The 144,179-nt window shown below is 38.9% G+C and overlaps 1 protein-coding gene and 1 pseudogene across 1 annotated transcript; both read right to left on the bottom strand.

Moving 5' to 3' along the window:
* Positions 1-30,599: 30,599 nt before the first annotated feature.
* On the bottom strand, positions 30,600-103,234 carry LOC137291409 (sodium-coupled monocarboxylate transporter 2-like; annotated as a pseudogene).
* Positions 103,235-120,940: 17,706 nt separating this feature from the next.
* Positions 120,941-141,237, bottom strand: LOC137291568 (sodium-coupled monocarboxylate transporter 2-like). Its single transcript, XM_067822947.1, has 16 exons — positions 140,902-141,237; positions 139,926-139,994; positions 139,110-139,161; positions 135,659-135,726; positions 128,925-129,005; positions 128,554-128,624; positions 127,907-128,044; positions 127,322-127,457; positions 126,870-126,958; positions 126,437-126,549; positions 125,575-125,648; positions 125,003-125,089; positions 122,916-123,097; positions 122,546-122,646; positions 122,359-122,438; positions 120,941-121,042 (listed from the first exon to the last, which is right to left on the bottom strand). The coding sequence occupies exons 1-16, from the start codon at positions 141,235-141,237 to the stop codon at positions 120,968-120,970; spliced, it is 1,752 nt and encodes a 583-aa protein (XP_067679048.1). The 3' UTR covers positions 120,941-120,967.
* Positions 141,238-144,179: the final 2,942 nt, after the last annotated feature.

Here is a 144,179-nt window from a genome sequence, read left to right as displayed (position 1 = left end):
CACTAGAGACCAAGGGGACTTACAGTACCTTTGCTACCTGCGTGGATCCTAGTTGGATTTACATCATCCCTTCAGCTGATGGCGATTGTAGGAAATTTTAGCCAAACTTAAAAGAACAAGAATACTACATTTAAAACTCCTGGTACGTTTACACTGGCTTTGAACGATGTGGGACTTACGTACCCTCTCAGGAGGACAATAATTTTACAATACTTCAACCCCCTTCGAGGGTACAGCCACAAACAGCTCAACTTCCTAGTCTAGAATTTGTTCAGAATTCAACTAATAACTCAATTTCCTTTAAAAATGCAATAATTAAATGAGAACTAACTGTGTTAAAAAGATCTTTAACTGTTTTAACAGTAAAATATTTCTCCCTTGTGATGGAGAATTCAACACAGTCAAGCAGTATATGCTTGACCGTGACTCTCTCATCACAAGGCTAGGGATACAGAACGGAGGATCTTCACCTTTTAATAAGTATTTGTGAGTATATCTAGTATGGCCAATGCGACATCGTCGCATGATGACCTCTTCAGATCTGGACTGACAACCCAAGTAGGTGTAACCAATGTAGGGTTTTATTTCATGTCACAGATTTGTTGAGTGCTGCCTTGGCAGCAAAATCGGCCATTGTGTTACCAGAAATGCCTACGTGGCTAGGTAACCAGCAGAGGACGATGTCGTATTGGCCAGTAGCAAGAACATTATATATTTCAATAATTTCTATTAAAAGTGGATGTTTACACGATAAGTTTTTAATAGCCTGAAGGCAAGAAAGAGAGTCTCAATAAATTATATACTGTTTATGTTTAGGGTGTCTTTCAATATGTTTAAGAGCCGTTAATATGGCATTTGCTTCCACTGTGAAAATAGAGGCATTGTCCGGTATTCTAGACGATATTGTTGTAGAACCAATAACAGTGGCACAGGCCACAGCGCCACCGTCCTTGGACCCGTCTGTGAACAAGGATTTGTAATTGCCATATTTAGTTTTTAACTGATTATATCCTTGTTTGTATTGTAATTCATTTGTTTCGGATTTCTTAAACATTGTCAGGGTGAGGTCAACCTCTGGCCTAACCAATTGCCAAGGAGGAGACGAAAGAAGACAGGAAGGAGCTATATTTTGTAGCTTAATGCCAGCAGCAGAAAGGAAAGGTTTAATTCGTATTCCAAGAGGCGGAATAAGAGAAGTTTTTTTCCCATACAAAATCCTCGTAGAGAGGATTAAAAACGCAGTTGTATGCAGGGTTGGATTCATTAGAAAACAGTTTTGTAACATACTGCAAAGAAAGCTTAATACGTCGATGGTTCAAAGAAGGTTCATCGGCTTCAACATAAAGACTGTCAAGGGGAGAAGTTCGAAAGGATCCAACACAAAGTCTTAGACCGTGGTGATGAATAGAATCTAAAAGTTTCAGGTTGCTTTTGCAGGCTCCGCCATACACAACGGAGCCGTAATCAAGTTTGGATCGTATAAGAGCTCGGTATAGTTGGAGGAGGGTTTTCTGGTCTGCACCCCACTTTGTATTAGATACAACCTTCAGCAAATCAAGGGCCTTCAGGCATTTATTTTTTAAATATTTAATGTGTGGTCGAAATGTTAAATGTTCATCAAAAATTATGCCCAAGAATTTTGCTTCTTTAACAACTGTAATAGGTGTGTTATCTAGATATAGTTCGGGGTCTTTATGAGGTTTATACTTTCGGCAAAGGTGGATGCAATTAGTTTTGGATTTTGAAAATTTAAATCCATTTTCCATACACCATTTATCAATCTTATTTAAACAAAGCTGGAGTTGTCTTTCAATTGTGTGCATGTTTTTCCCACGACAAGAAATATTAAAATCATCCACGAAAAGTGATCCATCAATTGAATCATTTAAGACCTTTGCTAAACTGTTGATTTTTAATGCTAAATAAAGTGACAGACAAAATACTGCCTTGTGGGACACACTGATCTTGAGCATAATAATCAGACAAGGTAGAACCCACGCGGACTTGAAATTGCCTGTCAGCTAAAAATTAATTGAGGCAGACGACCTCGCAATCCAAAGTCATGAATATCTTTTAAAATACCGTGCTTCCATGTAGTGTCATAAGCCTTTTCTAAATCGAAAAAGATTGACACTGCATGCTATTTGGATACAATGGCATTCTTAACGAATGATTCCAATCGAACCAAATGGTCAATGGTACTTCGATTTTTGCGAAAACCACATTGAATATCTGTGTTTAAGTTGTTTGATTCTAAGTACCATATCAATCTGTTATTGACCATGCGTTCCATGGTTTTGCAAGCGCAGCTAGTCAGTTAAATAGGTCTATAATTAGATGGATCAGTATGATCACGTCCAGGTTTAGGTATGGGAACAACTATGGCATCACGCCAGGATGAAGGAAATTTACCTGACGTCCAAATTTCATCAAAGATATTCAACAGAGTCTCTAAACATGATCCTGGTAAGTGTTTCAGGAGTTGATAATGTATACCATCAGCTCCTGTAGCGGTATTATTAGCTTGTTCAAGAGCATTATAAAGCTCATGGATAGAAAAGAGTTCGTTATAATCTTCCCCGTTGTCCGAATGAAAATTGATGGGTTTCTTCTCCTGTTGTTCTTGGTATTTTTGAAATTTTGGAAAATAATTAGACGAGGAAGAATGTTTGGCAAGCGTTTCACTCAGTTTATTTGCGATATCGGATCGATCAGTTAACAACTGATCTCCAGATTGTAGATGGTGGATGCTTGATTTGGTCCCCTTACCCTTTATTTTCTGGATCATGTTCCAAACCTTTGACATTGGCGTTCGTGAAGTTATCCTTGACACATAATTTTGCCAAGACGTGCGTTTATTTTGTTTAAAAATACGCCGGGCTTTAGCATTTAGTATTTTATATTTATTTAAGTTATGGACCATCAATCTTTTTTATCTTGAAAAAGCATATGATACTACTTGGAAGCATGGTATTTTAAAAGATTTACATTCTTTGATGTCGCTTGCCTCAATTTATATCTATTTTTTTAAATGACAGACAGTTTCAAGTACGTGTAGGACCAACCCTCTCAGACAACTTTCATCAAGATGGTGTTCCACATCATGGTATTCCACAAGGCAGTATTTTGTCTGTGACTTTACTTAGTATTAAAGCAATAGTTTCCCTATGGTTTTAAGTGCTTCAGTAGATGGATCACTATTTGTGGATGATTTTAATGTTACTTGTAGCGGTAGACATATGCATACAATAGAGTGAGTTGGTGAGTTAATATTTAACGTCACATCGGCAATATTTCAGCCATATTGTGGCGAGAACATTTTGATACTAAAATGAAACATGCATACATTATAAACACCTGTAGTATATCACAGTTACAATTACAACTAGTGTGGAGAGTTAAAACAAATACCACTATCTGGACAATACAATATATAATACGGGCTATAGATCGCCAGCAAATGAAGGTTCATCACCATACTAGGGACCATGGGGACTTACAGTACCTTTGCTACCTGCATGGACCCTAGCTGGATTTACACCATCCCTTCAGCTGCTGGCGAGTGTAAGAAATTTTAGCCAAAATTAAAAGAACACAAATACTATGCTTAAAAATCCTGGAAAGTATAAATTTACTTTGAAAATTTTTGGACTTACGTACCCTCTCAGGAGGACAATAATTTTACAATACTTCATCCCTCTTTGAGGGTACAGCCACCAATGATCAATGTTCCTAATCTATACTACCATCCTTAAAATACAACTATCTACAGAACATATCAATTATAATTCAACAAGGAAATCAATTTCCTTTAAAAATCCAATAATTAAATGAGCATTTACTGTTTTAATAGATCCGTAAGTGTTTTTACATTAAAATATTTAGCCCCTATGATGGAGAATTCAACACAGTCAAGCAGGATATGCTTGACTGTTGTTCTCTCATCACAAGGGATGCAAAACGGAGGATCTTCACCTTTCAACAGGTATACATGTGTATACCTTGTATGACCAATACGACAGCGTCGTAATATGACCTCTTCAAATCAGGACTGACAATCCAAGTGGGTATAACCAATGTAGGGTTTTATCTCATGTAATTTATTGATACCCATTTGGGTGTCCCACTTCGTTTGCATCAGATCACGGATATAAGATCTAATGGTGGCTTTGTAATCACTGTAAGAAATAAGAAGTGGTGTCACAGATTTGTTGAGTGCTGCTTTAGCAGCAAGGTCAGCCAATGTGTTACCAGAGATTCCTACAAGGCTGGGTAAGCAACAGAAGACGACGTCGTATTGGCCAGTAGCAAGATTATTATACAATTCAATAATTTCTATTAAAAGTGGATGTTTACAAGAAACATTTTTAATAGCCTGAGGGCAAGAAAGAGAGTAGGAATAGATTATATACTGTTTATGTTGAGGATGTCTTTGAATATATTTAAGAGCAGTTAGTATTGCGTTAGCTTCAGTTGTAAAAATAGAACTGTTGTCTGGTAATCTAGAAGATATTGTTCTGGATCCAATGACAGTGGCACAAGCCACTGCACCACCGTCCTTAGACCCATCTGTAAATAAGGATTTATATTTGCTATATTTATATTTTAATTGATGATATACTTGTTTGTATTGTAATTCATTTGTTTCTGATTTTTTATATGTGGTCAATGTTAGGTCCACTTGGGGCCTAACCAACTGCCAAGGAGGAGAAGAAAGAAGACGGGAGGGAGCTATGTTTTCCAGCTCAATGAAAGGGTTTAATTCTGTGTCCTAGAGGCGGGACAAGCGAGGGTTTCTTGGTGTATAAATCCTCATGAAGGGGTTTGAAAACGGAGTTATAGGCAGGGTTAGATTCATTAGAGTATAACTTAGTAATGTACTGTAAAGCGAACTTTATACGGCTCTGCTCAAGAGATGGTTCATCAGCCTCAACGTAGAGACTGTCAATAGGTGAAGTTCTGAAGGACCCAAGACAAAGTCTTAGGCCTTGGTGGTGGACAGAATCAAGAAGTTTAAGGTTGCTTTTGCAGGCTCCGCCATATACGATGGAGCCATAATCGAGTTTTGAACGGACCACTGATCGAAATAGGTGAAAGAGGGTCGCTTGATCCCCTCCCTACTTTGAGTTGGAAACAACTTTCAACAAGTCAAGAGCCTTCAGGCATTTAGTTTTAAGGAACTTAATATGAGGCAGAAATGTTAAGTGGGAGTCAAAGATTAGGCCCAAGAACTTGGCCTCCTTAACAACTCTGATGGGAGTGCCGTCTAGAGATAGTTCAGGGTCCTTATGTGGCTTATATTTTCCACAAAAATGTATACAATTAGTTTTGGATTTAGAAAACTTAAAGCCGTTTTCAAGACACCATTTATTTATTTTGTTTAAACACAGCTGCAGTTGCCGTTCAATAGTATGCATAGTTTTCCCACGACAAGAAATATTAAAATCATCCACAAATAACGATCCATCAATTGAATCATTTAAAACTTTTGATAAACTATTTATTTTTATACTAAAAAGAGTGACAGACAGACACAGTGTTGTGGAACACCCAGATCCTGATTGTAAGGATAGACAGGGTAGAACCCACTCGGACCTGGAAGTGTCTGTCATTTAAAAACTTGGCAATAAATTCAGGCAAACGACCTCGCAAACCGAAGTCATGTAAATCTCGTAAAATGCCATATTTCCAGTTAGTGTCATACGCCTTCTGAAGGTCAAAAAAGATAGAGACAGCGTGTTGTTTTTTGATTAGTGCGTTTTTCACAAATGATTCTAAACGCACTAAGTGATCGACAGTACTTCTGTTTTTACGGAAACCACATTGTATATCTGTGATAAGGTTTTTTGTTTCCAAGTACCAAACAAGTCGATTATTCATCATGCGTTCCATGGTTTTGCAAACACAGCTAGTTAGTGAAATTGGTCGATAATTGGACGGATCAGTATGATCACGTCCAGGTTTAGGTATTGGTACTACTGTTTAGGTATTGGTACTACTATGGCGTCATGCCATGAGGGAGGAAAGTTACCCGATGTCCAAATATCATCAAAAATATTTAGAAGAGTTTATAGGCAGGATTCTGGTAAATGCTTCAGGAGTTGATAATGTATGTTATCAGCTCCTGTAGCAGTGTCATGAGCTTGATCAAGGGCAGTATGGAGTTCATGAATATAAAACGTTTCATTATAATCTTCCCCATTATCAGAATTGAAATTAATAGTTTTCTTTTCTTGTTGTTTTTGATATTGCTTGAATTTTGGTACATAATTTGAAGAGGAAGAGTGTTTAGCAAGGGTTTCACCCAGTTTATTAACAATATCTGATTATCTCCATGTTTAAGATGATGGAAAATAGATTTAGTACCTTTACCTTTAATTTTCTGGACCATGTTCCATACTTTGGACATAGGTGTCCGAGAATTTATTTTGGACACATAATTTTGCCAAGATTGGCGTTTGTTTTGTTTAAAAGCACGCCGTGCTTTAGCATTTAAAATCTTAAATTTATTTAAATTATGCAACATTGGATGGCGACGGAAATAATGTTCTGCTTTTTTCCTTGCCTTCCTAGCTTGTTTGCTCTCATCGTTGAACCATGGTTTTCTTATGTGTGGAACTACAGAGGAATTTGGTATACACTCATCAGCTATGGAATTCAGTTCATCAGAAAAGCATTTAATAGCATCGGGAACGTCAATAAAACGTTCAGGTGTAAGTTTTTCAGCACACAGTGTTTCATATAAAGCCCAGTTAGCCTTTTTAAAATTTCGTCTCGATGATGGAGGAACATCAGATGGAGGTACAGCTTTTAATACAGTAGGAAAATGGTCACTTCCACAGAGGTCATCGTGGACTGACCATTCGAATTCATTTAGTAGTTTAGAATTTGTCAATGACAAGTCAAGAGCAGAATAGGTTCCTGTACCAGGGTGTAAATATGTGTTGGAACCATCATTATAAATACATAGATCAGTGTCAGAACAAAAGTCCTCCAACAATTTACCTTTAGCGTTTGTAGTTACACTACCCCAGAGTGGGTTGTGGCCATTTAAATCTCCCATTATAATACAGGGCTTTGGGAGCTGATCATATAGAGCTTGAAGATCAGTTTTGGCAAACGCCGAAGACGGTGAAATATAAAGAGAGCATGATGTAAACGCTACATGTAAAGTAATTCTCACTGCAACAGCCTGCATATTAGTAATAAGTGGAACAGGGCTTTGAATAACGTTTTGTCTGACTAGAATGGATGATCCGCCAGTGGCCCTATCACCTGCAGGTGAAAAACAATGATACGCATTAAATTGAAGAAGGTCAAATATATCTGTTTGTTTTAAATATGTCTCTTGGAGACATAACGCTGAAGGTGTAAAATCGTGGACTAATAGCTGTAATTCATGTAAATTAGTCCTCAATCCTCTGCAGTTCCACTGTAAAATATTAGTGGAATAAACTATCTTTTTGGTGGGTTAATAGGGGATCTACCCCTCACCGTTTTCGAGGGCGACAAGCTATGTGCCCTGGGATGGAAGTTTTCTGACACTTCCATGGCCTCAAGCGATCCGTATTTATTGAGTAATTTTACCGGATTTTCTGAACCCTTCTGGGGTCTGCCACTCTTTTTTGAAGATTCTGTTCTGGAGTCAGTTTTACTTTGAACAATATTCTTCGAGCTTGTTTTTGATCGTGATTTGTGAGTTGGCTGAGACAAAGATTGTTCTCCAGATAGAGATGAAGTCTGACTGCAGGACTGTGACCCGGCTTTAGATACCACCTGAGTGTTGACAGAAGATGTCAAGGTTTGGGTAGACTGTTCGGGTGCAACAAACTGAGCTTTATTTGTCTTAACCCACGTCAAATCTGTCTGGCAATGTATTGACGAGGTAGTTACTTTTGAGGTATATTCAGGAGTTCTTACAACTGATGCAAATGATTCAGTATGTGCAGCAGATTCCACAAGTTTTTTGGCGTCAGAAAAGCTTACGTTCTGGGTGAATTTAATTTTATTGATTTCCATTTGTTTTTTCCAGACTGAACACTCTTTGGCGAAAGACGAATGATTTCCCGAACAATTTGTACACTTTTATGGTCATAAAGTCTTTTCTGTCTCTGCTTTTTCTAATTCTTGAAAGTTTTTTGGGTCGTGATGCAGCAACGGGCACATTGAAATGTAAATATTGGTCATAATTCATAGAAGTTGGACTAAACATAATATGAAATCAATACCATATCTTCATAATTTGGCTCATAAGTTATTTCAACATTTATAGATGCAGATAATGTGCTTTTCAGTCGCTAAAATCTGATGATTTTGAGTGAAAGAAGCTGACATAAAATGCAACGCAAATGCATCAAAGAAATATATACAAAGAATGATACAATAGAAAGGTGAAACATATGTACACACAATTAACACAATGAAATGAAATGGTTTTGAGCAATAATAGACAAATCATCAAAAGCAGGGAACACGACAAAATGGGCTATAAGTAGCTGTCAAACAGTAAAAATTAACAATAAAACGCTACTTGTACACGAATAAAGAAAAATACATATATATTGTTTTCAAATGATTTGATTATGTGTCATAGACATCACGTTTTGTCTGATATAAGTTCCTTTCTTATCTTTATACCATGATATCAAATAATACAAACGTTATGAGTACTAGTATAATATTATAATAATTATGTATGGCAATTTTGACTTTTTGGTGTGGCCAATTTGACCTTTTGGTATGGCCGTTTTGACGTTTTGGTATGGCCATTTTCACTAGAGAATTGTGGCCATTGTGACTTTTCTGTGGCCATTTTTGCGGCCCTTTTGAAGTGTGAAACAGTTGAGCAAAATGTGCTGCAGTGATGGAAAAAATGTTACGGTTCAAGTCAGTTTTGAACAGTGAAGCAAGGTTGATGAACACAACTACAGGCTGGTACACGTCTTGGCATTGACCAAATGATGTCGAATGTATTGCCATTCTCTCTGTAACGCCTGCTCTGGGGTGAAAATGGAAAGCGTGAAAAGACGTCCATTAATGTGCTAAGCATGTTCAGTGGGATTAAGTTCAAGTGACCTTGCAGGCCACACCATTTGTGTGATGTTGTTGAGCACTCAAAACAACATCTTTTTCAGACAGCGTCATCATGCATGGGCATTATCATCCATAAAATGAAGTTAGGACCGGCTTGTTGTATCGGAAGAATGATTACAGGTAGGTTTACAGGGTGCATGTGTGAAGAGTGGAGCACATTCATGCCACACATTTTGCATGTTGTTTCTAAGGATGGTTGTGTTCGGGTGATGTTATCAATGATATCAGATAAATCAGCTCCAGCTTCACACATTACATTGCCCCCGGGCCTTTGGTGTAACGAGCGAATGCTTTAACCTCTTGGCTCTCAGGCCTTTAAACATCTTTCTTTTTACAGAAATGTTTGAATTGTTTAATGATCTAACTAAGGGCCAATGCGACATCGTCTCCTGTTGGTTGCTCAGCCATGTTGGTATTTGTGGGAACACACAGACCAATTTTGCTGCTGAGGCAGAGCTAAACAAATCTGTGACATCGTTTCTTATTCCACACTATGGTTATGAAGCTGTCATAAGATCTTACATCCGTGAACTAATGCAGAAGTTGGACACCCAAGTAGGTATCAATAAATTACACGAACTAAAACCCTATGTTGGCTATACCTACTTGTGTTTCAGTCCAGAAGAGTGAGTGAGTGAGTGAGTGAGTTATTATATAACGTCACGTCGGCAATATTTCAGCCATATCGTGACGAGAACATATAACAATGAAAAGGACAATATGTATGTTAAGAAACCTGTCAACGAAGGACAGTAAAACAACCAGAATATCACAAATAGCATTAAAACTAGCATGGAAAGTTACAATACTGACATCACTATATGGACAATACAATATAAAAGCAGGCTAAAGATCGCCAACAACTGAAGGTAGATCACCATACTAGCAGTCCAGAGTGAGTGAGTGAGTGAGTGAGTTAATATTTAACGTCACATCGGCAATATCTCAGCCATATCGTGACGAGAACATTTAATACTAAAATGAAATATATGTCTATTATAAAATCTGTCAACGAAGGACAGTAAAACAACTAGAATATCAGAGTAGAATATAAAACTAGTAACTATACCTAAAACAATTTATCTATACAGGACAATACAATGTAAAAATGGGCTATAGATTGCTAACAACTGAAGGTAGATCACCATACTAGGGACCATGGGGACTTACAGTACTTTTGCTACCTGCATGGACCCTAGCTGGATTTACATCATTCCCTCAGCCGTCAGCAATTTGTGAAATCTAGACATACAATAAAAAGACATTTATTCTACGATTAAAAACCTGGAAATTTAGAATTTACTTCCACTGTGTGTGGACTTACGTACCCTCTCAGGAGGACAATAATTTTACAATACTTTAACCCCCTTTGAGGGTACAGCCACTAACAATTCTAGTTACAAATCTAAACAACCAAGAATTAAAATACATCTATTTACAGAACATGTTATTCAAAATTCAATCAAAAAATCAATTTCGTTTAAAAACCTATAATTAAATGAGAATTAATGTTTGTAAAAAGATCCTTTACAGTCTTGACATCGAATTATTTATCCCTTGTGATGGAGAATTCAACACAGTCAAGCAGAATATGCTTGACCGTGACTCTCTCATCACAAGGGATACAAAATGGAGGATCCTCACCTTTTAAAAGATATGAATGAGTATATCTAGTATGGCCAATACGACATCGTCGTAAAATAACCTCTTCAAATCTGGACTGACAGCCCAAGTGGGTATAACCAATGTAAGGTCTTATCTCATGTAATTTATTTATACCCATTTGAGTGTCCCACTTCTTCTGCATCAGATCACGGATATAAGATCTAATGCTTGCTTTGTAATCACTGTAAGGAATAAGCAATGCTGTCACAGATTTGTTGAGTGCTGCCTTAGCAGCAAGGTCAGCCAATGTGTTACCAGAGATCCCTACATGGCTGGGTAACCAACAGAAGACGATGTCGTATTCGCCAGTTGCAAGATCATTATACAATTCAATAATTTCTATTAAAAGTGGATGTTTGCAAGAAATGTTTTTAATAGCCTGAAGGCAAGAAAGCCATAATCGAGTTTCGAACGCACGAGTGATCGATATAGATGTAAGAGCGTTGCTTGATCTGATCCCCTCCCCACTTTGAGTTGGAAACAACTTTCAACAAGTCAAAAGCCTTCAGGCATTTAGTTTTAAGGGACTTAATATGAGGTAGAAATGTTAAGTGGGAGTCAAAGATTAGTCCCAAGAACTTTGCCTCCTTTACAACTTTGATGGGAGTGTCATCTAGAGATAGTTCAGGGTCCTCATGTGGCTTATATTTTCTGCAGAAATGTATACAATTAGTTTTGGATTTAGAAAATTTAAAGCCGTTTTCAAGACACCATTTATTTATTTTGTTTAAACACAGCTGCAGTTGCCGTTCAATAGTATGCATGTTTTTCCCACGACAAGAAATATTAAAATCATCCACAAATAACGATCCATCAATTGAATCGTTTAAAACTTTTGATAAACTATTTATCTTTATGCTAAAATACAAGACAAAATATTGCCTTGTGGAACACCCTGATCCTGATTGTAATGATCAGACAGGGTAGAACCCACTCGAACTTGAAACTGTCTATCATTTAAAAAGTTGGCTATAAATTGAGGTAAACGACCTCGCAAACCGAAGTCATGTAAATCTCTTAAAATACCATATTTCCAGGTTGTATCATATGCTTTTTCTAGATTAAAAAAGATAGACACAGCATGTCGTTTATTAATTAGTGCATTTTTAACAAATGATTCTAAACGCACTAAGTGATCAACAGTACTTCTGTTTTTGCGGAAACCACACAGTATATCATTTATAAGGTTATTTGTTTCCAAGTACCAAACTAGTCGATTATTTATCATGCGTTCCATGGTTTTGCAAACACAACTAGTTAATGAAATCTGACGATAATTGGATGGATCCGTATGATCACGTCCAGGTTTAGGTATTGGTACTACTATGGCGTCATGCCATGAAGGAGGAAAGTTACCCGATGTCCAAATACCATCAAAAATATTTAGGAGAGTTTCCAGACAGGATTCTGGTAAATGTTTCATGAATTGATAATATATGTTATCAGCTCCTGTTGCAGTATCATGAGCTTGATCAAGTGCAGTATGGAGTTCATGAATAGAAAACGTTTCATTATAATCTTCCCCATTATCAGAATTGAAATTAATAGTTTTCTTTTCTTGTTGTTTTAGATATTGCTGAAATTGTGGTACATAATTTGAAGAGGAAGAATGTTTAGCAAGGGTTTCACCCAGTTTATTAGCAATATCTGATTTATCAGTAAGCAATTGATCTCCATGTTTAAGATGATGGACACTAGATTTAGTACCTTTACCTTAGGTTTTCTGGGCCATGTTCCATACCTTGGACATAGGTGTCCGAGAATTAATTTTGGATACATAATTTTGCCAAGATTGGCGTTTGTTCTGTTTAAAAGCACGCCGTGCTTTAGCATTTAAACTTTTAAATTTATTGAAATTATGCACCATAGGATGGCGACGGAAATAATGTTCTGCTTTTTTCCTTGCCTTCCTAGGTTGTTTGCACTCATCGTTGAACCATGGTTTCCTTATGTGTGGAACTACAGAGGACTTTGGTATACACTCACACACTTTGGTATACGCTATGGAATTCAGTTCATCAGAAAAGCATTTAATAGCATCAGGAACGTCAATAAAACTTTCAGGTCTAAGTTTTTCGGCACACAGTGTTTCATATAAAGCCCAGTTAGCCTTTTTAAAATTTCGTCTTGATGATGGAGGAACATCAGATGGAGTTACAGCTTTTAATACAGTAGGAAAATGGTCACTTCCACATAGGTCATCGTGGACTGACCATTCGAATTTATTTAGTAGTTCAGAATTTGTCAATGACAAGTCGAGAGCAGAGTAGGTCCCTGTACCAGGATGTAAATATGTGCTGGAACCATCATTATAAATACATAAATTATTGTCAGAACAAAAGTCCTCCAACAATTTCCCTTTAGTGTTTATATTTACACTACCCCAGAGTGGGTTGTGGCCATTTAAATCTCCCATTATAATACAGGGTTTTGGGAGTTGGTCATAGAGAGCTTGAAGATCAGTTTTGGCAAACGTCGAAGACGGTGAAATATAGAGCGAGCATAGCGTAAACGCTACATGTAAAGTAATTCTCACAGCAACAACCTGCATATTAGTATTTGGTGAAACAGGGCTTTGAATAACGTTTTGTCTGACTAGAACGGATGACCCAGCAGTGGCTATATCACCCGGAGGTGAAAAAGAATGATATGCATTAAAATGACGAAGGTCAAATGTATCTGTTTGTTTTAAATATGTCTCTTGGAGACATATCGCTGAAGGTGAAAAGTCCTGGACTAATAGCTGTAATTCATGTAAATTAGTCCTCAATCCTCTGCAGTTCCACTGTACAATATTATTGGAATAAACTATCTTTTGGGGGGATTTATTGGGGATCTACCCCGCACTCTTTTGGAGGGCGACAAGCTATGTGCCCTAGAATGGGCGTTTTCAGAAACGTCCATGTCTTCAAGAGACCCGTATTTATTGAACAATTGAATTTTGTTCTGTGACCCTTTAGGAGCTCTGCCACTTTGTTGTTTTGGAGCATCAGGCTTTGACTTCGGTTTACCTTTTCCAGCTTGCTGACTATCAGCTGTCGACTGAGACTTTGAGTGTGACTGAGATGATGATTTGTTGTCAGAAGAAGACTTTGAAGTACTGGGAAGTGATTGCCCGGTCTGTGATGATATAGCAGGGTACAAAAGCTGTGCAGAATCGCAATTTACCCAAGTCAAAGTAGTTTGGCATCCTGTGGTTGATGTTGTTTTAGAACTAGATCCCGATGATGTTTTTGTTATTGTAGCATAACTTTCTGAAAGTTCAGATCTCTTTACCAGTTTTTTGGCCTCCGAAAAAGAGATATTTTGGGTAAATTTTATTTTATTGATCTCCATTTGCTCTTTCCAAATAGGACACTGTTTAGAAAATGGAGAATGGTCGCCTGAGCAATTGGTGCATTTTTTATAATCACTGTCACAATCTTCTGTAGTGTGTGTCTTCTCACCACAGTGAGCACACACAACAGACAATGTGCAAGTATTTACACCGTGTCCATATTTCTGGCATTTAAAACACCTGAGCGGGTTGGGAATGTACGTATCAACTGGAATGTTACAGTAGCCTGCCTTCACTGATTTGGGTGCATTTGGAGATGAAAAAGTAAACAGGTACGTATTCGTTTTGATGATTTCGTTGTTTCTCCGCGTTGAAAAGCGCTTGACATAGAGCACACCTTGATCCTTCATTTCAGATCCTATATCAAGTTCCGACATATCATCCAACAATCGATCACGATCTCTCACAATACCTTTACTTGTATTCAAGGTCTTGTGAGCAGAGACCGTGACCGGAATGCCCACGAAAGATTTCATGTTCATCAGGTTCGTTGCTTGTTGTTTTTTCCCACATTCAACTAGCAGGGCACCCGAACGCAAGCGTCTAATATTTTTCACCTCCCCTGCAATACCCTGAATACCCTTGGACAAAGGGGTTCAGCTTTAACGGTGTCTTGTCGGGTGTCTCAATCACAATGAAACGTAGCCAATATTCAATCGATGCAGATGGTCTCTGGTCAGTATCAACAGGGTCAATATCAAGTGGACGTTTTGTTTTTTTAAGTGGTATTTCGTAGGCCATGGTTAAGGTAATATGGTTCATCATCCGAGCTCCCCACCCACCACGGAGTATCACAAGGACAATGCTAAAGCAAGCGGGCCTCCAGCTTGCAGCACCAAGGATACCCGGATGATATACTCCAGCAGAAGAATTAAAAGTTTAATAATTCTACCAGATTGGCCCATGAGCCACCGCCTTCTGGCATAGGACTCTAGGCAAATTACAGAACAACATATTTCAAATTAAAAAATGTTTTAGATTATAAAGCCAAGTCCAAATTTACAACAATTCCAAATGGTATATGTGCATTGATAAATATAATAATACCCCATGCACAGGGCTTGGCATGACCAGCCGATTGGTCGAACCGGGCCCACTCGACCACCCGTCTAGGCGAAGTCAGGGCCAAAGTGGTGTTGCAAGCTCCTATTGCCCTCAACCACCAGGATCCCTTCCTCCGCCGACACAGGGCCGCAACCCACGGCAAACGGGTTGGTGGACCAAATATCCCCCCGGGTCCACTACGGGGGTGTCGGCGAGCTCTTGGCGTTACCCAGCACCCACCACGAGGAGGTGGCTCGCCACGGGTGCCAACAGCAGTCCAGAACAGGTCATCATAGAACGATGTCGTATTGGCCACACAAGAGATACTCACGAGTACCTATTAAAAGGCGAGGATCCTCCATTCTGCATCCCTTGTGTCAAGCATGTCTTTCGCTAGTATGTTGAATATTCCATCACAAGGGATAACTATTTTAAAACACGAACCAGGAAGGATCCTTTTACTAAGTTCAGTTCAGAGTTTATGTCACAAGAGTTTGATCTCTGCATTCCGATTGCACCAATTGTCTCGCACCCGCAGAAAGAGACATATTGCACAAATATCATATATGAATATGTCTCCACGTGCATGAAGCACCTGAGGTTGTCGACGTGGATCATCTGGTTGGGCGTCTACGCCCATCTTGTCATCTGTTACAGACATGTAAACAGCCTTACTGACGCATCTTTTAAGCGTCACTTGAACGTTGAATATTCACATCCTATTCACATGTTGCACATCGACGTAATACTGGTCCCCAGGGATATGTGGTGGTATCATCAGAAGTGAACAGTCTTTACCGGGTTCGACGCCAGGGCGCTTTTAAGCTCGATTTACCTTTTTCACGCTGTAGGTACTTTTCATGTTACGTACATCGAAACGTGAGTGAGCAAGCGTTTAACATACTTACACATACACTTACGAACTGAAAGCCAGAACTGGGCACAAGTTTTTGATGTCAAATGGACGCCATCCTTCCCTAGTAGTGTAGGTCACATTCTCATGTGCTGGCGTGGTCCCATAGAGTGGCATCCAGACGGCGTCGCAACACCTGCTTCTAGCGCCGGTTCGCCTCCTCCACCTTCCGCACGTAGGCAGAGACCTTCATATTCCTTGCTTTTTCCCTCGGAAACAGACACACGTCGTTACATAATGGCACGTATATTCCGATGCATATTATACCTTGGTAGATCCGCATTTTCAAGGTATTTCCGACGCATTTTACACCTTTGGTTTCGGATGACGGATACTGAAATAACAGCTGACGAAAGATGCCCACCAAATCCCCGTTTTTACAGGCACAAGTGCACTTACATATTGATGCGCATTGCCTTATTATCACCTGTGAGTGGAAAACGTATTATACCTTGGCAGATCTGCATTTTCAAAAGCTTTCCGATGCATTTTACACATTAAATTTTTGATGATGGATCGTGAAATTATAGCTGCCGTAACACCGACGGGTAATGGGCACCAGATCCCCGATTTTACTCGCAATAAAGGCAAGTCCAGTTACACAATCACACATATAGCCACACTCTCAGCTGCGACTCAAATGCACATTATACCTTGGCAGAACCGCATTTGCAAGGGCTTTCCATCACACTAAAGGTTTAAATATTAAGACTACAGGTATTGGTGTGTTATGGCTTTATTCCAATCTATTGTAACTTTAGTTCTGTCAAGTATATCACAAGAAAAAAATGATTTACAAAATTTAAATGTCATATTTACAACGATTGTAAAGGTGATATTTACAAGGCTTGTAAATTTTTGTAAATTTAGAAAGGATGTTACCACTACTTCTTTCAATTTTGCCATTTCTCAAGAATCCCCATGACTCTGTAAACTTACTAATTTATTATTTCTTTTATTCTGTTAGAGTTCTTAGTGTGGATATGCATAATGGATATTGCATGTGACATATTTATTCATGAAAACTGAAGGAATAAGCCATATTTAGTATAGTCCATTTGTGCTGTATATCAATGCAACGCGTCTGGTGCGTGAAAACATGAAAGTTGATGTGTACGGCCAGCATTGATCTATATGCCAAATACTTGTGCGTGTTAAAACATGCTCATTGCGGTGATTTTACCACTCTACTCCGTGGGAACTATATATGCATTCTCTAAATAACACCTGTCATTAGACCTTTTATGTTGGTGCTCGTTAACGGTGTTATGCAATTGGCGTATTCACGAAGTCTCATAAACATGTCAATAGATAATTGGTTGTGATGTCAGTACATGTGGATTGGAGCAAATACCCAAATGAATTAATAACAATCATTGTGTAACAAGATTTACATAATCATTTACAAGAAGTATGTCACAGAATATTTAAATGGTGCGTGCCGGTCTATCATTTGTTTATGTTCGGCGTACATAAATTTTTAATTTATCATTCATACATAAAACATAACTTACATAACTGTACACTCTGTTTTGCATTTGGTAACTGCGTAAATATAAGAAATTCTTAAAGTGCTACACAATCATACATCATCAATGTCAACAGTGATAGTTCACTTCATACACAACTGACTCACCAAGATGGGAAAAAATTTTTCCATTCTCTGTCATGGTCTTCCTTTCTGTTTGAAGATGTTTTTTGTCTTAAGTCTATGGTTACTTCGGTGAGCATCCACAATTTTACCATCAAGACACCAAAAATAATTATCTTACCAATAACATTCTCATAAATGCTCTATATTGATACAAGTAGTTTGTATGTGTGGAATGCACTTTACAAAGGTACATAAACCAAAGTTCTAATACAAGCTCATCATATGACAAACCACGAGGTTAATTCTTCAATCATATTTAGTATCAAATCTGAAAGAAGCAGTGACGAAGAGGTAGGTAGATCTTAAGATAGATTATTAAGATCAGATAATTCACTATTTCCGTATAAGATTGTCTTCAAGCTTTACCCATGTTTGTAATTCAAATTTATATACATATGTGACAACACATGCTGCATTTAAATTTTGTATTGTATGTTGTATGGTACCGGTGTCGATATAAACTGTAAAGCTGTTCACAATCCCATTTCATTTTTTATCAATAAAAAACAAACACAGTAATTAAGCACAAAAAATAAGATGTGTAAATCATTCCCTCTGCTGGTGATGGCTGTATGGGATTAGTTAAACGACCAAACCCAGTTGAGCATGCCTTTTAATCCTCTTACTCTTAAAATAAACAACTTCAGTCCAAAGAGGATACCACTAGTTGGATTATTTGGCTGATTTTAGTTAGTGTTTTGATAACGCTTAGTCTTGATGAACAATAGTCTATTTCAACAACATGGTCAATTGGTAAAATTCATATTAAAGTGACATACCTTTATTTACATGTTTCACGAACCGTTGTGTACACGTGCACTGTCCATTGTATTTCTTGGTTGGAGACGTTACAGAGAGGAAGAGTAACTCAAAGTAATTTGATGACCTTTTGAGATCTAAATAAATAAATGAACACCCGATGGGAAAATGCAGTTGATCATTGCACACCAACATACGGACATTTTTGTGCTATCGTGAATTTGAGACTTTACATCTACAAAGCCGTTCAGAATGTCTGTCAGCGATACGTCTTCAGAGGGCACATTCAGCTCAGGTGAGTATATTGCAGATGACGCAAGTATATTATTTGTAAAATCAGTAAGGCAATCCTGATAACGCCATGTGTTCCTTCAGCAGCATGGTTGTTGAGAAATCTTACACTCAAGACTACCATACCATTGAGCAGGGTAGAGTATCCCTGCATTCAGTAAATGTTTAGTATATTGAATCACGATATGAGAACAACAGCTCGACTTACTGGCTGGTTTATTACCAGGTTTATTACATGTCATAAATATCCTTCCTGGGACTTAATCAGGCTATGGGGGTGGAATATATTCCCCAGGTAACACCAGCTGATTTTAGTGGTTGAGCTGAAGGATTACTTGTTGCATGTAATTTCAATTATAATGTATCATTAGTATAAGACTGATTTTGGACGTATTCTTACGGACGTAAAACGTTCTGTTTTATGTTTTAAGAGACAGGTTTCATCAAAAACAACAATGACGGAGCAATACAGACTAATCCCAGTATTCATGCATATACGTATTTTGGGTTCCCATATCACACGTTATTATATGGATGGAATTGTGACTTTAATAGATATAAACCCATTTACTCACAAAACACATCCGTTTCAAAACCGCTAAGGCACTTCAAAATCAAATTTAACACAAATATATAATAAAAACTAAATTGATTGTTTATTTCTTTGTAAATGTTTGTAACGTTTTCAGACAAGATATTCTTATGCGCTGTTGTATTAGCAGTAATTCGACTTTAATTAAGACTTTAGTTGTAATACCTGCTAGTCATTTTGTTAGGTTTTTCAAAATGCTAGTTGCATTTTTCCCATGAATTTACTTTCACAGACAACTGTGAGGCAGGTTCTCCGGAATGCTGAGTCTGTAAGAGGAATTACCCTAAATCCACAACAGACGTAAGAATATACTTTAATATGATTTAAATACAGTAACTGCCAGAGTTTAAATGTATTAAACCATTCAACAAGTAAAACGTTAGGTGTTTCTACAATAACTTCGACATGAATTTATCTTCATTGTGCTGACAATAAATTTAGCATTGTATTTTTTCAGGTTGGAAACAGGACAGAATAAGGATGCTAAGGCAGCTTTCCCTGTTATTCCGCACGCTGAGTTTCAAGGTATTGCAGTTCTGCTTAATGCTCTGTCCTATATGCATCAGTGCACAACAAAAAAATGAGCACAACCCACTGTCATATAAATAAGAATGCTCATTTTTTAGCTCCAAACGTGACTTATGTTGCACAGTAAAATTATGCAACAAAATGTGATGTTCATGGGCGATTTTGTTCAACCGTTTGAATCGGGTGCATGTGTTTGGTGACGACTTCTTGTTATAATTCTGTAATCACTGTATAATATATGTCAGTTTTATTGAAACATAAAGTTTCTGTCAGGGTATTGTATTTTGTATGTTGCAGTGGCTATGACAAGATGTTTGCAGACACAAAAGGAAACAAGACAGAAAAACAACAAAAACAAACACAATGATGTCATGAGAAAATATTCCAGAAAAACTGCAGTAAGTAAACATGAAAACCAATTTAACTAGCTTTCGGGAATCAAGAATTAGATGAAACTGTTTTAAGAGGATGCACTACGTAACTTGGCTTACCATCAATTAACAAAGGAAGAACGCATGTTAATTGATAAATCTTAACTGAGATGATATCAATTAACAAGGCATTAGGCCTTGTTAATTAACGAACTCTTACTGAGTTGCTCATCAATGAACAAGGGATTAGGCCTTGTATGTGTTGAGGCTTTGTTCAAGGCTGGGAGATACAGTAACAATCACCCTACAGTATTAATCCGTGTGATCTTTCAAAGGAGAAAAAAGGTTGTACCATACAACACCTGTGTTCTAATGCACTGAATACACAAGTATCAATAATACTTGCTATGAGATTATGAGAACAACCATTGATTCTATTTTCACATTGGTTTACCATTCACTTAATGCAAGTATAATCATATTGACTGTTTTCTTCAGAAATCGGGTCGAAGGTATTCGACAGGCAGACCTCCCCAGCCATAAGAAAGCAAAATATGAACAAGTATTAAAGAATGCACAACTACAATGCTACCCCATTGTTTTTGATTGTATATTTGATAATAATGTGTAACATATTTTCCGTAAATTTGTAAATGGAATGTTTTTCTATGAAATTTAATCTTCCTCTTTCTTGTTGTTATCTGATAATTCCTTCCCGAAGGTAAATAAACATCTAGTGTACGCTTGACACTGTCCATTTTTGTTTTGGGGTAATTTAATTCGCATGAAAGACGGGAGTATTATAAAACAGTGAAACAAATTCCGCATTACAGAATACCATTTCCATCAACATTGCAGTATTGACCATGGAGCACTATCAAGCGAACATCAAATTTATTTCTATATTATGATATGCTAAATTCCTTGTTCACGCGTCATAAACCAAATTCAGCACATTACAACTTTCACCACCTAAACAACCCACTCCTCGGCGCATTATCGCGATGATGACACTGCAAGATGTCAAACCAGCCTACAACTCAGGAGAAACAATTTCAAATTGTTTTTTCATCCAATTTTTTTATCCAATAAAAATGCAGTAGATTAGCGAGGGAAATGGAAACAGTGTGACTCGCCACACCTCAAATATGATTCCTATGCCATGTGAATAAAATGACAATGCACAAAGTCGAACGAAGGTCATTCTGTGTTTTTTTACCGGCACAAGGTAGATAAGAACTTACTAGTATTTGGCGTTACCACTATTGATCACGAGATACCCCCCCAAATAAAAAAAAACAAAAAAAACAAAAAAAAAACAGCAAAACAAACAAACAAACAAAAAACAACAACAAACATATGAAATATCATATCAAATACTCCACCACTATAAGTACTAGTAACATATATTCCATTATATCAGTACTGCAGTTTGTAAGAAAATAAATAAAATTACAAGCGTACAGTCGCGATTCAGAAGTGCAATATGTTGTACCAGGGAGCCTATATAGATTATTGTAGAGTATCCCTGGCTGTACTTGGACTTTCGTCCCTCGTAACGAAGCCCGTGAGAGACCAAATCCAGTCATAGCTGGTGGATGTGCACTCAAGTGTAACGGCTACCGATTGTCTGCTTCATTTGGTGATACGCCGAGGGCTCACAAGGTCGGGCCCATAGTGTGTTTGATGGGCATTTTAGAAGTATGGCGAGTCACAAGAAAGTAAGATTCTTTATGGATAACAACTTTTTGTATTGTATATGATGCATCGTTTCAGTATGAATTGATATACCGTTGTCAAACAAAATCATATACACTATGTTGTTATCCATAAAGAATGTATGTAGAGATGTTGGGTTTTGTAAATCCATCTTTGAATTTCCGTTCGATCCAATCAAAAATCATCTCAGTAGAGATGGTGAATTACTGGAAACTGTCATTCGTCCAAGTACAAAGCAGGACTTGAAACTGACAAGCGTTTGCACCAGTTTCCGTGAGATCCAGTCATCCGAGAAAAACGGACGTAGTTTCTTTGCAACCCATAGACATAAAAACATGTCGTATGTACAAGTATCACACCTGCTTACTTACATAATGTGGTTGAGACAGGACTCGGGTGCATGAGTCATAAATCAATTTATTTTGTTTATGGCATATAGCCTGATAGGTGTTAAGTTTAAATGGCATGTGGTCAGTGACTGAAGCTGTATATTGCATATTGTCTTTAGCAGACAGGCAGCCATACATATAGGTGTCAATAAACCAGACATTAAGCTTTCTCTGTGATAGAGGCTGCTTCCTACAATCAACATGTTTTTTTTTTATGTAACGAGTAGATTATTTACTTGTTTGTGTACACAACCAAGATTAGACTACTGCTCACGACCTCATACTCCGGTCATGCATACTGTTTCAAGCTTCGCCAACCTATTCACTGCGCATGCGTTATGGGCGCAGCGCAGGACAACTGTTGAAACAACTTCTTCCCCCAGCTCTGGGGGAAATTTAGTGAATCGCTTGAACTCCGAATTCGCGGGTTTTTTTCCATCGCGTTTTTTTTCGTAATAGGTTGAATTGGCATTTTTTATGATTTGTTTCGGTAACTGCATACCGAAAGGTATCAGAATCTGCAAAGTTGTGTTTTCCATTTTTATGTGACCTTTTAGAAAGTTTCGTTCCTTGAGATAACCTATCAAAATAATACAACATATCAATAATGCCCTATGTTCCAGGGTGGGCAGTTCTCTCTGGAGGTCTTGATGTTTCTTTTTCTTTGGGAGCAGTGTCTCACCAGCACTATGTTGCACCATGTTCAGTTTATTAATTTGCGTCTCCAGTCCAACATGAAATTTATCATCTCGAAAACGTTGGGATGGGTTTTTCCAACAAGTTACCTTAACCTCCCATGCCAACCTCCAACCTGTTTTTTGTCCTGGGCACATTTCTGTCATGGGGTTCCATTCCTGAAGGCTATTGTTTAGTTATGTTAAGTATAGCAGTATGTGTTAACTGCAACTAGCCCTTGTACAACAGGTGTAGTCCCCCGAAGCCTAACATTATTCAGTTAGGTACAGTTCCTAAGCTAGCCATGGTTATGGTGATCTACCTTCAGTTGTTGGGGATCCATAGCCGTATTTTATATAGTATTGTCTTCTTTAATTGTATGTTTTAGTTTTCTATGCTAGTTTTATGTTCATGTATGTGATATTCTACTGTTTTTACTGTCCTTCGATGACAGGGTTTTACGTTCTCAATTTATTGATTTTAATGTTGATATAGATTAAATTAAACCGAATTGTTCTCGTCGCGATATGACTGCAATATGGCCAAGGTGACGCTAAATATTAACTAACCCACTCGTATATCACGCATATGACACACAGGTTTCATGGTAAGATGTTGATGGAGATATTTTGTAAATATCGAACTTCTCTACATAAGTTGAATGTGAATGCAACCAGACGAAATAAGGATGCTGAAAGACAGAACACTTTTTGTATCCATTGTAACAGCCGACAAGTCCAGTATGAATTTCACATTTTACTTCAATGTCCAGAATTTAACGATTTGAGAATAATTTTTTAAATATTTCTCGATGGCAAGTATGTATGTAAATCTCGATAAATAAGTAAATGTGTTGAATTCACAAAAGAGACATCCCGTCAAAGCGATAGCAACATTTTTGAGTGAGTGAGTTAATATTTAACGTCACATCGGCAATATCTCAGCCATATCGTGACGAGAACATTCAATAATGAAAAAGAGCAAACATCATAAAAACCTGTCGACGAAGCACAGTAAAAGAACTAGGATATCACAATTTCAATTGAAACTAGCATGGAAAGTTAAAACTAATAGCACTATTTAGACAATACAATATAAAAACAGACTACAGATCGCCAACAACAGAAGGTAGATCACCACACTAGGAACCATGGGGACTTACAGTACCTTTGCTACCTACATGGACCCTAGTTGGATTTACACCATCCCTTCAGCTGCTGGCGATTGTACGAAAAGCTAGCCGAAATTAAAATCACATGAATACTACGATTAAAATCCTGGTAGACTTAAATTTACTGTAAATGTTTGTGGACTTACGTACCCTCTCAGGAGGACAATAAGTTTACAATACTTCAACCCCCTTTGAGGGCACAGCCACTAACAATTCAACTAATAGTTTTAGGTTGCTTTTGCAGGCTCCACCATACACAATGGAGCCATAATCAAGTTTAAAACGCACGAGAGATCGATATAGATGGAGAAGGGTAGCTTGATCACCTCCCCATTTAGAATTTGAAACCACTTTCAACAAGTCAAGTGCTTTCAGGCATTTAGTTTTAAGTGACTTAATATGCGGTAAAAACGTTAAGTGTGAGTCAAAAATGAGACCCAAGAACTTAGCTTCCTTCACAACTTTAATTGGCGTGCCATCTAGGGATAGTTCGGGGTCTTTATGTGGTTTATATTTACGACAAACATGTATACAATTAGTTTTCGATTTAGAAAATTTAAAGCTGTTTTCAAGACACCATTTATTAATCTTGTTTAAACATAACTGTAGTTGCCGTTCAATGGTATGCATATTTTTACCACGACAAGAAATATTTAAATCATCCACAAATAACGATCCATCAATTGAATCGTTTAAAACGTTTGATAAACTGTTTATCTTTATACTAAAAAGTGTGACTGACAAAATACTGCCTTGTGGAACACCTTGATCCTGATTATAATGATCAGTCAGGGTAGAACCCACGCGGACTTGAAATTGTCTGTTATTTAAAAAATTGCCTGTGAATTCAGGCAAACGACCTCGCAAACCGAAATCATGTAAATCTCTCAAAATGCCATATTTCCAGGTTGTGTCATATGCCTTCTCAAGGTAAAAAAAAAGATAGAGACAGCGTGTTGTTTATTGATCAGCGCGTTTTTCACAAATGATTCTAAACGCACTAAGTGATCGACAGTACTTCTGTTTTTACGGAAACCACATTGTATATCTGTGGTAAGGTTATTTGTTTCCAAGTACCAAACAAGTCGATTATTTATCATGCGTTCCATGGTCTTGCAAACACAGCTAGTTAATGAAATCGGACGATAATTGGATGGATCCGTATGATCACGTCCAGGTTTAGGTATTGGTACTACTATGGCATCACGCCATGAAGGATGAAAGGTACCCGATGCCCAAATATCATCAAAAATATTTAGGAGAGTTTCCAGACAGGATTCTGGTAAATGTTTCAGGAGTTGATAATGTATGTTATCAGCTCCTGTAGCAGTGTCATGAGCTTGATTAAGAGCAGTATGGAGTTCATGAATAGAAAACGTTTCATTATAATCTTCCCCATTATCAGAATTGAAATTAATAGTTTTCTTTTCTTGTTGTTTTTGATATTGCTGAAATTTTGGTACATAATTTGAAGAGGAAGAGTGTTTAGCAAGGATTTCACCCAGTTTATTAGCAATATCTGATTTATCAGTAAGCAATTGATCTCCATGTTTAAGATGATGGACAGTAGATTTAGTACCCTTACCTTTGATTTTCTGGACCATGTTCCATATCTTGGACATGGGTGCCCGAGAAGTTATTTTGGATACATAATTTTGCCAAGATTGGCGTTTGTTCTGTTTAAAAGTACGCCGTGCTTTAGCATTTAAAATCTTAAATTTATTGAAATTATGCACCATAGGATGACGACGGAAATAATGTTCTAATTTTTTCCTTGCCTTTCTAGCTTGTTTGCACTCATCGTTGAACCATGGTTTTCTTATGTGTGGAACTGCAGAGGACTTTGGTATACACTCATCAGCTATGGAATTCAGTTCCTCAGAAAAAACATTTAATAGCATCAGGAACGTCAATAAAACGTACAGGATTACGTTTCTCCACACACAGTGTTTCATATAAAGCCCAGTTAGCCTTTTTAAAATTTCGTATTGATGATGGAGGGACATCGGATGGAGGTACAGCTTTTAATACAGTAGGAAAATGGTCACTTCCACATAGGTCATCGTGGACTGACCATTCAAATTCATTTAGTAGTTCTGAATTTGTCAATGACAAGTCAAGAGCAGAATAGGTTCCTGTTCCAGGGTGTAAATATGTCTTGGAACCATCATTATAAATACATAAATTATTGTCAGAACAAAAGTCCTCCAACAATTTACCTTTAGTGTTTGTAGTTACACTACCCCAGAGTGGGTTGTGCCCATTTAAATCTCCCATTATAATACAGGGCTTCGGGAGTTGGTCATACAGGGCTTGAAGATCAGTTTTGGCAAATGTCGAAGACGGCGAAATATAGAGTGAGCATAGTGTAAACGCTACATGTAAAGTGATTCGCACAGCAACAGCCTGCATATTAGTATTAAGTGAATGAGGGCTTTGAATAACTTTTCGTCTGACTAGAACGGATGAACCGGCAGTGGCTCTATCACCCGGAGGTGAAAAAGAATGATATGCATTAAAAAAACCGAAGGTCAAATGTATCTGTTTGTTTTAAATATGTCTCTTGGAGACATATCGCTGAAGGTGTAAAATCTTGCACTAATAGCTGTAATTCATGTAAATTAGTCCTCAATCCTCTGCAGTTCCACTGTACAATATTATTGGAGTAAACTATCTTTGGGGGGATTTATTGGGGATCTACCCCGCACTCTTATGGAGGGCGACAAGCTATGTGCCCTAGAATAGACGTTTTCAGAAACGTCCATGTCTTCAAGAGACCCGTATTTATTGAACAATTGAATTTTGTTCTGTGACCTTTTAGGAGCTCTGCCACTTTGTTGTTTTGAAGCATCAGGCGTTGGCTTCGGTTTACTTTTTACCGTTTGCTGACTATCAGCTGTTGATGGAGACCTTGAATGTGACAGAGATGATGATGATTTGCAATCAGAAGACGACTTTGAGGTACTAGGAAGTGATTCCTCAGTCTGAGATGATATAGTAGGGGATACGAGCTGTGGAGAATCGGAGTTTATCCAAGTCAAGGTAGTTTGGCAGCCTGTGGATGATTTTGTTATTTTAGAGCGTGAATCCGATGTTGATTTTGCTACTGCAGCATAACCTTCTAGAAGATCAGATCTTTTTACCAGATTTCTTGCCTCAGAAAAAGAGATATTTTGAGTGAATTTGATTTTGTTTATTTCCATTTGTTCTTTCCAAACAGGACATTGTTTAGAAAATGAGGAATGGTCGCCTGAGCAGTTGGTGCATTTTTTAAAATCACTAGTACAATCTTCTGTAGTGTGTGTCTTCTCACCACAGTGAGCACACACAAGGGACAATGTACAAGTATTTACACCATGGCCGTACTTCTGGCATTTAAAACATCTGAGCGGGTTCGGAATGTACAGGTGAACCTTGATGTTGCAGTAACCAGCCTTCAATGATTTTGGAGCTGTCGGAGATGAAAAGGAGAACAGATAAGTATTGGTTGGAACACTTTCATTGTTTTTACGGATTGAAAAGCGTTTGACGTCGAGCACACCTTGATCCTTCATTTCAGTCATGATGTCAAATTCAGTCATGTCAGAAAACAACCGATCACGGTCTCTGATGATCCCTTTGTTCATGTTTAACGTCTTGTGAGCAGATACAGTAACCGGAATTCCAACAAACGATTCTATGCTCATCAAATTGACTGACTGCTGCCGTTTCCCACACTCAATCTGCAGTGCACCTGAACGTAACCGTTTAATATTCTTTCTTCTCAATATTCTAAAAATTAAAAGATTAATAGTTCCATCAGATTGGCCCATGAGCCACCGCCTTCTGGCATACGACTCTAGGCAAAAACAAACAACATTCCTAAGGTCAAAACGTTCGCCAAGTCTTTAGACATATTATAATTTCGTAAGTTTCTTACAACAGTAAACAAATGTAGCACAGGGCTTGGCGTGACCAGCCGATTGGTCGAACCGGACCTATTCGACCACCCGTCTAGGCGAAGTCAGGGCCAAAGTGGTGTATTGAGCAACAGGAACACGATTGCAGGCCCCTATTGCCTTCAACCACCAGGATCCCCTCCTCCGCCGACACAGGGACCAACCCACGGCAAACGGGTTGGTGGACCAAATATCCCCCCGGGTCCACTACGGGGGTGTCGGCGAGCTCTTGGCGTTACCCAGCACCCACCACGAGGAGGTGGCTCGCCACGGGTGCCCAACATTTTTGAAATGTGTGTTGTCCAAGAATGTTTGAAACATTGTTTAAATGTAGCTTTTCTATTTTCTTGTGAAGTGAGAACAAAAGTGTTGTAACAACAATTGTAATATGGGCCAGTTGGCCAAAATCACTGTATAAAATTTGTCTGCAAAATATTTCATTGAAAGACCACAATTTGTTAGTGTAAATACATCTCACTGAGAGACACTGATCACCAACACTGGAGCCCTTCAGGTAGCCAGTATGATGATTGCTTTATTGTTAAGATTGTTAAGTTTGCGGACGACGTGGCTCCAGTAGGCCTGTTGACCAACATGGAGGGCGCCTACATACAGGAATTCGTGAATCTCACTGGTGTAACTGGTGGTGTAAGACAATCACTTTCTGCTCACTGTGTTTAAAACTAAAGAGATGATTATTAATTTCAGAACAGGTATGTCTGTGCATTCACCATTCACTGTCCATGGTTTAGATGTTGAAATTGTTATGAAATACACATATCTTGGAGCTATAATTAATGACAAATTAAACTGGAATCATAATACAGATGCTCTATACAAAATGGGTCAACAACGTTTATATTTCTTTCAGAAACTTCGCTCTTTTTTAATGTTGACATAACTAATCTTCCACTGCTTTATTAATGTTTACAAATTTATTTAAACCGTCTTAACCTTCTCAATTCAGTACTGGTATGGATCCCTATCAGGTCAGAAACCGAAAAAAACTTAACAAAATCGTCAAATTCAGCAGTGAAACCACAAAGGTAGATTTTGACCCTTTGGCTTACTTAATTTTTTACGTGACTCTTCACACATTTTTAAACACAGAATATAAACTTTTACCATCTGGCAGACGTTCCAAAATTTCAACATTTAGATCGAACAGAGCCCTGAAATCGTTCATCCCGCCCAGCATTGGCTTTTTGTAACAATAAATAATATATCTCTATTTACAATGTTATTTGTACCTGTTTATGTACACTGTTGTCGTTATATTCATCATGACTGTTTTAGCCACATACTTATAACCTGTGCTGAATATTTATTTTACAGTTCATTTACCTGTGGGAAACGCTCTTACATTTATCATATTTATCATATATCATATGTATCATGTGCACTCTTTGTTGATGTACAGTATATTCCATCTCATGGTTGTAGTTTTTATTTCTTCTTCTTCTTTGAAGTGTCCTGTCCGATTTCCGTTCAACATATGATTGTCCACAGTTATGGCAGTCTCGACGTTGAGCACAACCCTTTTCTTGACATTGTTGTAGCACTCATATGAAATCTTTTGCATTATTCAGTTCGAAAAAAGTTCTGTCTTTGAATGAATCCAGAGGCATTTTTATTGAACAATTCCAATATTATGTCACACCCTTTTTCTTTGCCAATTGCTATCTACAGCAGAGACACTTCGCGGAAAGAATTTGATTTGTGAGTGACCTGGGTTTGTTAAATCAAACAATTCTTTAATCATAGATACAGCTTAGAAGTCTCAGTACTATATCTTTATTCTGATTGCCTGTACATAATATACTGAAAACCATTAAAAACGCAATTTGAAATTCATATTTTCTTTACTCACACAAATGTCAACATACATAGATGTAACTGGCAGATTTGTTTTAAGCAAACATCTGTGGATAACGTAATCGGAAAATGTCCAATCAAAAACAACGTCAGGGACGCAACAACGGCATCAAACAAAGGAGGGGTGGCCCGAAAACGGTGTTTGAGTTGACCAACGGATGCACAATCATGACATCTGAAGAAATGCCGCTAACAATAGCGAAAACCTGATTCATGTCTTGTGTCAAGCGTTGCATTTTCAGTTTCAGTTTCAGGCAAGGATATCAGCCTTTTATCCCTACATCCTCCGTATCGCAGGTAAAAATCGTCAGTAGAAGTTATGTAAGTTCCAGGACAACAAATACCAACTGCGTTTTTAATGGCTTTCAGTATAGTATTAACTCATGTGAAGATTCACTCTAAATTACTTTCAAACATAATTATCAAATCCTATACTTTTGTCAGACATGTATTTCTTCAGAGAAGAGCAAACGCTGCCTTTCACAATTCATTGGCTGTTGGAAACTACAAAACATGAATTGTGCATATCAGTTAACCTGCAAATATTGAAAATGTCTTTATCCTACAGTATTTGGTCTCCTGAGTTATTGATTCTAATTCCTGATGAATGATTCTGTTTGTTGCTCATCTTCATTCGAGATATCTGATGTATGGGTTAATCTTTCTTCAGTCTGCAACATAAAGAAATTCATATGGTGGAGCCTACAATCACAGCTTCAAGCCGACATCAAATCTCCGAGCCTTCAAACCAGAAAAACAACAACATTTGGACAAGATGAAGACGAATATGGTGCTATACTTCGTTTCCATCGACCATGGAAGTCAAAAGTGAACCTCCACATGACAGAAAACTTAAACGTTTGCTGAAAAATAAATCAACAAAAACATTGTGCCAAATTCGTGGCTCATGTCAGAAGAACTGACCATTACAATTTCCAGTCACAACGAAAATGGGCCAAAGTAGACTTTGTGTTGCGTAGCCACTTACAGTAAAAGCATGCCTGTATTTTTTTGGTGAATTCTGTTTACCATAAGGAATTACCCAAGCCTGATAATGGAACTTTGACTGCAAAATATTTGATATCTGAAATGTGTATTTCCACGAAATTTTATTTATAATGTCCGATCGCTTGAAAAGTGAGTTAGTTAATATTTAACGTTACATCGGCAGTAGTGCAGCCATATCGTGACGAGAACATACGTGACATAAAAAGAAATATATGTACATATAGCATATTATGAAGAACCTGTCGACGAAGGACAGTAAAACAATTGAAATATCAGACTTAGTATCAAAACTAGCATGGAAACTTATAAAAATATAATAGTATCACTATTTGGACAGTACAATATAAAAACAGGCCATAGATCGCCAACAACTGAGGGTAGATCACCATACTGGGAACCATGGGGACTTACAGTACCTCTGCTACCAGCATGGTCCTCAGCTGGATTTACACCATCCCCTCAGCTGCTGGCGACTGTATGCAAGAGTAGCAACAAATTAAAATGACACATATTCTACGGCTAAAAAAGTGGAAGAATAAATCTGACTTCAACAGTTTTAGGACTTACATACACTCTCGGGAGGACAATAATTTTACGGTACTTCGACCCACTTCGAGGATTCAGCCACTAACAATCTTAGTTCCTAATTCAACTTCCAATCAGAAAATATTTATCTATTTACAAGTCATATAACAAATGTAATTCTTCGAAAACGCAAAGTTTCAGTGACAACTAACACTACTAAAAACATCGTTCATAGGTCGTGATTTAAAATGGTTATCACTTGTGATGGTATATTCAACACAGTCAAGGTTTGCTTGAGAAGAGAAATAAATTAGTTCAATGGGGATGGTGGATGGAATCAGGATGGACCCTGGTCTGCATGTCATTAGAAAAAAAATGCTTCAAAGCAAATGTATGAATCTGAACCTCACCAATATTGTTTCATGGGGCTCATGTAATTTCTTGGTTACATATGATGCACAGCAGCCCGCAAAACATCAACGAACCTTTCTCATGAGCTATCATTGTCATATTACATCAGTACAGGTCATTGGTAGAGCCCTGAACAGCCCCTTTAAAGGAGTTTATTTAGTTAGTGATGTACGTGTACTTTAGAGTATGTGCTAGCCATGGTACTGACCATCACATGTTCCACTTCCTGTTCGCGCCTCCAGTAGAACTTTCTCACGTAGATAGGGTTAACTCCATCCTTGTTTCCACCTGAAACATCAACGCCTGTAGAGAAAGTCTGTGTCCACACTGATGCACGGGGTGGTAGATCTAATATAAATTCAGTACGCTCTGTGAAGGAATGTAGTGTGTGAGCTTAGTTTTACGCCGCACTCGTCAGTATTCCAGCTGTATGGCGGCGGTCTGTAAATAATCGAGTCTGGACCAGACAATCCAGTGGTCAACAACATGAGCATCGATCTGCGCAATCGGGAACCGATGACATATGTCAACCAAGTCAGCGAGTCTGACCACTCGATCCTGTTAGTCGCCTCTGTCGACAAGCATAGTCACCTTTTATGGCAAGTATAGGTTGCTGAAGGCCTATTCTGCCCCGGGACATTCACGGGTCGTGAAGGGATGTAAGCTGATCACTACTGGACTAGAATCATGGCGAGAAGGGGTGACGATATTTGTCTTACTGACATTTACCTGTGGCCAGACCGAGGGCAACGCCCACCACCAGCACGATGAGGAACCCAAACATATAGTAGAGAGTGTAAGAGAGACTGTAGAAAGCGTCCAGACCTGACCTGGTAGAAACGAACGAGGGATGGTTAACATTCAAAGTGGGGACTCCTTTTCTGCACAGCAAATGTGATATTTAGGTTAAGAAACTAATAACCATAGTTCATAATAAATATATAAATGCATAGATTAATATACTCTATACTAAAAGCCTTTCAAATATAGAATCTGAATGACATTTACCATCATAGTATTACAAGTTTGTTTACAAGTAGAAAGGTGCCCCAAGTGTTACCCAGTAGTTAGTACATCATCATGAGTTGAGTTTGGTGTTGTCATCGTGTACAGCAGAGTGAAGTTGACTCTTGGGCAGTGATCTGTAGGGGCAGGGGGCAGAGGGGGCGTCTGCCTCACCCCCGGGGAAACATTGGCACCAACCACCAGCCATGCCAGGCAGCTTATCCCAACCAGGAGTGCAGCAATGGCACTCTAAGAAAATAGAGATACAGACAGTGGTTACCAAACATGTGTCCCGAACTAACGAATATATTTACAAGTTTTTCAAACTGTGTCTCAAACCTTAAGAACTGAGTGTTAACTTCTTTGATACACCCAACATACTGTGGGAACAACTGTGCATCCAAGAAAGACAAAACAAAATAGCTCAGTGAATTTATGTTAAGGCGAATGATGTTTACTGGTTGTATGGTCTGATTTACATGCCTAGTAAAATGGATGTCTAATGTAACATACTTTGAACTTTATTTGGGAAATTTCAAAATGGAAAATGAATTTATAAGCACGCTCTTTAATAAGTTATATTTAAACTTTTCCCTCTTCACAATGGTGCGAAGTGGTTGTCTAGAGGTTAAGGTGTTTTCTCATCACGAGGACCTGGGTTCGATTTCCCCACATGGGTACAATGTCTAAGGCCCATTTCTGGTGTCCACAGTCATGTTGCTAAAAGCAGCGTACAATTATTGCCACTCACTGAAATAGGCACTTCTCAAAATAAAATTAGCTATGGCACCTAGGATAAATTCTCTAAAGTTTGGCATCTGCGGTGTATACATACTCGTGTGTTGACAAATGGGAACAAAGCCCCAAGGTAGTAGAGGCTGAACATTGGCCCTGATACAATTCCGGAGGCACTGTAATAAAGCTGCAACAAAGTTGGTGTCAAAACCATAAAGGGAGAAACGTATAGATAAGCGATTCAAATATAATTCAGCGTGTGTAGATACAAATATTAGCCGGAAGCCAGTATCTGATGTCGTGAAGGGAAAAACGTGATCGATCAACCTGCTAATGCACTGACGATGGACGGAAAATGAATTATTATTAACTGACTAATAAAAATGCAAAATTACTTCCACAGGTTAAAAACATTTGCCCATTATTACCTGGAGTAGGGGGATGGATCTCAGTGATGACATACATACTGCAACACAACAGGTCACGATTCCCCACACGACCACTGAAAAGACAACCCCACAGAAGAGTGATTCATCTTCGTGGAAACAATTCCAGCACAAACACTTATGCTTTCTTTAGTCACTAAAACATATGTAAACATTAAGGTTTAATCCAGGTTTATCAACAAGTAAACGTGGGTGTCATCATATTATAATAACGTTATTTATTTGTACGTATCTGTCAATACAGGTTGACATCTATTAGAAACTTCCAAAGAGACTTTTACGAATGAGATGGATTTCAGCTCTCCATCATTTTGATAAAACATATCCAGGTGCTGTCACATAAACATATGATTAAAATGTCTGTCAGCTAGTCTGCCTTGTACTGTAAATAGAAGCGACAAAACCCCTTTCAGATACATAAGAAATCTCTGCCAAATGCAGAGTCAATTGTACAACTGTGACTATATCATCGCGGTCTGTAAATAGTCGAGTCAATTCAGTGATTACCAGAATCAGCATTGATCTGCACAAATGGTATATGTTACTGGTTACAGTTTATGATTTGCTGTGACAAACAATATGAGAAATCCCCTAAGACCAGAAAATAGAACACTGATAAGTCTAAAATATTCTGTAATATGTATTGACGAAAGATACAAAGATTCACAATAGAGGTTTCTAGTACAAGGCAGCTGAGTCAAATCTAAGAGAATGGGTCACAAATATAATATCAGCTCACCAAAATCTTGGTTTTCACTGAGAAACAGTTCTACTTGATCTTTCACAGCGAAGTGGTGCTGAACGTAGGTTGAAAGTTGACGAAGAGACAGACAGATGTAGACAGACCAAATAATGATACAACTGCGGCATAACTCTGTGTGTAAGTATGCGCGCGGGTATGTGTGTGTGAACACAACGACCAGCCTTGTGTATACACAATCACTGATTCTAGAGTATTCCAGTGAAATATAGAACCTTCATGATCGGAAAGTCAAAACACACAAAAGGGAGGTAACTCTACAGCTCTACCTTATAGGCATGCCCCTAAAATACTATTACCGTGATATCAATGTGACCCATAATAAATCTCTCACACAACTCTTAACATTGCGACCCAATAATAGTTATCACTTAATCAATAGAAAAACACACAAAAATAGACAAAACACACTCTCGAAACCTTCTGTTACAGTCATAGCATGATAAGAAACATAACATGATGCTAGGCAATTTTATGAAGAACATGTGAAACTTTGTTCAGAACTACAATGAAATAATGCAAATGCAAACATGCATCATCATCAAGTCATCATGCATTTACAGTGTGGAAAGTGCATCAGCACAAACATTGTCTTTGCCTTTAATGTATCTGATCACAAGATTGAACCCTTGCAAGGTCAAACCTCACAAGTCCTTCATTCTTGTTCTTCATTTTATGGAGAATAGTCAAAGGATTGTGATCAGCAAACACGTCAGTTGGCAAAGGAATGGTACTCAGGGACACCTCAAAGACCTAATGTCTCTTTCTCAATGGTAGAATAACTTATCTGATGCCTGTCAAACGTCTTGGAAAAATAACAAACTGGATGTTCAGTTGATAAATCTTCCTTCTTGAGTGAGTTAGTTAATATTTTACGTCACATCGGCAATATCTCAGCCATATCGTGACGAGAACAACTAATATCAAAATCAATTATATGTCTACTATAAAACCTGTCAACGACGGACAGTAAAACAACTAGAATATCACAAATGGAATTAAAACTAGCATGGGGAGTTAAAAATAACATCACCATTTGGACAATACACTATAAAATCAGGCTATAGATCGCCAGCAACTGAAGGTAGATCACCATACTAGGACCATGGGGACTTACAGTACCTTTGCTACCTACATGGACCCTAGTTGGATTTACACCATCCCTTCAGCCGCTGGCGAGTGTACAATATGCTAGCCACAATTAAAACAATAGGAATACTACGATTACAAACAGTGGTAGACGTAAATTTACTATCAATGTTTTTGGACTTACGTACCCTCTCAGGAGGACAATAATTTTACAATACTTCAACCCCCTTTGAGGGTACAGCCACTAACAATTCTAGTTACGAATCCAAACTACCAATTATTAAAATACATCTTTTTACAGAAACATATTGTTCAAAATTCAGTCAAAAAATCAATTACTTTTAAAAAACCAAAAAAAGCAGAATATGCTTGACTGTAACTCTCTCATCACAAGGGATACAGAAAGGAGGATCCTCACCTTTCAACAGGTACGCATGAGTATATCTAGTGTGTCCAATACGACATCGTCGTAGAATAACCTCTTCAAATCTGGACTGACAACCCAAGTGGGTATAACCAATGTAAGGTTTTATCTCATGTAATTTATTCATACCCACTTGGGTGTCCCACTTCTTCTGCATCAGGTCACGGATATAACATCTAATGGTGGCTTTGTAATCACTGTAAGGAATAAGAAGGGGTGTCACAGATTTGTTGAGTGCTGCTTTAGCAGCAAGGTCAGCCAATGTGTTACCAGAGATCCCTACATGGCTGGTAACCAACAGAAGACGATGTCGTATTGGCCAGTAGCAAGATCATTATACAATTCAATAATTTCTATTAAAAGTGGATGTTTACAAGAAATATTTTTAATAGCCTGAAGGCAAGAAAGAGAGTCGGAATAAATTATATATTGTTTACGTTTAGGATGTCTCTGAATATACCTAAGAGCTGTCGATATGGCGTTAGCCTCTGCGGTAAAAATAGAACTATTATCGGGTAATCTAGAAGATATTGTTCTGGGTCCAATGACAGTGGCACAAGCCACAGCGCCACCGTCCTTGGACCCATCTGTAAATAAGGATTTATAATTGCTATATTTATGTTTCAATTGATTATATTCTTGTTTATACTGTAATTCGTTGGTTTCTGATTTTTTAAATGTCGTTAATGTTAGGTCAACTTGTGGCCTAATCAATTGCCAAGGAGGCAATTTTCCAGCTCAGTGCTAGAGGCTGCAAGAAATGGCTTAATTCTGAGCCCAAGAGGCGGAACAAGGGAAGACTTTTTGGTATACAAATCCTCGTAGAGAGGATTAAAGACACAATTAAATGCGGAATTAGACTCATTTGAAGCTAACTTTGTAATGTATTGTAAAGATAGTTTTATACGACGTAAGTTGAGAGAAGGCTCATCAGCTTCGACGTATAGACTGTCAATAGGAGAGGTTCTAAAAGAACCGAGACAAAGTCTTAGGCCTTGGTGGTGCACAGGATCAAGTAGTTTTAGGTTGCTTTGACAAGCTCCACCATATACGATGGAGCCGTAATCAAGTTTAGATCGGATCAGTGATCTATATAAGTGAAGAAGGGTAGACTGATCCCCTCCCCATTTTGAAATTGATATAACCTTTAATAAATCGAGTGCCTTCAGGCATTTGGCTTTAAGGGATGTAATATGCGGCAAAAAGGTCAAATGTGAGTCGAAAATAAGTCCCAAGAATTTAGCCTCCTTGACCATTTTGATTGGGGTACCACTGAGAAATAGTTCTGGGTCCTTATGGGGTTTGTATTTACGACAGAAGTGTATACAATTGGTTTTTGATTTAGAAAATTTGAAGCCGTTTTCAAGACACCATTTATCTATTTTGTTTAAACACAGCTGCAGTTGCCGTTCAATAGTATGCATATTTTTACCACGTCAAGAAATATTAAAATCATCCACAAATAAAAATCCATCGATTAAATTGTTTAAAACTTTAGATATACTGTTGATCTTGATGCTAAAAAGAGTGACAGACAAAATACTGCCTTGTGGAACACCCTGATCCTGATTGTAATGATCAGACAGGGTAGAACCCACGCGGACTTGAAATTGCCTGTTATTTAAAAATTTGGCTGTGAATTCAGGCAAACGACCTCGCAAACCGAAATCATGTAAATCTCTTAAAATACCATATTTCCAGATTGTGTCATATGCTTTCTCAAGATCAAAGAAGATAGACACAGCATGTTGTTTATTAATCAGCGCATTTTTCACAAATGATTCTAAACGCACTAAGTGATCGACTGTACTTCTGTTTTTACGGAAACCACATTGTATATCTGTGATAAGGTTATTAGTTTCCAAGTACCAAACAAGTCGATTGTTTATCATGCGTTCCATGGTCTTGCAAACACAGCTAGTTAGTGAAATAGGTCGATAATTGGACGGATCCGTATGATCACGTCCAGGTTTAGGCATTGGTACTACTATGGCGTCACGCCATGAGGGAGGAAAGTTACCCGATGTCCAAATATCATCAAAAATATTTACAAGAGTTTCAAGGCAGGATTCTCGTAAATGCTTCAGGAGTTGATAATGTATGTTATCAGCTCCTGTAGAAGTATCATGAGCTTGATCAAGAGCAGTATGGAGCTCATAAATAGAAAAAGTTTCATTATAATCTTCCCCTTTATCTGAGTTGAAATTAATAGTTTTCTTTTCTTGTTCTTGTTGATACTGCTGGAAATTAGGTAAATAATTAGAAGAGGAAGAATGTTTAGCAAGGGTTTCGCCCAGTTTATTTGCGATATCTGATTCATCCGTAAGTAACTGATCTCCATGTCTAAGATGATGGACAGTAGATTTAGCACCTTTACCTTTGATTTTCTGGACCATGTTCCACACCTTGGACATAGGTGTCCGAGAATTTATTTTGAGACCTTGTGGTAGATTGAGATGACACATTTTGAACACAATCTGGCTCTGGTTGACTTTGAGACGTGCCAGGAAGTGACTCAGCAGTTTGAGTAGCTATTGCAGGTGCAAACGTTTGTGGGGAATCAGTGTTCACCCACGTCAAATCTGTTTGGCACGCTGAAGTTGATCTGGTTGGTTTATTCGTCGCCTCAGATGATGTCTTTGTTTTTGAAGCATACGTTTCTGTTCATTCAGATCTTTGAACAAGCTGTTTTGCTTCTGAAAAACTAATATTTTGGGTATATTTCAGTTTGTTTATTTCCATCTGCTGCTTCCATATTGGACACTCTTTTGAAAAAGAGGAATGGTCTCCTGAACAGTTAGTGCATTTCTTGTAACTACTGTCACAATCTTCTGTTGTGTGTGTCTTCTCACCACAGTGAGCACACACAACAGACAATGTGCAAGTATTGACGCCATGCCCATACTTTTGGCACTTGAAACATCTCAGTGGATTTGGAATATATGTTTCCACTTTGATATGACAGTAACCAGCCTTTATGGATTTAGGAGCAGTCGGAGTAGAGAATGAAAACAAATAGGTGTTTGTTTGTTGGATCTCATTGTGTTTACGGGTAGTGAAACGTTTTACATACAACACACCTTGTTCCTTCATCTCTGAGCCAATATCAATTTCCAGCATATCAGCAAAAAGGCGGTCTCGGTCTCTCAATATGCCTTTCCTGGTGTTAAGCGTTCGGTGGGCATAGACTGATACGGGAATGCCGACAAAAGATTTAGTTGTCAGGAGGTTATTTGCCCGTTGTCTCTTATTACATTCAATAAGAAGTGAGCCTGTACGCAAACGTCTAACATTTTTAACATCTCCTGCTATGCCTTGTACGCATTTTGAAACAGCAAAAGGGTTCAGCTTCAAAGGAGTCTTGTCAACAGTCTCAAGTACTATAAAACGTGGCCAATAGTCAATAGATGTGGACGGTCTTTGTTCATTAATATCAGGATCCGTATCAAGAGGACGTTTTTTTCTTGGTGATAGGGGTTTCATAAGCCATAATTAATGTTTTCAGGTTCATCATCCGAGCTCCCCACCCACCACGGAGTATCACAAGGACAATGCTAAAAACAAGTGGGTCTCCAACTTGCAGCACCAAGGATACTCAGATGATATACTCCAGCAGAAGAGTTATAAATAGCTAATCCACCAGATTGGCCTATGAGCCACCGCCTTCTGGCATAAGACTCTAGGCAAAGAGCAAAACAGCATATTGCAAATCATTGACATTTGATATGAATAAATGAACCAAGTCCAAATGTAAAACATTTCCAAATTAAATTTGTGCAGTGACGTACAAGTCCATACACAGGGCTTGGCGTGACCAGCCGATTGATAGAATCGGGCCGATTCTACCACCCGTCTAGGTGAAGTAAGGGCCAAAGTGGTGTGTTGAGCAACAGGAACACGGTTCAGGCTCCTACTGCCCTCAACCACCAGACTACCGTCCTCCACCGACACGGGACGCAATCCACGGCAAACAGGTTGCCCAATTTGGTTGCTCCTTGCAACCAGCAATGGGGTGCTATGGACCTAGTTGACCCGGGTCCACACGGGGGTTTGAACGGCTCTTGGCATTACCCAGCACCCACCACGAGGAGGTGGCCGTTCACGGGTGCCTCTTCCTTCTTGAATCTAATACCGAGGTGCTGGAAAATGTACAGAGACTTCAACCTTACCATGAACTGGTTGTACCTGGCCGTGCCCTACAACATGCCCTAAGAATTTGCCTTCCCGAATTCACACTTGGCGAGATTCACAGTCGATTTTGTTTCAGACAGTCTTTCGAAGAAAGCATTAGTTTTTTTCCAGTTTTCTTCCCACTCCATGTCATAACTGATGACATCATCCATATAAGATTCAACACTATCAAGACCAGATGTGACATTGCTGACAAGTCTCTGGAACGTTGCTGGTACGTTCTTCAGACCAAACCTTATCACTTTGTATTAATACACTCCACCTGGTGTAGCAAATGCTGATATTTTCTTTGCATGGTCTGTGAGTGGAATCTGCCAGAATCCCTTCAGAAAGTCAAACTTGCTTATATATTTAGCTTGACCAATGTGATCAATGTTGGCATCTACTCTCAGAATAGGATACGAATCAGTTCATGAGAGTGCACTGACTGCTCTCATGTCAGCACAGCAGCGCCAATCACCTCCACCACTCTTCGGCACAAGAACACATGCTGAACTCAAGGACTGTCACTGGGTTAAAATAATGTCATTGTCCAGCATGTATTTCACTTCCTTCTGCAGTATTTCACGTTTGCGGAATTCATCTGATGTTGGTGTTGCTTTAGAAGCACAGAAGCACCTTCGTCTACATCATGGCTCAGAGCATCAGTTCGAACAGGCATATCAGGAAATATGTGAGTGAGTTAATATTTAACGTCACACAGGAAATATGTGAGAAAACTCATGAATAAAATCTGACATTTGAACTTCCTGCACAGAGGATAAATGTGATAGTCTCTCATCAAGGTGATCTAACACATCAGGATTACCTTTGGTGAAACATTATCACTAAGGTCATCTAATTTCACATTGCTAAGACCATCATCAAAGTTGTTGACATGTTCACCATTGTCTTTAGAACAATCATGAACTGGGGATTTCTTACTCATGTTCACATGACGCAACCCCTTTTGTTTATGACAGCCAGGCATTGGGATGACATGGTCCATGTCGCTAACCTTTTTGTCAACAACATATGGACGTTGATATCTTGCTCTCAGTGGTTGACCAGGAATGGCATGTAAATTAGCACTTTCCCTGCACAAATGAAACTTCTCTCTTTTGACTTTTTATCATAGTTTTTTTTTCTCATTTTGGCTTGTGAAACATTCAAGTTTTGTCTGACCAACTCACTTGTTTTTGAAATTCTATCCCAAAATGTAGACACATAGTCCTGAGATCAGTCGTTTAGACAGTCATTGAGCCATTGTTCTTTTAAATGCTTCAGTGGCCAGCACACACTGTGACCAAATACAAACAAAAAAGCGACTAAACCCTAAACTTTCCTGAACTGACTCCCTGACAGCATACAACTACAAAAATGCACACCCTCATCTCAATCTTTCTCTGTCTTAAAACAGTAAGTCTTGATCATATTCTAAAGGGTTTTATGAAAACTCCCTAAAGCTCCGACCCGTTAAGGTCCTGGGCTAGAATAGGCCTTCAGCAAACCCGTGCTTGCCAAAAAACGTGACTGTGTTTGTCGCAAGAGGTGACTAACGGGATCAGGTGGTCAGACTCACTGACTTGGTTTACACGTCATGGGTTCCCAATTACACAGATCAATGCTCATGTTGTTGATCACATTATTGTCTGGTCCAGACTATTACAGTTATTTACGTACCGTTGCCATATAGCTGGAATATTTCTGAGTGTGGCGTAAAACTAAACCCACTCACTCAGTCTAAAGCTCCCTGGATGGTAAGCAGTGGACTTGCTTAATTTCCAGCTGGTATATACCTTGTTGAAACACCTTAGACATAAAATGTGAGCCCTGATCAGACTGAACAACGTGTGGCAAACCAACTCAGGGGAAAAACTTGATCAAACGTGAAATATCATAGGTGCAACAATCTTACAAAGGTGCAACAATCGTCCGCAAAAACATCCGGCGACCTATATTTCCTCACAGAACAGTATCCTTGTAGTAATAACAAACTGGAAACTTGCTAACCTCCTCAAAAGAAAAAGCCTTACTAGCCAACTTCTACACTTCAACATACTCACTCTGTCCACTAATAAGCTACTCTCTGGACAGAATGTGATCATCACGTTCTAACAAATCATAAATGGAATCATTTTGCAAAGAAGTCTTGGAAGAAATGCCTTTCGACATTGAACGAGTCACTGCACAAGAAGGAGAAAATACCGAGAAATTCATCTTGAAACATGTCTGTACTAACTGAACTCTCTGGAGAAACAGTGACAATAGGATGAGCATCAACTTTGGTCTCCATAAGATCATTACTGATCAACAAATCAACACCAGGAACTAGGAGAGAGTCAAGAACACCAACTTTATCCTCACCTGAAATCAGATCGGAAGTCAAATTCAGAAAACAGAGAGGCGCAGAAGAATTGCCACCTATAACATCTGACTTCCCTTTAGAATCATCAGAAAAAGGCAAATATCCTTCAAAATCAGAGATTGATATGCTCCAGTATCCCTCAATATAATAGCGGGGGTAGACGTATCTCCCATAAGTGACACAGAACCCTTAGAAACAAAGGGCAAAAACTCCTTCCAAACTACAGAATCTGAGGACTTACTCTCACAAACAAAACTCTCCTCAGAACCATCTGGAAAGAGAGGCTTAGGTCACAAAAGCATTTAAGGAAAATGCATCCTGATTCTTAAACTGGAGTTGGTAACATGCAGAAATCAAATGACCCGTCTTCTTACAATATGCACAACCAGGAACAGAACCACTGGTAGCCTTAGGCTTAGACTGAAAAGAATGTGACTGCTTGCCAAAAGAATTTGAACCTGTTCTAACACAACTGTAACCTACATGTCCTGAAGTCCAACCTGGGGAAAACCCTTTTGGCCAGAAAACTTTGTATTACCTGGAGACCTAAAAGAACTCTTGTGAGTCAAACAATAATCATCTGCCAAAATCGCTGCCTAATGTAAGTCATCAATATTTGTGGGTGGAGAAGGGTTTTCAAGGTTTTTCAGGTCATTTTCTCTGTCAGTTTCCAATTTTCTGAATTCCATTCCATTTTCCTATAAACCAGCAAAACAGAATACAAGCAAGTCTAATATATTCAATAATATGTTGTGGAAACAAAAGCAAGATACAATGATTCAGAATAGTACAATGCAGCTGAGTCAAATCAAAAGTAATGGGTCACAAATATAACATCAACCCATCAAAGTCTTGATTTTCAGTTAAACAGTAAATGTTATGCAGCGAGTGGTCTTCAATGTAGGTCAAACGTTGATGAAGAACCAGACAGATGTAGGTAGACAAATGACACAACTGCAGTGTTACTCCGAGTGTAACTGCGTGTGTATGTCCTGTCAACACAACAACCAGTCTTATATATACACAGTCACTGATTCTTGAAAGTTCGAGCACTGTGCCACCATATCACTATTAACTTAGCACTTTCTCACTCAGTGTCTTGTTTACCAACCGTCAAAACATATATTGAAGGGAGGCAACTCTAAAGCTCTACCTTAAAGCCGTCACGCTAAAATACTACAATTGCGATAGGAAATATGACCCATAATAGCTATCACTCAGACTCTAAATATTGTGGCCCAATAATAACTATTACCTAATTGAATAATAATTCAAATTATAGAAATCACACTCTCGTAACAATAGCATTACATAATGGAAATCATAATCAATAACAGAGGTGGTCAAACTCTATGTCGGCTGTGGGATTATGGCAGTGCATGACCTAAACAACTTCTGCTGAAGCCCGCGAGAAATCTGCGAAAGACGAGCACTGAATTTGGTGCCATGGCGAGCATCATCACAACAGATGATCCAAATGAAGTGCCCCTCCATGCATGACAAGCATTGTATGAGATCGAAACAAAACCTGAACGTGTGCTGGGACGAACCCTTATCTGGTTTTTGGATCTCCCTTGAGGGAACTCAAACGTCTGGACAAGGCCACAAAAACACAGCAAGGAGAGAACAACCCCGCAAAACTCAAGAAAGATATTGCTTATATGAAAATGAAGCTCGAACAGGTAGATGATGACGAAATCGGGATGCATCAAACAAAGTTTCTGGATGAAGTGGACCAAAACACTTCATCTGCGACAAATTACAGAGATCAAACATCAACTTGAACAAGAACAAGGTGCGTGAAACACAGCCAGCGTGGGTCTCTGGGTAGACTGGGTAGGTCTATCATCAGCTATCATAGCCACACGAGTCATCCTAGGGTTGGAAATGGTAGCCAGGGTTTCATGACAGATGGGAATAGCTCTCAAATTCAATTCATGTTGGCTTCAATGAAATCCCTGAACTAAGGCTAGATCAGGGTTCTGTCTGAAGCCAAGTTGAACCTATCAGCAGTGCAAGATTACCAATGAAGTGTTCCCAACTAGTCAAGTACCACCGAATGAAACAAGAGATTTATACCAAGGTTCCCAAGATGATCGAAATCGGGGAAGATGAGAAAAAAAACAAAAAACAACTCATAGAACAGGGTAGGGAACTGGCCAGGCAAACGTTCCTTTACAAAACCAAAGATATCATAGGAAATAGACACTGAACTGTTATGAACTAGATATGTATCCATAAAAATAATCCGGTGGTTTCAAGGGGAATTGGTGAAATCATTTAAGTGTCAGAACGATTTTGCCTAGATGGCGATTAATGCCCTGCCATCATTTACACCATTTTTTTTCACACCCACAGGGTCGGGGGTTGATAAATTAATGCTTATAGGGGACCTGAGCCTGTACTATCATCCCCTTTACTGTTTCAATACAATCAATACAATTTCAATACAATCGCTGTCCTCTGTCATACCTGAAGATTTGGTTACTGCAATTTGTTTAGACTCTGCCATTGCAGGAAAACGCAGTCTTACAAATTCCTCCCATGTTATGTTTGCAAGGGCTGAGAGTCCTGATGATAATGAACTGAAAAATATAAATAGTGAGCAGTGAATTGTGAATCAATGTCAGGTAAAATGCACAGAGATGTGACTGCACATTTTGCACTTTCTGTTATCCATAAACATTAATGATAAATGAACTCAGGTTGCACAATTCATCACCTTAACTTACTTACAAATATTTGCACTACTGGCTTCTCAATCTATTTGTTGCAAACTTGGGGGAAGCGGTGAGCATTGTGGTTAGGCAGATTTCACCATATGTGCATCGCAGTTAGACATGTCTGCGTGAGACCGTGTACAAAGAACTAATAAATCTTCACACTGATGATATCAAACTGACCTAAGAGATGCACTATACAGTGCTGCGAGAAATACTCCCGCCATTCCTGGTAGATTCCGGAAAATGTCTATTGTCAAGAATGGTAATACCTGGGGAAGAGAGTGAATTCAATCGAAGGAGGTCAAAGGCTAAGTGTGCATTCAGCATTAAATGTTCAGTGGTTGAAGTTCCTGTGTGATCACTGTCAAGTATCAATTTTAAACGGTAGATATTTAAATTCGTCCTTCACCTGAAGAGAAAGTACAGCATTCACAGGACTGCGCTCTTAAGAATCTTGACAGAAACGACTGTAACACTCTTCAACAATGTTACGTTTCACAAGACAGTAAAAAAAAACCCCAAAACATATCTGCTTTACTCTAGGTTAAACATACGGCCATATTTACATTTTTAAAAAGCATTATGGATGAACCTAAATTCGATCTGTACCGATCCGCTGTACTGCTGTCATGTAACTGTACCTATTCTGCTTTCCATTTACGACAGTATTATATATCGTGATTATACCTGATTAATGTTGTCGATCTGATGCGACGCTATTGGGTCGCATCTCTTGTAGTCATAGTAACCATATGCCACAAGACCGCTGATGATGCAAAAGGCTCCATATACAGGAGTGCAGATTAGCCCAAACAGCATCGCTCTTTAACAGAAATACTCAGTTTTGTGGTACCTCATTCAGTTGAAAATTGAAATGAGAGATACAAAGCATAATTCAAAACAGACTTCATGCATAACATACACTGTAGTCAAACATGATGTGTGCATCGCTGGGGGGATGTCTTCATGTTCTCATCTGATACTGCTGAGGCGTGGAAGACATTATGACTTGGTACCTGTTTGCTCATTCTGTAGTATCTATTTGTTGATGCAAGAACAAATACTCGCATTACGTTGATCACATCTGTGTCAGGTTACATGGCATCCTTGAAACGTTGACATGGACTGATTAATACTTGTACAACGAATCAACTGAAGGCCAAATGATGGTTAAAAACACTACAATATAAACAAACACGATAACATAATGTTTGCTCAATAAACTTTACACGTATATTCTTTTGGCATTAACTTTGCCATGTGTATTGAAATTATACAAAGACATTTGGATGATTGAACATTTGAACATCTCAGTAAACCGTTGTCAGAAAATGATCACCAGTAATACAGTATTGACACAAATGATGATGAAGCAGTAACGTTAGAAATGGTATGAGCTGAAAGCAACTTACATTTGTTCCTTAACATGCAGTAGTTCCAAGAGAGTGAGGCCAAGCAACTTTCCACCATGGTCAGATACAAATTAATTTTGATACTTTTTTCAGACCTTGTGTTTCTCTACAAATGTCATGTGATGAACAAGTGCCGGAAACGAGACTAAATGAGGCTAATTTAAATACATTATGTATATTGGTCTAAATTTAGTTACAAACGTTCAGCTGTTTGGGAACGGATTTCAAAACCGTAATCTCTGGATTAGAAATCCACAACTATAACCATTAGACAAATTGAGTTGAGGGATTTGAATGTGAAAGTTTAGTAGAATTAAATTTAATATAAAGTTTAAACTTTAAACAATGTTAGCGCACGGAATGATGAAACATGCACGATATTTACACTATAAAGTATAGTTACAGCTGGTAAATATAAAACGTCGCCTCCAGAGGGGAATCAGTGTCGACTATCCACTGAAACAGATTCCGTAAGACGCAAAAGGGGAAATGGCCTTGAAAATGATCTGTCTGGATGGAAAATGAACTGTATTGAACCCTTGTGTGAAATTATCATTAACCACTGACTCAACTTATGATGCAATTACTCTAGTTTTGTCATGAAAACAAAAGAAATATTACTGTTTATAAATAACACGTCACAATTTAATTCTGGACTCACAAAAGTCCAGAAACTCTCAGCACTGTGGCCACTCTCTCACAAGGGATTTCGCAAAATTAAACAGGCAGCTGTTATGTATATGTGCTAAGGATGAAAAAATGAAAAAATTTTTTTTCGAAAACTCAAAATTTAAACTCGCTCGCCCATGGGCACGCCCATGGGCGAACAGTGGCCAATGGGTAGGCCCATGGGCGAAAGTTTTTCATTTCATCCAGAATAAATGTTTTGGAGGTTGTAAATGAATGAAAAAATGTTGATAAGTATCATGACACAAATTTCAGTTTGTTGTGACTTGACTCTGCTAACTGACAGCGATTTTGAAAAATCTCGCCCATGGGTGAAAAACATATTGGCCCATGGACGAGAATAATTAATTTCATTGAAACTACATGTTTTTTCCCAGGCTTTGCATCTTTTCAATAAATGAACGTGTATTTATTATTGTCTTGACACGAAATTAAGCTTATTTTGACTTAATTTAATTTTGGCTAATTTAAAGTGATTTTTCAAAACGCCTCGCCCATGGGCGAAAACCATTTGGCCCATGGGTGAGAATATTTACTTTTACTCAAAATACATCTTTTCCCATGTTTTGGAAGTTGTGAATGGATGAAAGTACGTTCATAAGTATCATGTCACAAAATTCAACTCATTTTGAATTAATTCCGTTAATTTAGAGCTATTTAACAAAATCTCACCCATGAGCGAAAAACATTTTGGCCCATGGGCGAGAATATTTCCTTTTACCCCAAACACATCTTTTCCAATATCTGGAGGATGTAAATGAATGAAAGTACATTTATGAGTATCATGACAGAAATTTCAACTCATTTTGACTTAATTCCTCTAAATGAGAGCAATTTTGAAAACTCTCGCCCATGGGAAAAAGACATTTTGGCCCATGGGCGAGAATATTTGCCTTCACTCAAAATACATCTTTTCCTGTGGTTTGGAGGTTGTAAATGAATGAGGATATATTTATGAGTATCATGGCACAAAATCCAACTCATTATGACTTATTTCTGCTAACTGAGACCGATTTTTTAAAAACATCTCGCCCATGGGCGAAAAACATTGGGCCCATGAGCGAGAATATTTCCTTTTCACTCCAAATACATCTTTTCTAATGTTTTGGAGGATGTAAATGTATGAAAGTGCCATTGTGAGTATCATGACACAAAATTCAACTGATTTTGACTTACTTTTGGAGTTCAGGAAGATTTTTTAAAACTATGCCAGAATAATCACTTTTACTCAAAATACATCTGTTCCTGTGTTTTGGATTTTGTAAATGAATGAGGATATATTTATATGTATCATGGCACAAAATTCAACTCATTTTGACTTAAATCTGCTAATTTGTAACAAGTACAAGATTTCCACTTAAATTTTCAAAGCTTTTTTTATTGTCTTGAGGGTTGTAAATTTATGAATGAAAGTGTGTTTATAAGTATCACGACAAAAAAAAAATGAAATCATTCCGGTCTTAATTCGACTAATCTCTCTCCTGGACGAAAATGCTTTCGTTTGCTCGTTTTCTCTATTTTGCAAACATATGGTTTAAAAATAGATGAAATTCTAATGAAAATTCAGTTTAATTTCGTGAGTTTAGTTTTATGTCGCACTCAGCAATATCCCAGCAATATGGCGGCGGTTTGTAGATAATCGAGTTTGGATCAGACAATCCAGTGATCAACAGCATGAGCATCTACCTGCACAATTGGGAACTGATGACATGTGTCAGCAAAAGTCAGCGAGCCTGACCACCCGATCCCGTTAGTCACCTCTTACGACAGGCATAGTCGTCTTTTATGGCAAGCATGGGTTGTTGAAGCCCTCTTCTACTCCAGATCTTCACGGGTCCCGAACACAGAGCTTTACTTCCAGCAACATATACAATACACTTAGATTACTAAGCCTTGAGATTCTTTTGAATTTAGGTATTCTATAAATATATCAAAATTCAACCTATATCTGTGAAGTTGAAGTTATTTGTGAAAGCCCTAATCAAGAGTGACCAAACTCCAGTGACTATGCTGGGACACATTAATAAACGGTGTTGTGAGATCTTTAAACTGTATTGAAATATGTCTTGTCAATTCCACTGACATTCGCCAAATGTACCTACCTAGTAGTTTTAAGTGTACCTACCCAGTTTAGCATGTTTCGTTTTAATAGTGTGGTCTCCATTTTTAGTAATTCCCGTTTGCTGGTCCCGGCTTTTCTTCGTCCGAGGTTTTATGGGGTATTCTCCTATTTGTCAAACCAGAAACAGGGGTAGGTCACTCGCTTGTTTTCTTTACCATTTGTACTAATTAGTATGCGCCTCCTCATGCTCCAATGCACACAGTGACCTGATTCGTCTCCATCGCAACTTAGGCTGCGTTTAACAGTACTTCAGCCAGTTTACTGTATCAGTCGAAATCTTACAATGAATGAATGAATGAATGAATGAATGAATGAATGAATGTAGAGCAAGAAGTATATGTGAATGAATGAAAGAAATAATAAAAAAAAGTACATATGTGAATGAATGAAAGAATAAATGATACACCACGGTCATCCCTTCCAAAACATGCTAAAGAACGCAAAACTATCGTTAGATCACATGTGTTAACATCAGCTTGTTATTGTCTCCCTGGTCAGACGCAACAATTGTCAGACAGGTTAAAACAACAAACTATCTGGTTGACTGCCCAGCTGCCTGTTGACGTAGTATACCCACATCACCTACTTTTCCTACGTAACCTTCATCTACATCACCACCCTAAATATATTGAGCAGAGAGCACAGAAGGCCCTATAGCTGTAACCACTGAACCGTGGCGTCTCTGTGCTCCCAAGTTCCCAAGTGGGGGTGTCCTTTTCTACCTATTCCGTTAATCCTTAAAACATCTAACAAGCTCAACGCATGCATTTTTTTACTCAAATGTGATGTTATACATATCATAAGAGTATTATTTATGTGTTATTCAGTTGATAAATTATTATTTCATGATACATATATGTACAATATTTTGCTTCGATTCTGTAACTACCCACATTATGACATTGAGACCATTCGGATTCATCGAGTAAAATACGATTGTATAGTTTTGAGTTTGAATCTTGGCATATTTTACCGGTTTGCCACTTTTGCACTCTACCTTTTTAAAGGGGGCGTGCATATTTTGGTGGTTTTTAGTATTCCATCTATTCATTTGGATTTATTAATTTATTTGTTTTTGTTTTGTTTTGTGTTTTTACTGCTAGTGGGCTTGTTAGTCTGCTTTGATAACTGTAAATTTATTCTGACGTTTGACGAGCGGAACATGAAGTGTTGTTATCATGTATGTTATGTAATTATATTATTGGTATGGAGCGGCATTGATATGTATGTTTATGCTTGCCAATCCAGTCCCGATTACTTGAGGAGAGTAGTTTAAACTATAGAGTAACGTATCCATACTATTAATGTGTAATCATTATATCGGGCTATGAGGAATACGTAATGTAATCAAGATTGACTTTGCGTTTACTTTTCTATTTTTTAAATAAATTTTCACTCTTTGCGTTTACTTTTCTATTTTTTAAATAAATTTTCACTATTTTTGCTACACTCGAACAGATTTACTTTGGCTTTCGTGATTGTGGTCTCTAAGTATTTTAGAAATTATGTTGTTGAGACAGCTGGAACTGTTGATCTGCAGTCTTTCAAAATTCATTTTCACGAAATATATTCTCCCTTTTTACCAGTTCTCAAAATGAACATATAGCTGTTTACACAAAGGTATCTTCCCGTAAAATAAGTGGGACGAAACGTGAAGCATAGCAGCTTTACTGAAGCCATAACTGATTGATATAACTGAAGTTGCTAAAATGATCCTGAAAACTGTCATTTTCAACATTCACCTTGCAAGCAATTTTACCAAGAAACTAAATAACTCATTACTAATGGAAGGAGTGAACTGAAAGCCCATTTTATTAACTGAAGTCACTGATTGAACTCGCTAACATCGATTCACTTACATTCTGGTACACGTGTCTTATTTCGTTTCCTGAGGACACACATTTTACTTTTTTTTATAGAAAATCCGTGTCTAATCCCATAAAACAACACCGTTGTCACTACATCAAACGATTTTGACCTCGACCCAAAACAAAGGTTTAACTTACAGGACTACCTGTAAGATATCCCTTTCTTGATAACGAGTTTAACAGCTACGCCGAAATGCTGCTTACCTTATAAGAAGTTGTATATCCATAGAACTTTCGTATTTTTTTCCAAATGATCATGACCTGAACAGACATTACTTTGTCAGAGACTTCATGAGTGATTTTCAAGTTCTAATCCACACACTGATTTCCACTTTTTCATCATTTTGACTTTTATCTCAGTTTGTTGAGTATCTCAGCATAACTCGCAAAGACAATGGAAACTGAGCGGAACGATGACGCTTTGTGTTTCTTCTGCGTTCACTTACGTAATTTCCGCAAAGCGCCTACGACAATTTGCGCCGAAAAAGTCATGTCTCGTCCGCTGGTCTTGTTTATTGGAGTATAACAGCTGCCGCTTTCAAGTGTATTTTACTTGTCATATACAAAATATATGGATCACATTAGGTCATTAGGGGACACCAGCTTTGAAATGAACAGGTGTTCGTGAGTGTATATGGATGAAAAAGACTGATTGCGCAAGACGCGTAGCCAAATATCTCACATTCAAAGGAAATCTCGAATTGATTGTTTTGTAAGGCGTCGAGCTGACCGGTTGGTTTTGGTGTTGTGTATAAACCTCCTTTGCAAGAACTTTGTCAAGCATACCTGCTTTGTCCTTTTGCAAGACCTGCACATATTAGTCTTTGAAAGACATTGACATTTATGTTCAGGTGCTCTGGAAAACCTTGTCCGGCACGATATTCCTTCCAATTTAGTTATTGTGTGCATGCTGCATTTCAATTTTGGAAATGTGCTTCAAACATATTTTGATTCTCAAAGAATGTGGTTCGTTTAGCAAGCAAAATATTGCTTTGATTAACACTTCACCATTACTATACAATATTACAGAATACACAAAACCGGAGACACAAAAACGACAAATTATAGCATTGTGGTTAGGGGTATATGGGGAGTCCCTATCCACCGACACAAGTCCTACACGCCCTGGTGGGGTGTGGATTCGGGGAGGGGGTAACGGAGGAGATGACCAAGACACACGTACTCCATACGCTATCATGGTCTTCCTTACTGCTTGAAGATCGACCTTTTCTCACTGTGGTCTATGATGACTTCGGTGAACGGAAAAGAACTTATTCACTGTGAAAACCAGAAAATAGTTGAATCCGTCCACGATTTTATCATAAAACACAAAGCTTGATTTTTAATTTTTCAACAGGAAACTAATAAACTTGTCAAAAACCTTCTGACAAATGTTCAGTGTTTCTACAAAAAGCTAGTCACACACAACAAACCATAACTCTATTTTTCATGTTTACTTATATGATAGTTGTATTTGATGTAATGATATGTATGCATATGTTATTATATGATAGTTCAAATGGATGACGACACATGCTTCATTTATATTTTGTATTATATGCTGTATGGGTGAGGTACTATAAAGCTTGTTCACCAGTCCCAATCAGAGTTACAAAACACACAAAAATACAACAACATGGAGATGTGTGGAGAAAATAGAGACATATGGAGAACAGCAATGTCATAACTGAACAGAAATCATTCCATCTATTGGTGAAGGCCGTGTGGGATTAGTTAAACAAAGAAATCTAGTCGACCATGCCTCCTAATCCTCTTACTCCTTCAACAAACGACTTGCCTGGGCTGTCTAAAATTGAATTGAAATTTTTGTAAATTCGATGTTTCGGGTATTACGTAAGGAGGTAATCAGGTGTCAACACTATGGCGTTCGACGCTCCGGACATGAAGGAAAACCAAATACGTTATAAAGTACAGTAATGTGGTCACTATAAGCGAGGCAGACAGTCTGATGAGCACAGCTCATTACGGAAATCTCTTGTCTTTGGAGCTGCTCGTTGAGACGCTGAAGCCTTCTGTCAAGTTCTTCTTTATTCTTTATTGTGGCTACTGTGTCACAATATGCAGTTTACATTGCTCACAGACCCTCGATTCACGATGACGCCAACTTTCTCGACTACTGTTCGTGCGACGACTATCATTCAGGAATTGGTTCCACAGCTCATTCTTTCACCGAAGTCTTTGTGTATGTGTTTTAGCTCGTTAATTAGCGTAGAGACGAGTCTTCTGCTATTCTCGGGCACAAGTTCTCCAAGGTAGTCGACGCTCCGGGTGTCATTAGAACAGTGTTGAGCACTGTCACACTCCACTGCTTTTCGACAGTCCTGTTGTGTATTTGAGAAAACAATCGACAATCCGGGTGTGAACCAAAAGAGGATACCACCATTCTCATCGGTGGATGAAATGGGATCAAGAAAACCCGCATACTCTTCATCACATTGCTACACCGTATTTACCATAACGAATGTTTAAATATCACTTTATGTAAATAGAGCTTCAAAACAAGCTGAAACCATGTATTATATTAACATGGTACTAACTATAGTCGATTCGAACCACTGCTTTACAGTTCACTGACTGGATGCAGGCTTTTCCCACGTGGCGGAGTAAAACTTAATGATCTATTCTCCCTCGCAAGGCCACGTGAACCAATCAGAAATGGACATTCTTAAATGGGGTAGGAGAAATGTGCCCTGTACGTTCTTATGAACCTTGATCTTTCAGGTACATTTCATCAGTTGTGTACAAATAATGGTCTAGAATAATGTTTCAATTCTTTAATACGTATTGATGCAGGGGCTCCATATATGTTCTTGTTTACGTCCCGCTAGTCAAACGTCAGAATAAATTTACAGGTATCAAAGCAGACTCACTCGCTGGGCCACTTGCAATAACAAACCAAAACAAAGCAAAAACAGGTAAATCAGTTAATTTAAACAAATAGATGGAATACTAAAAAACACCTAAATATTAGTATGCACGCCCCATTTAAAAAGATAGAGCGCTAAAGTGGCAAGATTCAAACTCAAAACTATTCAAGGTTCATTATTCATTATTTTACTCGATAAATCAAAATGGTCTCAATGTCATAATGTGGGTAGTTACAGAATCAAAGCAAAATATTTTACATGTTTATGTACGATTTATTTAGCAAAGCCAGAAAAATCCCCGACAAACACGGCCGCTTCTCCTCAATACGTGGGTTTGTGAGAGTGAGGGTACTCCCTACAAGGCTCACTCCCATTAGTTAACAAGGCGTCCTCCCATTTTATGTATTTTTTGCTCGATAGGTACGAAAATTAATTAGGCGATGTGGGTATGTCATGACTGGTTGATTTCTCAGGATAAGGTGAATTGGGTATGGCAGAGTCGATATACTATGATCATAGGGTGTTTAGCAACCATGTTGGAGTGAGGGAATGACAAAACTCTGAGATAGATTAATGAGTGTCTTTTTTAAGCATTATGAAAATGGGAATGGTAAATTAACACAAAATGCCCTAGACCTGTCCAGCGTGTCATACATATACATACATACATACATACATACATACATACATACATACATACATACATACATACATACATACATACATACATACATACATACATACATACATACATACATACATACATACATACATACATATCATAAAATAATAATTTATCAACTGAATAATACATAAAAATACTCTTATGATATGTATAACATCACATTTTAATAAAAAGATGCATGCGTTGAGCTTGTTAGATGTTTTAAGATTAATGGAATAGGTAGAGAAGGACACCCCCACTTGGGGGCACAGAGACGCCACGGTTCAGTGGTTACAGCTATAGGGCCTTCTGTGCTCTCTGCTCAATATATTTAGGGTGGTGATGTAGATGAAGGTTACGCAGGAAAAGTAGGTGATGTGGGTATACTACGTCAACAGGCAGCTGGGCAGTCAACCAGATAGTTTGTTGTTTTAACCTGTCTGACAACTGTTACGTCTGACCAGGGAGACAATAACAAGCTGATGTTAACACATGTGATCTAACGATAGTTTTGCGTTCTTTAGCATGTTTTGGAAGGGATGACCGTGGTGTATCATTTATTCTTTCATTCATTCACATATATACTTCTTTCTTTTATTACATCTTTCTCATTCATTCACATATGCACTTCTTTCTTTTATCTTTTCTTTCATTCATTCACATATACTTCTTGCTCTTCATTCATTCATTCATTCATTCATTGTAAGATTTCGACTGATACAGTAAACTGGCTGAAGTACTGTTAAACGCAGCCTCAGTTGCGATGGAGATGAATCAGGTCACTGTGTGCTTTGGAGCATGAGGAGGCGCATACTAATTAGTACAAATGGTAAAGAAAACAAGCGAGTGACCTACCCCTGTTGTAGATAATTTCTGGTCTGACAAATAGGAGAATACCCCATAAAACCTCGGACGAAGAAAAGCTGGGACGGGCAAACGGGAATTACTAAAAATGGAGACCACACTATTAAAACGAAACATGCTAAACTGGGTAGGTACACTTAAAACTACTAGGTAGGTACATTTGGTGAATGTCAGCGGAATTGGCAAGACATATTTCAAGTTTAAAGATCTCACAACACCGTTTTTTAATGTGTCCCAGCATAGTCACTGGAGTTTGGTCACTCTTGATTAGGGCTTTCACAAATAACTTCAACTTCACAGATATAGGTTGAATTTTGATATATTTATAGAATACCTAAATTCAAAAGAATCTCAAGGCTTAGTATTCTAAGTGTATTGTATATGTTGCTGGAAGTAAAGGGCTTCAACAACCCATGCTTGCCATAAAAGGCAACTATGTGTGTCGTAAGAGGCGACTAACGGGATCGGGTGGTCAGACTCGCTGACTTTTGCTGACACATGTCATCAGTTCCCAATTGTGCAGGTAGATGCTCATGCTGTTGATCACTGGATTGTCTGATCCAAACTCGATTATATACAAACCGCCGCCATATTGCTGGGATATTACTGAGTGCGACATAAAACTAAACTCACGAAATTAAACTGAATTGTCCTTAGAATTTCATCTATTTTTAAGCCATATGTTTGCAAAATAGAGAAAACAAGCAAACGAAAATATTTTCGTCCAGGAGAGAGATTAGTCGAATTAAGACCGGAATGATTTCATTTTTTTCTTGTCGTGATAATTATAAACACACTTTCATTCATAAATTTACAGCCTCCAAGACAATAAAAAAAGCTTTGAAAATTTAAGTGGAAGTCCAGATTCTTGTACTTGTTACAAATTAGCAGATTTAAGTCAAAATGAGTTTGATTTTGTGCCATGATACATATAAATATATCCTCATTCATTTACAAAATCCAAAACACAGGAACAGATGTATTTTGAGTAAAAGTGATTATTCTGGCATAGTTTTAAAAAATCTTCCTGAACTCCAAAAGTAAGTCAAAATCAGTTGAATTTTGTGTCATGATATTCATAATGGCACTTTCATTCATTTACATCCTCCAAAACATTAGAAAAGATGTATTTGGAGTGAAAAGGAAATATTCTCGCTCATGGGCCCAATGTTTTTCGCCCATGGGCGAGATGTTTTTGAAAATCGGTCTCAATTAGCAGAATTAAGTCATAATGAGTTGGATTTTGTGCCATGATACTCATAAATATATCCCCATTCATTTACAACCTCCCAACCACAGGAAAAGATGTATTTTGAGTGAAGGCAAATATTCTCGCCCATGGGCCAAAATGTCTTTTTCCCATGGGCGAGAGTTTTCAAAATTGCTCTCATTTAGAGGAATTAAGTCAAAATGAGTTGAAATTTCTGTCATGATACTCATAAATGTACTTTCATTCATTTACATCCTCCAAATATTGGAAAAGATGTGTTTGGGGTAAAAGGAAATATTCTCGCCCATGGGCCAAAATGTTTTTCGCCCATGGGTGAGATTTTGTTAATAGCTCTAAATTAACGGAATTAATTCAAAATGAGTTGAATTTTGTGACATGATACTTATGAACGTACTTTCATCCATTCACAACTTCCAAAACATGGGAAAAGATGTATTTTGAGTAAAAGTAAATATTCTCACCCATGGGCCAAATGGTTTTCGCCCATGGGCGAGACCTTTTGAAAAATCACTCTTAAGTAGCCGAATTAAGTCAAAATAAGCTTAATTTCGCGTCAAGACAATAATAAATACACGTTCATTTATTGAAAAGATGCAAAGCCTGGAAAAAAACATGTAGTTTCAATGAAATTAATTATTCTCGTCCATGGGCCAATATGTTTTTCACCCATGGGCGAGATTTTTCAAAATCGCTGTCAGTTAGCAGAGTCAAGTCACAACAAACTGAAATTTGTGTCATGATACTTATCAACATTTTTTCATTCATTTACAACCTCCAAAACATTTATTCTGGATGAAATGAAAAACTTTCGCCCATGGGCCTACCCATTGGCCACTGTTCGCCCCTGGGCGTGCCCATGGGCGAGCGAGTTTAAATTTTGAGTTTTCAAAAATAAAATTTTCATTTTTTCTTCCTTAGCACACATACATAACAGCTGCCTGTTTAATTTTGCGAAATCGCTTGTGCGAGAGTGGCCACAATGCTGAGAGTTTCTGGACTTTTGTGAGTCCAGAATTAAATTGTGACGTGTTAAATGTATAAGAATGAAGATTTTTATGGATATCAACTTCTTTATGAGAGAACACAACGTTTCGGAGTTAATGCTTACTCCTTCATCAGGTGATTGAGAAAGGGATACAGAGGTGTATTTATATGTACAGGTAAAACAATAACAAAGTAACAAGTGGACAAGTTGATATCCATAAAAATCTTCATTCTTATGTATTTTCACTTCTAAATGACATTCAAAGACTTGGTGTTAAATGTATTTGTACAGATACCTCCTTGCTTCTGTGAGGGACTTCGTGGCGGCAATGCGCTGTAGATAGGCGGGTTTGAAAACTAAACCTAACCCGACAAATGCTTTGGCGACTCCCAAGTTCTATACGGTATGTCGGATTGTGGGGTCTGGGTCAAATCTGAAAAGACAAGAAAGTTCAAATGCGCCCATACAATGCGAATACACGGTATTCAACGCCCTATGTCAAATGCATATAAATGTAACATGTTGTTTATCGGACAAAATACAACAACATAGGAAGATAAACTGCATGTTTAGATATTGAATTACATTGGCCGTGTTTTATCGCTGATGCTTCAATTCAGAAATGTTCCCGCGTACGTCTGCCATTAAACATTTAGAAAGCTTCAATAAGTTGAATGTTGCAACCTTGTAATTAACCTTCTGATGAATGTTCGCACAATGTTCTGTGAAATGTGGTGGTAAGTTCATGCATGACTGTATCTCCAGAATTTGTGAAGGAATATTGCTCAGCACAAAGTCTCCCTTCATTACAACCAGTACTCACATGAACACAAGTCTTCCTCCTGAATGTACCCTGTTCCATATCTCCTGCAATCCTCCTACCTCGATGGTTCCCTGTTGCATTGAATTCAAGTATTCATTACAATTCACCAACGCATTTAGTATTTCAGTACTTTATCCAACCAGCGTCGCAGCGTTTTTCCGACTCTATAATTATAAACCCTGGCCTTTCATATAATGTGCCTCAAAGGGCACTGAGCATGCATTCCACAACCATAATCAATATCAGATAGTACTACAGGATATATCAGGGAATTAGAAACCTATATTCTACAAATACTTGATACTACTTTCTGCGTAACGTGAAAGCGTTAGTCATAATTAATACCTTTATAATTACTGCAAGTATCCCAATAAACATAATGATGTACTGGAGAACATCTGTCCATATCACCGCTCTAAGGCCACCCTGAAGAAATAATAATATAATTATGATAGATGACAATGTATTATCGCTGTACCTCATAGACCCCGAAACGTTAAGCAAACCCCACCACATACGTTCATGTTTTGTAAGTGAGTGAGTCGCATTGGCAGTATTTCAACTATATCGTGACCACAACAGTTTGTCACATACAATAAATACGTGTCATTAGAAAATCAAGTTATCTAAGGACTGTGAAATAACCCGACTAGCATGGATGTTTTTTAAAACTAGTATTGAACCAGGTCAGATGATATACAGCACATGTAAAGAAACGTTTCTATGAAATATACAACTGAGAGTGTCATAATGTTCAATGTGTTGACAAACGTGACACATGGTGACATACCAAGTTCAAGCAGCTCTCGCAAACATCAGTTGTACAGACCGACCTCCAACTGCCAACCCCGAAAATGAAAATGACAATCGTGACGCATTCGGTCACCATGTCTTGTGGACCCTCCTTGCACCTGTAAGACACGGTGCACTTGTTCTCATGCTCTTTATCAAGTTCTTACAGAAAGCTTGCGGGATCGCATTCTAATCCTCTTGTGAGGAGAGTGTGTTTTCTCTAATTTGTATTATTGTTGATTAAGTAATAGTTATTATGGGTCACATTTCGTATCAGCGGTAATAGTGTTTTAGCGGCACACCATTAAGGTAGTGGTTAAAATAGTTGTCTCCCTTTGGTGTGTTTCGCCTTTTGGTGAACACGAGCCCGATCGCCCGATAATGCTGGTTGTTGTGCTCAAGCACACACGCACACGCGCGCGCGCACACAGACAGACAGACAGACGGTGAAATACAGGAGCTGTGGCATTATTCGGCCTATCTACATCTGTCTGACTTTTCGTCAAGCCTAACCTGCATTCAAGATTGCTTGTTATAAAAGATTTTCTGAAACGCTTTCTCACTGACTTTGGACTTTCGGTGTTATATTTTGCTGGGAGATCCAAAGGTGCCGGGTTACGTCTATGCACACGTCGACCGATTTCATCCCTGGAATACTCAATGGGGTTGAGGTCTGGTGGGCATGCTTGCCACCCCAATCGCTCTACACCCTGCTGTCTATGACATTAGGCTCTAACATATTTAATATGCGGCCAAACAAACTGATACCTCCAAGAATTGGACCTCCCTTACAACTTTGATTCGAGTGGCATTTAGAAATACTTCAGATTTCGGTCTAGAAAATTTAAATTCAGTAACTAAATTTATTTATTTTGTAAAAACACAACTGCAAATGGATAGTTAAATGATATGCATACCATTTCCAAGACATGAAACACCAAAATCATCCACAAAAAGCGACACATCAATTCATGATTTATGATTCACGAGTTCCTTAACCCTTCCCGGGGTCGTAGGGGTGGTGCATTGCTGGACGCTGCATCAGCTCTCTCCACCTCATGGTCTCCACGGTCATGATCTCTCTGTGGTTCTGCTGTCACTGTCCGTGTCTCGCATGCACATAAAAAGATTGACAGGACTAATTCATGCAGTAGCTTCGGCTTAGTTGACAGACCCATGGTTTTGTCTCTCCACATTGGTTTCAGTTCTGCAAGTGTTGCTGCTGTCTGCGCTGCTCTAGGACTTCGGTCTTGAGCCGTCTTCAGTGAGCATCGCACCAAGCACGGAGACTATATACAGAGGGAGAGGAAACTCCTCGAAAAACTCTTGAACGTATGCCATGGGTCGTTACGTAACCAGTCTAGCCAATATGGCAGCAGCCCAGTATTTAAGATTGCGCCCGTTTATTTTCAACAGCTGATTAAATTCGCTGAGTGTTGTGACAACTGAAAACCTACATGTAGAAGATAAGTAAACTATTTTGTCACTTCAGTTTAAGTCAGATAATTGTTGTTAGTGTCAGTATTAGGACAGCAGATTTGTAGTAAAGTTTCACGTCGATATGTTATATTTCACTGGCTTCCATGATGGATTCGCCGCAAGGATAGACTAAATTGTAAAAACGTCTTTCACACATTCGTTTAATTCTTAGAAGGGAAACATACCTTTAGTTGAAAGGTAATTGTAAGCAATAGTGATAGTGTGACTTAAAGAAAGGTTACGGCGTATTTTAGGTGAGAAAAACGTGACATATCGCCGATCTATTCTGATCCGCAATAAAATACTACACGGCGTTGTTTAAGTGTTTCTAGTTATTGCTCCAAAACATCTTTCACATACACCCTTAATTCTCAAGAAAGGAATATACTATCAGGTGAAATGTGTTTCCAAGTAATAGTGATGGTTTCATAATCCAAAAAACACGTGAGGGTGTATGAAAAATGTGACTTATAGCTGATTTGATCTGAACAGCCATTGAAATATTACACTGCGTTGTTTGAGTGTCTCTAGGTATTATTCTAAAACTTCTTTCACGTACACCTTTAATTTTTATGAAGGGAATATACCATCAGGTGAAATGTGTTTGCAAGTTATAGTGATAGTTTTATGATATTACAAAAATCGTTAGGGTGAATGTGATGTGTGTGATAAATATGACATATCGGCGATCTGATCTTATCTGCCATAGATACTTGTGACGTATGAGGGTTATAGTTCCATAACTTCTCTCTTTCTTGTTGCTCTTACTATTTGACGAAACTGAAAAGGTGTTTACAACGCTTTATGACAGTTGTAAACTTTCTGTTTTTGAGGGGTGTGTGACAGTGTCAGTCAACATTTTATTAATACCCATGCCATTCCCCACATGCAATAAGATATCTGAATTAATTATTAAAGTAAACAAAAATGCCCTTTTTTAAAGAGGACACCTGATGATAACACATGTGTTGTAGCTATATGTTTGCGTTTTCTAACATGTTTTGGGATGGATGGTCGTGGTGTATCATTTATTCTTTCATTCTTTCACATATGTACTTTCATTCATTCATTCATCGCAAAATTCCGACTGATACAATAAACTGGTTGAGTGAGTGAGTGAGTTTATCTTTAACGTCACATCGGCAGTATTGCAGCCATATCGTGACGAGAACATTCTTGAAAAACGTATTGATGTATATGGTAAAAAACCTGTCGACGAATGACAGTGAAACAACTAGAATATCACAATAAGAAATAAAACTAGCGTGAAAAGTTAAAATTAATATCACTATTCAGACAATACAATATAAAAACAGGCTATAGATCGCCAACAACTGAAGGAGATCACCATACTAGAGGCCATGGGGACTTACAGTACCTTCTGCTACCTGCATGGCCCCTAGCTGGATTTATACCATCCCCTCAGCTGCTGGCGATTGTTCGCAAGATTAGCCACAAACTGAATGACAGATATACTACAGATACGAAAAATGGAAGATTAAATTTGACTTCAAATGTCTTGGGACTTCCGTACCCTCTCAGGAGGACAATAACTTTACGGTACTTCAAATAATTCCAATTCCTGTCAACGGACTTTGATTTTCTGCTCTATGGGCTTATCGCTGTTTGTCACTACTGCTAGACACATATTAGCTGATCCTGCGCACTAAACGCATTTGTGACAAGAGAGGCGGTACAACGAATTGGGCGAGTACACTTGGCTGCTACAGGTAGCTTGACGATTATGCACGTGCAATACATGCTAACCGTGACATGAAATCAACACCGCATATTCCTTCGCGATCGAATGATAAGACTGCAATTTCAGGCATAAGATACTGATATTCCACGCTAACCTTTAGTTAAGACGAAGACAAATAGATGATTGGGGCATTGACAAGCATTTTAGATATTCAACAATTTTGTTTAAAAACACCCGGGAAAATGTCATTTGCTTCGTGAAATGTATCGGTGGTCCTGAACATATTTGCTCAGTATATTGTGTTGATTCAATTCGTTGGGATTGTACCTGTTCCTAAATCGAGTGTGCTATAACAAGTCATGCGTGAAACGCACGGGGAAAATGAACTTCTCGATATTTATCAGACAACCTGTCTCCCTCTTGTTTCAAGTGGATCGTTCTGTGGGGCGTTCCCAAGTATGCCAATTGGGGTCATTTGTCAGGTCGTGGATCATCTTATATGTGTTTACTAGTAGCTTTGTCTTTTCTGCACTGATCTCAATGCCGTATCTGGCAGATGTCTTGTCCAGGTAGTGCACCAGATTAGCAAGTTCTTGTTCTGCTCCCGCCAACCCATCAGTGTCGTCGGCGAACCGAAGGTTTGTAGTAGTCCGGCCACCAATGCTGACTGTGCCCTGGTGTTCTTTAAGGTTATCCGTCATTATGTGTTCAAGGCAGATGTGAAGAAGTTTGGCGAGAGGAGGCAGCCCTGGCGGACTCCTACTGATGTGTGGAACTAGTCGCTCACGATGCCTTGCTTAAGTACTGCACCCCTGGCATTTGTGTACAGCTGTCGATGTGTTGATCAGCTTTTGGTCCATGTTGTATGTTTTCATCGTGTCCCATAATGCATCATGCCATACCCTGCCAAACGCCTTTTATGAAATCAATAAAAACGTGGTAGATGTCTAGCTGCCGTTTACTGTATATTCCACTCAGAAGTCTGATGTTGAAGATCAGTCCCGTGGTACTTCTTCCACAATGAAAACCAGCCTGCTCTTCGGCAATTATATCCTCTGCCTGTGGTTTCAGTCTGTTCAGGATGATTCTCAGCATTGCTTTGCTTGCATGACAGATGAGGCTAATGGTTCTGAAGTTTTGACAGAGTTGTAGATTTCCAAGAAAGGAAAAAAAGAACCGATTCATCAATAAAATCATTTAAAACTCCAGCTAAAGCATTCCATCTTATGCTGACTAAAGTGACAGACAAAATACATCCTTTTGGGATACCCTGCTGCTGATGATAATGATTGGTCACCCACTAGGACGTGAAATTGTCTGTCCTTTAAAAACTTGGATATAAATCCTTTAAAATGCTGTGTTTCCATGTAGTGCCGTATACGTTTTCTAAATCGAAAAATGATAGACACTGCATCTTGATTATGAGTATATTTATTTGCAAATCTTTTTATTCACCACCAGCATATAAATGCACAAGGTAACATGAATATAGTACTCAACATTATATTGGTAGTAGTTTTACATATTCAGATAGCAAAGCATGATATGTCACAGTCAAGCATCTGCTGCTTGGCTGTGTTGAATTCTCCATCATAAAAGATAAATATTTCCATGTTAAAACTGTTAAGGATCTTTCTAATACTGCTAATTTTCATTTAATTCTTGCTTTTTAAAAGAAATTGGTTTAATTAATGAAATTTAATTAATATGTTCTGTAGACAGATGTGTTGTAATGATTGGTAGTTTTGATTAGTATCTTAGATTGTTTGTGGCAGTACCTTCAAAGAGGGTTAAAGTATCGTAAAATGATTGTCCCGCTCAGAGGGTACGTAAGACCCAAAACATTCAAAGTAATATTTAAACATACCACATTTTAGCTGTAGGATTTTTGTTATATTAATTTTCAGCTAAATGTCCCTACAATCGCCAGTGGCTAAGGAGAAGGTGTAAATCCTGCTAGGGTCCTGGCAGGTAGCAAAGGCACTATCAGTCCTCGTGGTCCCTGGTATGCCGATCTATTACCCATTTTTTTCGTTGTTTTGTTCAAAATGATTTTTCTCCTTTAACGATATCTGCTAGCTAGTTTTGACTCAATTTGTGATCAACTAGTGTTTTTACTGTCCTTCGTCGACAGCGTTTTATATATTATATGTCTGTCTTGTGAATTTAGAACTAGTTTTAGTCATTATATTTCTGAAATATTGCCGATGTGACTTTAAATCTAAACTCACTCACTCAAAGCATGATAATTGATATTTGTATTTTTGAAAAATTACTCCAAGAAAACTGAATGGTCAATGGTACTTCATTTTTTACAAAATCCAAACTAAATATCTGTAATTAAATTATTGGATTGCAATTACCATGTTAATCTATTGTTAAGAATTCGTTCCATAGTTTAACAACTAGTCAAAGAAATGAGACGATAACGTGAGGTATTAGTGTGATCACGTCCAGGTTTTGGGAATGTACCATATGTTCAAATATCACGAACTATATTTAACAATGTCAGTAAGCATGAGTCTGGTAAAAGGCACAGGAGTTAATATCAGCCCCTGAAGCTCTATCATAAGCTTGACCAAGAGCATTATGTAGTTTATTAATACAAACCAGAATAATAGACCTCATGAATACTTCAATATAATCATCTCCGTTGTCGGAATAGAAGATATTTCTTCTCTATACGTTTTCAAATTGAGGCACATAATTAGAGTGAGTTTTTCTTTGAACTTTCACACAATATTCCAGCTATATGGCGGCAGTCTGTAAATAATCGAGCCTGGTCTGGACAAAACAGTGATCATCAACATGAGCATCGATCTACCCTGATACGATCAAATGTGTCAGCCACCACGTCAGCGAACCTGACTACACGATCCCGTTCACAACTGCGATACAACGTCTCCTCATGGATTGGAAAATTCGTCTGAGCACAGCTTTTGGGAATGCGCCGCTATATTTGTACCAACAAGGCACCAAGATCCTGCAAGTTCTGTGGAGGGTTCCTTACTTGGCGGAGCCGCCTGCCTAACAAATCCCACACATCCTCTATGGGTTTGAGGTCGGGAGAACTTGAGGGCCACTCCATGATATTGATGCCAGCGTTCCTGAAGAAATTCGTTCTTAAATTGGCCGTATGAGGTCTGGCATTTTCCTGTTGGAGAGTCGGACCTGCGCCATGAGCTGCCATGAATTGCAAAATCTCTGGAACGAGCACCCGATCCCTGTATCCTGCCGCATTATGGTTTCCCTGGATGACAATGAGTCGGGATCGAGCATGAATGTTCATAGCACCCCAAACCATAACGCTACCTCCCCCACATCGATCCACTTCCTGTACGCAACACTGGGCATTGCGTTCTCCTCGTCTTCTCCAAACTTTAACCCTTCCATCAGCAAAGGTTAATGTGAACCTTGATTCATCACTAAACACAACCCTATCCCAGTCTCGCTGCGCCCATCTCAGGTGCCGTCGTGCCCTGAAGACGTTGGCGTCGATGGAAACGGGTTAGAATTGGTCCATGATGTGGCCGCCGTGCATGAAGACGAGCTGAGCGCAGGCAATTTCGAATGGTTTGGGCAGTCACTCCACCCCCAAACAATACATTTCCAGTGAATGTGGCAGTGACAAACCGATTACGCAAATGACGTAAGACAATCTGTCGGTCTTCTGCATGTGACGTCACACGTGGTCGACAGGACGGGGGCGGTGAGCTGTGGTGCCAGTTTGATGGACACGTGTCTGGAGATTATGGATGGTCTGTCGACTGCATCCCATAACCCTCGCAACATCTGTGACGGACTTTCCCGTATTCAGCATGCCAATGGCACGTTCACAATGAATGTTTAACAGTCGTGGCATTGCAAATTAACGAATAATCAACCATAAAACCGTGTTTTTTTCTAAGATGACACTCTACTACTCTGCTACCGTGAGATCAATTGCAAGTGTATCAATAGGTCACGTGCAGCGCTCTCCCCCTTGCTACGTAGGTCCGATCAGTGGAATGAATGTGTGACGTAATGCCCTTGACAATGCATTTAATCATAATCACAACAAGAACTCACTCAAGAAAAGTTTCAAAACATTATTTGAAAAATAATGAGGGTCAAGTTTTTATTTTTGCTGAGTTTATTTCATTTCAATATCAACCATATTCTCGTCACGATATGGCTGAAATATTGTCGATGTGATGTTAAATATTAATTCACTCACTCACTCACTCATATATGCTACATGACTATAATCGTTTCTGGGAAGCAAATACGCGTTGAAATAACGTTGAATCGACGTATGCACTTAATCAAATCGAATGACAAAAGTAATAAACAACTGATTATACATTAAAACCAAGATTTGACCGACCATCTGAAATCCAGATGACAATGGCAAAACCTTTTTTCGGTCAAAGCTGAAATTCATACAATGTTTTTCTAGGGAAGAAAAAGCTGCACCGGAAACAATCACAGCTCCCCCCAAAATTGAGAATATTATATTGCTTGGTTTATGACGATAATCAAATGTAACTTACAATAGTTGTGTAGAGAACAACTGCCGCTGATGTCGCTAAGATTGACCCCAGTGTGGAGAGCCCTGTCACTGGAAATGTCATTAAAGAAGCAGTTTGTCTTTAATCTGCAACCACATGTAGGGGTTATAGCTACGTTTGCCTCATGTTAAAAGGCGATTAAACAGAATAAGACTCGAGAATTTGGTTGTTGGAATTTCATTGTATTTCAAACGATTAGGGGATTGTTTGTTTCAGACATGAATATTTACAGACAACAGTCATGGAGCTGCAATGTTGGTGAAAGCGGAATTAATGAGAGACACGGAGCGAAGTTTAAGATTTCAAGCTCCAATTCTAAGGTTGAGATTCCAGGTATGTAGTATGTGTTTGTATGGAGTCATGGATTGCTTATGTGTTTGTGGGTGCGACTTGGTTGTCTTCCTGTTGTCTTCAAGACCTCACAAAATAAAATGTCAGGGTATAGTCCAACACGACTTTAGCCTAAGCACTAAGCTTAATGTCAGAAAAAGGAATAGTATCAAGATCCCTGCATAAACGTATGCAAATACGACGCATCTGAAATAATATTTGCCAATATATGAAAGTACGAGTGCAACATGTACAATTTTATGCACGTGTCACGTGTATACAAAACGTGTATAAGGGTGCTTATACACCTTGCCATCGATTGTTTTGAGCTTGATGCAGTTTGGGATGTGCTTTACATATATATATATATATATATATATATATATATATATATATATATATATATATATATATATATAGTTTATAAGTTTGATGCAATTAGTGGTAGTAGGGGTGATTTTAACAATACTGTGTTTCAATTTTCAAAATACCAGTCTTACCAGCTTGTAGAGCTATTCCTTGCCCATACAGGATGACGCTCATGTAAAAGGCCTGAAATATATGCAGAAAGATTAAAAACTGACCGACCAATAAAAGACACATGAATACGAACTGTCTTTAACGATTATGATTTGAATTTGTTTTTTAACATCAAAAGTTACAAGTTTGCTCGTTTCGTTAACGTTTTGTGGTAAAGAGAAAAGGAATGCCTAGTGTCAAGAGGGAAACTTTTAAAGGTCACATGCATCGTAATACACAACTTTGCAGATTCTGATACCTTTAGGTATGCACTTACCGAAACTAATCATGAAAAGTGTCAATTTAAAAAAAAGCCCGCAAAATCGGAGTTCAAAAGATTCACTAAATTCCCCTCAGCGCTGGTTTCAACAGTGAATAGGTTCGCGGAGCTTGAAACAGTATGCATGCTAGGAGTATGAGGTCGTGAGCAGTAGTCTAATCTTGGTTGTGTACACAAACAAGTAAATAATCTACTCGTTATATGAAAAAAACTTGTTGATTGTAGTAAGCAGCCTCTGTCACAGAGAAAGCTCAATGTCTGGTTTATTGACACCTGTATGTCTGCCTGCCTGTCTGTCTGCTAAAGAGAATATACAATAGACAGCTTCAATCATTGACCACAAGAATTTGAACGTAACACCTATCAGGCAATATGCGCCATAAACAAAATAAATTGGTTTATGACTCGTGCACCCGAGTCCAGTCTCTGCCACATTATGTAATTAGGCAGGTGTGATACTTGTACACATGACATGATTTTATGTCTGTGGGTTGCAAACAAACTACATCCATTTTTTCGGATGACTGGATTTGACGGAAACTTGTGCAAACTCTTTCACGTGTTGCTTTGTACTTGGACGAATGACACTTTCCAGTCACTGAGTACTTCACCATATCTGCTGAGATGATTATTGATTTGATCGAACTTAGTTTCAGAGAACGTGTATTTACATAACTCAACATCTCTATATACATTCTCTAGGGACAACAAGTTATTCTTGTGTAAATGATTTTGTTTGACAAGGGCTTATGAATCCATATTGAAACGATGCATCAAGTACAATAAAAGAAGTTGTTATCCATAAAGAATCTTACTTTCTTGTGACTAGCCATACTTGTAAAAGGTCCATCAAACAGATCATCTTTCTGTACACTCAATGAGCCCTCAGCGTATCAGCAAATGAACCAGCCAATCGGAAGTCGTCGTTACTCTTGAGTGCACAACCACCCGCTATCACTGGGTTCGGTCTCCCGAAGGCTTCGTTTCGAGGGAAGTAAGCCCAAGTACAAAATACTTCACTGTTGAATCGCGATTGTACGCTTATAATTTTGTTTATTTGTTTTTAACAAGCAGCAATGTATATTATATGTCATGAATAAGTTATAATTGTGTTTTAATTATGCTTGGTTTTGGTTGCATGTGACCTTTACCATTTGGTGAGATTGGTGTCACTAAGACACCAATAAGTGAATGAGTTAAAATTTATAGTCACGTCGGCAATATTTCAGCAATATCGTGACTAAAACAAGTTGTAAATTCACCATAAACACATGTAAATTATAAAAACCTGTCGACGGAGGACAGTAAAACAAACTAGACTGTCACAGTATTTGAGAAGTAAAACTAGCATCTATCTCTAAAATTGGATTGCAAGTTCAGACAAGACAGTATAAAAATGGGCTATAGATTGCCAACACCTGAAGGTAGATCACCATACTAGGGACCATGGAGACTTACAGTACACTCGCCTCCTGCATGGTCCCCAGCTGGATTTACATCATCCCTCTAGCCGTTAGCAATTCAGACATATCTAGCCATAAATAAAAATACACATATTCTACGATTAAAAAGGTGGACAGTCTAAATGTACTTGAAACTCTTTTGGGACTTGCGTACCCTCGCAGGAGGACAATAATTTTACAGTACTTTAACCCCCGTCGAGGATACAGCCACGAACAATTTTAAGCTACAAATCAAACTTCCAATCATAAAATATTTATCTATTTACAATCCATTTAACAAATATAAATGTTTTAAAAATGAAATAATTAAATGACAACTGTTATTGTTAAAAAGATCTTTCATAATTCGTGATATAAAATACTTATCACGTGTGATGGAATAGTCAACACAGTCAAAAAGGACATGCTTGACCGTGATTCTTTCATCACAAGTGATACAGAAAGGAGGATCCTCACCCTTCGGTGGGTATTCATGAGTATACCTTGTGTGGCCAATACGACATCGTCGGATGATATCCTCTTCAAATCTGGACTGACTACCCAAGTAGCTATAACCAATGTAAGGTTTTATTTCATGTAAATTATTGATACTCACTTGGGTGTCCCACTTTTTCTGCATCAGACCACGGACATAAGATCTAACGGTAGCTTTAAAATCAGAATATGGAATAAGAAGTGGTGTCACAAATTTGTTGAGTGCTGCCTTAGCAGCAAGATCGGTCATCGTGTTACCAGAAATTCCAACGTGGCTGGGTAACCAACAAAAGACGCATTTGGCTTTAAGGGATTTAATATGTGGCAGGAATGTTAAATGGGAATGAAAAATTCGACCTAAGAACTTGGCCTCCTTAACAACTTTGATGGGTGTGCCAGTTAAAGATAGTTCCGGGTCCTCGTGGGGTTTATATTTTCTACAAAAATGTATACAATTCGTTTTGGATTTAGAAAATTGTTTTCAAGACACCATGTATTTATTTTGTTTAAACATAACTCAGCAGTTGTCGTTCAATAGTATGCATATTTTTCCGCGAGAGGAAATATTGAAATCATCCAAAAAGTGAACCATCGATTGAGCTAAACTGTTAATTGTAATGCTAAATAAAGTGACAGACAAAATACTGTCTTGTGGAAGACCCTGATCCTGGTGATCATGATCAGACAGGGTTGAACCCACTCGGTCTTGAAATAGCCTGTCAGATAAAAAGTTGGATATGAATTGAGGCAAACGGCCTCGTAATCCAAAATTATGTAAATCCTTTAAAATACCATATTTCCATGTAGTGTCATATGCTTTTTCTAAATCGGAAAAGATGGACACTGCATTTTGGTTGTTAATAATTGCATTTTAGCAACTGACTCCAAGCGGACTTAATGGTCAACAGTGCTTCGATTTGACCGAAATCCACATTGAATATTTGTAAGTAAATTATTGGATTCCAAGTACCATATTAATCTATTGTTGATCATCCGTTGCATATTTTTACAAACGCAACTAGTCAAGGAAATAGGGGTCAGTATGATCACGTCCAGGTTTAGGTATAGTCACAACTATGACATCACTCCATGATGATGGGAATGCGCAAACATCATCAAACATTTTTAACAAGGTGTGAAAACATGGTTCTGGTAAATGTTTCAGGAGTTGGTATTGGACGTTATCGGATATGTCTATGTAAAACAGAACTTTGACTGTTCTTCCAAAAATTTAATATATGTCATAACATGCCCAGACTGTAATGAACAGTATATTGGTCAAAGAGAAAATTTAAGAGCCCGGGTTCGTGTCCATAAACAACAAATAAACTGTCCGGAAACCAGATGTATCCCACTGAGTGAGTATCTAGATGTCTGTGCCAAAGGAAACGATATTAAATTAATAATATTTCCTTTTCATCAAGTTGGAAATTCGGTCAAACTAAAACGAATTTAACAAGAACACTACTTAATAGATAAGTTCAAACCAATGTTAAACCATTGTAACGTTTGACCCTGTCACCTTGCTACAATCTCGCTGGAGATAAAACTGAGATATATTGGATACAACGGCATACACACACACACACACACACACACACACACACACACACACACACACACACACACACATATGTGTGTGATGCTCGGAAGTGACGACGCAAGACAATGACTATCATAATGATATAAGCAAGTAATCGAAAACAAATACAGATGAATATGTTGAAACATTCCACAGGTAGGGCACGGACTTTGCTGCAATATGACACGTGTGTGATACGAACATGTCGTTAAGTCTGCACTTCCGCACTTGGTAATAAGTATCGACTGTTACCTAGCAGAAGAAGCTACATTCTATCCCTCATATCTTCTATATATGGAGCAGTTCAAAACGTACTGACGGAAATAAACCTAAATTAGCATTCAATAGTTTGTGATAAGTAAATCCCCATCACGAAAGTAGATCGTCAATAGTTTCCAAAAGACCTTCAATACTTTTTTAACAATTCAATAGTTTGCAACTATTGACCGCTACTTTTGATGAAACGGATATAGGGGTGGGGTGTTAAGTACATGTATCTGCATCAGGGAGGTAGGATGCCCTCGAATATGAAACATACAACGACTTTATTACATTTTTCATTGGATTTCGTCATTACAAGAAAACGTTTACATTTGGAAGGTAACTTTAGCTCCACTTCTTCCTACGGTGAAGCTGAGCTTGACGTCCAACGGTACTTTCAGTTTTGGAGACAGCGGTGCCGATGTTGGGAAGCGCTGGGAAACGTTTTTCCAACACGGGTGTCGATGGTGACGAGGACGCCACATAGAACTTCGCTGCGAGAGGACGGGTGTCTGAAGTATTTGTCACCTTACCCTGCACGACATCGTCGACAACCTGTAGCATTTCCTGTAGATCTAAATAACCAGAGAATGCGGTGCAACTGTATCTAAGTTGTATGGGCTAGTTTTAACATCCAGACACACTACTCACCCTCGGGTAGCAGATGACCTGTGACCTGTTCGCTCCGCAATTAGCTGTTCATCAAGCCCGCTCTCGTACAATCGGGTTGCAGTGGTTGCTCGCAGTGAGCGGTTGGTATAGTAGCCCTCAAATCCTGCGGCTCTACAGAGTCTCCGCATGGTCCCTCCCAGCCTCTGCCTGCCAAAGGGGTGAGGCACAGTACCACACATCCGGTCTCTGGTACTTGAGGGATCGTAGGTAGAAGGCACTAACATTTTCCGGCCTGCATCAAACGAAAGACATTTACGTTCACAGGGTTCAGCACATCTAGTAACCTGGGTAACAGTAGCACCAACAGTTTTGCTCACTGCTCAATACTCTCAGTCCTTTGAGTGAGTAAGTGAGTGAGTGAACAACTTATCCGTTTAATGGGGAAAAACGCCCGAAGTGATGCAAGTCTCTCACGTTTGTCCTTTAGGTGGAGCCCACGAGTATGCTGTTGACACACTCACAACCATCACCGCAGCGATAGGAATCGAACCCACCATACGTTTAAAGAGGGATGCAGTAACAAATGTGATATAATTTATAATTTTCACGAATAAATTATCGATCAATAATTGCATTGTCTACAGTTGAGAGCCTAATGTAATAGTTACCTGAGTGACATGTACTTTTCGTGAAGACGGACAGGACATCTCAGAGGAATTTCTGTATTGGGTCCAACTGTGACACACTTTCTAGGAACATTCTTGTGGCTCAATCCACCGTTGTTGGTTTTAGTCACACCTTCTAAATAGCTCAAATGCTTGGCACCATTCTTCACGATAATTTCAAAATTACCAAATTCTCCAACCGATAAATCATGGTGTTCAGCACCACCCCTCAAACAAAAGCAGATGCCATTTTAGTAGAATACTGTGTCTAACAGTTTTTGCTGCGTGTCTTCTCCTAGGATCCCCATTTCCCATAGTATTTCCTCATGGCTACGGGTCAACACATCGGCTTTCCTTTTGTGAATTCGAATGCCTTTTCGCGCGCGAGCTTTCATTTTTGAGTCCAAAATTCGGCGAACAGCAGCAAATTCATAATCACTAAATTTGCCGTTTTGTCTGAGAAAGTACTGAATTGAGCTCAAAATTTCGTTGATGGTGTTCCCATGATACCCGTACAACCCATTGACTTTTCTTTTCCGTATGTTTATTTTTGGCCAACCTTTCCAAATTGGAGATTTCCTCGACAGTTAGAGGAGCGCCGAATCGGGACTCAGATTCTTTATTTAAGATAATTTCAGGGAGTCGTTCTTGTGCCTTTTTTAAAGTTTTGTGTTGCACGTAATCGTTCTTCATCAGAAGAATTATTTTGGTCAAAGTCATCTTGCACTGATTCAACAAAGTCTATATTAGAAATGTCACTTTCAAGAAGATGTTCAAAGTCTGAATTAATATCACTTTCCGTAAATCTATCTTGCGAAAACTTACTCTGTGTCAACAATAGGTACACTCATCCGTCATTGCTGCTTCCGTACCTTTAAATATATGTCTCTGCTTTGGGCGTTTTGGCAAGAAATGGCACCAAACATTCAAAGAAACGCCACGTTATAGTATACCTATCAAACACACATCAATACGAACTTCGTGTCTTCACGATTATGATTTGTCAGCATCTGTTCTGTACATACTGACTTCTGTGCTAATTTTGGTATGCATTTGAAAATTACTTCACAACGTTCTATGCTAATTTTGGTATGCATTTGAAAATTACTTCACAACATACCGTTTGCAGCAGTGAATATTTTTAATCGGTGCAACTTGTTCTTGCATGTCTCGTAAATATAATTAGAAAACTTAAGAATGCCATTATACGTATTTGTCTCAACCAACACATGACGACATATCTCACTCAACAGTAGAAAGGTCAGTACTGAGAAGAGTTATGGTGGTATTTATTCCTTAAAATATCATCTTTGATCTTTCATGTTATCTATGTATGCAAACTAAAAATCAAGTGTAGAATGCTATATTACTTCCTCTGCTAAATCGATTTCACTGAGATGTTGAACGTTTTATGTCCACACGAATCTTACATTCTCCAAGCAGGACGTTCCCATCATGATGAGACTAAGTACTCTGGACTTGAAGCGACCCTCGATATACTGGAAAAAATAATAACATATCCAAAAAGACAATAAATATCTGGGATTAATTATACAACGGTATGTTTTTTCGACTGATATCAACATAAAACTGAATCACTTACCATGAACACAGAACTTTGGTGATAAATGTTTACCTAATAGACCAAAGCGCATTACGTGGCGACTGTTAACCACATGCCATCCCTAGAGCTCAAACAAGTAACAGAACGTTTAGTTTAATCCTTCTATGTATATGTTATTGAGAGTACAATAAAGTATGTAGAATTTCATTTTTATTGGATTAAACAGTGCTAGAATCTACAAATGAATGCGGAAGTGTCAAGGTAACATTTTCTGCCTAACTTGAATGCACCCCCATTTATAATGTGAAAGTTTCATTGTGGAACATAATCACATACCTTTGTATGTGGATATTTGTTGATGGACTGATATCTAATATTCCTAATATCGGGCTATCATAAAAAATATCAACGATAATATTATTCCGTAGCTGAGTCTTAGAACCAGCGCTCGTATAAAGCTGGCATTGAAAAGTTACTCATTTTAATTAAGGCAGACATTGCAATGTAAAACACTGGCTAGAGATCGCAAACAACTGAAGGCAGCTCACCATACCAGCAACCATTAGGACTTACAGTACCCTTGCTACCTGCATGGACCCTAATTGGATTTACGCCATCCCTTCATTCCTTCTGGCGATAATAAGAAATATTCAGCCAAACTTTGAAACAACAAAAATCCCGGGAAGATTTAAATTTACTTATGTACCCTATCAAAAGGACAATAATTTTACAATACTTTAACCCATTTGGAAGATACAACGACTAACAAGCGAATGTGATAATCTAAACTACCAGTTATACAACATTACATATTTGCATATAAATATAAATTTTATATTTAAATAATGATTAAATGACAAATAACATTAATGAAAAGGTCATTAACAGTTTTGATAGTGAAATATTTATCCCTTATGGTGGAGAATTCAACACTGTTAAGTAGGATATGCTTGACCGTGATTCTCTCATCACAAGGAATGCAAAACGGAGGATCCTCATCTTTCAAATATACATGAAATATTTATCCTTTATGATGGGTTAAATGTACGATCTAATCAGAGTTGTAACCCACTTTGAGGATACAGCAACTAACAAGCGAAAGTGATAATCTAAACTACCAATTATACAACTTTACCTATTCACAAAACATATTTAAATAATGATTTAATGGTAAATAGCATTACTTAATTATGTCTTACAGATTAAAGATGTACATGCAGCAGGGAGGGTTCGGATGATCCTAACACAGTCATGCTGGTAATGCTCATCATCAGCTCAGGGCCCTCGCCCCCTGTACACGATGTCTAGACAGCAAATGGGACCAGGAAACACTGCCTAGTCGAACCCATCAAGAACTTCCGCCCTATCACATGTTTGAATACTCAATACAAATTATTCACAGGGTGTTTGACAAACCTTGTGTCATCTTACTGCTATTCCAATGACCTCCCTAACACCTCTTACTCATCTCCTCTACATGGATGACATCAAGCTCCTTGCCAAAGCAGATACCAGTTTGAAAGAACAGGTTCTCCTTGTCGATTGGATATTGGCATGACATTTGGACTCGACAAATGTAATACTCGCCATTTGAAACATGGCAAGGTAACTAATGCTGGATCGTTCAGGTTACAATGGGAGGAGTTATTGAGCATCTCGTGGAAGATCAGGCCTACTGCTATCTTGGAATGCAAGTTCGAAACACGCTTCAGAATACCCAGATTCAAAATAAACATTGGACTGAGTATAAATCTCGTCTGAAGAAAATCTGGAGCTCAGGGCTAAATGCTTGAAACAAAGTCAAAGCCACTAATACTTTTGCTGTGCCAGTCCTATCCTACTCCTTTGGAGTAGTTGATTGGACAAAACAAGACATCCTGGGTCTTGACTGCCTGACCAGAAGGATAATGTCTGATAACAGAGCACACCACCCTCATTCCTCTTTTAATAATTATATATATACCAATCAATTCTGGAGATCAGGGTTTGATTAACGTGGAGGCTCTTCATGACAGAACTCATTGTGTAGTTTTGACCATAATTATTTATCGGATGATCCTCAGGTGATGCATGTCAAGACTGTTAAGGTTTTTGGACACAATCTGAAATTTGAGGTTGATTTTGTTGATGGTGATGTACTGCTGCATGGTACTTTGATGGGAGTAAACCAGGTGGAGTACTTTACCAGGTCTTCCCAGAGTCGGTCCTTTGTGGAGAAGCTGTCTGAGAAGCCATTGCATCGTCTGTACATGAAGTGTGTGGAACACAACAGCAATCCAACCAACTCCTTTGCCTGGATGAAGTCGGCTGGTCTCAAATGGGAAACTGAGGGCTTCCTTTTTGCACTTCAGGACCAGTCACTTCCCACTTGCAATCGCCTGAATGTGATTCTTAACCAAAATGTGAATGTTGCGAGTGTGTATTTTTCTGTATATTGTTTTATTAATTAAGTAATAATTAGTAATGGGTCACAACCTTTAGTGTTTTGAATAATAATTATGATGGGTCACATTTCGTAAGTAGTATTAACTATGGTGGTTCTGGACCAGTCAAACAAATAAGTAATTAATATCAATAACAAAGATCTAGACAAACACCAAAACCAAAATGACACAACCCGTCTCCCATTTACACAAGCTCACAGTGGAACGGAAACAACCACTGTGAACTTGTATTCCCTTTACTACACACATGTCAAAATGGGAAATTGGTCGATAAATAGGTCACAGCAGTGTGAGGTCGCGCTGGCTGACAACCAATTAGACAAATGTTTCACATAAGGTATGAACATTGTTTCACGGCAACAGTGGGTGAGTTAAAAAGCTTGCACACCAGCATGGTATGAAGAGATATGAAAAAGGCTGAATTACAAACTTTATTAGGTAGAAGATATAAAAAGAACCCTACTGTGAAAGATTTTTAAAATTACAAGCGCATGAAAGGGGACTGAGAAGTTATTCACGTATGAGAGAGTCTGAACTCAGTGAATTACTCAATGAAGAGGCCCCTATGGAATTACAATTCACACCTTCTGAATGTGCTATAGGGAAATATTTGAGAGGTTGGAAGATGGAAGTTCAAAGAAACATAGATGTTGAAGATATAAGGCAATTGGTATTTGATAAAGTGAATGAAGAACTGAATGATTTAAGAGGTATTAAATTTCAACTCACACTAAAGATGACATTAGAGAAACAACATGGGAATGAAACAGGCCAGACCATTGTTTACTTCAGAGGTAACCAGGTAGTTACAATACAACCAGATACTATCAACTCTTTTATTGACAGGTCATTCAGAAACATTTGAGAAACACTAGAATGTTCCACTTATAGGGGGTCTGGTTGGGCGGTTGATAAGGTCAATATGATCTACCTGGATATAACTATAGACCAATGAGAGTTGGATCGTACTTACCCCTCCCTAAACATTTTAAGGACAAACACGCTATGGTTAACATTAAAAATCGTGGTGATGATTGTGCGAGCATATTGGTAAGAGTTGCCAAGTTTCCAACTAAAAACCACCCCAACAGACTTTCCAGTTATCCAGAAGATGATGGGTTAAATTGGGAAGGTACACAGCAAAAATAAGGTGGTTTCCGGAACACTGAAACCGAGAAGAAACGTCATGGAAACCAACATTTCCAGTTGGTTTCCAGGGAGTTTCCTATAGTTTCATTGTGGTTTCCATGCAACTGAAACTGCACCATTTCAGGATGGTTTCCAGTTCGTTTCATTACCCACTCCTCCAAGCGGGATCCAGTTGGTTTCCATGTACGAGTTTATTGTAGGTTTCAACCTGGTTTCCATGTATGAGTTTATTGTAGGTTTCAACCTGGTTTCCATGTATGAGTTTATTGCAGGTTTCAACCTGGTTTCCATGTATGAGTTTATTGCAGGTTTCAACCTGGTTTCCATGTATGAATTTATTGCAGGTTTCAACCTGGTTTCCATGTATGAGTTTACTGTAGGTTTCAACCCGGTTTCCGTGTTGTAGTTTCCAACCTAGTTTAATACCTACTTTCCATGAACTGAAACTTGCTCGTGTCAGCCCTTTACCCGGTCCTCCGGAAAAGATGTTGTTTCATGTCTCACATGTAGCAAATCAGGTATTTCATACAATTGCAAAATGGTAAAAGGCTTCAGGATGACAAACAACAGAATAAAACACAAATTCATTAAAAGTTTATTTATATTCAACAATATGTTTGTAAACAAATAATATTCGGAATATTCAAGGTAGTACATAAAACAAAAGCAAGGAAATAATTAGCAGCGAGTACAGAATATTTTTCTTAAACACACTGTAGACCAGCCCATATCACTTGACTTCCTAGTTTGAAAAATGTTAGCTCTTTCCCCAAGAGAGGAAGAACTGTGTGCTTCTTCTCCGGCCAGTCAATCGTTTCACAGCCTTCCTGCTTTCCAGCTTCTGAAATTTAGAAAACAAACTATAAGTACAAACAAGCATTCGTCTACGATATCCATGGCTAGAGAAAAGAAAAAGGTCAAACATTGCTTGAGGTGAAATACACTGAACCCCATGTCCAATAAGCGAAGAGATCAAAAAGTATAAACTGAGCATTTGACATCAAAAGTTTCAATCGCAGAACAGCTTATTGATATATGATAGAGTGCAGGGACATAAAGACATTCGCCTTTGAAAGTCATAATTTATTTTCTGAATGTTACTTACAATGCACATTATGAGTACAGAACTACGATTTATCCGTTATTGTGAAAAGACATGTTTACTTAACCAATAATGTGGAGTCATTCAGGCAGACAAGCTATGAACATTGGGTCACAAGCATACGCTGCAGCATAATGTGCTGCATAATATTTAAAACTTTTTAAGCTGTATTTTTCAAAGGATAAATTGCACTTTTTAAACAGTGTTCATTTTGAAATTCCTTGAATGTACATAGAAAGAATCCAAATTAACTTCATATTTTAAAGGTTTCCTTAAGATTTTTCATCTCTGCAAGATGTAAAATGACTAGAATATGTTTACTTACTCTGAACTTTTTGACGTTCTTTGCGTACAAGCCGTGGCTGCTTTCCCCACACCTTCTTAAGTGATCCATCTTGTTCATCAAAACCCATCAAAAAGCTTCTGAAAGGAGACATGTGCATGATGCATAACTATAAGTGAAACATGTTTCCAGTTGGAGGTTACAAGAATAATGACATGCGTCATGCATTTTTACTGATTCCTAGGATTTACATTATTTGGTTTATGTTGTATGTACATTATGTACTGGACGTTCAGGTTATACATACCTTTTGTATGTCAAAATGAGTTGGTCCTGGCTGCCTTCTTCAGTTTTTCCAACACTGCCCTCCTTTATGCTGGAAACGTAGAAATGCATCGATTAAAAAAAGTCAGGAACTTGTCATATTGCACTCTTGATAACAATAAAGTCTCGAATAAAAAGAATAAATATCAATTTGCAAAGTGTAGAATATGCTAGATGAAAAGAATCCAGGTCAGCAAATTCATATACTATTTTGGGTTGGCAATCCATCATTGTATACCCATATATTCTTTATATCAAAAACTCATTGTAACCTTTTCTGTGTGACTAACACAATCCACATTTCTTCATTCAGAGTTCGTTAAATCTTGATATGATAAGCATAACACTACTTACATCAGATGGCAAATCTAAATTATCTCATAAATCAATAATATAAAAATATTCAATTTTGAAATTTCACTCAAACAATGCACCTAAGCTGGTCAGAGAATCCCTAACCTAAAAATGCAAAATGACACACTATTCCCGACTACATTGTTTTCAAACGTACAAATATCAAAAGCAATATGCAAAGGTTTCTTAAATAAATATTTGTATATATAAATACGTTTGAAGTTATTTTGAGTCGTAACAAGCACATTAGCAATAACAAACTAGAGATATTTGTGATTTATTTTTTTCTTGCAAAGATAATTTTTCATTCATTAACACATTGAACCATTTTGATCGTGTGTGAGCTGATCCAAATCACAGTAATATTGAGTTCTTGAAATAACCGAGAGCGGAGTGAAGGAAGCCATACATCTCTCTTGCTAAGAATTCGACACGCCTTTGTTTACCGAGGTCCAAGTCTAAAATTTCATATGTATTGTAGTAGTTACGTTAAACATTACTGATAACATGTGCTATTACGAATAACATGTGCTATTGCTTATTTCAAGAAAATAACACTGTACCTGACCAGATCGTGGAATGTTCCTTTTCTCCCGCTGCGATCGACGACTGCTGCTGTTCTCAATTTTTCACGTATCCGAATCTCCAAAGCTTCTATTGTAAATCTCATTGTCAGTCTCTTGAATCAGATAACACGGGCAAACGTAGGAATACTGCACTGTGTTGACTTCCTTGTCGTCGTTACTGGACATACCGGGTGAGAACTGCTTTCAAAATAGTCGTCTCAAAACAACTTGGGATCAAGTGACAAAATGGCGGTAACTGTGCGTCGGGGCATTGTGGGTAATAAGACATACCTGATCCTTTTTCGATTGGCAGGCAGGAAATCCTTCTCTGACCCAATTTGGATGTGATTTTAAGACAAAGACTGAAAACGACCACTTCAGTACCTAAAACTGTTGCTTTTATAAAATGTCACGAGTTCGCGTGCCCATGGATTACCGGTTCATTACTTCGGGTTTTGTCTGTCAACACCTGACTCAGGTAAGTTCTATTGTTTTTACAGCTAGCTAATTTTGATAATAGGAGCCTGTTAAGTGGGGACTGCCCCAATGAAGCCGACACACGAACATCGACACACTAATGACCTGACACTGATTAGTTGTCAAGTATTTGAACTCAGTGTCAAAGTATGCCAACTATAAATGCTTTTAACGCTAAACTTTATGCACTGCCTCAGTTTATTGTATAATTCACGTATATTCTGCATAAATATATATCTGAACTATTGCTATTGCTAAAGTGGCTTTAATTTTATTTATTTTTATACAATATATTTACTGAAAGGAATACAAGCCCGTACACAACTCAATGATCCAATAAGTTATAATTAATATATAATAAAAGTTTGAGCAATGTTTCTATGCAGAGTCAACTCATTTTTTGTCTTGTATATAGATATCACTGTTTTATTATTTCTTTTCAGATAAAGAAAGCGTCTGATCCTCAATTGGACAAAGCAGACAACCGAAACCTGGACTTGCCACATTCATCCCAATCTGGAGAAACGGAACTAAGTGTGCCTCGCGCACATAGCTGGGCAAAGGCCATTTATAGCCATTCGTCCTTTCACCAGTTGCATGTTTAGTACGGTTATTGTGTGCATGGTACTTGGAATATGATGCTTCATTACATTACGAATAAACAAGAATGTGAAGGAAAATGTGTATAGTTTGTTCTTGTATCATCAGTTTGAAGCCACATTTAATATTGTGATATCCACAGAATAATGCGTCAACAATTTACTAAGCAATGATACAAATCTACTATTCCTTCCCCAGGCACATTCAGATTGAATTATAACACCTCGTGAAAGCTAAGTTTCAGTCAGGAATGGAAACCAACACATGACCATAGCTTCGTGTCAGTTTCCATCACCGGAGCTTAGAGTATCCATTATGGATTCTATTTGGAAACTAGGTCACCCAGTTTTACTGAATGGATACCAACTGGATGTCAGGATGGTAAACAATTAAACATTTTATGTTACTTAGTTCAAAACAGCGCAATGGAAACCAACATGAAACCACATTTTCTACTTTTATGTTGGTTTCCATTTAGTGAGATCTGAGAGTTGCAAATTCCAGGTATGGAAACCAACAAGAAACCCCCGAACTTAGTTTCATTTTGGTTTCCATTTACAGAAATACCAAAATCATATTTCCAAAATGGAATCTAGTTGGAAACTCAGTTAGTGAGTTTCAAGGAATGGAAACCAACTGGATTCCGCAATTACCCACATTACGGATGGTTTCCAGGTTTCTGGAAACCAAGTCATTTTTGTAGTGGTATAGATGAACCAACCCCTATCTCTCAGTGGTCAAAAGTAGAAAAACAGAATCGAGACTGAGCTATAAATATATATGGGAATGAGGGTAACACCTTAATAATCCGCAGGGTAAGTCCTTTATTGAATCAGGAGGGCCTTCAAATGATTAATCTATTTCTAGTGCAGAAGGGTAAAAAATATCATTACACAACTATACAACATTTCAGTCGATTGGTGTTTGATCAAACATAACATGGGGGAAAGAAACACTTTTGTGGAAGGTGCCTTCATGGGTTTTCTAGGGCGGATATATTTGATTCACACAGGGATGATTGTCCAGGTGTTGGGGACACAGTTATATGTGTAGATACTCCGACTGAAAACAATATCTTGAAATTTTTCAACCACAAAAATCAGATGCCAGTACCATACATTAGCTATGTAGACTTTGAAGCCATTTTTAAACTAATTGATACAGTAGCCCAATCCCGTGATAAAAGTTATACTCAGAAAGTTCAACAGCACCAGGCATGTGGTTTTGGTTATGTGGTTGTTCGTTGTGATGGTAAAACTAACCCTCCAGCCATTTACAGAGGCCCAGACGCGGCTGAGAAATTTCTCCAATATTTACAGCATGAGAAAGTAGAGATCAGGAACAAATTGTGTAACATAACACCAATGCATATGACCCTAGCAGATAGGGAGGCCCATAACAAAAGCATGCATTGTAATGTATGATGTAAACCTCTGACTGGAGATTCAGTGAGAGACCACTGTCACGTGACACGGAAATACAGAGTTGCGGCTCACAGTGAGTGTAATCTGAAGCTACAGATTAACCCAAATCTTATTAATATTCCTGTGGTGTTTCACAATTTACGAGGGTATGATTCACACTTGATTATGAAGGCTATTTCAAAGGTAGAAGGCAAGATATCCTGTATCCTAAACAACAGGAGAGATATATATATCTTTTTCGCTAAATGGGTTGAGATTCATTGATAGTGTTCAGTTTCTGTTGTCGTCTAAAGACAGCTTGGTAAAGGCTAATAACCCAGACAATTTGGCTATAACTAATTGATACACAGAAGAGAAAACTAGAGCCTTGCTGCTACGTAAGGGTATTTACCCGTATGAATACATGGATGACTGGTCTAGGGTTAATGAGACAGAGTTACCTCCCATTGACCGCTTCTACAGCAAGTTGGCAGACGCGTCTGTCTCACAAGACGATTACGCACATGCTAAAAATGTATGGGAACAACTAGGCTGTAAGACGCTAGGTGATTATCATGATTTATATTTGAAAACAGATGTGTTGTTGCTGGCAGATGTGTTTGAGATATTCAGAAAAACGTGTTCAAAGCAATATGGGTTGGACCTGGCATGGTATTAATCATCACCTGGGCTGTCGTGGGATGCCTTACTGAAGAAAACAGGTGTGGAGTTAGAATTATTCACTGATTATGATATGCAGCTGTTGTTGAGAAAGGGTTTCGTGGGGTATTTCTATGGTATCTAAACGTTTTGCTGAAACTAACAACAAGTATGTGAAAGGCTATAACCCAAATAAACCTTCAACTCATCTACTCTATCTCGATGCGAACAACCTGTACGGCTGGGCTATGAGTCAATATCTACCCATGGGTGGGTTTGAATGGGTGTCTGAGAGTAATTTTCCATCTGTGATAAACACTGGGGGTGTGGGGGTATCCCCCATTTCTGATAAGGGTTATATACTTGAAGTGGACTTAGAATATCCAAAGGAATTGCACACAACATACAAAAGTTACCCCCTGGCACCTGAAGGTTTGAGGGTTAATCCCGACTGGATGTCTGAGTACCAACATAACCTACTTGGGGGTATGAGAGTATTCCCCATTGAAAAACTGGTACCAAATTTGATGAATAAAACAAAGTATATAGTTCACTGTCGTAACTTACAACTGTATCAATCTCTATGAAGCTGACTAAAATACACAGAATACTTAAGTTCAATCAAAGCCCATGGATGGAACATGGACTTGAGAACACGGACTTGAGAAAGCTGGCCACTAACAACTTTGAGAAAAACCTGTACAAACTCATGAACAACTATTTACAACAATTTGGTAAAACTATGAAGAATTTATGAAAACGTGTCAGTGTGAAGCTAGTCAGGTCGAATGAGGAAAACAAGCTCAGGAAACTGATAGCGAATCCTGCATACAATAGAAGTGCTATATTTGATGATGATTTGGCGGCCATACATATGAAAAAGAGCCACATTAAACTTAATCGACCGGTCTATGTCGGCATGAGTATTCTAGACCTGTCTAAACACCTGATGTATGACTTCTACTACAACGAGTTAAAGAAACAGTATGATCCTCCAGATAAGAAATTGCCCGACCGGCAGGTCTGTGTGTATACAGATACTGTATACAGATACTGATTCACTACTGATGGAGATTCAAACAGAGGATGTGTACGAGGATATGAAAAACAATATCCACCTATACAATACCAGTGATTAACCAAGAGGCCACCCCATGCACAGTCAAACCAATAAGAAAGTTTGGGGCAGGATGAAAGATGAATGTGCTGGCACACCAATTGCTGAATACGTGCTGGCACACCAATTGCTGAATACGTGGGGTTGAGACCTAAGATATATTCTATCAAGAAAGCAGACAACGCTGAAATAAGAAAGGCTAAGGGTGTGCAAAAGAATATGGTGAGAAGACATATTAAGCACACCCTATACAAACAGACCCTATTTGAGAAGAAAACTATGAAACACCAGATGAACATACTCTGTAGTGACGGGCATAAGATATTCGGATTCACATTAAACAAAACATCTCTATCACCGCGGGACACAAACCCCTGGATAGCCCCGGATCGTGTCAATACCTACGCTTACGGTCATAAAGATATTTAAAAATACATATACATAATGGAGAAAGTTTACTACAGCCCGCGGGGATATTGGAAAGGGGCAGATGCCATTAAAAAATTAGCTAAAGGCGCATGTGTTTCAGAAGAAAAGGCCAAAGCCTGGTTAAAAAACAAACTATATGACAAGTATACTTACCACCATCTAGATATATACCCAGGAGAAAATTCGGTATTCATATCCCTAATCAGGTTCACCAGGCCAACCTGTTGTTTCTTCCACATGATAGGGTTTGAGGTAAAACCTACAAGTATGCACTAACCATTGTAGATGTAGCCAGCCGCTACAAGGAAGCCGAAAACTTAATAGCGATGGGTAGTGTGACTTCCTCGTGTGGTTGACTCAGTGAATCGTGAAGTAACTAGGCCACTCGATAAGAAACCATTTGAAGCAATACGTATGAAATCTGTTGTATCTCTGTCTGGAGCACCCACTAGGCCGTCTGCAGGACCCACCACGGGACGAAAAAAGATTCCAGATCGCGCACTCGTTAGATATTTATATCAACCTGGTGAATACGAGGGAGACACTCGTAATTGTGCTACTCATCCTATCTGGTCTATGAAAACATATAATATCGATCGAGTGGATGTTAGAGATGGGGAGCCTAACCTGTACTTCCTTGTAAATGGGCCGAGTAGAGGATTCGTACGTGAGGAATTACCTCACGTACATACCTCTGATCTTAAAAAGGCGTTTACATTCTTTGATGTAGTCCTTTTTTTCCTTGTAAATAAGCTGAAACCGCTTTCTATCTGCACCATGCTCTTGGAATAAATGATAATGACCTTCCCACCCTATACCACACACGGAAAATGTGTAATTGATACTATCTTTACGGTGATAAGAACAGTAACCCTGGCTGTGGCTCATTTTACCACAAATGTCCGTTTTCCCCAAAAGTACCCAGTCGCAAACGTGTCTCATTTTGTGATATACTAATATGTGTGATTAGTCTAATTGTTTCACAATTATTAACACTGTCACCGCTAAACCAAGTATGATGAAGATCAATTCACTATCTTTGTGACCCTCTGAAGGAGTGTAATACTGTGTCATGGTTGGTTCATTTAATGGTTCCAGTTTCTTACCTGTTAATATGTAGTATTCTTTCTTAGCTTCCTCGACGTCTGTGAACAATCTACCGGCATGATTTTCGCGCTGGAGCTGATTATTGATAAAATCTAATATATTCAAACACCTCTTAGCGTATTCAGCCTGTGCAGCATGTAGTTTCCCTGTTGCTATATTGTGTTGCTTTCTATCCACCTCGTTTGACTCTCTCAATTGTGAAAACAGGAAATTACTCCTGGAAAATGCCACTGTATTCATGACAGCCCCACCAACCATCATTGCTACAGAGGCGATGTTTTATATTGCTTCAAAATATTTTAGGTATAATACCTTGCTTTACCAGTACGTCCTTGGTGGCCATCGCCATACCAATGTTCATAGTAAGCATAAACATGTCTTGCATGTCAAAGTCGAGCTTTATAGTCGGTTGTTTAATAATCATTTTAGTCAACCGAGCGTACCCTACTGCCAACCCAGAAACCACCAATGTGTGGTGCGTGTCATTAACAAACGTTTTACCCTCAGACATAATATATAATATGAGATATAATTTTAATTATAACATAATATGAGGATCAATGGGCTCACTTGCAGTCGGCTGTCCATAGGACCCCATATCCCCAATAGGGAGACTTGCTGTCGTCTCTCCGCTGTCTATATGGGTGACTTGCTGTCTGCTGCCTACTGGGGGTATATAATGAAACAGCAGTGGCTATTACACCACCAACGGCTATCCATGTGGGGACTTGCAGTCGCTTGTCCGCAGGACCCCACATGTAATTATTTTGTTTAGCAAGGCATTTTTTCTACCAGCTCTTTTTGGATTCTTCTTCTTGGTAACTTGTGTCACATGGACCTGCAGTCGGCTCGGTTGTGGGGTTTCCCCACCCGTCTGTCCTCCGTTGTCCCCACCAGTTGGCTGTCAACTGAGCTGTCCGTCTGGCACTCCACTGGGGTGTGGGGTGTCCCCACCACTAAGCTGTCCACAGCATCCATCTTGTATATTATTATTGTTATTATTTGCTTTATTAAATTTACAATGCTTTGCCATGATAATCGCTGTCGTCATCGGGTCCAGATACATGCCGTATTTGTGGTATAGAGCACAACTTATATAGCTCAAGGCATTATCAATAAACGGGTCCTTCTCTAGGTCCTCCCACAAACAGAGATGACGTTCAGGTGGGATCGGTAAAAAGTGCGACGCTATGCCAGTGTAAATCTGGGTAATAGTAGAACCTATGACTTTTGTCATCTCAGCCCCTAGTTGTGCCTGGTACCTAGCATATAATTTATTGATTTCTTTGTCCGACATTTTCTGAATCTTATCAGCAGTTATGTTGTAACCTAAATATTGCTTTTCATTACCACCCACTACTAGCGTTATCAGTCTATCATGCTTGTTATCCTCTGGAACCAACAACTGCTCTAGTAATTCATCTGCCTCCATTTTATAATATAATACTATAGTTTTTATTTTTAAAAAATTATATGCAACATACGCTAAACACATAGAGATAAAGGTTAGCTTACACACGACTAGAACTTCAAAAAACAATGGGACCGCAGGCCATTGCTAATCTACTACGAATTAATTACTAAAACATACTAAAAATAACTAAGCCGACTGCAGGTCATTACTAACATTTACTAAAAATTACTAAGACATCTGGTGTGTGGGGGGACTTGTAGTCGGCTGTCCACAGGACTCCCCCATGCATCCCACTCCACTGGTTGGTTGGCTTTCAACACGAGCTTGGCATGTTTAGTTTCAGTGAGCTGTTCTTTAACCCATTCCCGCTCAGGTTTACTCATCACATCGTTCTCACTCAAACACTCTTCGAATGAATCTCTGTCCTTGCAGTGAAATAATGTCACCCAACACGTCTGCTCTCTCAAGTCTTTCAACACCAAGTTGAATTTCTGCGTCAGCACCCATATGCTCTGTTTCGCGTGCCGGCCAGAGAAGGCGAAAAGCATGTCTCTCGTTTTTGCTATTTCTCTGTTAGCGCTGAAATCATCAAAGATGAACAACATTCAATATTCCTTTAAATTTGTTGTGAAACCGTGTTAAATACTCTTGTAGGCATGTCACTGGGTCGACTCTGTGTACGTCCAGGTCAGTCATAACCCAATCTCTTTCCTTATACGTTTTTTCATGTTTATAGTAGGGCACAATATAACGATTTTATCAAATACTTCCCTATAATATCCTTCCAACAAATCCAATACAAAAACGGTCTTACCACAACCCGTCTGCCCGCATATAATAGCGCAGTGTACTTATTTTTTGTATGGGGTGTGGGGCTTTGTCCAACGGGCCCCACCCCCCCACTAGTAGATGGCTTGCACAAATCTCCCATTGTCTATATTAAGTTGCGCATCCATAATTACATATAAATACAATTTCAATTTCCCAGCTCTTTGAGCCTTCTACGTTATTTGAATGGTTATCCCCTCGCTTCCATTTTCAATGCGACGCCCACTACCGTGTAGACTGTTATCAACCGTTGATCTCATATCCAACAACAATGTGTACTTTCTGGTTAGGTAATCACCAATATTCACAGAGTATAGATCCAATTCACTGACCACGTTGTCGACTACTGAGTTTCGTTTTATTGCTGGTAGTTTCCGAATTTCTTGCCACTGCTGGTGGGCTCTCATTCCATGGCTAAGTAACTGATTAGGCACTCCCTCTATGGATTGTACAATTTCTCACTGTCTCTTTCGAATGCACTATATTCCTCCACAGGTATGATTAATATTCCTTACATCGATCGTGCAGGTATGTTCAAATTGATATTCTAAATTGTAATGCTCTTGTCACATTGAATCATTCTGTGCCGCAGTATCCTATTGTAGAGGATGGTCATTTTTCCTGAGTAGGAATTTCAAATCTGCCTGGCAAGATCGCGATTAGTCACCATGTCGAACTCCAAGGAGATGTTTTCGATCTTGTAACCACCTTCATCACCGTTTGGCGTATGCACAACTTTGCTGTAATCATTGAACGAGAGTTCGTATTCCAGCCTGTCACCCAATGCAGCTTGGTAAAATGGTGCGTGCGTTAACAACTCGATGTCAAGCGGGATACAAAACCTGTTCCCATACGCTTCAGCGATTGCTTTTTTGCTATGTGATAGTTTGGATGTCTCTTCTGGTGTGAAGGTGTACCTGTATGTAACCTATTCGATTTTCTGCTGCCGATTTCATGGTATGCATTGTTTTCTCCTTCTCCCTCACTTTCCCACAGGTCTGTGTAACAGTAATATATATCGCTGCCGTCTATGCTAAGCACATCGTTGCCACTAATTTTTATGGTGGTCTTCTTGATTTTAGCACGAGCCACATTATTCACAAGCTCTCGTTTGTCGTTGTCTGAGGTCAACTTGATGTTAAACACCAACAGTGACGTCCCTGCTACTATGACGTCGTTTTCACCGAAGTTTGGGAATCTAACTGGCAATATTTGGTTCTGGTCTATCATGCTTGGGCTGTTCTGCGGACAGCTGACTAGAAGTCGACACTGATTACGATGATGAAAATTCGTTCACTAGTTCACCATTGAGCGAGCAACTTTTGAATACAGTAGTAGACGATTATTAGGAAGAACTAAAAATAGATAAAAACTACATCGAGCCATCATACCAAGACTATTCAAAGTTTACTCTAGATGATTATGGCACTCTGCATCTTGAGGATAACCCTGAAGTTGACATCATGAAAAAGTGCACTAGAAAACCACTCGCCTTGTCAACTCTAGCCAGTCGTTATGGTACTGATTTTATCCGTGACAAACTAAACATGCATAATTATGGTGGTGCAAAACCCAAAATTCCCACAGAGGTCGTTCAAGATCTGCAAACTACCAGATACTGCAGTATGGGGATGTGGCGTATCCCCCACACAGCTCTGAGAAACTAATGAGTAAATACTGGGATAAACCATTGCCTGTGTTTGAATTTCCAGTAAGGAAACTGTACGGTCCAGACGAAGCCGTGAAACGTGTACACAGTGAACTCGTGAACAACATGGGAAAACTGAACGAATTCGACGAGCACATCGCTCATGACAAAACCAAATTCGGCGAAACGGAAGACGATGATATGAAGCGTCGCATCACGGAACTACATGGACTACTCGTACATCAAACATAATGGCTTGCTGAACATTTCAATATAATCTGCACATTGCTACGAATAACTATCATAATTCAAATACATGTATTATAGAATTTAAAAAAGTTACACGATACCGATTTATTCTGATGTATACACTTGTAGTTGAATCTCCCCAAATATTTATGAAGATGGGCATACTTATATTTGTTTTGAAAGCAAATGAGGTTCAGTAGATTGACAATGGGCGTGACTCCACAAAACAGGTTGTCCAATGATGTCACAGCACATTAGTTTGTTTTACACTTGTCACGGGACAAAACTTTACCTGGACATGCATTCGGCCAGAGGCTGTTATTTTGAGGTTGAAAGAGGTGTTCATATATCTCATTTAGTGTTGTCTGATTGAATGATTATACGCATCAATTCCGTAACTGATATCCTATCCTGCTTTTATTGACGATGGATCTTATACACGTGATCATTAGGCTGGATAAGATAATTACAGAGATCAAATACAAACGTTTCTTACACGATGCTTATGTAAATTGCATTGGAAAATCACATTTCAAATCAACATGAAACAGCTTGAACAAAATGCCCCAGTTACCTATGTATGGTTTTTGTGCACTATATATGCATATTATGAGTAGATGCAAGAGTTATCACTTCATATTCGATTATGTATTATTGTCAACTTTAAAAATTAATAGTCGCAAATGAGTTTGGTCTAAAGTAGTAACTCGGTCTATTTCAAATCTACACGAACATGGGTGTAATACAGTATTGCTATTGATGTCTATGATTCATTATATGAACTATTACAACGAATGAATGAATGATTTAATTTAGAAGAAGGTTTTGTAACAATAGTATCTTAGTATTCACTCCCAATGATGAATAACAAACACTTACCTCCTGTAACAACATCTCATAATCCCCTTTCTCGCAGACATGTGTTCATTTGCCTGTATAAGCCCCTGACATTCCATGCAATTGTTATCAAAACACATTAATAGTTCTCCTGATTAACACAGAAAGTAACCTCTCATAAGAAACGCTAATCTTTGATCATTACTGCTGAATTGATTGAAATAGTAGGTACAGTACGTATTTAAAACAGAAAGCGCGAGTCTCTCACTGAATAAGAGGTGCTTTTTATCACCCCCAATACGCGGTTCTCGCTGTGAGAAGCTAATTTATTTGCCGTACATATGCGTCTCTCGGCCTTAATAAGTTAAAGTAGTGATACGACTTGTAACCCCATTTTTTAACCACGTCGTAGATGGCTTCAGCCAGAGACTGATTGTGAACAATAGGAATTCCTAATCCATGATTTGGCCCCTGCAAATGCCAGTCCATATTAGGACTCATTACAACACCAAACTCGTTCGTATGCCCGTGTATGGTACGGATTGTTTATTGCATTCCATGCCCTATCTTGTGGTATTGGTGCGCTTATTTCTTTGATAATACGTCTGATATGATAGTACACGTGAAACGTAAACACAAATTTACTTAGTTCATCCCGCCTAGTGTCTGTCAACGTCAAGCTGCATCCAGTCGTCGAATTGATTGTGCCAGAACTGCATCGCGTTGTTAAACCATGTGTGTACCGTATTCACATTCGTGACAGAAAACCCATAATGTTCAAACACATCTATGAATCTGGCTATAAAATGGGAGGTCCTGCGGACAACTGGTTGTGGGTTGGTCCTGCGGACGGCTGACTTCAAGTCCCCACAAGACACCACAATTTTCATGTGTGTGAAGTCAGAGGCATTTATGCTGTCGTTTTTTGTATTGTGTACTTCTTGTTTATACACATTATTATTATATATGATTTATATTATAATATGTACATTACGCTTCCGGATGTAACGAATGGTGAGCCCATTCAACTTATGCATGCCAATGATAACACGTCTGGGAAACTCGAAATAGCACTATACGATATCACCTACTACCCGCAATGGACAAACATCAAAACCAGAAAAAATCATCTGGTCTTCAAAAAAGGTTCTACATACCCAATGGTTACTACAGTGTGTGCTCTCTCAAAGACGAATTTTTTTTAAAGAATTGGGAGCAAAACATATAATAAGTGACTCAAAAGGATCATTGGTGTTAGACAACTCCAATGGATCACACAACCTGAGACTCAGTGAACCGTTGACAAGAATGATAGGATTTACATCGACTGACTACTCACAGGAAATAACCCCTGGCACAAAAATCATTGGTTTGAAATTACCAGATCTAATTCCATACCACGAGTTATGGGTTCATCTCGACCAGCTTAGCACAATGGATAACATACAAAGTGGGCGTCCTTTCACGTTGTTGAGGGCCGTCCCAGTTAGGAGAGAATGCAACGAGGGTCTTTTTCATCTCGTCAGTATAAAAAATTAACAAGTGGTAATATTCCCGAAATAAAAGTATCAATTCTAGATACAAGAAATAATACTGAAAATATAGGGTACCTAATCAAACATTACACTTACAAAATGGCTAGTAATCAAGGACCAGGAATGCGAATAGAAAGATGGGTTAATACAAGTTTGTCAGATTTAGGTGATGCTAGAGGGTTTGATGACACAGGAATAGATTGTGAAATATACGCTTTTAAGCTTGTAAACAACATTTACAGACGCGTTGAAGTTGCCGCCGCTTCTGTTGGTAACTTTAACCTAGATACATTAGGATCTGACATCAACACATATGATATAGTTCGTGATGCTGATGAATGGTTAATACACCCATCATTCGGTGGTAAATTGTTTTATTTAGAAGACTTTGATAGGCCTACAATCCTTCAACAAAACAAACCATATCATCTAATACGCACTGACGATGACAAGTGGACGATGCTACCAGCTCAAATCAACTGGCTTCTCAACACAGCACTATTTTCACCATACGTTTTCATAGAAAACAAAGACAACTACATAAATAAATTCGTAAACAATGGAATCGTTCACGTGGATTACGTCCCATCATAAAGACGCAGTGTAATCATCACACCAATCTCGAATCGACCAGCCTATATGCTGTTGTGTAAACCTGGGGATAACGCAGTCTTACAGTTGGTGTCTGAATTCGATGGTGTGACTACCCTCCTAGAAAACCTAGTGGATGGTACCACGTAGGCCATGCAAGTCTTCCAAAGGGAACCACAGCAGACCAATATTGAGATCGTTAAAGGAATCAAACTCTGGTGGGCTGAAAGACACAAGGATAACATTTGCTCAATTTACATGCCGGTTGGAGGTGACACACACACCAGTCTGCAAGGTGTCACAGTGACAGTGGAAGACACTATATCTCTAAACAAGATTTTCCTGACTGAGCACGTCAATTTTATTGGTATGAAGTTCATACATGAGGCATTACCAGAAAAACTATTGGAAACTCTTTTCTAAAGTATCACATAAACAATGCCATACAACGTTAGCACCATTCAACTTTGTAACTAGGTTAGATATTAAATTATACGATTACCAACCAGATTATTTTCTAGATAAAGATTATGGTATAAAACCTGACACACCATTCATTATAGATGTAATGTCACAAAGAGTCCCACCAATCCAATGGATTTTTTAAATGGTAGTTTAATATCTTTGGAAAAAAGACATGAGAATATAACTTGCTGAATCATAATAAGAAAAGGCTACACCCACTATCAACGAGCCTCCATGGTTTTAACGTTGAATGTTCCCGATCTTTAAATTTAAAACATATATACATATCTGATAAAGTAAACCTCATAAGCTTAAATTTATCAATTAAAAATTAAATGACATATAATTAAAAACTAATTTAAAACTATGTTATAGACAAACAGAAGGGGGCTGTATCCTGCTGTAGACAAAGAAGGAAACATTAAAGGAAGTGCAGGCAGATTTCGAATAACAAAGCACATGTTTACTGATATGGTTACACAGACACACACCCTTTATGTTTTTCCTCTCAGCCGACACGACACAGCACAGTGCTGTGACCCAGTTATCGATCGATTTCCCATTTAGACATGTGTGTAGTAAAGGGAATAGAGGCTCACAGTTGCTTCCTCTGTGTGAAAGGAAGACGGGTTGTGTCATTTTGGTTTTGGTGTTTGTAATGGGGGTTCAGATCTATATTATTGATATTAATTACTTATTTGCTTGACCTGGTCCAGCACCACCATAGTTTAAACTACTTCGTATAATAGATGGTCAGCATTTTTAGGATTTTGGCAACAGGTTTTCCGGAAATTATCTGCCCTTGGCTTTTTACTTATTTTATTTTCCAGGACACTGTTCTGGGAGCTGTCCACGTGACATTTGCATTTGGTCGAACTTTCGGGAAATGAGTGAATATATACAAAAAGGCTGCTTGCCGTGTTCAGAGATGGACATTCACTGGAGTTTACATTGCCAACAAATCCGTCAACGCCTGAATCAACATTAGCCCCTGTCAGACTGCTTGCTGTGTTACATTCTGCATAACTAAGACTTCGGTGAGTGAGACTTCTCTCGCACTAAGACTTCAGTGAGTTTGCTGTATTATATTTTGTGACTCATTGCCTTAGATTTTGTCTCACTTAAATTGTATGTGAAATCGATATTATGAAACTGACTTGTGACTATGAATAACTTGCTCTCTATCCCTTAATAAAACATTTGAATGTTTGACTTGTCTTTGCTCAGTTTTCAGGTGGTTCTGAGAAGAGTTTTGCTTGTGAGAGTAAGTCTCCAGATTCTGTAGTTTGGAAGGAGATTTTACCGTTGTTTCTAAGGGTTCTGTGTCACTCATGGGAGATAATTCTACCCCATGGCCCGTTATTATCTTGAGGGATACTGGAGCTCTTCAATCTCTGATTTTGAATGATGTTTTGCCTTTTTCAGCTGAGTCGTCACCTAACTTTGATGTTTTGCTTCCGGGTATAGGTAACAATTCTTCTGCTCCTCTCCATTTTGTGAATTTGACTTCAGATATGATTTCAGGTGAGGTGAAAGTTTGTCCTTGACTCTCTCCCAGTTCCCGGTGTCAATTTGTTGATTGGTAATGATCATATAGGGGCCAAAATTGGTGCTGATCCAAATGTCACTGTTTCACCGGAGATTCAGTTAGAACAGAAAAGTTAGAGGATGAATTTCCGGGTATTTTTCCTTTTTGTGCAGTGACTTGTTCAATGTTGAAAGGCATTTCTTCCAAGACTTCTTTGCAGTATGATACCATTTATGATTTGTCAGGTACATTCATGGATCATTTTTTGTGTGAGGTAGAGACGGATGACTTATCTTCAAGAGTAGTAGCTCTTCAGGACTTCTTGATAAGTTAGATAGGTTGTGAGGTGGTGAACACAGTCTTTCCAGAGAGCAGCTTATTAGTGCACAGGCTGAGGATGTTGAAGTGCAGAAGTTGGCTAGTAAGGCTGTTTCTTTTGAGGAGTTTAGCAAGGTCCCAGTTTGTTATTACTACAAGGATGGTGTTCTGATGAGGAAATATAGGTCGCCGGATGTACCTGCGGAGGATGAATGGAAATTGTTCCATCAAATTGTGGTACTAATTATTTCAAAAACATGGACTTTCATTGGCACATGAAAAGTCCCATGGCACGTCATTTGGGTATAAACAAAACTTGTGAGAAAATTTTAGCACATTTCTTTTGGCCCAGTTTGAGACAAGATGTGGCTGAATTTTGTTTGACCTGTCATACAAGCCAAATTGTTGCAAAACCAAATGAGAAAATTCCTTCTGCTCCCTTAAAACAAATACTGGCTTTTGAGGACCGTTTCCGTAGAGTTATTATTGATTGTGTTAGTCCACTACCTGAGACTATGTCTGGTAATCAGTATTTACTCACAATCATGTGTGCTTCGTAGGATTGTTGCTCCTGTGATTGCCAAGGCTTTGATCAAGTTTTTCACCCTAGTTGGTTTGCCAGATGTTGTTCAGTCTGATCAGGGCTCAGAAGTTTATGTCTGTGGTGTTTCAACAAGCTATGTACCAGTTAGGTATTAAGCAAGTTAAGTCTAGTGCCTACCATCCAGAGTCACAGGGAGCTTTAGAAAGGTTTCATCAAACGTTGAAGAATGTGATCAAGACTTATTGTTTTGAGACAGAGAAAGATTAGGTTGAGGGTGTTGTAAACAAAAGAGATTGTGTCATGTGAACATGATAAAGAAATATCATGACAGGTTAGAAACCAAACAGGTCAATTGTCCCCAGTTATTGATTGTACTAAAGACAACTGTGAAAATGTTGACAACATTGATGATTGTGTTAGCAATATGAAGTTTGAAGATCTTTGTGACAATGTTTCACCGAAGTTGAGAAATTCTGTTAGCTCACCTTGATGAGAAAGTATCACATTTATCCACTGAGCAGAAAGTTCAAATGTCAGATTTGATTCATGAGTTCTCTCATTTATTTCCTGAAGTGCCTTGCCGAATTGATGTTGTTAGCCATGATATAGATGCCTGTAAAATAACATCCATATCGGATGAATCCCATGGAACGTGAAATTCTGCAGAAAGAGGTTAAATACATGCTGTACAATGTCATTATTGAACCTAGTAACACTCCGTGGAGTTCACCATGTGGTCTTGTGCCGAGGGGTGGAGGTGGTTGGTGCTGCTGTGCTGACATGAAAGCTGTCAATGCGCTCTCATGAACAGATTTGTATCCTATTCCAAGAGTGGACGATTGCATTGATCGTATTGGTCAAGCTAAATATATAAGTAAGTTTGAGTTACCGAAGGGCTTCTGGCAGATTCCACTCACAGACCGTGCAAAGGAAATATTGGCATTCCCTACACCAGATGGACTGTATCAATACAAGGTGATGCCGTTTGGTCTGAAGAACGCACTAGTGACGTTCCAGAGACTCGTCAACAATGTCACTTCAGGCCTTGATCGTGTCAAGGCTTACATGAATGATGTCATCGATTATGACATGAAGTGGGATGACCATCTGAAAACTTCTTGTGCTTTCTTCAAAAGACTGTCTGAGGCACAGTTAACTGTGAATCTCCCCAAGTATGATTTCGGGAAGGCACAAGTTGAATTTTTAGGGCATGTTGTAGGGCACGGCCATCTACAACCAGTTCATGCTAAAGTTGAAGCGATTGTACATTTTCCAGTACCTCAATCTAAGAAAGAACTCATGAGATGCTTGGGTATGGCTGGCTATTACAGAAAGTTTTGTGAAAACTTCTCAGATGTTGTATTTCCACTTACTAACCTTTTCGGGAAAAAGGTTAAATTTCAGGGGGATAGCAGTTGTCAGACTGCATTTGAAAAAGTCAAAGTCATACAAGTGATGTTGTTGCAGGTGCTGTCCTGAGGTGCAGGTGCAAGAGGATGATTGAGGAATTGAACATACAGTTTGTTAATTTTTAAAGAAATTGGACAAGCACCAAAGAAATTATCCTAGGATTCTGGCAACAGATTTTCGAGAAATTATCTGTCCTTGACTTTTTATTTGTTTACTTCTGGGAGACTGTTCTGGAACCAGTCCATGTGAGTGGCGATGGTCGCATTTTCTCAAACTTTCGGGAAATGAGTGAATATATATAAATAGGCAGGTTGCTGTGTTGAGAGACGGACATTTACTGGAGTTTACATCGCCAACAAATCCGTCAATGCCTGAATCGATATTAGCTACTGTCAGACTGCTTGCTGTGTTACATTTTGCATAACTGTTTTTCTCTCGCACTAAGACTTCAGTGAGTTTGCTATATTATATTTTGTGACCCATTGCCTTAGATTTTGTCTCACTTAAATTGTATGTGAAATCGATATTGTGAAACTGACTTGTGACTTTGTATAACTTGCTCTCTTTGCCTTAATACAAAATTTGAATGTTTTAGACTTGTCTTTGTTATGTTTTGCTGGTTCACGGGGGTTTTCTTACAACTTTTGTCAAGGCACATTCTTAACCGTAACATGAACATGAAATGTCGACTATGCAATGTATTCACAGAGACTGTCCATTGACATCATTGAATTTTCTGTCCCTTTTGACAGCAACGTGATTGGCAGGATTCAGGAAAAGCATGATAAATATGCAGACCTTGCCTTTGAAATGTCACACTTGCATCACAAGTACACTGTCATCAGGCTCCCCATTGTTCTTGGTGCCCTTGGTTTGGTACCTCCTGATCTGTGCCAAGAGTGCCCAGGTTCTCCACTGGGAGCACAGCCATTCTGACAATCAGGGTAATGCAGAGGGCTGCAGTGTTGGGTAGCCTTCATATTCTCTTGTTCTTGTAGGTTCGATTAGGCAGTGTTTGCTGGGAGTCCCATTTGCTGTCTAGGCTGCATGTAGAGGGGGCAAGGGCCCTGAGCTGATGATGAGCCTTACCAGCCTGACTGTGCCAGAATCACCCAAACCCTCTCTGCTGCATATCTATAAAAATCTGTAAAACATAATAATAATAACAGCCTGATGATGTACGCCTCTTCACGGTTGGACTAGATAGGGGAATTATATTCCCTGAACCAAACGTACATCACCCGGTTAGGGCTGATCTCATGAAGCTGGTTTTCACTGGGTTACACACAGACAAGTAGTAAACCATCTTTCAACTCCACAGCCCAACCATACTGGAGATGGGACTTGCCCCAGGGGAAGGCACAGAGCCCAACCAAGAATATCTTGGTCAAAACATCTCAAATCTACACTACTAGAGTGTGCGATGGCGGCTGGATGGCCTGATAATCCACGCACCAATGGCATGCCGCTGAAGCTTCATTGAGACAATGCCATACCCACGTATGCTTACGTGACGACCAACTCCGGCGGCTTAAACATCTTATGCCCCGTGAGCCAGTTCAACCCTCAACTGGTGCCCATCAAAATGCTCAAGTGGCAGCAGACCAAAAACTTGTGGACGTCAGCGTGAACCTCTTTCCTCTTCCTTAAACAAAGTAGAGTCAACTGGCCCCGAACTTTTGGACCCTCATTCTTCCTCTTCCTCATTTGGTGATCTCTCCGAAAACCCTGTGTATATTTTGTTTCACTCTATTTATCTGCTCTACTTTTGGAGAAACGGAGGCCAATCAAACAAACAAATATATCTTTTCCCAAAAATGAAATTGATTGATTCAATGACATTATTTCTATGAAAATTTCTGTGGAATGTTCATTACATGAAGTTAATTGTTGTGTCTATGCTGCCACTCGAACCTTGGAGGAACTTCACACAGTTTCCAAAGAAAAATCACTAACACTTTATTACTAACAATAAAACAAAGAAAACCTGGTTTCAAGTAACCCTAACAGAAACAAGAGAACTAATTTCCTGGATAGAGCTGTGCCTGAAATTAAGATCATCACGGAATTCCATGTCTTAACGACAAAAGGCAATTTGAAGAAAAAGAAAATTACAGAACAAGACAACAAAAGAAAAGGTACTTCTCCAAATTGTCGATTCCCTTAAGAAAAAACTAAAAGTTTGAACTAAAAGAAAGAAAAATGGGAAAAGAAAATCAAATTCATTAAACAAAATAAACTTTTTAGAAGCAATGAAAAACAATTCTATAGGCAACTTAAAACGAGTGGTGATGGTGAGCATCATAAACTTCCTCTCATGGATGCAGTGAAAGGTTCTGGAAACAGCTGTGGTCTGTACCCAGCAACGATAACCTGGAGGCACCATGGGTCAGTGATTATGACCATGCAATGCATGAAAAAGTAACTAGGCCGTTTGTCTGTTACATCTCACCAGATTGCCTGAAAAGTGTCATTAAAAAATCCAAATCTAATACAGCTCCAGGGCATGATGGCATTCGAAACCAGTATTGGAAACTGTTCCCTTGTGTCCAAACACCATTACTTCACTGTTTTAACTCTCTTGTGGCCTGACTGTGATCACCCCAAAACTCTCTGCTACATATCTATCTTAATCGGTGAATCAGAATAATACTCGGAACGATTACAATAGGCTAGAGACACGGTGCCCTAATGAATTGAAGGTAACAACCATACGTTTTTCAGTTTTTTTGATGAAGGTTTAAGTGATACAAATAAACCCTTTATTTAATGGTAAAAGACAGTTCATTGCCCCCAGGAGATTCTTTGCAAGAGAAGTAATATCCTGACGGAATATTCCAGTGGAACTTTTTTGTAAGTATGACGCTTCAACGGACACGGCCTGGAGTATTTTCCTTCCTCATTAAGCTATTTGACCCGGAAACACTAATTGTTTCATAAGCAGTTTCACACAGTTCTATGTGTCGTGAAAATGTCGTGTGACATATTTAGTGTTACCCCTAAAGAATCGCGTTGAATTACTGAATTTCGAAGAAAGCAGGACCCCAGACAAGGCCTAAAGCAAACGTAATTGTGGATAGGGTAGAGAATAACCAGCCAGACACTCGGTCATTACATTTATATCTGCTTTGAAGATAAAGGGCTATATGCTCAGAGCCTGTTTGACATTCTCATCATAATACGTCCAGCTAATCTTTGATCAAAACAACATTCAAATAGTTGAAGCCAGTATACAGTAGGGAAATGAGTTGGAAATATAATGAAAATTATTGGTGTACACACTACAGTATTAAGTGTCTATTGATTCTTCAAGGCCATTTATAATGTGAATCAATACCTGAAATGGGCTCGATATGTTCAGCCTCTTCAGAAGATCGAGGAGCAGGTACATTTCCAGAAGCTTTCCAGTGGAGATCGCTATGAAACTGAGAATATACATGATGCCATTGTTATATGCTTCTGCTGATGCTCCTATTATGGTAAGGGTCGATGTCAGTGTCGCCAGTAAAGACATCGCGACGGGGAAGTAGCTCATTTTTCTTCCAGCCAGAAGGTACTCGTCCAGCCTACCATGTCTGCCGACTATAGCATGGTATATACCAATGCTCACTGTGACTCCCACCATGACTCCAAACACTGCGTAGTCCCATTTCCCAAACGTGTGAGACTCCATCCACGCTGTGAACAAATTATTCGTACAGAGGCAGCAATAGGATGAAAACACCCTCGTATTAATGTCTTGTACAGCACGATCGTCTATGAAGACACGTCAATATATGTAATGTTTATATACTCATATATATATATACATACTCTACACACAAACCAAGGGAGCTGATAAGTAGGTCATATGCCTACAGTACCAAGAATTTGAATATTGATCCAGAAATCAATCAGAGTGAAAATGAAAGACCTTTGACATGATAATCCAGAATCTTGACTTTTCTGTGGCACACTTGAAAATAAAAAGAACCGTATTCTTTTCTTTGAGCATAAAACGCTAAGCTACGAAATGGTGTGGTACTTGTATGCAGTGTGTGTATAAACCAAACAAATTGATGCAGTTTGTGTAACCATGAATATTTTAACAACCTATAATTAAGGAGAATTTAAGCTAAAAAGATCTTCATGGTTGAAACAGAAAACAGAATTCACCACTGGGTAGGTGGTTTCACTGTCTCTCAGTGATGAAAGTGAAAACACTGCTTTAAAGAAGGTACCCTTTGTGTACTTGCATTACCCAGAAGTACATTAGAGAAATGGAGAGGAATGAGAAATTAAAGACAATGTCCAAAGAAGAGGTGACTTTAAAGTAATGACGCTTACCTTATTCGGAGTGCTGCTGTGTCTGTTTTCTAATATAACAAAATTAACAACATTGGCTAACGACAATACTGAGTATCATTCCTATAGAAGACATTAAATACAACATTGTGTGTAATCTAAAACATAACAGTGCGTAGATGTGAAAACAAACGGCATTTGTGCATTATTTCTAACATGTAACACGAGATACGAACTCGTTTACTCTTTCCTAATATACCTGGAGCAATAAATAATGGCATTTCTAGACTAGAGACCCTGTCATTACCACTGTTCTGTCTCCAGAAATGATTTGGAAGTTCAGAGGGAAAATGATGACTTAGTGCAAATGAAATTCCAGGCAAACCAAGGAACAAAGTGTTTCACTTACATGTAGACGTGATTCACAATAAGGTGAGAATTTATGGATGTCAACTTCTGTGATATAAGGTTTCGGGGTATATTCTACGTTTCATCAGGTGGCCCAAGAGGTAAGGAACAAAGATATGATTTGTCATTTGTCTCACCTCACCCTACTCCAGTTGGGCTGAAACAATACTGGTATACCAGCTTACCTTTCTGCTTGTACAAGGGTGGTTCCAGTTGCTGAACGTGTAAATTCTGAAACAGATCTGTATGCGCACAATAAAACAGATTACACTGCCATACCACGCACGTAGCAGGAATATATATAAGTAGTTGTGACATGCTATAATGTAAATGAGGTGCAATTATAGCCCTGCAGTATATTCAGTGCACGTAATATATGTCTGGAGGGCACAGGAAGTTATATGACTAGAGGTGTGGATTAGTGGAAGTGGAGGGTAATTTCTGTCCTCTGATGGACGACACACACACACACACACACACACACACACACACACACACACACAGACAGAGAGACACTATATAGACACGCAACGTTTGTGTACTTAATGGGTATTTTATGCGACATGTTGAAACATGCAGTGAAGCAAGTTATTCAATTTTCGTTAGGTTTGAGTGAAATAAAACATTGTTAAAAACAGCGACAACTTTCCTGAAACTCACCAGCAATTACTAAAAATAGCCTTAATAGTCCGTGGTTTGAGTGAGTGAGTTAAGATTTATCGTCACATCGGCAATATTCCAGCCATGTCGTGACGAGAGTGATTAATGACAAAACTACATATTAATTAATGGCACGTTATAAAAATCCTGTCAACGAAGGACAGTAAAACCAACTAGAATATCACAGAGAATACTAACTAGTAATTAGATCTAAAACAGATCAACCATAGAGGACAATACAATATAAAAATAGGCTTTAGATTGCCAACAACTGAAGGTAGATCACCATAGTAGGGACCATGGGGTCAAGTCAGTTTTGAACAGTGAAGCAGTGTCCAGTAACGTGTCCCACCATAAGCACAAATGCAAACTTATACACGTCTTGGCATTGACCAAATGATCATGTTGCTGTTTTAGAATATTCTGCCATTCTCTCTGTAGCGCCTGCTCAAAGTCATCCAGAGTCTGGGGGTGAACGTGGAGACTGTAAACACGACTTCCAGTAATGCTCTAAGCATGGAATTAAGATCAAGTGACCTTGCAGACCAGTCCATTTGTGTGGTGTTGATCTAAACAGCATCATTAACACTCTTTCTCAGGCAACACATGTGCTATTTAGGATAACACTTTCTTAATAAAGTACAAATTATAGTACTTTTTTGAGTTGGGTCCCGTTTGGGATTCGAACCCGAACCTGATGAGTCAGGCACCTAATCGCCAGCTTACATAGTCGGTCGCCTAACCCGCTCAGCCACTGCGACTTACACAAAAATGGAAGTCGGACAGCTGGTAAACTCACATGCAAAAGAAACGTCCACTTTCCAAAGCCAAAGTTTCATATTAGGATCAGATTGTATATTTAACATGATGAAAGAATTTGTAAAACACAAATACACTATTGGACAGTTTTACAAGATGATTTGTGGAGTAGAGGTGTAATGTCCGGTATTCGATCACCCGTCAAAACATTGGTGAATGAATAAAATATCGGGGGCACCCGTGGCGAACCACCTCCTCGTGGTGGGTGCTGGGTAACGCTAAGTGCTCGCCAATCCGTTTGCCGTGGGTTACGGCCCTGTGACGGTGGAGGAGGGGATCCTGGTGGTTGAGGGCATAGGAGTAGGACCAGTGTTCCTATTGCTCAACACACCACTTTGGCCCTGACTTCACCTAGACCGGTGGTTGAATGGACCCGGTTCAACCAATCGGCTGGTCATACCAAGCCCTGTGCATGAATTTGATTTGGAATTGTTTAGATTTGGTCTTGGCGCCCTTGGTTCACAGCAAATAATTTGACTTGAATTTTGTTTACATGAACTCTGCCCAGTCTTGTGCCCAGGAGGCGGTGGCTCATGAGCCAATCTGGTTATTCATCTGGATTAACTGGAGTATAACATTCCTGTAACCCTTTGTCAGTTTGCTTACGCATGGGATCGCCCGTGTTGGCGTTCCATGGCGGGCAGGGAACAGGTTTGCTAAACCAATATTCATTTCAACATGGGTAAACACAATCCCCAAAAACCCAAAACGTCAACTTTCATAATCTGATTCTGAACTTCATTCTGATAAAGATGAAACCGTTACCAAATTATTGTATTCCGAAAGAGATACTTGGCCACGTTTTCTTGTGCTGGCAGCAAAGGGTGGGCGTGCCCTTTCTTCCTATTCACCATTTCTTTTTGAAAAGGGTCTACAAGGTAAAGCCAGTGTCTTGATTTCAAGACGTTACAAAATTACGCTCCGGAGGTCTTTGGTGTGAATGTGCCAGGAAATCACAGGCCATTGATCTTATGACTTCAACCAAATTAGCAGACATTCCAGTTATCTGTTCTGCAAAAAAACCCCTTAATTTCTGTAAGGGTCTCATCAGTGATAGAGACCGAAGCCTCGCTGAGGATGACCGTGTTTTTCCTTCAAATACATACCTTTTGACTTTTGACACGCCAGTACTGCCGAGTTCTACTAAGGTTGGATGTTTTTTCTATGCCTGTGGATCTTTTTATTCCACGCCCTACCCGTTGTTTCAATTGCAAGATGTTTGGTCATGGGCAGCATTCTTGTAAGAATAAATTGACTTGTTTCAGATGTGGAGAATCTGATCATGATGGGAAGATATGAAATATGAGAAACGAATCAGTTACTCTGATGCCAGACAACAAGCCCAATTACTTATACCTGAAAATGCTGAACGTCCATCTTATGCTTCAGCAGCCAAAACGGTGACCACGTCTGTTCCTTCTCAAACTGATTTGACTTGGGTCACACCGGAACATCCAACATCCCTTTCTGAAACAGTAATGATTCAAAAAGCAGCCCCAAATTCAGAACAGCCATCATTAACTCCTTAAGGCCGAGAGACGCATATGTGGGGCAAATTAAATAGCTTCTCACAGGGAGAGCCGCTTATTGGGGGTTACAAATAGCACCTCTTATTCAGCGAGAGCCGCATATTGGGGGTGATAAAAAGCAACCCTCATTCAGCGAGAGCCGCATGTTGGGGGTTGTAAATTTTAAATTCGTATTGTACCTATTATTTCATTCAATTTAGCAGTAATGGTCAAAGATTAGCGTTTCTTACGAGAGAGGTTACTTTCTGTGTTAATCAGAAGAACTATTAATGTGTTTTGATAACAATTGCTTGCAATGTCGGGGGCTTATACAGGCAAATGAACACGTCTGCAAGAAAAGGGATTATGAGATGTTGTTACAGGAGGTAAGTGTTTGTTACTCGTCACTCGAGTGAATACTAAGATACTCTGTTTGCACATTGACTGAATTTGAATTTACGGTGACAAAGTTACAAAACCTTCCTCTAAATTAAATCATTCATTCATTCATTTTGAGGAGTCCTTTGTCAATCTTCTGAAATTCGTTTGCTTTCAAAGCAAATATAAGTATGCCCATCTTCATAAATATTCGGGGAGATTCAACTGCAAGTGTATACATCACAATAAATCAGTATCGTGTAACTTATTTTAATTCTATAATACATGTACTTGAATTGTGATATTTATTCGTAACAATTTGCAGATTATATTGAAATGTTCAGCAAGCCATTACGTTTGATGTACAAGTAGTGTGCGCAAAATGCATATGCAAATAAAAACTATCCCTACTCAATGGTTGGATTGGGTTATCCGGGGTAAAAACAATTGGATTGTAGCGATTTGAGCGCTTTAAAGAAAAATAAGCTCGTCAAAGTGCTTCTTAGTCCTACGTGTACATTTCAGGCATCCTTACGATTGTGTATGTTCACGATACACAAACTTTTTTATGATAGCTAGAGTTGATAAAACCGAAATCCAGCATATCGATTGGTCAACGATCAAACCAATAGTCAATCTGTATCCAAGCTGTCTAGTGACCGAACGTGCTCTTCAGAAATTTAGCCCACGCCCCATCACCTGTCATTTCCTCTGTGACAGGTATCTCATGATATGGTTGTTCATAGAAAAGAAATCAGCCACTATATTGAACAGTTGAGATACAAAACGTCCTATTCGGGAACTTTGATGACGCCCATCCCGTGACCCTTTGTCTTATGTATGTGCAAGGAATAGCATTATACAATATGCATACATGTATGTTTGTGTGATAACGTATATTTTCTGTGTTAAATCTAGATGAACCAAAGTGACAAACTGTGAATCTGTTCCATGTAAGTCACACATTAGCTTATAAGTACTTACCTTAAAATATTCAGTATATACTAGCAACGCAGCAGGGAAAATGCTTCTGTCATAGAAGATTATTAGGCATGTGCGTAAATTCTTCTTTACTGCCATTGACATAGATGTTTTGAACAATTTAACCTCACACAATGATATGAGAGGGACAATTTGTTTAAGTGTGTCTTACATACAAACATGTGTTAAGAAAATACACATGCACCAAGATTATTAGGCACGAGCGTAAATGTTTCTTTACTGTCACTGACATAGATGCTTTGAACAATTTAACCTCACACAATGATATGAGAGGGACTATTTGTTTAAGTGTGTCTTACATACAAAGACTACAAACGTGTTAAGAAAACACACACGCCACCAAAAGTCTACAAGAGAAAGTGTAATAAAATTACGTAAAACGTTACATATATGACATGTATTCACTCCTGCTTTCTTTCAACATATTCCTTTACAACGCAATTAAACAATTAAACAATCAGGACTTGCTCGTATGACGAGACAGTTTCCTGTAATCTACGAAACCAGCCAGGGATATCAGGCGTGATTAGCCCTAATTAGTCTCGCCACAGCCGGCCAGGCAATCAGCACGGGGTTCCAGGTGTTGAGCAGTGAAGTGGCTCTCGGGCTTAATGAGTTAAAACCAACAGGAACAACATCTTCTACACAAACAGAATCCCATCAAATTAAATTGTCAAAGTGTACCAACGTAGATATTAAGAAAAAGCAGAGGCAGTCAGATAGATTGCCGAAGGCACTAAAAGACACTAAAAGAAGCTACTTCACAATAAATATGGATTGCTTGAAGATATGGATACTGAAGTATCCACCCGTGTGAGCGCTGGTGGCCATTCAAGTGGTCTTTCACTGCTCCTTAGATATTTAAACCACCATGGGTTATTCGCCTAATCTATTACAATGGAATTGCAGAGGACTTAAAAATAACTTAAATGAAGTGCAGTTGTTGGTTCAAGACTTTAAAGCACTAGCACTATGTCTCCAAGAGACGTATCTCAAACATACCGATGTATTTGATTTAAGGCAGTATTGTTCGTATCATTCATTTTCTCCTCCAGGGGATAAAGCAACTGGAGGTTCAACTATATTAGTTAGACAGGATATCATTCATAGCGCTGTTCACCTGAATAAAAATAAAGCAAATTGGTCTTTGTATGAAACATTGTGTATGGAAAAATTAATACCGGAAAGATGTATAAATATATAGAGTAGAGTAGTTCTGTGCTCAGTTAAATGAAATTGTTGACCAGTCTGTTCCTAAGTCCTCTGCAGTTCCTCACATTCGTAAACCGTGGTTCAACAACGAATGTAAACAGGCAAGAAAGTGTAGAAGGACAGCTGAAAAGAGTTTCCGCCGACGCCTCACCGTACTTAATCCAGATAAAGTAAACATTTTAAATGCCAAGGCAAGACGGGCTTTCAAACAAAATGAGCGTCAGTCGTGGAGAAATTACGTTAGTAAAATAAATTCACGCACGCCAATGACAAAGGTGTGGAACATGATTCATAGAATAAAGGGCAAAGGTTCTAAATCTACTGTTCAGCATCTAAAGGATGGTGATAATTTATTATGTAACAAAACTGACATTGCAAATAAACTTGGTGAAACTCTCGCCAAGCATTCATCTTCATCCAATTATGTCCCTGAGTTTCAAAAGTTTCAGAAACAACAGAAGAAAAGATTAAATTTTAACTCAGACAACGGTCAGGATTATAGTGAATTATTCTCAATACATGAGCTACATACTGCCCTTGAGCAAGCTCATGATACAGCAACAGGGGCTGATGATATCCACTATCAGCTCCTCAAGTATTTGCCCGAATCGTGTCTGGAAACGTTGCTAAATATTTTTGATTCAACATGGACATGAGGGAATTTCCCACCTTCCTGGCGTAATGCCATTGTAGTCCCAGTCCCAAAACCTGGTCGGGATCATACAGATCCGTCGAATTACAGACCAATAACTCTCACTAGCTGTGTGTGTAAAACCATGGAATGTATGGTGAATAATAGATTAGTTTGGTATCTTGAAAACAATAACCTTATCACAAATGTTCAGTGTGGTTTCAGGAAAAATCGTAGTACCATTGATCATCTGGTACGCCTAGAACCCTTTGTTAAAAATGGTCTAGTAAATAAACAACGTGCAGAATCGATTTTCTTGCATCTCGAGGAAGCCTACGATACCACCTGGAAGCCTGGCATTTTGAAGGATTTACATGACTTCGGTTTAAGGGGTCGTTTACCTCTTTTTATATCGCAATATTTTTAAGACAGGCAGTTTCAAGTCCGGGTGGGTTCAACCCTGCCTGACCAGTATAATCAGGATCAAGGTGTTCCACAAAACACTTTTTAGTATCAAGATAAACAGTTTATCCAAGGTTTCAAATGATTCAATCGATGGATCACTTTTTGTGGATGATTTTAATATTTCTTGTCGAGGTAAAAATATGCATACTATTGAAAGGCAACTGCAATTATGCTTAAACAAAATAAATGGCGTCTTAAAAACGGTTTTAAATTTTTTAAATTTTAAAAGTCGAAAATACAAACCGCATAAAGATCCAGAATTGTTTTTAAATGGCGCTCCCATCCAAGTTGTTAAGGAGGCCAAGTTCTTGGGTCTGATGTTCAAATCTCATTTAACTTTTCTCCCCCATATCAAATCCCTAAAAACTAAATGCCTGAAGGCGTTGGATTTATTAAAAGTTGTTTCTAATTCAAAGTGGGGATGAGATTACCATCCTTCACCTATACAGATCCCTGGTCCGTTCCAAACTTGATTATGGCTCCATCGTATGTGAAGCAACCTGAAACTACTAGATTCTGTCCGCCACGAAGGCCTGAGACTTTGTCTAGGGTCCTTCAGAACATCTCCTGTTGACAGTCTCTACGTAGAGGCAGATGAGCCATCTCTTACCCAACACCGTATAAAATTATCCTTACAATATATTACAAAGTTATATTCTAACGAGTCTAATCCTGCCTATAAGTGTGTCTTCAATCCTCTCTATGAGGATTTGTATAACAAAAAGGTCTTCACTTGTTCCGCCTCTTGGACTCAGAATGAAGCCATGTCTTACTGCTTCTAGCTTTGAGCTGGAAAATAGCTTGTGGGACAGTCACTGGATCGAGAACAATATCTTGCAGAATACCAGATGACAGCTCTATTTTAACAGCAAACCCCATATTAACAGCACTTAAATATATTCAAAGACACCCTAAACATAAACCCTTACATAATCTTTTCTGATTCTCTTTCTTGCCTTCAGGCAATTAAAACCTTATCGTGTAAACATCCGCTTTTAATAGAAATTATTGAGTTTTATAATGATCTTACTACTGGCCAATACGACATCGTCTTCTGTTGGTTACCCAGCCATGTTGGTATCTCTGGTAACACTTTGGCTGACCTTGCTGCTAAAGCAGCACTCAACAAATCTGTGACACCACTTCTTATTCCCTACACTAATTATAAAGTTACCATTAGATCTTACATCCGTGATCTGATGCAGAAGAAGTGGGGCACCCAGGTAGGTATTAATAAATCACATGCAATAAGACCATATGTCGGTTACACCTACTTGGGTTATCGGTCCAGATATGAAGAGGTCATTATACGACGGTGTCGTATTGGCCACACCAGGTATACGCATGAATATCTCTTGAAAGGCGAGGGTCCTCCGTTCTGCATCCCTTGTGATGAAATAATCATGGTCGAGCATGTCTTTTCTTGTGTTGAATATTCCATCACAAGGGACAATTATCTCAAATCAAGAACTATGAAGGACCTTTTAGTAACGTAAGTTCTCATTTAATTGTTGCATTTTTAAACGAATTAGATATGTTGTCTGACTTGTAAATAAATACGTGCTTTATGGTTGGAAGTGGAATTAGAAACTGAGATTGTTAGTGGCTTTATCGAGGGGTACTAAAGTACCGTAAAATTATTGTCCTCCTGAGAGGGTACGTAAGTCCCAAAACGTTTGAAGTCAAATTTATTCCTCCATTTTTTGTAGCCGTATTATTTCTGTCATTTTGTGACTAATCTTGCATATACAGTCACCAGCAGCTGAGGGGAAGGTGTAAGTACAGCTAGGGACCATACAGGTAGCAGAAGTACTGTAAGTCCCCATGGCCCCTAGTATGGTGATCTACCTTCAGTTGTTGGCGATCTATAGCCTGTTTTTATTATGGTATTGTCATGATAGTGATATTACTTTTAACTTTTCACGCTAGTTTTATTTCTTATTGTGATATTCTAGTTGTTTTACTGTCCTTCGTCGACAGGTTTTATCATATACATAAATTCCTTTTTTCAAGAATGTTCTCGTCACGATATTGCTGCAATACTGCAGATGTGACGTTAAATATTAACTCACTCACCTAATATCGGGTGTGCCCACCTCGTAAGGCAACATTAGGTTGTATGTCGCCTAATCTCATGAATAGGGATCTGGCGCCATTCTCATTACAAAGCAAGACTCAAGTCCTGCACCGTCAATGGAGGTTGTTCAACGCCCGAGGTAGTCACACATTTGACATTTTTTATTTTGATATTAGTTTGGACCTTAGATATTTTTCATTTGGAACCATCTTAAATCTGTACTCGGTGTATTAATGTTGTAAGTTAATATTGTAAGTTCTCCAATCTGATTCCTCAGATGCAAGTATGGTTTCCTATTTTAAATTTGAAGCTGATTTCTTGAATTTTGCTGGGAGAAGAATGATATAGAACAGCTTTCTAACCTTATCAGAATGTAACAGTTTATGAATGTAGTAAGGTACTATAGGCAATTCTAATGAATAAGTGGTTTGAGTGAGTGAGTTAATATTTAACGTCACATAGGCAATATTTCAGCCACATCGTGACGAGAACATTTAACAATGAAAAGGATTATATGTATATTGCAAAACTGGTCAACGAAAGACAGTGAAAGCACTTGAATATCGCAGTTAGAATTAAAACTAGCGTGGAAAGTTAACACTAATATCACTATTCGGACAATACAATATAAATACAGGCTATAAATTGCCAACAACTGAAGGTAGATGACCACACTAGGGGCCATGGGGATTTACAGTACCTGCACATAGACACGTCAGCATATCGATTCTGTATTGATGGGTAGTTATGGTACTCGAATCGTCTCTGCTTGAACAGCCAAAAATTACATCCCGAAACAAAGTGGAGACCTGCACAGACTGCCAAGACCTAACTCTTTTAAGTCTAATCCTACTGTTTATAGATGTGATTTTTAATAATACAACTACAGCGTAAATAGGGTAACATTTAACGAAGACGCAAGCTTACACATTTATAATGCCTAGATAAATCACGAATGGAGCAAAACATTCGGCGATTTTCTTCGAATTGTACCTTGTACCATATCCCCTAACCGTTTTTCTTTTATATTTTCATTTCAACGTTATCAGAATATTGCCGTGAAAAAATACATCCAGTAATATGTATGGTCATTTAAATTTTCATTGCCCGATATCAGTGGCTTTCCGTTCCCTGAAGTCATACACATACCATTCGCTTTGCATTGCTTCATTCCCATATCATCCTCTTATGAAGTCGGCACCCGTGAACGGCCACCTCCTCGTGGTGGGTGCTGGGTAACGCTGAGAGCCGCTCACCCCGAGGGATATGTGGTCCACCAACCCGTTTGCCGTGGCTTGTGGCTCTGTGTCCGCGGAGAAAGGGATCCTAGTGGTTGAGGGCAATAGGGGCCTGTGACCGTGTTCCTGTTGCTCAATACACCACTTTGGCCCTGACGTCACCTAGACGGGTGGTTGAATGGGCCCGGTTCAACCAATCGGCTGGTCAAGCCAAGCCCTGTGCGTGGATTATTCATGTAATTGCACAAATTTGATTTTGTATTGTTTCAATTTTGGTCTTGACTTTTTCATTCACATAACACTTTTAGATTTGAAATCTGATGTTATGAACTTTGCCTAGAGTCTTATGCCCAGAAGGTGGTGGCTCATGGGCCAATCTGGTGGATCGCTTAATTTTGAATTAATCTTCTGCTGGAGTATACCATTTCAGGATCCTTGGTGCTGCCAGTCGGAGAGTCACTGGTATATAGCATTGTCCATGTGATACTCGGTGGAGGGTGGGGAGCTGGGATGGTGAACTTTCTATTATTAACCATGGATGAACCCGAAAAACCCATATAGCTGGAATATTGCTGAGTGCAGCGTAAAACTAAACTCACTCACTATTCCAAATCCACTTCGTTGTTACAAGTGTCAAAAGTGTGGTCACGGTGCCCAATCTTTCAGGAATCGTGCAACATGCTACAGATGTGGTGAAGAAGATCATGAAGGTTCTGACTGTTTGTCTTCTCCAAAATGTATCAATTGTCTTGGAGACCATATGTCTTTGTCACATTCATGTGAAATCTGGAAACTTGAATTTGAAATTATCACAATCAAATCTCAAAAGAATGTCACCTATCATGAGGCAAAACGTTTAGTAAATGCAGCCTCGCCTCAATCATCACGTATAACATACACTGCTGTTGTTGCTCGCCCCCATGCTAAATCTGTTCTGTCTGTTTCATGTCAGACAGATATCACCTGGGTTAAAGCTGACAAACGCACTTTAAGTACACCAGATTCTGCTGTTGATGAGAATCATGCAACATCAGCATGCCAGACTGACTCACAAACAGTATCTCCTGCAGTAAAAAAGCCTTGCCATAAAGTAGATTATAGACAAAAATCTAGAGTAGAAAGGGGATCGCGTGACCCTGTACAAATCTATAATAAATTTCAACTCGCCTCGGAAGAGGAAAAGTCGGACCCCAGTACTACCACCTGCTATAAAATGAACAATAACTCCTTAATCCAATGGAACTGCAGAGGACTCAGGACTAATTTTAATGGAGTACAATTACTAGCACAGGACTTTGCTTTCCATCAGCATTTTGTTTTTTTAAACCTATTTGAAACAAAGTGATAAGTTCGAATTGCGTAAATACTATTCTTGTAATTCTGTTTCACCTCCAGGTGACAAAGCCACCGGTGGATCTTGCATATTAGTGAGGCATGGCATTATCCATAGCCCTGTTCCTCTTAAAACCAATCTTCAGGCTGTTGCTGTTCGTGGTGTAGTTTACATATAACCTTACTCTTTGTTCCTTGTATATCTTGCCATCTTCCATTCTTCACCAGACTGACCTTCAAGATTTATTTGACCAATTACCAAAACCCTGTATCATCGTGGGTGATCTAAATGGCCACAACCCATTATGGGGACGTTCTGATACCAACATATATATATATTATATCTGATAAAACTTTATGTATATTCAATGATGGCTCTGACAAATATTTACATCCTGCAACGGGAACATATTCTTCCTTAGATCTGTCACTCACTGATTAAAACGTTTATAATGAATTTGAATGGTCAGTCCATAATGATCTTTGTGGTAGTGACCATTTTCCAACAGTACTTACAGCAATTAACCTCGATAAGAAATATTGAAATCATCCACAAAAAGTGATCCATCAATTGAATCATTTAAAACCTTGGATACTGTTTATCTTGATACTCAAAAGTGTTATAGACAAAATACTGCCCTGTGGAACACCTTGATCGTGATTATAAAGGTCAGACAGGGATGAACCCACTCGGACTTGAAAGTGCCTGCCTTGTAAAAACTGTGATATAAAAAGAGGTAAACGACCCCTTAAACCTTAAACCGAGATCAAGGCAGATCGATACATATTGAATGTTGTTTATTTACCAGGTCATTTTTGACAACGGATTCTAATCGTACCAGATGGTCAATGGTACAACGATTTTTTTCTGAAACCACATTGAATTTTTGTTATAAGATTATTGGTTTCAAGATACCATGTTAATCTATTGTTTAGCATTTGCTCCATGGTTTTACGGACACAACTTGTTAAGGAGATTGGTCTGTAGTTAGACGGATCAGTATGATTCCGACCAGGCTTCAGAATAGGGACCACAACTGCATTACGCCAGGAAGGTGAGAAATTACCTGAAGTCCAAAATTTGATAAAATATTTCAAACACTTTAAACTTTTTTTAAAACAATATTTCGACAAATGCTTCAAGAGGTGATAATATATGTTATCAGCCCATTGCTGTATCATGAGCTTCCTCAAGGGCGGTATGGAACTCGTGTAGCGAAAATGATTCGTTATAATCTTCACCGTTGTCTGAGTTAAAACTGGCTCTTTTCTGCTCTCGTTGTTTCTGATGCTTCTGAAACTCAGGAACGTAATTAGATGATGAAGAATGTTTGGCAAGTGTTTCGCCAATTTCATTTGCTATGTCATCTTTATTTGTTAATACATTATCACCATCCTTTCGATGTTGAACAGTAGATTTTGATCCTTTAATTTACCTTTTTTCCTTTGGATCATGTTCCACACCTTTGAGGCCATCATGGACCGTCCATTCAAATTCAGTATATGAGTTTGAATCGGTAAGTGACAGATCCAGGAAGAATATGTTCCCGTAGCTGGATGTAGATAGGTGGCTGAATCGTTGTTGAAAATGCATAAATTATTATCAGAAATATATTCCTCAAAGAGTTTACCTTTAGTATTAGTGTGGGCACTTGCCCAACGTGGACTATGTCCTTTAAGGTCGCCCATGATGCTAAATGGCTTTGGAAGTTGATCATATAGATTTTGAAGATCCGACTGTCTGATGTTAGAAGACGGAGGGATATACACGCTGCACAGAGTCAATGCAATATGCAGGGTCACTCGAACAGCTACAGTCTGAAGATTGGTACTGAGTGGAATAGGGCTGTATATTATACCCTGCCGTACTAAGATAGAAGCACTCTCAGCCTATCCTGTGAGGATGGCGTTATCTACATAGCTAAAGGCCCAAATAAGTTTTCAAGAGGAACCTCTGAAGCTGGGGGGACAACAGATAGTTTATCCCTATTAGTCCTTTTTCCTTTCTTCTTTTTAGATTTCTCAATGGCTGGTTGCAAAACAGTCGTTTGTGATGATGTCTCGCATTCCGTTTCATCAGTCTGAGCCCCAGATGTAGATTGAATAACGGTGGCAGTAGGTATGGTGGCTGAAATTGGAGAGGTGTTGCTGACGTGACCCAAGACAGGTCAGTCTGAGATGCGGTAGAGGTCTCTACCACAGAGCGGTTAACTGCCGTAGCGTAGGTAACATTTGAAGGAGTAGAGGTATTATTTAGCATTTTTTTGCATCCATGTACGAGACATTTTTCGCACATTTACGTTTCATAATCTGCGATTAACGCTGGAACACAGGGCAGGATTTTGAAGAAGCATGATGTGCACCAGACCCGTGAAGGTCCCGGGGTAGAACAGGCCTTCAGCAACCCATACTTGCCATAAAAGGTGACTATGCTTGTCGTAAGAGGCGACTAACGGGATCGGGTGGTCAGACTAGCTGACTTGGTTGACACATGTCATCGGTTCCCCATTGCGCAGATCGATGCTCATGTTGTTGATCACTGGATTGTCTGGTCCAGACTCGATTATTTACAGACCGTCGCCATATAGCTGGAATATTGCTAAGTGCGACGTAAAACTAAACTCACTCACTCACTGATGTGCACCATTACAGTTTGCGCACTTGTAATCTTTCTTGCAGTCAGACTATCGCCACAACGATAACATACGACAGAGTTCCGGCAAGACTGTAAGCCCTGTCGAAAATGCTGACATTTGTAACATCGGAGTGGATTTGGGATATACACATCCACCACGATATTGAAATAACCTGCTTTGATAGATGTTGGAAGTGAAGAGCGAGAAAAGGTCAAGGGATAGGTATTGTTTTTGTAGCAGTGCCGTCTTTCTGAAAGGTGAACTGTTTCATTGCTGAAACTACCTGATCCTGTAACTCTAAAGCAATGTCCTCCTCAGACATATGAGCAAGGCAACATGCCCTGTCACAGATAATGCCACGGCAAGAATTTAATGTTTTATCTATAGAAACACGAACCTCTACATTTGCAAATGTTTTCATTGATAACAGATTTAGAAATTTGTTTCCATATACATTCCACCAAAAGTGAGCCACTACGGAGATGAGTAACATTTTTTACCTCTCCGCAAATACCACATATAATGGCAAAAGGATTGAGTTTGAGAGGAAGAAAATCCGCAGCTGCTATCACAAGAAACCAAGCCCATGAGTCAATATTTTTTCTGAATTTGCTCTGTGGGGAGATCTATTTCGTCAAGACGTCTTTTCTTTTCATGACCAGATGAACTAGCTTGTTGTTGTGCCATGATGGAAAGAAAATAACTCAGCATCATTGCTCCCCACCCACCATGGAGTCTAAACAAGGAAATAGCATCGGATATCCTAGATGCCGCCAAAAGGGATACAAGGACGTTATGCCCCAGTGAGTATGACACAAATAGCAACATTTGTATACCAAATTAAATGCCAGGGCGGTTCTGCCCATAACAAGATATTGGACACATGTTGAATTTGGAGGTCAATATCACCTGATTGACCCATGAGCCACAGGACTCTAGGCAATATAATTATATTACATGGTAGAACATACAAAACATCAATAATTTAAACAGTACAAAGCAAAATGCCCAAGACCCAAAATGATAACTGACTGTGCAAATATAATCACCATGCACAGGGCTTGGCATGACCAGCCGATTGGTTGAACCGGGCCCATTGAACCTCCCGTTTAGGTGAAATAAGGGTCGAAGAGGTGTGCTGAGCAAAGGGAACGCGGTTACAGCCTCTCAGTGCCCTCAACCACCAGACTTCCTTCCTCCACCGACACAGGGCCGCAATCCACGGCAAACGGGTTGGTGGACCAAATATGCCCCCGGGTCCACAACAGCATCATTTCAGCCGAACCATCCTCGGATACACCCCATGATCTGATAGTAGAATTTCCATACGTATATGACAATGGATTAGTCCTTTTTAAGGAATGTATTCTGATAGGCATGCACAGTACAACTAGTACTGTGAGAAAAAGTCGAGTAGGAAATAGACAGAATGAAGAACGAAGGCATCATCGAATCAGCGAAATATTCAAAGTGGGCATCTACTGCATTTGGCCATAGAAGGTGCTAATTCCAAAACACATTTGTGGTATTGCATAAACCTAAAGTTATCTCAGTTACTCTAATGGAAACTAATTGCAAAGCATGTCGCATAACTCCTTCATGACATATAGTGAAACATTCATGCTCTCACTTTGCGTCATGCATGGGCAGAAATCACTCGATTCAAATCTAAATCTCTGAAGTTGCCAGATAGTTTTCCATTTTTCTTAAGTATGGATATGTCTGATGCCAGGAGTATACTCGATCATCTTGAGTAAGTTTATCATCGATCGAATATACTACGACAGCCAATATCATGGAAAACTTCATTCAGTGCCTCCAAAACCATAGTACTATACAACAGAATAAATATGTGTTACCTCTTTTGCCCATTCAAAGGCTCGAAGCGCGACGTGGCCACCATGTTGGAGTTTTACCAGTCCGGAATATCTGTTACCAACCCCAAAGTGCCGAAGCTCAATGGACGGTGTGAGGTAAGAGGGCACAAATGCAATTGATCACAACCTGAACATTTCTGAAAAGTCTGAATCTTTTCCAGATTGCCATTTATGACTACAGTTTTCAACAGTTATCTCCGACGTCATCATAAGTCTCCTTCTGTTCTGTGATGTCTTCGCCTTTCAGGCAACCAGTTTGTATACCTTAATGACTGTACACTTGAGCACAGATCGTGTCTTTACTGGTTATATGTCAGGACCAAATACTGAATCTATAGGAAGTCTTGGGTATCGTCCACACACAAGAATATATAAAGATTGCTTTGTAGTCTTGTACAGTTACAGGCATGAACCGAGAGAGCTACTGTGTGTCTTCCAATCTTTCTGGATCCAGAGTTCACAGCAGTTCAGTTAAATCTTTGACACATTACCCATTGAGTGATTATGGTGCATCGGGGGACTTGCCAGTTCTAAATAGCTTACAAAGTTTTATCACCAGATTATCAAACTTAGCATCTTTGTTCAAATGGATCCTCTTTGGCAATCTGTAGTGACTGATTGGCCGCGGTGTTCATGCATGATCTGTAAGTAATAGCATGTACTGTTTTGATGTTTCAGAGGTAAGAAAATCCATGCATACCTGCTCTCACCAAATCATGTGCTAGAAAATCAGTTCCTTTTGCAGGGTACATGTTCTGTTTCTCCAAGCTAGTGATCAACATCTGGATGAAAAGACTAGCTGTTCAGGCTAAATGATCTCTCGTCGGGTGATTTTGAATAGAACTGTATGCCAGATGGTAGCACTTTGTGTTCATATGTCTATACCAAATGTAAAGTGTCCTGTCCGGTCTCTGTACACCTTCAACGCTGTCCATATTTGTCTCTAGCCAGCTGAGTGTCTACCTTGAATTCAAATCCATCCTTACGACATCTTTTTCAGTATACAGTTAGGGGAAAGTCCTTTCTTTAAACGAAACTATAAGCATATTCACTAGCAATTCACTAAATATATTACATTACACTCTTTCTCTTTGCTGATAGCTATTTATAGCAGAGAAACTTTGCTTGAAGAATGGAACATGTGAATGGCTCGTGTTTGTTAAATCAAATATTAGTTTATTCATAAATACAGCTTACAAAAGTGAAAACTAAATATTGTCTTCATTTTGATTGGTCGTAGGTGAATTATGAGTACAAAATAGTAAACTAGTATTAACTCATGTGAAAATTCATTCCAAATTACTTTCAATAGCATTCATGTGTCTCATGTATCACTCGCATGATAACGACATTAGACTCTATGTCGAATGGTTGCCTTTATAGAATAAAAGAGGTTGTATATTTATAAAACTGGCATAATTCCTCATGAACCCAACTCCTAAAATACTCATCAAAGAAGTCAGTTAACCTCACCTGCAAAAACTGAAAGTATCGTTTTCTTGTGTATTAAAATATCATTATTCTAGTGTACGTGGTTAGTCTCCGGAATCATTATAGTATTACTTAATTCCTAATGAAGACTTCTGTTTGTTGCCTGTCATCGTTTGGGATATCTGTGTGGGTTAGCCTTTCTTCAGTCTGCAACAAAATGTAACATCACATTTATCTTTGTATCTTTAAGGATTTGATAGCAGGACAGTGTATACTGGCAACATGTCATTCATACATAAAACTTTTAAATCATTTTGGACAAGATGAACCAGTTCCGAAAAGTACGTGCAAAGCTCCACGCCTTGCACAGATTTCACAGACACAACATGATCAATCAATGAATTTCTCGAATCTTACAATTAGACATAGGTTGAAGAGGACCTCCCTCTTTGTGTGTATGCGTGCTTAAATTTCTTTTTTATAAGTTGAGATTGTTTGGATATTTACGCCTGCCAGTAGTATCCCAGACGTGCTTACTGGTGGAAAGGTCAGGACAGAGCAGGCTAGGACACGAGCTAGATGTTTCGATATTGGATGAATTACCTATTTCTCGGCATGATTATCATCATGTTCATTATCAGTGGGAAAGATGAATGACTACTTTACACTGATCCCAACATGCAAAAATGGCTGAGTGAGTTTAGTTTCATGTCGCCTTTAGCAAAATTATTCCAAAAATATCAAAGCGAGTGAGGCCAGAAATGGACTTCACACATTGGGAATCGAACCAGGCATTCAGCGTGACGAGCAACCTTTTTCACCACTAGGTCACGCCACCACTCCACGTGTCAGAGTGAGTGGTGCTGTACGAGGTTTAGCCACAACGCCTATTATGAACTTTCCAAACTCGATTCCATCGAACATGAGTGAACCTCCACATAACAGAAAACACAAACATTTGCACAAAAATAAAGCAACAACAACATGACTTAAGTCAAATTTGTGGCTCATGTCAGAACAAGTGGCCATTGCAATGTACCGTCACAGCGCAAAAGGGCCACACTTTCAGTAAATGTATGTTTTGACTGATTACTGTACCATAAACTCTAAGGCAATACCCAAGCCTGATGATGAAAAAATGCTTGAGTGAGTACGTGAGTGCGTGCGTGAGTGCGTGAGTGAGTGAGTGTGAATATTTCAGCCATACCTTGTGACGAGAACACATTTGACATTGAAATAGTGTCAGTAAAAAACGCTTTAAAGCGAATTTATACATCTGAACGTCACCAATATCGTGTCATGGAGATCATGTAAACTTCTTGTCTACATGAATTATGATCCACGGCAGCCCACAAGTCAAAACCAAACCTTTCTTATGAGCTGTGTACGTTCATTGTCATATTGAATCAGTGAATCATTCACTTAGTGTTGTTGTATGTGTACTTAGAGTATATGCTAGCCATTTCACGAAACGATAATTCCGTGCTAAAGAACCTCCTTGTGCGCTGGTCCATGATACTGACCATCACATGTTCCACTTCCTGCTCGCGCCTCCAGCAGACCCTTCTCACGTAGATAGGGTTAACTCCATCCTTGTTTCCACCTGAAACATCAACGTCTGTAGAAAATCATGTGTCCATACTGACGCACGTGGTAGCAGATTTACGATAAATCCAATATGTTCTATGAACAAATGATCACTACATTTACCTGTGGCCAGACTTAGGGCAACGCCAACCACCAGCACGATGAGGAACCCAAACATATAGTAAAGTGTGTAGGAGAGACTGTAGAAGGAGCTGAGACCTGAACTGGTAGAAAGAAGAAAACCTTTGAATGAGGATGGTTATGGACAAATCGCATGGGATGTAAACATTCAAAGTGGGGACCTCTTTTCTACACAACAAATATGATATTTATATTTTAAAAAACCCTAATAATCATAGTTCATAATAAATATATAAATACATCGATTAATATTAATATGTTCTTTTGATGCAAGTTGAAAGCCTTTCAGATATAAAATCTAGAAGACATTTAACATCATAGCATTAAGATAGGAAGGTGTTCCAAATGTTACCCAGTATATAGAGTTGAGTTTGGTGTTGTCATGGTGTATTGCAGAGTGAGGTTGACTCTCGGGCAGTGATCTGTAGGGGCAGGGGGCAGAGGAGGTGTCTGCCTCACTCCCGGGGAAACAGTGGCACCCACCACCAGCCATGCCAGGCAGCTGATCCCAACCAGGAGCGCAGCAATGGCGCTCTAACGAAAGAGAGATGGAGAGACTGGTTACTAAACATTGTGTCCCGACCCAATAAACATATTTACCAAGTAATACAAGACGCTATTATGGATGACAACTTCTTTAATTCTTTTAACACGACGTTTCAAGGCTGATTCTTGCCGACCCGTGAAGGTCCCTGGGTAGAATAGGCCTTCAGCAACCCATGCTTGCCATAAACGGCGACTATGCTTGTCGTAACAGGCGACTAACGGGATCGGGTGGTCAGGCTCGCTGACTTGGTTGACTCATGTCATCGGTTCCCAATTGCGCAGATCGATGCTCATGTTGTTGATCACTGGATTGTCTGGTCCAGACTCGATTATTTACAGACCGCCGCCATATAGTTGTAATATTGCTGAGTGCGGCGTAAAACTAAACTCACTCACTCACTCACTGATTTTTGCCCCTTCGTCACCTGACAATCGGACACTGAAAGTGACGAAGGGGCAAGAAGTATTACCTCACCAACTTCTAAATGCCTTTGAAAAAATTCATATTTACCAAGTGTATGGTAAAAGCTTCTTATACGTTCTGATAAAAATGAAAACTTTCGAGTGTTATATTGTTTATCTCTTGACACCAGACCTTCCTTCAACACGCCAATATTCTCTTCATACTACTCATGGAAAACCCGTTGCAAAATGTAAATTTGGGTAAAGGGAAACTGATACCTCAATGCACTGCATGACATACCCTTAACAATAGTAGGGGAACTGTACTTTCAATTGGGAGATATATGGGATTGAATCAATTTTGATACAATAATAATGGTTGTTTTGAGAAGGTATCACCACATGAATTTCAGTCAAAGCAAAGCAGTTCGTTCAGTTATCCCCTTTGTTAGGCGACTGGAGTATGACAATTTCAGGTTTACAATTTTCAGTCAATAGCGAGTGATTTGAAGGTGAAAACCCTGACCATGCACAGATACAAGAAAATTATCGGAAAAAAATGGTCTACGGTGATTTATAGACCTGCCTGAAAAACGTCAAGATTCATAATGAGGCTCCCACGTTGTGCATGTGCTCCCCATGCATTGTATTCGCGTGTGGCGATGACGTGAAATGATGCTGCATAATGCATAATGAATCTCACTGGAACGTTCCTCATTGGGTTTTCTTTCTATCGTACTTCAAATTTCAGGTTCCCCTACTTTATGACGAGTGTAGTTGCTTAGGCAGAATCGATGCCATAATTGTGTGTTCGTGCGTGTGTGTGAGTGTGTGTGTGTGTGTATGTAATGTATATGCAGGCAAGTGTGATGAAGCATCCTGCGTCCAGCATGTTTATATCTAATCATTCTTACAGTGATCTTGCTCTTTATCCAAATTCACCACTGCCATTTACCAAACCTCTGTTGTACGATATTGACAGCATATGGCCGAAAAATGAACAGTGGAACGCTTTGTAATTTCTAAACGTTACGACCCGAGTGTTAACTTCGTTGATACACCAAACATACTGTGGGAACAGATATGTGTCCAAGAAAGAGAAAATAAAATATTTCTTGTGTTTATGTTAACACGAATGATGTTTGTATGGTTTGATTTACAAGCTAAGTAAATACTGGATGTCTAATGTAACACACATTGAACTTGAGAAATTTTAAAATAGGAAAGGAATTCCCCAACATGCTCCTTAAGATGTCATATTTGAACTTTTCTCTCTTCACAGTGGTGCGGTAGGTAGCCTGAAGGTTAAGGAGTTCGCTCGGCACGACGAAACATGGGTTCGATTTCTCCACACGGTTACAATGTGTGAAGCCCATTTCCGGTGTCCGTCGCCATGTGTCTAAAAGCGGAGTAATCGATTATCACTGACTAAAATAGGCACTGTTCAAAATAATGTCCCTAAAGTTTGAGGTATGTGCAATGTATACATACTCGTGTGTTGACAAAGGGGAACAGGGCCCCGAGGTAGTACAGGCTGAACATGGGCCCCCCTATGATTCCGGTGGCACAGTAGTACAGCTGAAACAAAGATGGAGCCAAATACATAAAAGACAACCATGTAGTGAGTTCAGTTTTACGCCGCACTCAGCAATATTCCAGCTATATGGCGGCGGTCTGGAAATAATCGAGTCTGGACCAGACAGTCCAGTGATCAACAACATGGGCATCGAACTGCGCAACTGGGAACCGATGACGTGTCAACAAGTCAGCGAGCCTGACCACCCGATCCCGTTAGTCGCCTGTTACGACAAGCATAGTCGCCTTTTTGAGCAAGCACAGGTTGCTGAAGGCCTATTCTACCCCGGGACCTTCAGGGGTCTGTAGATGAGAAATTCAAGTATAACCGATTGTGTCCAGACACATATAATGGCCAGACGCTCGTATCACATAGTGTAAAGGCATGAACTGGATGGATCATCCAACTAATGCACTGACGAGAAAGGCGACTGAATTATTTACTGACAAATGTTAATGCAAAACTTATTCCAATTGTTTGTTATCACCTGGATTAGGCCGATGGATTTCAGTGATGACATACATATCGCAACACAACACGTCACGATCCCCCACGCGATCACTGAAAAGACAACCCCACAGAGTGATTCATCTTCGTGGAAACAGTTCCAGGACAAACACCTAGTCACTAATATACATATAAACATATGGGTGTAATCCAAATTTATCACGATGTTAAAGTGAGTGTCATAATATTTGGATATGAATATTTCTGATAAGTATCTGTGAATACAATTGACAGTTATTACAAACTTCCAAAGAGATTCAGGTCTCCATTATTTTGATAAAACAAACACCATATCCTGGCATTGATGTCTGCATATATACAACTGAGGCGCTGTCGGATAAAATGGGAATAGAATGAATGTCTGTCTGTCAGTCTACCTGGTACTGTATACCGGAGCGAGAACACCCTTTCCACATTCATAAGAAGCAGACCAGGGTCCACTTGCACAAAGCGATCTTAGTGCTACAATTATCTTAAGCCTGTGTTGGAGAATGGGAGTTACAATCATTGTAGCGCTAAGATTGCTTTGTGCAAGTTGGCCCTGATTGTTCAATTTGGACTTTATCAGGGGCGTATATCACAGCGGTATGATGATGTTCGTAAACCAGTCGAGTGTGAACCAAACTATCCATTTGATTGTTACCATACGGTATGATGACATCGTATACGATTAGCATCGATCCACGCAAATGGGATACGATGGCGTGTCAAACAGGACACCGATGCTGAGCACCCGATCCTATTCATTAGTCGCCTTTGGGTTGCTGAAGACCAGTTCTAACCCGTATCTTCACGGACCAGTGCAAGCTATTGAATAAAGAAACCGTTGTCCTCTGTCATACCTGAAACTTTGGCGACTGTGATTTGTTTAGACTCTAACATATCAGGAAAACGCAGTCTTACAAACTCCTCCCATGTTATATTCGCAAGGGCAGAGAGTCCTGATGATAAAGAACTGAAAAATATAAATAGTGAACTTTATCACTGTCAAGTTAAATACACATAAATGTGGCTGTACACTTTGCACATTCTGTTATCTATAGATATTTATGATATGTGAACACACATTCCACAATTGATTATCTTTCCTAACTTGTAAATACTTGCAAACAAACAAAGTTTATGGCTTCTCAATATCTAGTTGCTGTTAATTTGTGTCAAGCGATGAGCTTTGTGGAAAGATAGATTCAACATGTGTACGCCATAGTTTGATATGCCTATGGAGACATTGTGCAAATAACTAATTAATCTTCAAATTTATGTGAATAAACTGACCTGAGTGACCCACTGTACAGCGCTGCCAGAAATAGTCCCGACATTCCTGGCAGGTTCCGGAAAATGTCTATTGTCAAGAAAGGTAATACCTGTGAAAGAGAGTAAATTCAGGCAAAGGAGGGTAAAGGTAAAATGTGTTGCTCAGCACAGTTTTCTTGAACTCGTGTAACTTCTTGAAGTTTTTGTTTGATGACTGACAACACCTATCAATTTTTAACTGTAGTTATTTAAATGGTCCTCAAGGGGCCATCTGATCCTAAAGAGCATCTAAGTGCAACATCCTCACCACTGGTCTCTTCTGAATCTCAACAGAACCGATTGTAACACTTCAACAATTTGTTACGTTTCACAAGCTTTCAAGAACGTATCTGCTTTACTTTATATATTTACAAGGCATATATACATGAATCAAATGGTACCCGTTTACGAGTTATTACAAATCGTTGTCGTACCTGATTCATATTGTCGATCTGATTGGACGCTATAGGGTCGCATCTCTTGTAGTCATAGTAACCATATGCCACAAGACCACTTATGATGCAAAGGGCTCCAAATATAGGGGTGCAGATTATCCCAAACACCATCGCTCTTAAACAGAAAAACTTAGTTGTTGTGGTACCTAATTCAGTTGAAAGAAGATATACAGATCAGTCATGTTATCCAACATGATCATCATTCAAAACAGATTTCAAGCATAACATACACTATATGTACGCATCAGTGGACGCCTTTGTGTTCTGATCTAATGCAGTTGACGATTTGATGAAACTTAAAACTATGATGTGATACCTTTTTACTGACCCTACAATATTTATTAGTTTCAGTTGGTACACACAAAACGTCACCATCAGTGTCGACTTTCCACTGAAACAGATTTCGTAAAGTTGCAAAAGGAAAAATGGTCTTGAAAATGATCTGAGTGGATGGAAAATGAACTGTACGGAACCCTTGTGCATTTTTAACCACCGACTCAACTTACGATGATATACTGTGAATTTTGTCATGAAAATTTTGCTTTTGAAAAGACGTGCAGATACCTCCTTGCTTCAGTGAGTGACTTCGAGGCGGCAACGCGCTGTAGATAGGCGGGTTTGAAAACTAACCCCAGTCCAGTAAATACTCTGGCAACACCCAAGTTCCACACGGTATGTCTGATCGTGGGGTCAGGGTCAAATCTGAAAACACGAGCTTAGGTTGTCACCCAGTTTGTTCTGGAGAGGTCGGAGCTTAGCAATCTTGTACACATGAAGTAGGTGGAGGGGGAAGGGTCAGCAATTGTTTTCATTATTTTCATTTCAAAACTATGCTTGAAAGATTATGCAGTGTGGTGGTGTTTTGACGCTCCATAAAAATGGACAAATCTCAAATACATGTAAAAATAATCACGTTGTTCCTCGGACAAAAAGACAACGACACGGGAACACAGTACTGCGCTACATGTATGGAATTGGCCACATTTTGTCACTGAAACTTCCAATTCAGAAATGCCCCATGCAAGTCGTCCATTAAATATGTTCTGAGCTCCATAAGGCTATGTTGCAACCTTGTAATTAATATCTTCTCATAAATGTTCGCACAGTGTTCTATAAACTGTGATGGAGATCGCATGCCCGAATGTATACCCAACATTTGTGGAGGAATATTGCTCAGCACAAAGTCTCCCTTCATTACAACCAATACGCACATGAACACAAGTCTTCCTCCAGAAAGTACCCTGTTCCATATCTCCTGCACTCCTCCTACCTCGATGGTTCCCTGTTGCATTGAATTCAAGTATTCATTACAATCTAATAACACACGTAGGTGACAATATTCCAGTAAAGCAACGTCACAATAGGAAGAGGAGCATCTGAAATGGGTTTCATACTTTATAAACATTTGGGGTTAGAAATCCGGGCCTTTGATGCCACACACTAAATGACACTAAGCTATCCTCATAAACAATGTAAGAAAGGACTACTGGATGTACACGGGACTTAAAAATGTATGTTCTATGAATGCTTGATGTTATTACATGTTACTGCATAATGTGAAAGTGTGTGCAATGCTTCTCACCTTTATCATTACCGCAAGTATCCCAGCAACCATAATGATGTACTGTAGAACATCTGTCCATATCACCGCTTTCAGGCCACCCTTCCGACATAATATGTATATAATAGATAACAATGTAAACGAAACATCCTTTCATAATCTAGACGATATGGTTGAAAAATTGCCGATGTGACGTAAATGCGTTAACGCTAAGCACCCTTAACAACATACGCCCGTAAGAGATACTCTTTGTGATTTGTTTCTTTGTTGTTTAACGCGGCGTCCTCCTCTTTAGGAAATAATTAATTATCCAAAACCTTGTTTTTTTTGTCACTGGCAATAAATATTGAACTTCGTATCAATCGTTTCCTCTGTATAATAGGATAGAGTGAGTGAGTGAGTTAATATTTAACGTCACATCGGCAATATTGCATCAATATATCGTGACGAGAACATACGTGACATTAAAAACCATATATATGTGCATATTATGGAGAACCTGTTGACGAAGGACAGTAAAACCACTAGATTATCACAGTTAGTATTTAAAACTAGCGTGGAAACTGAAAAAATAATAGTATCACTATTTGGACAGTACAATATAAAAACAGGCCATAGATCGCCAACAGCCGAAGGTAGATAACCATACTAGGGACCATGGGGACTTGAGTGCCTTTGCTACCTGCATGGTCCCTACCTGGCTTTACACCATCCCCTCGGCTGCTGGCGACTGTATGCAAAATTAGGCACAATTTAAAATGACACATATTCTACGGCTAAAAAGTGGAAAATTAAATCTGACTTCAACTGTTTGGATACTTACGTACCCTCTCAGGAGGACAATAATTTTACGGTACTTCAATCCCTTTCGAAAATACAGCCACTTACAATCTTAGGTGCTAATCCAACTTTCAATCATAAAAAAGTCATGTAACAGGTCTAATTCCTTTAAGAACGCAATGATTAAATGATAACTAACATTACTAAAAGATCCTTCATAGTTCTTGATTTATTGTTCTCCCTTGTGATGGAGTATTCAACACAGTCAAGCAAAATATGCTTGACTGTGATTCTTTCATCACCAAGGATACACAATGGAGGATCTTCACCTTCAAGCAAATATTCATGTGTATATCGTGTGTGGTCAATACGACATCGCATGATGACCTCTTCAAATCTGGACTAACAAGCCAAGTAGGTGTAACCAATGTAGGGTTTTATTTCATGTATTTTGTTGAATGAGTATATCTAGTATGGCCAATACGACATCGCCTTAAAATAACTTCTTCAAATCTGGACTGACAGCCCAAGTAGGTGTAACCAATATACGGTTTTATTTCATGTAGTTTATTTATACCTACTTGAGTGTCCCACCTCTTCTGCATCATATCACAGATGTAAGACCTAACGGTAGCTTTTTAATCACTGTATGGAATAAGAAGTGGTGTCACAGATTTGTTGAGTGCTGCTTTAGCAGCAAGGTCAGCCAGTGTGTTCCCAGAAATGCCCACGTGGCTGGGTAACCAACAAACAAAATACGATGTCGTATTGGCCAGTAGCAAGATCATTATACAGTTCAATAATTTCTATTAAAAGTGGATGTTTACAAGAAATATTTTTAATCGCCTGAAGGCAAGAAAAAGAGTCTTAATAGATAATATAATGTTTACGCTTAAGGTGTCTTTGAATATATTTAAGAGCTGTTAATATGGCATTTGCGTCTGCAGTAAAAATGGAGCGTTATCTGGAATTCTAGAAGATATTGTTCTCGATCCATAAGCTACTGCACCACCGTCCTTCGAACCATCTGTAAATAAGGGTTTGTAATTGCAATATTTACTTTGTAATTGATTATATTCTTGTTTATATTGTAATTCATTAGTTTCTGATTTTTTTAAATGAAGTTAACGTTAGGTCGACTTGTGGAGGAGAAGAAAGAAGACGAGAGGGAGCTATGTTTTCCAGCTCAATGCCGGCCGAAGAAAGAAAGGGTTTAATTCTGTGTCCTAGAGGTGGAAGAAGAAAAGATGTCTTGTACAAATCCCCATAAAGTTGATTGAACACACAGTTATATTCAGGGTTAGATTCGTTAGAGTATAATTTGGTAATGTACTGTAAGGATAATTTGATACGACGTTGTATTAGAGATGGTTCATCGACCTCAACGTAATGACTGTCAATAGGGGAAGTCCAGAAAGACCCAAGACAAAGTCTTAGGCCTTGGTGGGGGACAGAATCAAGAAGTTTAAGGTTGCTTTTGCAGGCTCCACCATATACGATGCAGTCGTAATCAAGTTTCGAACGGACCAATGATCGTTAAAGTTGTAGGAGGGTAGCCCCCTCCCCACTTACATTAAGAAATGACTTTCAACAAGTCAAGTGCCTTCAGGCATTTGATATGGGGAGAAACGTAAAATGCGAGTCAAACATCAATCCCAAGAACTTGGCCTCTTTTACACTTTAATAGCGGTGCCATTTAGAAACAGTTCAGGATCTTTCTGTCGTTTATATCGTCTACAGAAATGTATACAATTAGTTTTCGATTTAGAAAATCTGGAACCGTTCTCAAGACACAATTTATTAATTTTGTTTAAACACATCTGCAGTTGCCTCTCAATAGTATTATTACTACGACAAGAAATATTAAAATCATCCACAAAAAGTGATCCGTCAATCGAATCATTTAAAACTTTGGATAAACTTGTGATTTTAATGCTAAATAAAGTAACAGAAAATACTCCCTTGTGGAACACCCTGATCCTGATTATAATGATCAGACTTGGTAGAACCCACTCGGACTTGAAACTGCTTGTCATTTACAAACTCTGATATAAATTGAGGCAATCGGTCTCGCAATCCATAGTCATGTAAATCTTTTAAAATGACGTATTTCCATGTAGTGTCATATGCCTTTTGTAAATCGAAAAAAGATAGACACTGCATGTTGTTTATCAATCATAGCGTTTTTGACAAAAGACTCCAAACGCACCAAGTGATCAATGGTACTTCTGTTTTTACGAAAGCCACACTGAATATCTGTTATGAGGTTATTGGTTTCTAAGTACCAAACTAGTCTATTGTTTACCATGCGTTCCATGGTTTTACAAACGCAGCTTGTGAGAGAAATTGGGCGATAATTTGAAGGATCGGTATGGTCACGTCCAGGTTTAGGTATTGGGACTACTATAGCATCTCGCCATGATGACGGAAATTTCCCCGACGTCCAAATATCATCAAAAATATTTAGAAGAGTTTCTAAACAAGATTCTGGTAAGTGCTTCAGAAGTTGATAATGTATGTTATCAGCTCCTGTAGCAGTATCGTGGGCCTGGTCAAGAGCTGTATGGAGCTCATGAATTGAAAATACCTCGTTATAATCTTTCCCGTTATGTGAAGTGAAATTAATAGATTTATTTTCTTGCTTTTGTTGATACCTTTGGAACTGAGGTACATAATTTGGGGAAGAAGAATGTTGTGCCAGTGTTTCACCAAGTTTATTAGCAATATCAGATTTATTAGTTAATAACTGGTCTCCGTCTTTGAGATGGTTAATGGTAGATCTACAGCCCTTACCTTTGATTTTCTGGATCATATTCCATACCTTAGAAATTGGCGTACGTGAATTGATTTTAGATACATGGTTTTGCCAAGACTGACGTTTATTTTGTTTAAAAGTACGCCGCGTTTTAGCATTTAAGATTTTACATTTGCTCAAGTTATGAACCATAGGATGACGACGGAAATAGTGTTCAGCCTTTTTCCGTGCCTTGCGAGCCTGTTTGCATTCCACTCTAACCATGTGAAGAATTACTGAGGACTTTGGAATGCACCGATCCGATATGTCATTCAGTTTATAAGAAAAACATTTAATAGCATCAGGAACATTAATGAAAAAATTAGGTTTAAGTTTGTCAATGCAAGGAGTTTCATATATCCTGTGCCAGGGTGTAAATATGTATTTGAACAATCATTATATATGCATAAATCATTTATTTGTAATAAACCCCTCCAGTACTTTCCCTGTAGCATTAATAGTTGCACCTCCCCAGAGTGGGTTGTAGCCATTAAAATCACCGATAATAATACAGGGTTTCGGTAGTTGATTGTAAAGGGTCTGGATATAAGCCTGCTGAAAAGCAGAAGATGGTGGAATGTATAGCGAGCGGAGAGTAAAAGTAACATGGAAAGTAAGTTGTACTGCAACGGCTTGAAGATTAGTTTTAAGGACATCAGGGTTTTGGAGTACACTATGCCTCACAAGGATGGATGATCCTCCCGTGGCCCTATCACCCTGAGGAGAAAAAGAATGATATGCATTGAACTGACGCAAACTGAAATTGTCTGTCTGCTTTACATATGTTTCTTGCAGACAGAAAGCTGATGGACTAATGCCCTGGACCAATAGTAGTAAGTCGTTAAAGTTGGTCTTCAGTCCTCGGCAAATCCACTGTATAATATTGTTTTGAGAAGCTATCTTTTGGGAGGTATGATTGGGGATCTACCCCGTACATTTTTACAGGGCGTACGCTTTGCGCCCGTGGCGGGATCTTTTCAGCCACATCCATTCTTTCAAGAGATCCAAACCTATTAAATAGTTGGATCGGATTATCTGACCCCTTTGAAAAAATCCTATCACTTTGATGTCCGTTCGAAGATTCACTTCTTGATTTGTTTTGTCTCACATTTCTTTGAGGTATTTGTGGTTTTGTGCTTGAGGCTTCTTCTGAGTGAGAGATGATGATTGACCTTCAGAAAGAGTCTGTATGTCAGAGCGTGAATCAGATGTTTGAGTTGATTGTTCATTTGCATATATTTGAGGCGCTTCAAAGTTCAACCAGGTCAAGTCTGTCTGGCAGTCAACAGATAACGTTTGTGACTTTGTTGGTTATTTCAGGGGTTTTCAGGATTACAGACGCATAAGTTTCCGTGCCTTCCTTAGATTGAACAAGTTTCTTTGCTTCAGAAAAACAGATGTTTCTGGAAAATTTAATTTTATTTATTTCTGCTTGGTGTTTCAAGACAGGACAGTCTTTGGAGTATGATTGGTGACTCCCTGCACAGTTGGTGCATTTTTAGCCTCATTGTCACAATCTTCCGTTGTATGAGTTTGCTCACCGCAGTGAGCACATGTGACAGATCTTGTGCACGTATTGACGCCATGGCCAAATCGTTGACATTTGAAACACTTTAATGGGCTTGGAACAAAGTTGTCAACTTTGATATTGCTGTAACCAGATTTGATTGATGTTAGGGCAGTCCACGTTACGGCGTTGGTTATGTTTGTGAGTTCCTTCGTGTCGAGAACCATTTAACAAACATAACGTCTTGATCTCTCATCTCAAACACTATGTCAGCTTCAGTCATATCAGCAAACAACTGATCCCTATCTCGTACAATGCCTTTACTGGTATTGAGCGTTCTATATGCTTTAACTGAAACAGGAATGCCGACAAACGAAACTGTTGGCATAAGGTTGGTAGATTGCTGTTTCCTGTTCCATTCTATCAGCAAAGAACCTGATCGGAATCGTCTGACGTTTTTAACCGCACCGACTATGCCTTGAATACCCTTAGATATTGCAAAAGGGTTAAGTTTGAGAGGTGTTTTGTCTCAAGCACTAAAATCGTAGCCAATGTTCTACAGATATTAAAGGTCTTTGCTCATCTTCATTATCCAGTGGACGTTTTGTTTTCTTGGAAGGGGTTTGGTATTCCATGTTTGTTGGTTACATGGTTCATCATCCGAGTTCCCCACCCACCACGGAGCATCACAAGGACAATGCCAAACACAAGCGGGCCTCCAACTTGCAGCACCAAGGACACCCGTATGATACACTCCAGCAGAAATATTATAAAGATTAACACTTCCACCAGATTGGCCCATGAGCCACTCCCTTCTGGGCATAAGACTCTAGGCCAAGTTCATGTAAACAAAATTCAAGTCAAACTATATTCTATGAACCATGGGCGCCAAGACCAAAAATTTAAACATTTTCAAATAGAATTTTGTGCAGTTACATAAAATCCATGCACAGGGCTTGGCATGACCAGCCAATTGGTTGAACCGGGAACAATGAGCAATAGGAACAATGGTCCTGCTCCTAAGCCCTCAACCACCAGGATCCCTTCCTCCACCGACACAGGGCCGCAACCCACGGCAAACGGTTGGTGGACCAAATATCCCCCCGGGTCCACAACTGGGGTGGCGTTACCCAACACCCACCACGAGGAGGTGGCCGTTCACGGGTACCTAATAGGATAGAGAATTTGCCTGAGAGATTTGGGGCTGTCTGTTGAATACATCTCAGCAATTATGTATTTCAGCATCATTTGCTAATTTATATCAGTGGCTAGCTGAGATGTCGATGTATTATCGAAATTATATGCGTGGCTAAAAAATGAATCAATGTCACATAACTGTCAATATTTTTGCGAAGAAACGAATAATCCTGATGAGGTATGATGAGATGAACAATAGTGAGTGAGTGGTCAAGTTATCTGTGACATTATACATGCCCTATATTTTCTTAATTATTCAAAAGTCGCTCAGATACAGCTTGACAAGTGCAGATTATAACAGATTCTGAGATGTAAGTACAAATAGGAAGTAACACAAGAACTTAAGTAGAACTGCAAAACTAATATGCAGTCAGTTATACATCCAAACCGATCATTTGAAATTCAGAGGATTACAACTCCGCTAAACAAAGTGGGAATTGCATTGCTTGATTGTGATAATGATCAAAAATAACTTACAATAGTTGTGTAGAGAATAACTGCCGCTGACGTCGCTAAGATTGACCCCAATGTGGAGAATCCTGTCACTGGAAAATATCGTGAAAGATGTAGTTTGTCGTCGCCACATGCTGGCATTATAGGTTCAAGGTTACATTTATCTCTTGTCAGAAGCCGATTAAAGGGGAATATGAGGGAATTTCAGTAATTTCCCGTGTGAAAGATAAAGTCATCAGAAACATATACCCAAAGTTTCATTTACAAATTATGAATATTTACGTCTTAATCGCGAAAACAGTTTCTGTTATCTCAGCTTCGGCTGTTATGCATATTCCGCTGGAAATCACGCGACCTTTCCGCTCGTGACGTCAAATGTGACTAGCGTCTAAAGACCAAGCGCTCCATTAATACAAGTCGTGTTGTTTCTGACGTTTTTGCAAATGGTACGATGCTTTTTTCAGTTACCTGCGGATGCATGGAATCATCGAACAATGAAAAGAGCCACCACACAAAGTGTGTGTCTGTGTCTTTGTGTAATACCATTAACCTTTATTTCTGTATTATATTTGTTTAAGCAGTTTCAATGTTGAAGGAATGGAGGAGTGTTATGCAATATGGTATTATGTTCAGATGCGTAACTGCGCGTGTTTGACGGTTGTTCGTGCCACTGTCTGATGGTTGTTATACTATGTGTGTTGACTACAGGTGTGCCATTTTAATATCATCCTTGTGTTATTGTGTCTCATATGCCTAAAGAGGCCGTACTCATTATCAGAGTCTGACAAAGCGTAATACACAATTTCCTATTTATCAGAATGAAAATCAATCAAATTTACCCATCAAACATAAAACGGGCTATTGCTTCGAATGTTATCATAAACTAACACCTCATAAGCCGTGTATTTTAAAAGACGATTTGGTACAGCAAAACGAATTCCAATGAACGTAAGAATAAAATGGTACTTATTGCATGGATTGTAAGATGTGAAAAAATGCCAACAGCTAGACAACAATTGGTACTTCATGAATAAAGGGGGTGCTATGTATTATGGATGCATAGAAATGGCACAAACTACATACTTAAAATCATTTCGAAATGTTTGCAAGTGTGCATCAAATAATGGGTGGATCACCAATGTTATCTATTCCTATAAAAGACATGGTAAGCATACATGGGTTTTAGATGTCCGTCACTTATTTTTCACAACTGGTCTTTCATATGTTTGAATAGAGCAATGTGCAGGAAAAATACAAATGTTGAACAGCACTTTTGCACAAAGAATCCGTGAATTATATTCCCAGATTTGGCATGAGTATCTTTGTACATCCACAACCTTGAGGAATTACTCGAGTTTCAAATCATTATTACAGCCTTACAGCACTAAGTGATAACACCTTGATTCGTGACATTCCGTAAATTACGTATTGCATTGCATTAGTTTAAAGTTAATTTACTGAGAAAAAACATTGTACTAATGAAACATTCCTATATGCACTATGTATGATTGTTGTAATCTAGGAGTTCTCGAAGATAGGTACCATTTATTATTTGTATGTGAAAGGTACGCGCATGTCGGAACAAAATAATTAGAAAAGTCTGTCTGTCCTCGGTACAAAAAAATACCCAAACGATAAATTCTGTCGCAATTTTCATAAAACATGTGTTTTCCTTTTCATGAAGATGTACATATTTTCTTCCTGTCACGTGTCAAGTCGCCATGGCCAAACTACCAAAGAAATAAAACTATTTCTAGTTACGCATCTGAACATAATACCATATTGCATAACACTCCTCCATTCCTTCAACATTGAAACTGCTTAAACAAATATAATACAGAAATAAAGGTTAATGGTATTACACAAAGACACACACACACACTCACACACATTGACCCCATCCACACCCTGACCCTTGCCCGTCAGTCTCACCCCATTTACCCACCCATTCGAAAACAGTCAGACAATTTTAACTGATGAATTGCATAGATGATGGTATTATAGTTCACACACACATATGTTTTCACTGTACTTTAATATAGTCTTAGGTGTGACTGGTGTTGAAATGCGCTCCTGACTCGGAATGAACTTGTCTATATCTGTCTTTATACTAGGAGGACGGGTGAAATGGTGGCTCATTTCATTGTTCGATGATTCCATGCATCCACAGGTAACTGGAAAAAATCATCGTACCATTGAATGGAATCAAATTGGTGCCACCATTTCGAGTGAGTGAGTTAAAATTCAACGTCACATAGGCTACATTTCAGCCATATCGTGACGAGAAAATTGTGATACTGAAATAAAATATGTATACATTATAAAAACCTGTCGTCAAAGGACTGTAAAACAACTAGAATATCACAGTTACAATCAACAATCATGTGGAGAGTTAAAACAAAATACGGGCTGTAGATCGCCAACAACTGAAGGTACATCACCATACTAGGGACCATGACAATACCTTTGCTACCTGCATGGACCCCAGATGGATTTACACCATTTCCTCAGCCATTGGCGATTATACTGATTATACATGTTTTCACAATTCTGATAGCAAATCTAATTCTTTTTAAAAAACAATAATTAAATGAGAACTAGTATTAGTCAAAAGACTCCTCCATTTCGATTGATTCTTCTTCTTCATTCTCACTGGAAGTTTCTCCTGATCGATGTAAAATCAGTTAGTACTGATACGGTCTAACTTCCAGGTAAAACATAACGTCGGGTACATATATAATAGCTTCATAATCCATGGTCACTGTCAAGTTGTCAAATATAACCAAAGAGGAAGCCACCGGCAATAGTCACATTTGACGTCATGTCATGTCATACCGTCTCTGTTCATTACCCGTCGGGTGTTTCCGCTATGAGCGGAAATCCGAGGTCGTTTTTCACGTTTTTATTGCGATTTTTGACACGGAAAGTGGTCTTTACGGTGCGCTTTTCCATATAACAAAAATTGTTTTACGTTAATATTCTCCTTTAATCAGGCTCCATAATCCGGTTCTTGGAAATCCTTTTTATTTAAAAAGATCACGGTTCAGGCATGACTATTTACAAGTCACGCAGTTTCTATGTGTCTTAAAGAGGAATTCATGAGTGGCACAGGCAGATATTAAGATCGATGCCTAAGGTTCAGATGCTAGAAATGCAGCAGGGGCTTGTATTGGGTCATAGTACTGATTCAAGGAAGATATAACCTAACACGGTTTTAGCCGAAGTATTAAGCTTACTGTCAGGAAAATGAATAGCATCACAGATCCGTGTATAAAAATGTACAAACCGGACCAAGCCACCGAAACAATGCGGTATAACATAGTATGAGTGTACTTATAGCATATCGATGGTTTTGAGCAAGGTGAAGCATAATATATGTTTGGCGTAGTTAGTGGTACAAGTGTGATGTTAAGAATACAGTGTTTCAGCTTTCAATATTAACGATGTCAGAACGAGTAGTGTTCAGTCGTTTTACCAGCCTGCAGTGCTATTGCTTGCCCAAACAAGATGATGCTCATGTAAAAGACCTGAAATGTAAGCAAAAAAGTTAAATACATAAAGAGAAGAAAAGCAACAGCTCTTTTGTAGGGATTGAATGGCTATAAGCGAGTATATTATTTTTTCAAGTTATACATGTGGCTGTCCCATATCTTTGGCAGTGAAGCTAAAGGGCTTTGTACAATTCTGACTATCTCATCAGATATTGTTTCATCAGTTCTACAGCTGTATGCTGTATGCAATAAAGAAGAAGTTGACATCCATAACATTTTGTCGTATATGTGTGTTGTTGTTTGTAGACCAATAGGGTTGGAACCAGACAGAGCATGTGAATCACTATGAAATAGTGATGGGGCCAGGTGTTCGCGGAAAGGTGAGCGCATCCTGCCTCACTGGTGCCACTCGTCATTAACATATGCTAAATCTAGTCATTTATTCACCTGAAATAGTTCGGGAACGCATGGTATAAATCAAAACAGGGAATTACATCAGAAGCCTCATTCTTAGCGAAATGCTTTACCCCCCAGTTTTTCATACAGGGTAGTGGCACACAGCGTTGACAGAACGGAACTCTGACATTGTTTCTGACATTGTAAACATGTCAGCAAATCCTTTGATGTTTTGTTGTGAATTCACAAACTCCGCTGGTCTCAGAAAGTTTAGGTAAACATCTTGAATGCCATTCCATGATAGTATTACGAATAATGGTTACCCTTCTACAGGGAGTTCGTGTTACATTCAGTAAATATATTTCACTTAGACGTCGAGCGTTTTATGTCCACATGAATCTTACATTCTCCAAGCAGGACGCTCCCGTCATGATGAGACTAAGTACTCTGGACTTGAAGCGACCCTGTATATACTGCAAACAATGGGATTCCGACAGTATAAGTGTGCATCTACAAAAGTAGTGAAAAGATTACTAACGTCACAATATCTGTTTTCGACTGTTACCAAAATAAAGTACTATGGGTACTTTAGTGATGATACTTCGAAGCGTATTTTACAGACACTGTTGACCACATGTCATGCCTTTAACTATTACAAATAATATATCAGTGTTTTAGCCCTCTTATATGACAGGGTGCAATGAAAGATTCCGTTTGGATTCAGTGAGAATTTAAGGACGCATTTCTATTGGATTCCACCTCAGAATCTACCTATGAATGGAATGCGGAATAGTAAAATTTATATTATATTAACTAATATCGCTGACATCGTAGTTTCATAACATCAATCAAAGATTATCCCTGTTTTATACTATAAGACATGCCACTTGTTCGTGTTAAAGATAATGAAAGTGAAATTCAGCAAAGATTGAGTTTGTGAGTATGGTTTTACGACGCTTTTACAAGTGTTTAAGTAATATCACCATAAATGGGCTTCAAACATTGTATCCATGAGGGGAATAGAATCCGGGTCTTCGACATTTGACCTCATTACTGGTAGTCCAAGCGAATCGTTTTGAATTACTGCGTTTCGAAGATAGTCAGGGATGGGATCACTACTTCCAACGTAACTGTGGAAAAGACAGAGATTAACCAGGCAGAAACTCGGGTCATTACATCTATTTCCATGCTCAAGGTAGACGCCATTTACTCCTAGATCATAATACGATTAGGTAATCGTTGACCCAAATAACATCCACATGGTTCAAGAGAGTATATACGGGAATACGAGATGGAAATATAACGTATCAAACTGAATACAGTACACACTGTGATGTTAACTATCGACTGAGTGTTCAACGTCAGTAAAAATGTGGACACCTGGAATGGGCTTGATATGTTCAGTCTCTTCAGTAGATCCAGCAGGAGGTACATTTCTAGAAGTTTTCCCAAGCAAAGTGCTATGTCATTGAGAATCCACATGATGCCATTGTTATATGCTTCTGCCGATGCTCCAAGCATGGTAATGGTCGATGTCAGACTCGCCAATAAAGACATCGCAACGGGGAAGTAGGTCAGTTTTCTTCCAGCCAGCAGGTATTCGTCCAGGCTCCCGTGTCTCCCGACTAAGGCATGGTATATACCAATGCTCACCGAGGCAGCCACCATGACTCCAAACACTGCGTAGTCCCATTTTCCAAATCTGTGCGACTCCATTGACTCTGCGAACAGATATGTGGTACAGACGTAACAAGAGAACGGAAACAGATATGTATTCACTCCGAAAATAACAAAGTGTATTTGCAGCGCGATCGTGTGTGAAAAGGGTCAACAGACACAATGGTAATTCATCCACATACATTCTACAGACAAGTAAGGTAACTGATGATGAAGCTAAGGATGGTGCACTCGTAAGTGGCTCGTAAGTAGGTCGCATGACTACAGTACCACGAAATTTGAATATTTTCTCAGAAAGTAATCGTATGATATCCCAAACCCGCGCATTTAGGTGATTAACACACACTTGAGAACACAATTGTATGAGGAGATGACAACCTTTAGCTGAATGCTGAATATACCTGCAGTTTGATTTAGTACACATCACATTACTAGGCTACACAGAGCAAGGCATTCCATCATTATCACAGACAGATTTAGCGCCAGTTCCTGTAAAAAAAGTACTGCACAGTAGCCCACTCAGAACAAATCGAGAATGAAGTGCTAGCCACTGTATGTTTTCTTGAACAGGTGCGCCTAGTGGTAGCAAGAGTTGTATACTCCCCAGGGAGTTGAGATTGAAATGCGATGTGCTGTTGAGATTGACATCCGGTGATCGAGGGAAAACATACCAACGCCTTGAGCATGCACTAGTGCGTGGATATGTGCGCTATATAAATAGCGCACAATCTATCTATCTTTCTATCTATCTAACAGGTATGTCTTCAGTCCAGATTTGAATAATTCCACTGTTCATTCAGGACACTATTTCCAGAGGTGATTTCGAGGTCCATTGATGACAAATAGTGCATATGTCATATTCTGTAATATGACGTTTCGGAGTATATTCGATTCCTTCATCAGGCGATCCTAGATGCAATGAAAGGATATGACATGCAATTCACCTGGCGTCACTCTCCATCCTTGTTGCTGGAAACGGGTACACGTGTACACCGTCTATGATACATTAAAATCAATGACATTATGATACATTATTTGCTTCCATGAACAGTGTCAATACCTTGTATTGCCCGTGAAAGTGCGACTTCCCATGTATATGTTTAGGCTACAAATGTCAACTCTAGGCTCAGTCTGACATCATGACTTCTGATACAAAATGAGACGTTTCCTGACGGCAGCGGAGAGGGGTCAAGCAATTGGTCTCATGCAAGCTGGTCACAGTGAACGATAAGCTGCAAATCACTTGAATGTGAAGCAAAGTGTCATTTGGACATATGGAATAAGATCAAGTCGACCTAGAGTAACTATTGCAAGAAACGAAAGGCACATGGTTAACGTCGGTTTACGTAACCGATTCGTGACGATTCGAATATAGGATGAATATTACGATATTCATGGTTCCGGGATAAACAGGAACACTACTCGACGCCGACTGCGTGCCAATGGGGTCCGTTCAGGGTGACCAACAGCCTGTCCACCACTTCTGCAACGTCACAGACATGCTAAATTAACGTGGAGCTGACGTCGTCATGGACGTTGGAATGATCGTTGGTCAGTCAATGATCGAGCGTGCTCTTGACAGGTGAAAATCTGTTTAATTTGTTTTAACTGATGGTCGTAGGAGAATATTCTGCTGAAGAGGTGCTGCTGTTGTCTTTCACAACAGGTTTGGTGGCGGGTCAGTCATGGTCTGAGTAGGTATCATGGCTGCAGGATGAACCCAGCTTCACATTATTGATGAAAATTTGACTGGTAAGCAGTATCGAGATGAAATGTTGATCCCCATTGCTAATCCGTTTTTTTGCAAGCCATGCATGGATATTATGGTTATGATTCTCTTCTAATGGACAATAATGCCAGACCTCACAGAGTCACTGTTTATGTTCAGTAACAGGGTGTGGAACCGGCCGGAATGTTCACTAGACCCAATCCTGTAGAACATGCATGGAATGACCATGCCAGACATGTATATATGCGTCAATCTGTTCCATTCGCTGCCTCGAGGCTCTGAAGAACAACAAATTTCAGGGACTTGATGACATATTGAGTGAATATCTTAAACGTTCCCCTCAAGTAATCGTTCCATAGCTAGAGATAATATTCAGTACTATGTATGAAAAGGGTATATTCCCAGAAACATGGTCTAACAACTAATAATCCCTTTTCACAAGATAGGTTACACTTCTACCCGTCGACACGTACGGAGCAATGTAACCCGGTTCTTTGTGTGGGCTTCGTGTTCAAGTGGTTTCGAAACAGGAACAAACAGCCAAGTCTCTCGTAGATCGTCTAGTGGTTTATTATAGTTTTCATCAACGGTTATATTGAAGACTATTCAGGTGCTTCACAAACCTACTGTAAGCAATCCTGAATCTTCGGGAGCGCAGCGACCTCTGACCGTCTAACTTAGCCCCGCAAACCGTCTCCCCGAATGTAACTTTTCCCCTTAGTTTTATCCCAGTCCCCCTAACATGAAAGTCTATAATCTATCAACCTACAATTGTAAAACCATGACACATCGCAGGACTGTCCGTTTATTTGTCCACCTCTACACCTACTTCTTAAGTCATTTACTTATAGAAATGAAACGAACCACAATTTGAATCTCATTGCCCATGTCAGTTGGCCCTACCAATACCCAACTACATCACCCCTTGTCCATTTTAACAATTTTCCGCTTGTATCCGCCCTTCCCATGATAACGTACTCTGTCTTTACTGATATAGACATAACCCCAAAGCCTGTAATACTGCCCGATGTCAACTGAGTTCGGACAATCAATTAATTACCTAAATCCCTCACTATCTGCGCTCCCTGTCCTCATGTACAATTACTTTTATATTTATAAAACAAAATTCATATACACTTCCTAACTCATGTAAATTATAATGTACAAAATTATTTTAATTAACATTTAAATTAACAATAAAACATCATTATAAACCGAGAGTGTAACTCCCGGTTACAGCAATAAGCCTTCT

This window comes from Haliotis asinina, chromosome 7, assembly GCF_037392515.1.
Source record: "Haliotis asinina isolate JCU_RB_2024 chromosome 7, JCU_Hal_asi_v2, whole genome shotgun sequence".
Taxonomy (NCBI): domain Eukaryota; kingdom Metazoa; phylum Mollusca; class Gastropoda; order Lepetellida; family Haliotidae; genus Haliotis; species Haliotis asinina.
Note: the sequence above shows the minus strand (reverse complement) of the source record. Positions and strands in the feature narration are given on the sequence as shown.

Excerpts from the sequence above, each read along its gene's own strand:
- LOC137291568 (XM_067822947.1), bottom strand. The coding sequence starts at position 141,237 with ATGGAGTCGCACAGATTTGGAAAATGGGACTACGCAGTGTTTGGAGTC. Across the intron at positions 139,995-140,901 it reads ACATATCAAGCCCATTCCAG|TATATACAGGGTCGCTTCAA; the intron begins GTGTCCACATTT and ends CATTGTTTGCAG. Across the intron at positions 128,625-128,924 it reads TACTTGCGGTAATGATAAAG|GGAACCATCGAGGTAGGAGG; the intron begins GTGAGAAGCATT and ends TCAATGCAACAG.